At 35.7% G+C, this 144,179-nt stretch overlaps 1 protein-coding gene across 7 annotated transcripts; it reads right to left on the reverse strand.

Moving 5' to 3' along the window:
* Positions 1 to 6,527: 6,527 nt before the first annotated feature.
* Positions 6,528 to 86,922, reverse strand: SCN1A (sodium voltage-gated channel alpha subunit 1). Of its 7 annotated transcripts, none has more exons than XM_087434948.1 (26): positions 86,659 to 86,922; positions 73,272 to 73,390; positions 71,069 to 71,158; positions 69,238 to 69,366; positions 67,437 to 67,528; positions 66,299 to 66,548; positions 63,361 to 63,426; positions 62,664 to 62,805; positions 61,797 to 62,003; positions 60,014 to 60,295; positions 58,447 to 58,794; positions 56,795 to 56,927; positions 55,516 to 55,754; positions 54,046 to 54,219; positions 52,700 to 53,056; positions 50,966 to 51,445; positions 31,652 to 31,772; positions 29,841 to 29,995; positions 28,124 to 28,297; positions 25,378 to 25,500; positions 18,102 to 18,383; positions 15,615 to 15,668; positions 13,646 to 13,783; positions 11,625 to 11,729; positions 9,791 to 10,061; positions 6,528 to 7,705 (listed from the first exon to the last, which is right to left on the reverse strand). In XM_087434948.1, the coding sequence occupies exons 1-26, from the start codon at positions 86,920 to 86,922 to the stop codon at positions 6,528 to 6,530; spliced, it is 5,973 nt and encodes a 1,990-aa protein (XP_087291074.1). The 7 variants fall into 7 exon arrangements, with proteins under 7 accessions (XP_087291074.1, XP_087291072.1, XP_087291076.1 ...); XM_087434946.1 differs by having other exon boundaries at positions 58,414 to 58,794; XM_087434950.1 differs by having other exon boundaries at positions 58,498 to 58,794; positions 63,361 to 63,424; positions 66,279 to 66,548.
* Positions 86,923 to 144,179: the final 57,257 nt, after the last annotated feature.

The following is a 144,179-nucleotide window of genomic DNA, read 5'->3' on the forward strand; positions in this document are numbered from 1 at the left end:
TCAACTGGGACCTATATTTCATTTGATTTTAACCAAGAGTGAAAGTGGTGAGTATAGAACCCTGATTTGAGAAGGTAATTTTTAAAATGAATGAGATAATGTGACAGTGGATAAAGATGTATCAGAGTTGAGCAAAGTTATTTTTCAAGATTAGAAAAAGCAATTTTGAAAGTGCAAAGCCAGACAGAAAGGATCAATCAAGGGGAGAATAAAGATACAAGAGAAGGGGAATAACTCATAGAGCAAGGTATCAGGGTGTATAGAAGAGAATGGGGAAGATGACCTCTGGAAAGGTATGAAGGAAGGGAGTGAGGGAGGCAGAGAGGAGGAAAGGGAAAGGAAGGAAGGAAGGGTGGGGAAAGGAAAGGAAGGAAAGCAAAGAGAGGGGAAGAGGAGGGAGGGGAGAGAAGGAGGGAAAGGGGGAGGGGAGAGGATGGAGATGGGAGGGGAAGGGAGGGAAGAGAAGGAAGACAGATATTTTTAATTGGAGAGGAAAGAAGTTGAGGAAGTTCCTGATAACGTCCTCATGTTTCTTGGTGAAGTAAGAGGCAGAGTTATCTGCAAATATGAGTGTTCTGAGGGTGATAAGGGACTTGAGCAACATTGAGTACTCAATTGACGTTGCACATTATCCACTTGCAATGTGAAGAATTTCTTGGTGAGGGGGCTGGCCCGGTGGCCTAGTGGTTAAGTCCACGTGCTCCACTTTGGCGGCTCAGGGTTCACTGGTTCAGATCCTGGGCACGGACCTACTCACCGCTCATCAAGCCATGCTGTGGTGGCGTCCCACATAGAGCAACTAGAAGGATGTACAACTATGACACACAACTATCTACTGGGGCTTTGGGGAGAAAAAAGAAAAAAAGAGGCAGATTGGCAACAGATGTTAGTGCAGGGCCAATCTTCCTCAAAGAAAAAATCTTTGTTAAAAAAAAAAAGAATTTCTTGTGATGCAACTTCCCCAGCAATACGGGAATATTTTCCTCCTCTGGTGCCTTTGCTATCACATTAACTGAATCAGTGTTAATTGATAACCTCATAGAATATTCCCATGTGCCAGGAAAAACAGTACTATCAACTGCACCTGATTGAAGCAATACTATTTTTTCACTAAAAATGTTTTAATAAATTCATAGTGATTTTGAAATGTTTGTTTTTTTACTTAATAATATGAAATTCCAGTGCACACATGGTAGAATATGCAATTACAGTGCATATTTGCTATCTTTAATATAGTTTGCATAGTTCTAATCTGAACTTTCTGGTACACAGGTACACAACATACGAACTTATGAGGTCAAGTAGTAGTTGTCTATCCAGCGATTCCTAGACTCTTGATTTCATGTACCAGAAAAATACAAATGAGAGGACCAACACAAGGTTACCAATTTCTAATTTGACCAAATAAAATATTAAAACAACCTACTATCATGTATTCTCACCATAATTTCTAAAAGAGCATTTTAACATAAAAATTATTTGTCTTTAGAAAATAATCTAAAAGATACACTTTTGCAATAAAATTCTTTAAATTGAATATGTTCAGCTTTATAAATATTTGTGACATCATTCTTAATTTCCTGGCTTGACTATAGGCATATGAAAACTTTGTCATGGGTGCTAGTCTGTTGAACTGTGTTTGGGGTTATCAGTTTATACCCACAATGTCTGGGCCCCAGCTCAGACAGCCAATAAGCCACCTTCTATTATGATATGGACAGAATCACCAGAGTTTAGATCTCCAATTTAGATCTGTCTAGCTTCAAATTCTGGGGGGATCTTAACTGCTATGCCACAATTCTCTCCTAAAATAGCTTTATTTTTAGCAATCTAAGGATTATTATGAAGGGCAAGGAATGTAATCATTTAAGTGACTCTTCAGAAAGATGACTTCCAGGAAACAAGAATAGTAGTTAAAATACAGTATACTTTGAAGTAATTAGGAATAGTATATCTAATTTTGAGGGTAGAAAACATAAATTCTAGGATACCAAAACAGATGATAGAGTGAACACACATATATGCACACTTTAATAACACAACAGCAATAAAAAAGACACACACACATCTATATCTCTATCTATATATCTCTATTTACATACACACATATACACGTATAATTCATTTCCCTGTGAACCCATTTGTGAATGAATGCAGACGTCATTCTGTTCACCCCTAAATATTTTAATGTGCATTTTCCAAGAACAAGGATATTACCTATAGTTATGTAAGAGCCACACTAGACTTAATAAAATTAGGAAAATTAACACTTTTAGGATGCTAATAATTAATCAACAGTCCATATTCAAATTTACTCAGTTTTTCCAATAATATCCATAATCACTATTATTTTCCCAGTCTAGTATCCAATCCAGAATCACACATTGTGTTTAGTTTTCCTAGCTCTTCAACTTCTTTTGTTTTTTATGATATTAACGTTTTTGAAGAGTTCAGTCTAGTTAGTTTATGGAATGTCCTCAATTTGATTTTCCTGATCGTTAAATTCTTGTGATGCAATTTTGACTGAATACCAAGAAGTGATGTGTCTTTTTCAGTACAGTTGGTCCCATAATTGATAATGTTATCTTTGAAGGTAGTGTCTCCTAGTTTTCTCCAGTGTAAATTTTCTTCTTTTTCAAACTTTTAATTAATACAGAAGAGATACTTTGAGACAATGCAAATTTCCTATTCCCAGTTAAACTTTCACCCATGAGTATTGTATTCATTGATTATTCCTACATGAATCAGTTGTCATTATGATGGTTGCCAAACGGTGATTTTCTAATTCCATTATTTCCTCCACACTTGTTAGTTAACATTCAACTGTAAAGAATGGATTTTTTCCTTTTCTCCATTTATTTATATCAGTGTATACTTGTGGATTCTTATTTTATTCAATGAGTTGTACTTTGTTACTGTTATTATTTATTTTATGCTCAAGTTGCTCCAGTTTGGGCCAGTGGGAAGCCCCTTCAAGCTGGTTCCTGTGTCCTACTGACATAAATCATCATTCCTTGAGCATTAAATTACTTTTTGGGACAAGAAATATTATGCAAAATAATACCAAAATGAATATGGTAATTTATATGATTATGTTTCACCAGTTCTCCTTGTATTTGGAAAGGTATCAGTGAGTACTGGTGTGGATGTGGAGTATAAAAAAATATGTAGAAATTCTTCTATAATCCTTATTTACATTGTTGGAAATGGAAAATTCTTTTCAGCTACTGATAAATCAGAATTAATTGTTGTGTTGTTTTAGGACGATGGTGTTATGAAGAGACAAGGTTAGTAAATTGTAGAAGGATGGGAGAAGCACTGTGCATGACTGCTCCTTTTCCCATCAAGGCATGTTTCCCCTTCTGGCTTCACTACTGAGATTGTGTTACCCTGATGACAAATGACGGCTTCTCCTTCCTCAGACATTTAAGTTTTTTAGGCTGTCGAGTTTACCGTCTGGACCACTCCAGTAACATTTCCATGATCTCTGTGAATTCTGTTCTTGACTTCATTGTAGTTTCCTTAGTCCCTGTTTCTCTATCAGCCAAAGGTAGTTAGATTAAGCCTCCGAGCTGACCCAAGGCAAATCTTAGCCTCTTGCCCACTGTCACAAGCTATTTAATCTCTGTATCATCCAGGAAGCAGACAGATGGCATGCTGAAATGAGGCAACAGAGAATGTTTTCATCAAGTGGAAATTTAAAAAAGTGTCAACAAGGTTAGGGCAAAGCTTCCAGGAAAAGGGAAGCACTCCACGTCCAGGCACAGGTCTAACGGGAGCAAGAACGGGAGTGACGATCTCGGAGAAAGTAGCTCTCCTTCCGTCGTAGGAGGGGACGGTCTGACCGGAAGTCTGACTTTCTCTTGAATGCGGCCCTGCCAACCCAGAGCAACCCAGGAAAGAAGGAATTGAGGAATAAATATCCAATTTCACTCTTCTTCCACTGATGCCTTCCTGCTGGGACTTCCCATTGGCCGAACCAACTGGGAGCGTGAGGGTAAGAGAGCCCCTTGACGAAATGCATGAAAACACCCTCACACACAGCAGGATGGGGAAGCATGGAGAGTGGTTCTGGAGGAGCAAACGAAATATCCTACTCACACACAGCAACTTTTAATTTTTTAATACAGATTTAAGGGCTTCTTTTTATACCTCAAGTGGCCGTCTACGGTTCCTCTGGTTCCCACACTTCTTTTCTGCCTGGAGCGACCAGCTCGTGCTTGGGCAACAGTTCCTTCTCCTCACAGAGATGAACCCTGCTGCTTGTAGCCCCTTGGAGGCCTACCCACCCCCCACACCCCAGGTTTTCTTGCTGTCAGCCCAGGTAGACAGACCCATTGGGGTGTGTGTGTGTGTTTAGCTCCCCTTCTCCCCTAATTAGTAGAAAAAAAAAAGTCTTCATCTTGTTATAAAACACTGTTAACAAAAAGTAACCGGGCAAACAATAAAATAAAAAATGTAATCTTTATTAGTTTTGCACATTTTTAATGTTGGTTAGCATCATTTAGGGTAATAGTAGCGTTTTCCAGCATGCAGTTCACGAATACAGTTTATCTAAGTAGTTTTAAGAAAAAGGGGAGACTATGGTTTGCTTCTGTAAGAAACACAAAATGTCCTGATGTAATTGACTATATAAGTTCACTAGTCTCTGTTCTTGTGGGAAAAAAAATTATGAAATCTACATTATATTTAGAGCAATCTAGAGCAGCATGACTCCAAAGAAATGAAAACATAAACAGAAATTAGAAAAAAAAAAGGACAAAAATGAAAAATAAGCACTACTTTCAATCAGTTAGTGCAGGCACTACCAAAAATGTGAATAAAATTTTATACCCTTTTCCAATTGCAAAGCATAATTTGGATGTGAGCTGTGAACTTATTTTGCCCCTTAAAATTATGAAATAATCTAAAATTAGCAAATGTAATAAAAAAGCAGAAATCTACAACTACCCAGTCCTGTTTTCATTTCTTATTTAGCAAATTTCTTCCATGAAAAAGTACTATGGACAGAAAGTAAGAAAAGTGATTGTGATATCAACCTGAAGATAATTTCTTCCTCATATTTATGTACATATTGCTGAAAAATAAAATAAAATGACTTTTTACAGTATTTATATTTGCTTATAAAATTCCAAACACATTTTTAACAGGTTAAGCAGTGTTGTTTTTTTTTTTTAACATGTCTGTACAGTCTGGCTATACACCATATGTTATCCACTTAAAATTTTAAAATAACCAAAAAGCTGTTAAAGTGCTGCAGACTATTGCTTAATGACTTAAAGAAATGAGATCTGTTGAACAATTTCCTTGACTTTACCACTGACATATAGTTTCTCATAAACGAGATTCTGAGCAATGGGAGAAACCAGATACAGCAGCATGGTAATATAAACATGCATTGATAGAATCCAAACTATCTATAATGGTACAGAATACATTATATTACCTGTGTAAAATTTGCACTCTACATTTCTTGTGGTACATATTTGATGCAATAAATACTGTGCTTGGGTCATTATTTGTTTGCTCAAACGTGCACCACAGGGTAAAATGACTATTTACATAATAAATAGCATTTCATTAACATATACAGTTTCAACATTGCTGAGCAGAAGATGGCTAAACAAAGTGCAGGATTAAGCAGAAATTTTTAAAGGGTTCTTTTGGTTAAATCAGTCTTCGGGGGGGAAGCAATACTCATTATTCAGTTTTTTTTTTAACTACAATAAACAGAAACATAACATTTATGACTCCAGATATTTGAATGAAGTTTGCACCTGCTAAGATTTAATGGCCTACCCCCTAAAAATGATCTACTTGGTCTAGGGACTGGATTTGACAAAACAAGATCAGCAAAGCACCTCCAATTATTACCTAATTACCCCTCCCAGAAACATGAATGGAATTTAAGAACTCTGTTTTCCTTGTGACTGTTTTTCATGCATGATCTCTAAGTGTAGCATGCCCTCATGCAAACCACGTGTTTGTGCAGATGGGAGGGCCATGAGATTTGCCATAACCCCCAGTGGCATACCTGTGAAAGAGGCCCTTTAGTCTATTTCCCAACAGAAACCCCATTTACAAAAATAGTCACATATAATAAACAACATATGGATTAAAAAAAACATGAATCCACTAACAGATTTTGTAAAAATGTGACAAATGTGGCAGTTGAAATGCAAAGAGTGGATACAATTACTACACTAAAGTGTTTCATGTTAAACACCCCCCAGATTATAGGTTTGTACACCTTTGAACTGGTCCCTACAGTCTGAGTAGCCATTTCATCTCGTCTTCAGCAGCAGTGTCAGCTGGTAGTGAGAAAAGTAACCTCCTGTCAAGGTCGTCTCCCCTTTACACAGAGTCACAGTTTTCCGACAAGGGGTCACTGTCTTATTATAGGCACTGACCTTAAGTAGATTTGTGTAAAAACAGTCAGTTTGGCATTGACCTCCTAAAGGAGTCCTGCTGTCAAAAATACATCACCTTCACAGGCTGTAAACGATTTGTCATTCAATTATTTTTATTTATTTCCCTTTGGCTTTCTCATCTTTGCCTTCTTGCTCATGTTTTTCCACGATTGGCTTTGTTACCCGATCATAGGAGGGTGGACAAGCTGCTGTGGACATGGTCAGATCAGTTTTTTCTGTAATAGAGTTTTCATTTATTCTGTCAATTATCATGTCTTCTTTTACAAGAAGATTAGCCCCACCTTTGATTTTATTTTTATTATATGTAAATGAAGCTTGTTTTACAGTTCGCTTTAAAAGGTGGCGCCTGTAAGCACGTTGAATAATGACAGCAGACACCTCCTCTTGTTTTCGTTTTAAAGTCGTAGTTATTGGCTGATAGGAGACCTTTGAAGGATTGGAAGCCATGAACCGCTCTTCCATCTGTATTCGAAGAGCATCCATCTCTCCACTCTCCCCCAGAACCCGCTTTGTAAAAGCAAATAAGATGTCAAGGCAGTGGATTCGGTCACCACTGACCATGGGCAGATCCATGGCAATGAGCTGAAGTTTGTTCGGTTGTGGCAGATTGAGGGGGGGTTCAAGAGCAGCTGCAAACTGAGATAGTTTTTCAAATTCCATGAACTGGGTTGCATCAGGATCAAACTTCTCCCAAACCTCGTAGAACATCTCAAAGTCATCCTCACTCAGGGGCTCTGCACTCTCTTCAGTAGCAACACTGAAGTTCTCCAGGATGACAGCGATGTACATGTTCACCACAACCAGAAAAGATATGATGATGTAACTGACAAAAAAGAAAATCCCAACAGATGGGTTCCCACAGTCTCCCTTAACTGAGCTTCCAGGGTTAACTTTATTAGGGTCACAATCGGGTGGTTTACTGTTGAGAATAGGTGCTAGCAATCCATCCCAGCCAGCAGAGGTGGTAATTTGGAACAGGCAGATCATGCTGTTGCCAAAGGTCTCAAAGTTGAACATGTCATCAATTCCAACTTCCCTCTTAACATAGGCAAAGTTGGACATTCCAAAGATGGCGTAGATGAACATGACCAGGAAGAGCAGGAGGCCGATGTTAAACAACGCAGGAAGGGACATCATCAGAGCAAAGAGCAGCGTGCGGATCCCCTTAGCCCCTTTGATCAGACGCAAGATTCGACCAATCCTGGCAAGACGGATCACTCGGAACAGGGTCGGGGACACAAAATATTTCTCTATCAGCTCAGCCAGAAACATGCCTATGGATAAAAAATGAGAATACCAACCAGTGAAGAAGTTATCCGTTAAAATAATACTTAAATTTCTGTTAAGGCTCCAAGGTAAAGTTCAGAGTACTGACATTCAGTTACATAATCTTAAATTTGACATACATATTATATATATAATTGTATACAATATATATTATAAATAAACCTTAATTTTGACATTCAGAATAAATTCAACTCAATATTTGCTATGGACTAAATTACATCCCCCTCAAATTCATATGTTAAAGCTCTAACTCCCCATTCTGAGGTTATTTGGAGATAGGGCCTTTGGGAGATAACTAGGTTTAGATGAGGTCATGAGAGTGGAGCCTTCATGATAGGATTAGTGCCCTTATATGAAGAGGTACTAGAGAGGTTGCTCTCTCTCTCTTCCCCTGACATATGAGGACACAGGGAGAAGACAGCTGTCTACCAGCCAGGAAGAGAGCTCTCATCAGAAACCCACCCTGCTGGCACCTTGATCTTGGACTTCTAACCTCCAGAAATGTGAGAAAATAAATTTCTGTTGTTTAAGCAACCCAGTCTGTGGTAATTTGTTATGGCAGTCTGAGCTGGCTAAGACAATATTCAATTCAATAAGGATTTTATAGTACTTTTTGTCCTTGAGGGACATCTATAGACTACTTTTAGCTTACATAAAATCCCAAGACTGAATCTAAAAAAATAAGTTAAAAATGCTCAAGTCTGTCTGAACAGCAATGGCCAACAGTATAAGTACACGTTTATATGAATATAATTATTTTTTCTGAAATTGCCATATCATCTATCCTCTATTCAGTCCTTACCTATCTAAAAGTGTCTGCAGTTTTTAATGCTATTTTCATCTCTCCATGAACTTGACACTTCCCTAAGCTTCCACTATAATGTTCTTATACATTTACATATGCTGTGGTACATTTCTAAAAGGATCCACGCTGATGATCTTTCTGGTCTCCTGTGTCTGACATTGGTCTCTCAGCCCTCTTCTTTTAAGCTTCTTTCTCCATTTACCTTTTGAATAATGAAATAATGATTGAACTGAAGAGCAGCTCAAGAAACCAAGTGCCTTCGAGTTATACTGCCTTACTCTATAAAGAGTAAGTAAGCCTAAGTGTGTGTGTGAGAGAGAGAGAGAAAGAAGAGAGGTGAGTACAACCCTAGAACTCTATCTACAACTGATTACACCACAGCTTAGCATGGGACTCAAAAGCTACATACAACATATGAGTTGGATATAAGACCAACTTCTTCAGAGGGGGAATGGTAATGAAAATCTGCCCAACAGAGGTGCCCCATATTAGATGGTAAAATATTGGCCCAATCATAACATCTAGTTTAGGAAAGAATGAATATTTCATGCTCACAGACAGACTTCTTCACTTCACTGGAGATAGAGTTGTATCTTTAATGAGATGAGCTATTGCTCATGTGACCTGTTATACATTCCAGGCTTTGAAGTGTATGACTGGTGAAATGATGTCCCATGCCACCTCACTTCCCTTGTGCATCATTACTATAAACCCATGTTAAGGTAATCTAGAAAATCTCTACCTGATACACTTAAAGAACCTACCATCTGCATTTGCTAACATTTTGTTCTTATTTTTATTCTCTTTCTACTCTATGCTTTTCCTTATCTTGCCACCAGCTTCCACTTCTATCTATATGCTGATGACTCTATGTCTATATCTCTGATGCAAAGTCTCTTCTGAGTACCAGACTAAATTTCTAGTCTTCTTCTCAACAGACAGAGCCATCTAGATGTTGTATAAGCTACTCAATCTCAACATGTCAAAAACATTTTTATCTTAATTAATAGCACATTTCTAGTTCAAGTGAATGAGACTCTACTATATGGACAAATAATATATCTAGTCTAAAATGGAGAATAGGATACAATACTGTATATTTAGCAGGAACCCCATTTGGTAAGAAAAACAAACACACCTGAATGAAATACATCAAAATTTCCACAGTGGTTATCTCTGAGTGGTGGGATGACCTCTAATTTAAACTTGATTGTTCCAACTCTTACTTTTATTGGACTGAACTTAAGAGACTTGAAATACTTCTTACCTACAATGGAGAGAATGACAACCACAAAATCAAAAATATTCCAGCCTATGGTAAAATAATAATGGCGGAGGGAGATGAGTTTCAGCACACACTCTCCAGTGAACAGCACAATAAACACCAGGTTGATGCGTGACAAAATGTTGGTCACATATTCACTCTGGTCATCTGTTTCTACCATCATCGTGACCATGTTAAGACAGATGAGAATCATGATGCTTATGTCAAAAACTTGTCTGGTTACAAAGTCAAAGACCATTCCTTGAAACTTGTTCTGTAGAGAAACAGAAATGCTTTTAGCAACAGCGGAGTTTTCCTGTACACATTAGCATCTACGTGAGTACTTTCTGCATTAATTGACTTTCTAGTACTGTACATAGTAACCACTGGCCCTGAATTTTGTAAAAAATGCTTTATGGCACATTCATTTTTTGAAGTTAGTTATCGAAATGCTATTTACCAAGGTGTATTCCACAGAGTAACAATCCCTTGTCAAAGGTGATTTTTGATAAGAAACAGTGCATGCTAACACTTCTCTCAGAGGCACAACATGCATATTAACATATTAAGATTACGAGAAGTTAAGAAACCTGCTTAATTTTGTTTTACCAGAATTTCCCATGATCAGTTGGACCATGCAGCCATTTCAAAATATAGTATCTATTAATATTCCGTTTGTCTTATTCTCAAAGAATTGTTGAAGGGAACTTGAGGTTTCCAGGAGACACCTATAACATTATGCATTTAAAGCCCATGTATGGCAATATTGATGTTCTCCCACCAAACAGTCTTTGCTGACATTGTCAGACACAGAATGCTGAGCCTACACAGGGATAGTTAGACCAGAATGACATTCCTTATGCTTTGATGTCAAAAATTCACATCCCTTGTCATTGATCTGTGGTTCTGCTCCCCAGTTTTGCCACTGTCAGTCACTGCAGGCCATTATCTGGCTCATTTCTCTAGGGCACTCAGGAACTCTAAGGATATCTTCTATCTTACTGTTTTCCTACACATGGTTGACTCATTTCTACTTTCAGTGCCAAGGCTTAACAAAGGAAAGTACATATTACGTATCATTTTTAAAAGGCAGCTGTTGGCTAGCCCAATAGGACTGTTCACTAGTATTTTGTTCCCTAATGCTCCCCCAGAATTATTTTAACCTCATAGATCATCATCATAAAAATTAACACAGTGTGAGATAAGGCTTCTCTATTTCACAGCAGTTGTTTAGTTGGTTCATCATGGAAACATGAGAATTGTTATTTATCATCATGAATTATATTTATTGACTCTGACTTCAGTAAACATCAGTAATTTCTAACTTTATAGCCATATATATGAATAGCAGATAATAGATTTTTTTCCTCCTCCAAAACACTGTACCTTTAATAAAAAATAAAACAGAAGTAAGGTATTATTTCATTCAACACTTCATCTATTTATTAATCAAGCAGAAAATTGCATACATTTTAACCCCATCGAAAGGCTTACTCCTCTCCCTAACATTACTCAGCAGCTACTCTTGAGTTACATGATCAGCTTTTTCTTGTGCACATCACATTGCCTATGTGTCCTTTGCATTTAGAGTGGATTCTTTTGTGTAATTCTAAATCCCTTGAAGATAAGGCTGCATTTTCTCTTTCTTCTTTTTCTTTTTCGCCTCTCTCTTTTCACAAAATTTTTACCATTACCATAAAAAGTATAAATTAATGATGCTCTAAAAGTGGAAGAAATCTTTGCTGCTGGAAATGTTAGCTGCTATCTCTTCTGTGAGAAAACCCATGCAAGTTTTTGTTTTTGCGTATTTTTTCCCATATCATTTGGTATTTCTTACTCCTGGTCGAGGTATAGGCTTTTGCGGCTTTTTCGATCCTAATTTTTTCATTGCATTATAGTATTTCTTCTGTTCTTCTGTCATAAAGATGTCTTGACCTCCAAAGTATAGAAAAGAAAAATCAAAACTGGTTGAAACTGTGTCCCTTTGCACATAATTTTTCAATCAATGTTAAACTTAAAATAGGAAAGGGACAGTTAAAAAAGGAAATGCAAAATTCAGCCAATGAGCCTAATTATGCCTGGGATTTTAATTAAAAGAACTTTTTAAGTAATATAATCTTATTTAATTTTCACAATCATCCAAAATTGACTTTATTATTTTCATTATTATTTTATGGAGGGAAAAAAACCCAGAAATTGAGAGGTTAAATATTTTTACCCAAGACCATATACTCAGTGGGTGGTAAAATTTGGTTTGCTGAGACACTAAATACTTGGTTCCTTACACTATACACACTGCCTTACTGAAGTTAGAAACAATGATTTTCTTATTCAGATATAGCAAAGAGTTAGAGTATGTATATTGCAAGACAGTTTAAAGTTACTCGTAAAAAACCACTTTCACTCTGCCAAGAAGTGGAGCAAAAGCATGGAAAGAAAGGTGGGTGAGTTGGTAGAAGAGTTAGGGGATAAATCGGAGATCGTAATTATGGCAGGTATGTGATAGGCCAGTAGGTACAGAGGATTGGGACTCAGGCTGATAAGGGAAATGAAATTGCCTGATATTGACTACAGAATAACATTAGTAATAATAAAGGGGGATGGGGCAGGAATGTTCTAAGGTGAAAGAGTCTCATACAATGAAAGCACTCATTATATAACAACAAAACACACTGAGTAAACGAGATGAAGGAGCAGTACACAAAGGAAGAAATACAAATGGCAAAAAAGCACTTGAAAACATGTTCAAACCTACCAGACATAAAAATTAAAATTAAATACAATTTTCGTCTATAAAATATCAAGTATGCGTTAAACAACAGAGATAATGTTTGATGCCAGCGAAGCAGCAGTGCCCTGGGCACGTCTATACACCGTTATTGGGAGCATGAGTGGGTGTATTATTTGGGGGAAGCAAAACACTTTACTCTAGGAATTTATCTTAAGGAAATGATTAAAGACAATTTATTTTTTTGGCACAAAGACTTTTGACAAGGCACTATTTAAATCATTAGAGATTAGAAACCACCTAAATCATCAATCTATTGGGAAATGGTTAAGTAAATTATGATAATGTACATATGAAGACTTAACAAAATGGGAAAATACTTATGTTAAGTCAAAAAAAGAATTTATGGATAAAATAACTTCAGTAACAAGAATATATGTAGAAAAAGTTTGAACAGAAAAACATAAAATGTGAATAGTGGTTCCTCCCCAGTAATGATATTTCTTTACTTTCTATATTTTCTATGAAGTGTATATATAATTGGAATGATAAAATGGCGTTTATAAATGATAATAATTAATAAAATAAAGAGCTGTCCAATTCAAGACTAGAACTGATAGTTTATAATTAAATATCAGGGAGAAAGAAGTGGGAATACATAAAAGGAACCAATGAAGGGGAAAAAACGTGAAAAGAAACACTAGAAGAAGCTTACATCTCAAGCGTAATTTATTGCAAAGATTCTAAGGGTTTTAGCTGGAAAATATATTCTCAGGAGAGGAGTTGTAGGGTTAAAACAACAAGTTGACTTTGAGAAAGGGACATATGCCTGGGTTCTTTCTTTTCCACTTATTCTCTTTCAAAAGATATAAAATGTGGTCTCTGATTTAAAAAAAAAAAATAGAGAAGAGAGGTTTTGTGAGTCCAGGCACAGGAATACGGAACACAGTCATTCTTGGCTTTCTATACCCTGAAAGAGATGGGCAGTGGATGGCAGAGGGAGAGGATGCAAAAAGAGATTTTAACATATACTGCTATTTGGTTTCTGAATTAAAGTACTCATTTGGTAGTGAAAACACTCAAAGTAATTTTATTATCTTATTAGGAGAGAAAATATTAGAAATACTTATCTTCTTTTTTTGCTGGTTGAAATTATCTATGATGACACCAATAAACAGGTTCAAGGTGAAGAAGGACCCAAAGATGATGAAAATAACAAAGTAAAGATACATGTATAGACTTTCCTCATACTTAGGCTGGAGTTCCACCTACCAAAGGAGAATATTTTGTAAAAGATCACAATACATTTTGATGCTGGAAGTCATTGGTGCTTTTTCATGAGAATAGAAAAGAAAATTCTTAGTAATACTTAAGCACTTTGTTTTTCAAAAAGTATTTTTCTTTTTTCTCTGAATCAGCTACCTCTAAAAAAAAACTCTGAAATTAGCCTTTTGGGTAGTTTTTCATGTGAAAAATGGGATGTTTTCATGTGGAAAATATGGTTATTTTGATGTTAGAATTTATTTTTTTTAACTGTAAATACAACTAATATCTTGCTATTTGGATAGTTGCATTCTAAATTTGGCAATTTTTTTAAGATACAGAATTATAATAATTTTAAAATTATTAGTGAAAAATTTATACTTCAATAAATATATATAGACTATGTTTAGAAAGAATCATTTGTGTATGCATGAATTTATTTAGCAAATAAGAATTGAATTATTCATTTAGATGTTTGGCATCATACCTTTAACATTATAACATTCATTGAATTTTTCAGATTGAGTAGGCATAACTGGACACTCCATATTATAAATCCTCAAGTGATAACTTAATCTCTAGATTGTACTTATAGTAAATGAGCATTGAGCCATCACTTATCACTTGGTAAAGAGGTAAAGGAGTCACTATAGATAGTGCCCTCATAGCTTCATGTCCTTCTAAAGACAATAGAGTTAAAAACCAACCAAATGCACAAAACACAATAATAAGTAACCAAGTGAAATAACTCAACTCTGGGGGATATCAGGAAGGTACTCAACATAAAACTAAAGCCACTTATGGGAAGTGCATATCAAGAAAGGTAAACATGAGCTCCATCAGGTGAGTTAAAGATTACACAGACAGAGGTTATTCTTTATGATGATAGACTAAACAGCTGGGATTTCAGAATGGAAAGATAAAGGCTGATAGAAAAATACTAAATTTTACAAATTTTTTTTTTTAAATAATTTTATTTATTTATTTATCTTTCCCCCAAAGCCCCAGTAGATAGTTGTATGTCATAGCTGCACATCCTTCTAGTTGCTGTATGTGGGACGCGGCCTCAGCATGGCCTGAGAAGCGGTGTGTCGGTGCGCGCCCAGGATCCGAACACGGGCCGCCAGTAGCGGAGCGCACGCACTTAACCACTAAGCCACAGGACCGGCCCCAAAATTTTACAAAGTTTTGAAGAGTGGAGTTGGAATGCTCATGGATTTCTGCTATCTTCTTGAAGCTTGAAAGAGTCTGTTGTAGGAGAAATGTAAAAAAGTAGATCTTTACTTTGGTGATAAAAAGTTAAAGGAAACTGTTGGACACAGAAGTGATTACAGCATCGGTAAAGGCTCCAGTTAATTTACAGATGCTAAAATCATATAAAAAATGGATTTGAAAGGGATGATTATAGAAATCTAAGGCTGCCTAGACAACATCCCTAACTTTTCATACTATTCAATATGGAGGGTAAATATACATTTCGACTACTGATGGCAATCCTATATTTCTCCACGTTTCCTCTGGCACACCAAAATGATTACTGATTATATAATTAGTAGATAAAAAGGAAACAAAATTGAAAAATATTTAATAGAAAGATATTGTTAGTTATTAAATATATGAATGTTACTTTAGTTTGACTTTCAAAACAATTTATGTTTTGCTTTATATTAGTAAGATCTTTCTAATAAACATTGCTATCCCTGAATATTAATTTGCCATATTTTTCCTTTTTTTAAATCATTGTAGAATCATTCCATTCAGCTGCTATGCTCTGTTGAATTAATTTTAGCACCTAATCAGTATTATAAAAAGACTTAGGATACAAGACATACTTACATTTCTGGAATCGACTGCTGCATACATTATATCCATCCATCCCTTAAATGTGGCCTATTAAAAAGGACGTGCATGTTTTACTTTGGAGTAAAAGTAATTCAGACCTGATGTTTAATAAATATTGTTACTGATATATTTTTTTAAAAGGAACATTTTTGAAAGACATTTTGAAACAAATTTTACATGGACTTTGGACCAACACAATATCTCAGTAAGTCTTTTCATTTCTAGAACACATCATGAACAAAATGGTCATTTGATATATCCTCCTGCTTGATAACCAACTCACAAATCTTCTCAATCCTTTAGAGTTAGTGGAATCATGCAATTTGAAGGGCTATCAAAATTTAGTAGAATACTTTTAGAAAGCTTTACAAATGCCAACACATTTGGCAATGTCTGTAGGAGCAAAACCAGGATGACTTAGAGCTGATGATCATCCGCTGAAAACTATCTGCAAGGTGATCAAAGCAACTGAAAGTTTAAGATTTCTCTTGACTGTAACATTCTAAGAATCATACAGGTGAACATAAAGTTAGATTTGCCACTATCCTTTTAAGTATTTTGAAGCATAATATCCAGTAATAACCCTATATTCCACAGTTTTTTCTGTAATTTTTTATGAGAATTAGTTAATATGGGTAAGAAAAGTGGAAAATAGTACAGTAGACACTTGACATTCACAGATTCAAGAAGGAAACTTATCATAATTTGTTATTTGTCCTAGAACATGAATTCTGAGCCCTGTGGGCCTGAAAGGATTGTTCCTTAGCTAGTGAGCAAGCCTACAAAGCTCTCAGCATCTGTATCCCAACACATCTTTGTTTTTATAACACTAACACTTGTGAAGTGGTAGATGTCATGGGAAGAAAGCCAAGTAAGGGTGCATCTGATGGCAGTGAAAAGAAAGCAATGATTCTTAGCTGGAAAATAGACTTTTTTTTTGTATATTAAAGAGAGAAATGTTGAATGTGTCAGTGGCTGAGGTCAAGATAGAACAAGTCCATTACACACTAGGTACAGGAACAGAAAAAAGTGACTCGAGGAACCATTTCGATGAGTTACTAATTAACAGAGAGGTGATTCTGTATAAAGCCAAGTATAAAGCAGTACTCTAGAGTTTCTTAGTAGCAGAATTTATTTAATGGCTTCATGTAGGATCTTCACCCTATATTTTAAGGATCACTTAGCATTTTAAGGGATTGCTTGAAATTTTCCATTTTTATTTTCTCAATTTTATGGAGGAAGTGATATGCTTTAGTGACATTTACAAGTGTGGTTATTAGTTAAGGGTTAGGATAAATGCCCAAGGAAATATGATCATGTGCCTACTATAATATTTAAAGAAATCATACTTGCCAGATTTTTTAAATCTCTATTTTAATTGCATGAGCATGCAGAGTAAGTCAGAAACATCTACAGGAGAAATAAGAATTTCCAGCAAGAAGGTAGGAAGAATTTGCAAAGGAAACATAGTACAGACACCTCTGAAAGAGCTGCATGAGGGTTTTGACCAGTGCAGGTTTGTTTGCTTGGTTAGTCTCCTGATTGGAAAACATAACCCTGGTGAACAGAAATAGATTTCTGCCTTAAAAACTCTGTAGAACCACAGGGAAGAACTTACACAGCTGTGTGTGTGTGTGTGTGTGTAAGCTGAGTTTTCAGCGGCCAAAATAGACCAGTATTTTTACAGCGTTTTTCAAACGATCTGGAATCTGTTTTTATGCATTGCTCTGTTGGCGAGGCAGCTGTAGCCAAAAGCAGCATCAAATGCAAATGTTTAAAGGACCGTCATCTTTTGCATTTTTATAAACTGTGAACTATTTTTCTTTTGGATAAGTCAGGCTTAGAGACCCACAAGTGAAAAAATTAATATTTAGATAAAATAAACTTAGGTAAATTGTACTGAAAGTTCATTTGAGGTGAGAACAGCTGCTTGTGTTTCATGTCCGTGTTAGGCACTATCGCATAGTATTTCCATTGCACTATGAGGATCTAATCCTAAAACCTAAATATCATTCCCCAATCTTCAATCCAAATCATACAATTCAGTAGCAGTTAATTCTCATCAATTAGTTACAATGCAATCAGATGTGTTAAGCGTGTGTGTTTTGAGAGGGTGATCCATAAGTCAACCAAGCTTTCCAATTGCAGTAGAGGAAACATAATAGCAAACTCATTGATTTATTAACCAACTTGTTCATATGGGAAGAGAGAACAATATGGGAAGAAAGAGAAAAAGACCTTTGAAAAGAACTGAAATACCTTGCCACTATCGACTATGTCTGCACTGCTTAAATACACTGACACTTCCACCCATCTGGGCTCGTAAATTTGTATTAATAAATCAAAATTAGAATAAAAGAAATATGTTATAAACTTTCTTCTTAATAACTAAACTTTCTTCTTGGTAACTTAGATGTATGTCATTACTTTGTTATTATTCCAAACAACAAAGAAATTTCAGAGAAAAGAATATTTACTTACAACTTGAAGCAAAGAGAGATACCCGAATCCTACATTATCGAAGTTTACTTTCACATTTTTCCATCGGGCAGTCTCATTTCTTTCTATTAGTTGTAGGCAATCAGAATGATTATTCACTTCGCTGATGTCAAACCTGTCACCAGTTGTGGTGTTAATACAGTGGTAGAATTTGCCAGCAAACAAATTTACACCCATGATGCTGAAAATTAGCCAGAATATAAGACAAACCAGAAGCACATTCATGATGGATGGAATTGCTCCTAAAAGGGCATTCACAACCACCTAATACACAAATGGAAAAAAAGCAAAGTCAGAATTCTTGTTGGTTAAAAAAAGAAAAGACAATCCCCTAGTAATCTTTAGTCTTTCTAATTTTTTTATCATTGAGGCTCTCCTAGGATATTTAAAAGCAAAGTAAGAAAAAAATCTTAAAACGCAATCCATTCTTTCTTAAGCAGTACATTTAGGGAAACAAATATAGACACTATAACAAAGAAACAAAAAGAAGTTTAAAAAAAGAGGACGAAGTATTAAAAGATTAAAGGAAAAGCAAAACCAGAGGAATTTGCTGCCAGATGAATTCAGAAAATTTGTTGTTTATTAGAAAAAAGAGAGGAAGGAAATCCTAATACAGAAGATTAACTCATTTTAAAAAGGCAATATATTAAAGAACAAAACTAAAATATTTGGACATGAGTTGATTTGACCAATATACTTTAATAAATTAAAAATTCAGATGTATAAATATAAAAATATTATTAAATACCTAATATAATTTTGTCCTTAATTATTCATGCATTGCTATGACTAATAATAATTTTTGCATAAGAAGCAAGACAATTTAGCATTATGTATTTTGTTAGATCATCACATCGTTTATTTCAAGCTCCAGTCATGTCAGTTGTTTCATTTACTGAGTTTAATTCGATAAACTTACTTTAAATGAAACATAACAGAAATCAGTTTCTTAGGAAAATAAGAAAAGGAAGGATGCCATACATAGTTCCCAAATCTGATGTGATTATATCAAGTTTTGTGCAAATAATTATCTACTCTTTTTCTATGGAAGCATGTTTTTTCCCCTCTTTTCTTTATTTCTGGATCACAAATTAAAAATCTGAGTTTTCATATTTGGCAACACTGCAGGGATGGCTGTTCTTGCTCTCTCCTCCACAGTTCCCATTGGAGCTGCACATGAGTAGCTAAGACGGAATATAAAAGACAGGCCCTACAATGCTCCTAAGTGGCAAATGATGCCTCAGACTTGAACATTAATAGCTAAGTTAATTCTACCCGTGTACCTCTATTATTCTTGTCAATCTGATCCAAAGTAAACAACCACCATCAAAATATCTTCCATCTGCCATTTGATGCCAGTGTATTTTTAGAACAAAGTTTTTTGACTGCCTGTCTGAAAAAACAAACCCATCAGCCAATTCCTTATGCTTCTGAGCCTTGTTTAAAGTCTGTGAAAAACGCTAGGCCTTCTAGGATTACAAGACAGCGTCATAAGTGGGCCAAAGGAAAAGAATAAAACCATTAATAGCAAAGGTGGGAGAATGAGCATGGAAAAATGAAGTCGGTTGTGTTATCCAGGCAGATCCTGAACATGTGGTCTATGCAGCCTACCAAGCTGATACATGGCACCTTATCTCATCTCATTTGGCTGTCTGCATTACTACAATTGATTGAATAAGTCCTTATTTTATACTTCATTTTAAATGTGTGGATACACTTAGATTTCTCTTGGATTCAAAATTCGAAAGCTGAAATCAAGTTATTTCCCTTCTTTTCTCAATATTTGGTGCCTACTATCCATATAAAAAAGCTATCTCTATTGTGTATACACAGAGTCCATGTTAAAGTGCATATTTTTACCTACAAGAGCCAATTTAGAGCATGAGCAGAACACTGATTATCTATACCTATTTCTTGAATTTCTTTTCACATCAATCTGTAGCTCTTAGACTTCTTTCTTCAAAATCTTTCTCACATTTTTTCCATTTTCCACTTTTGCATTTTCACTGTTGCCATCTTAGTTCTGGCTTCTGTTAGTTCATACTTGCATGATGGTTAGAGTCTTCTAACTTTGTCCTTCCTTTGATCAATGTAAGATGAATTAATCTTCCCCAAGTCTCACTTTAAAGTTATTTAATGGCTTCCCACTGATTATCAAATATTTTCCTTATCTTGATATTCAAATCACTCCACAATCTACATTTCTAGTTTCAACTTCCCTAGCCACGTACTCTTCCTGCCAACTCCACTAATGTAATTACCATATGCTAATATAATTACCAGAGAATTGAGATGCCATTTCTTTTGAAATTCCTTGTCCAATATCCTCCTTTCTGAAATCCTCTTTCTTCTCACAAGCTTTGGTTCAAGCAGCACTTCTTTCATGGAACCTAACTTCACCTCCCACTTTAGCCTCCAAAATAAAGATGAGTGTTTCCTCTTTTGAATTCAAGAATCAGAATTCTAGAGCTGGACAGGACTGTAGAGATAATTTAGTATTGTATTCTTATTTGGGAAATGAGAAAAATGAGGCTAAGATAGGGTAAGTTCAGAAGGTAGAGAAGAAGGAGCATCTAGTGCTCCTTCTCCTCTACCTCATTCTTCCTAGAGTTGCTCCCTCTATATTGCTCTGTATTAGAGTTAATTGCATTCCTGTAATCCTGACAGATCATAGGCTTTTTCTTTTTTATATTTAACATGCCAAAATATATTTGTTAATTCTCCAAGGCCTCAAGTGCCTTGAATATAGGAATACAAAAATGGTTGGTTGAATGAATGAATGAGGTAAAGATTAGCTTAGCATTTATTGATCAAAGCATAATTTTTAAATGCTACTTCTGGTTATGGGATGAGAATAAAGAGCTGGGAACAACAAAAAATTTGGGGTTAGCTAATAAGTCTGAGAAGTTTACTTTGAAACTGGGGATGAGTTTTGCATTAAAATTAACTCTGGAATTCATGATACAAGAAAGCCCTCTGAAGCAGTGCCTTTTAGAATATGATTTGCAATGTTGGCATACATTTGGCCCAGAGAAAAAGTTAATTTTTATGAAGATAAAAAAACTATATCTTAGAAAACATTCTGCATAGCACTGGGGAATTTACTATACAAAGTTCCATTCATATTTAAAACATCATTGTTAGGCAATGAAGCATCAGAGAAAGGATTATCTTTTCCCAAGAGCCCCAAGCCATTCCTTGGTGCAGCCCTGAGAGAGCTGTGTTAACTCTTTTCAGGCTCTAGGGAACTGCAATAATTGGTTCTGGTGTGGTGAAAGCACTAGGCAGAACTGGCCTGAATAAATTGGAAAGAACAGATTGAGGTTTCAGGACTCATAAAAGGAGATGTCTAAGAAAGGAACTATCTTAATAAATTAATACTAGAGGTTGCGTCTTCTCACAAATACTTTACAAAACATTATCAAAGAGAATTTCTCTATTGTAGCACAACCCATCCTTATAGAAACTCTTTCTGTCTCTGGTTCATTATCTGCATTTTGATTAAATCAACACAAAATGAAGATTGACAAGTAAATATGCAAATTAATGCTAGGAATTTTGATACATGCAGAAATGTCCTCTTGCCTGAACGAATTGTCATGGAACTTCAAATCCATACTACTCATGGATTCTAAAGCTTCTCTAATCAAAATACAGAAAAACTCCATGGATAACAATCAAAAGTAGGCAAAGTAGAAATCACACATTTTTAAGTATGAAGAAGAATAATAGAATCTGTTTTTAATCTAATGACTACATTTGTATTGTGGGGTTTAATTAAGGTGATTATTTTTGAAAGATACATCAATTATCTAAAAAAAATTCCAACTTTTTCTCTCCCTCAAAAATAAAATCTTTCCTCTTGCACATTATTCCTAAACTTCAAAAATAAACAAAATGTAGTTTTATTTTTATTTATGTTTTCACTGTGATATCTTCTAAGTTAGTTGGGAGGGACTTATTCTAAGAAGTGACTTTATGCATTAAATTCTATCTTAATACACAAGACAAAATGTTTTTGTTTTATTTCTAGGTGAGTGTTCTAGTCTGTGTAATTCAAATAAGTGGATCCTTTTATATTAACTTTTTTCCATTTAGAACACGAATCATGAGTGCTTACTCAACTCAATATATTTTTGCCTTGTTACATTTCAAAAATAACCCCTATAAACTTATACTTAATGAAAAATGAGAATGATTACACAATCAATACCAGTCTTATGAAACCTGGAATACTGCACCCTAGGACCTGCTCACACATTTCGACAAGGCAACAGATCAACTGCTGGTGTCTGCATGGTAACTGTCAGGACCCAGAGCAATGTAGAAAATGGCAAGGGTTTTATGCCTCAAACAGCATCATCAACTTGACAAGTTAAAATTTTCACGCAATCATTCTAAATGGGGTCCCCCACCCTCACCAATCAGATAATCTGCCCATAAATGGATAACTCAATATACACATAACTAAATCATATTCAGTGAAACTTAGTAAAGATATCAACACTTGGGGTTCAAATCCATAGAGAGTGAATTCACATAGGTATTTTTCTCAAAAGAAAATTTAAGACAATTGAAAATAGGGGATTAGAATATAAATACTGTATTTTCCCTGCTGTGGTGCAATAGTACCCTTCCCAATCCCTCCCTCATCCCACTACACAAAGTCACAGTGAAAGGATGAAAGGTAGCAAAAGGGGTAATACAGTACCCATAATAAAGGGCTGAGGGGAGGAACCAGCGCTCCACCCCATCCAAGTTGGAGCAAGATTATCCTATATAAAATAGAAATATATAGTTTGTTATTAGTTAGAAATCTGATATGACAGAACATTTGGTGTTACTTTTGTATATGATGTTCTCTGTCTGTTTCCCTATCAATCAAGACTTGAGTTCTTTTGAAAAAGAAAGTATTTAAGATTTCCTAGATTACGAAATTAAAAATACAAATTGACATACAAATTTTATTTTACTCTAGATATTCATGACACCAATTCACTCAGTTCAATTTTACAAGTTGAAAAATTTGGACTGGAAATTTGAAATACAATAAATGTTTAAAAGCTGTCAGCCAGAAATGTGCATAAAACATGCAAAACATAAAATGCAACGTGATGATAATTTATTTATTACTTTCTAACTTCTTATCAAGCACAGTAAAACATGCTTTATTTGGTAATGTTGCATAAAAGCACATGCTTTGAAAAAGTGATAAAACAACAAAAATAAAATGAGTCCCTGATTTACGCTTTGACACAGCTATTGTGATTTTATGCTGCTAGGGAAAAGAATAAAATGAGAGTTTCTGAATATATTCAATTCTCACTTCCCAATTATAATCATCATTATTATATACTTCATCCTCACCATCATCCATGATTACATTTTTTACAAAGTCAAAAAATCCAAACGCTAGAAATACAAAAAATAGAACCATTAGTCAGGTCATTTTGTCTCTACAATGCCAAATACATGTTGAAATGATCAGCCATTTTAGGTTTGTGTATATGCTGTCATTACAAGGCAAGGAACCATATTCCTAAATCTGATAATTTAAATAATTAATTCATCTCCTATTGGCATCTATAAGGAGTTTATGTTTTTGAAACTCCAAATTCCAAAAGTTAACCTCTCCATATAATATGAAAATTATTGATCAATAATTATAGATAAGGTTAGTTCTGTAGAAATTAAAGGTAGACCCACAGGACCAACATTGTTATGGAAATAAAGTGTTAAATGTGAAAATATCTGGCCATTTGACTCATCAATTTAATAAACTTTCAAAAGGTCAAATTTGAAATGTTTCTAACAACTTCAAATGCTTAACACTGTTCAGATTTCAGAAGACTTTTAAAATGTATTACTTTGATTCAGGCGATATGTTTTCAAGTAGAATATATAAAAACAATATTTTTCTCCAGAACTGACACTGCCAGTCTGAAACAAAAGACAGTGATATTTTAACTGGAAAATAAACTTAATTTTCACATACTCTGGGGAGAATTTCCGATAACATTTTAGTAAAAATGTGAGGATCTCTGTGAGGAATGAAATAAAAGTGTATTATATTGCGTTAAATGGTTTCTAATGAGGAAAATTTTTTTATATATGTTAGACAAATTGAAGACAAGTCTTATATTCTTAAAAAATGACATTTATAATAAATTTTATTTTAGAAAGAACACATAACGCTATCAACAACCTAGAAAATGAAATGAAGGTCTATAGTAAAGCTTAATTTGTATAAACACAACTAAACCTTAGGCAGCAAAAGAGCAATGTTTTCCTATTGGAATCACACTTAATTCAGCAGCTTTGTTTTGGTAAAAGAAAATTTAATTTTTTAAAAAACAGAACTAATTTTTTGTGTTATACATCTTATATATTAGTGTTTCATGTTTTGAAAAAAGGCATGGAAAATAACAAGTCAATAATGGCAAAATTTCTAATCTGTTATGAAGCATAGGTTTAATATTTCCTTAAAAGAAGTAATATAAAACTTTGTGCGCCTCTGATAAATGAGATTTAAGTTACGGTTAATTTATGAATCATCTACCGTAATGAGTCAAAATTATATTTTCCATTCATTATGTTATAAATGTTTTACTTCATTGTCATGAAAAATTGTGTGGATTTATATATAATCTTTAAGTTAGTATTAACAATATAAACTAAGAAGATTAACGCAGTTACAAATTGAGGCTATATTTAACACAACTTTTTTAAAAAGTTCAAAATTCAGTCAATATTTAAAATCTGCCCTTGAATATCTTCAAATAATGCAAACTTTGGCACCATACAGACAAAATTTTGACAATTTTTAATTTTTTCCTTTATGCTTATACTTAGGCACATATATGAGTCATATTATGAAAACTTGTTAAGCACAGTTTAGATCATCACAAACGAGAAGCACATGATGTAGAATTCACTTTAGTCGATTATCATATCTTTACACAGAGCACTTTAACAGTGCATCTGCTTTTTTGTATACAGGTTTGTAAGGAAACTCCCAAGATGGATTAGGAAATAAAGTCATTTTAATGAGCACAGCAGATAAATGATATTATATCATTTCAAGAGAGGCCTAAGTTCTCTTGCATATCACCTAGAAGTAAATATGCAACAGATATAAAGATAAAGTAGCAATTTTGCAAGGATTTGCCATTCCTTTTGCATGCATATTTTTAAAAAAAATTTAGTTTAATTTGATTTCGGCTATACGCAATACTTTGGGTTCTTTCATTTTCCTTACCCTCATCCCTTCAAATCGTGATAAGGCTCTTAGAGGTCTCAGAGCTCTTAGCGTCCTGAGAGATTTGATGGCGCCAAGTTCTGAGTAACCCAAGGCATTCGCTGTTAAACTGACCAATGAGACCTGCACCAAAAAACAAATAAATGAATAGAATCACTGTTATTCAATTTGTAGTTATTATGTAATACAACAAACACAATTTTTGCTTATAATTATTCAGAAGATGAATGGTGGCATATTTTCAGTAAACCCTTTAAAATTCTAAGGAAATATTTTCAGTTTGATGCAAAAAGTGTTTCAAAATGTTAAAAGCTAGTTAAAAATCCTTAAATGTCACATAATTTATTAATTTATTATTAAAATAATTTATTTAATTTAAAAAAACTAAATAAAAATTAATTTAAAAAAGGAAGAAATCCAGGTGTAAGAAAATGTCATTGGTTATCCTTCCTTTATTTTATTAAGTTTCTGCTGAATTTAGGGCTTTGCCTCTGGCTAGTAATAAAATACAAAAACTGCTATCGTATCAGGAAGAGCAAATCTCTATCCTGCGTTGATATGTTCAGCTGATCATAGTTGATACTCTCAGAAATAAATGTGTTAAATCACATTAATTTCAAAGTTGATTTTTCAAAGGTGATTTTTTTTGTCTTGCTAGTATCTTGTGTTTTCCCTTGTCTAAAGTTTACTCCTGTGTAAATAATGTAACTCAAAAGTAATTCCATCATGAAACTTCCTCAAGTTTTTCTATACTAATTTACAGCTTCTGCCATGGTATCTGGCCCAAATTGGGCAATCAATAAATATTTACCAAATAAATCAATCAATGAATTTACTTCATTTGTATGAAATATGCATTGACTAAGAAATAAAAATATTAGATGTCTAATTCTTTAAATAAAGAATTTACCAAGACTCCATACCCAAATAGAGTTATAATTTCTTTGGTTTTAAAGTGGCTAGTATTGGACAGTTCCAAATACAATGGACACTATGTTTGCAAAATTTTCCATTTTTAAGTGTATTTAGTTGCCCTATATTTAATACACTTTTTACATTATTGGAGATGCACTATAATTTCTTTCATCTTTTTTTAGAGTAATGCACTGATCCTTATGAAATAATTAAAATAGAACATTGAAAAATAAAAGTACTATTATTGCAAAACTACAAAATTCTCTATAGAATTATTTTTCTCAGGGGCTGGCCCATGGCTTAGTGGTTAAGTGCACGTGCTCCGCTACTGGCTGCCCGGGTTCGGATTCCAGGCGCACACCAACGCACCGCTTGTCTGGCCATGCTGAGGCGGCGTCCCACATACAGCAACTAGAAGGATGTGCAACTATGACATACAACTATCTACTGGGGCTTTGGGGAGACAAAGGAGGAGGATTGGCAATAGATGTTAGCTCAGGGCCGGTCTTCCTCAGCAAAAAGAGGAGGATTGGCATGGATGTTAGCTCAGGGCTGATCTTCCTCACACACAAAAAAAAGAATTATTTTCCTCAAATATTTCAGAAACGGCTATTAAAAACCAACTTGTAATAATAAGTAAAATTATCATTCTTCCACTAAAAAGTTCAGGCATGTAATAAGTATAATAGAAAAAAGCAAAGCTCAGGCAGTTTCAAAAGGGTTACACTATATTTAGATTTCAAGTCTAGAGTGAAAAATTATGAGGAGTTGAAATATGATACAACTTCTAATGCAGGAAATCTCAATATTAGCAATTTTTTCTCTTTATGATATGATGAAGCAATTATTCTTTTGAGGTTTCTCTCAATTCATGTGTTTCACAGTAACATTATTAAGCTTCTCAAATAGCTCTGGCTTTGCCTTTGTTCAAAATTAAGGAGATAGGATGTATGCATGACTCAGCTCTAGAAATACTTTCCACAAGAAATCTGCATAATCCTGCTGGATTATTATCTTTGAGGGTAAAACTGTTGCCTATGAAGTCTGTGATAATTTGTACACACTTCTATAGCTGAAATTATGCCAAATTGATAACATGAAACATGATGTTTAACAAATCTCGAAGGCAGTCACTTGTTTTAGGGTTGATGAAGTATTAATCATTGGATACACAAATTTCTGTGGGCTGTCTGGTACATTACAGGCTTGCTGCTAAACTAGGCTACATTCTAGGGAAACTCCTGAACTGCATGATGTAGAGTTTTCCCCTACACTCTGTACATCTTACTTCCTGTAATGGACGTCATCTAGGCTTTAAACCTATCCTTTAAGAACTTTGAGTAGATCAAGGAGAACTTTTAAAAATTGACAGTAGCTCCCACCATCATCACTGTTTATTGATTGCCTTTAATACCGTACAAACTAATATCATCATTTTACAGAGTCAGGAGCCAAGTAACTTACTCAGTGGCGCACAACCCATCAGTGGTGGGGCTGGGATTCAAACTTGAGTCTGTTTGAGTCACAATATAAGTAATTTAAGCAATATAGCCTATTTCACCACTTTCCCTGCAAACTGCTGATGTATTTTTTTTTTCAGTTTTTTATCCTAGATAACCACCGTAAATCTCACCCCCCCAACGCTAAATCAGTACTCAATTAGCCTATTTCTTACAAAAACTACAGTACCATTCAGTAAATTAGTTTAGTGTGTATTAAGTAGCATATCCTGTCAACACAACATGGTGGTCAGAGATTCACTATTTTGGAATTAGGATATTAATAAAACAAACTACCTTGAATGGAAGACAAAGATATGGAGGATACTTACGTCAACAATTAAGAAGTCCAGCCAACACCAGGCATTGGTGAAATACGTTTGATAGCCATATGCCACCCATTTCAGAAGCATTTCCAGAATGAAAATGTAGGTGAAAACCTTGTCAGCGTATTCCAACATTGTCTTAATCGTCTTTCGCTGATCAATATATATATCTTCAAATGCCTATACAGAAAGGTTATACGTTTTGGTTTTCTAAAACTATTATACTATATAAGCTATTTTTTCTGATATATATTTCTATATATATGACATTTCATTGGAATAGGAGGGCAGAGGAACAGTAACTATTGCTGGTGTTTTTCCTCTCAAAGATCTTTTAATGGATCAGGGGAAAAGTTATACTCCCCATTGAGATTATAGCCAGAAGAAAGAAGTAAAAGCATAATTCTAATGAATTAACTTGACATGTTTAGAAAATAGTTCTTGATATCATATCCTGATGCTGCTACACCAACCTGAAGTTATTTCTTTTGTTTCATTTCTTTTGCTTGCTCCTGTTGGCTGTTTTGCCATAGAAAAGATGTTGAAGAAATAAAAAGTGAAGGCTTATATTTTTCAGACATTGTAATTGATCATTACATTGCCCAGCTTTACTACATAGTTGGGTATATTTGTCCCCTTTTTTCTCCTTCATTTTGTTGATAGTTTGTATTTCTCAACAGAGATACGGTGTCACAATGATGGCTGGATAAAATTACTTCTCATTTGGAGTATAATATGTATTCTTCTAATATGAATCTCTCTTGATATTTTACATCTAAGTCTCATATTCATTTCAATGGTGAAAGACTATTTCTTGTCTAAAATGGCATGTAGAGAAAACATACTTCGCCAGAGAAATATACAGGAAAATATAGGCCTATGTTCAAATTATAAACTTAGGTTAAAGAAACTCAAGTGATTGTGTTTCAATCAGGCAAGCTCCATCATCTTTATCTATCTGTCTGTCTATCTATCTATCTATCTATCTATCTATCTATCTATCTATCTATGTATCTATCTTCTATCTTATGGCTTAAGTATTCCATGTGTATCAGTGTTTTTATAAAATGCTATCTATATGTTATACTTTATATTTTTGTAAATGATTTTCACATAAATATAAATTGATTCAGATGAAATGAACATCTTTGTATAATGAGAAACCAATCCTTAAATGAATCATGTAGGCATGCTGCCCAGTGTTTATTGTTACCAATATGCATTGTTTCCTGAGTAGTATAAGAATAGTGAACACAATTCAAAAGGGACAGAGAAGTGGTCCCTAAGGACTTACCGACTGTCCATAAAGAGATGATAATAATATTAGAAACAAAATTCATCAGAACTTACAGGTTATATATTCCCAATCACAGGACTTTCATTAACTACTCTGTAGTTGCTATGTTTATTTTCTTATTAAAATCTAAGTAATTGAATATTTGTATTCTTTGGCTTAATGAATAAACTGGGGGGACAAATTTTCTGGGTTACTTAATAATAAGCCAAAATTAATAAATAGCTTATTAGAAATGTATGTGCATATAGTCAAAGTGAATCCAGAAATGCATAGTTATACATTAAGTCCATAGTCTGGACGATATGAAGGGGGGTAATTAAAAATGCGTTGGATACTAAGACAATGCAACAGAAAGGCTTAAAAAGTCATCAGTATTAGATGATTCTAAAACTTGGTATTGAAGCACTTTGCATAATATTCACTCACCAGAGCACCACTACTAAGGAGAATCATGAAAACAATGAAGGTCTCAAACCAGTTATGTTCAACTATTCGGAAACACGTTCTTCTCAAGTTCCACCATTGTTTTCCCCTCCCTTCTTCCACACTGATTTGACAGCATTTGAATCTTTGTACACAGCCTGCAAGTACAATGTTCAAATAGGAGTAGATAAAAGAACTGTTGCTTCAGTAATAGGCTCAGCCTCTTCCTGATTCACCTCCTCATTACTATTGCCATCTCTATCTTGCTTGGATAACTCTCCAAGCCTGGAGTAGTAAGAGCACGTTCATTAGCTACGTGAAGTTGTGAAAATTATTCAGCCTTTTAAAATGGTTCCTTGGTTAATGACGCCTGCTTTTTCTGCCTTGAGTGTTATTGCCCGAGAAAGAACTTTGTAAAGTACAAATAAATGTAAAGTAGCTTCACCTTGTACTATATCATCCTACTGCCCTCTGCTGAAGTCACTCTAGAAAAGGACTTCAAGATGGAAATTAATAAACAGAAAACTTCCCTTTTAAAGAGGATATAGAGTAATAATGTAGATTTCTCCCAACAATGCTGGGTTTGTTACTGTTTAGGTTTTATTGTGGTGCTCCTATAAAAGTTTATGCAATTTTCAAAATTAATTTATTCCACTAAAATGTGATTTGCACAGCCTGGCTTTGATTTGTTATTGTCTTCCTTACACTGCTTTCACTCACTCTAACATCAGAATTAAATCAACAGATATCTGAGTACCTTTGTAAGCACCATGGAGGATACAAAAAAAAAAAGACAAAAAGAAAAGAAAAGGTACAGAACATGGACCTTGCTCCCAAGAACCTTACATTCTGGTTTTCAAGAAAAGATTTAAACACAGAACCCTGCCACAAGGCAAAAAAAAAAAAAAAAAGAAAGAACAAAAAGTCAAGTATGCTGGGAGAAAGGAAAGGAAGGGGAAGGAAGTGTGGAAGGAAGTGAGGAAGGGAGGAAGAAAGACAGTAAATATACATGTAATAGTTCAAAGGAGAGGGAGAAGAGCTCTCATATGATTAGTTACCAGGTAAATTAACTGAATATATTTATTATAGCTGTTCAGACAAATAAGAAGCTCTTTTCCACCATGGTCAGATAAAAGTCGTTTTGAGAAGGACTTTGAGTGATGTATGTAACTTATATAGGAAATAGAGGGAGATAATATATACCAGACCTATGAGGACGAGATCACTAAATAGAGAATATATTCATAACTTCAAAATTCAAATTCCCAGGAAAATCTAACCATGAGAAATACTAGTCATGGGGAAAACAAAGCTCTTAGACATATTGTCCATATCGTATGAGGCTCAACTAGATACTGTGCAGGAATCGGGCATCGGGCAGTGCTTATATTCTGTTTAATCCAAGCATTGGAAAATGATGATTTCATTAAAAAACACAGTTTAGCATTTGCAACTCATTTCATTTTAATAGTCATAAAGTTATTTTTGAGGCAAATTCTGTGTATGAGCATTTTGACTAGTGTTTAAGATGCCAACCTGTGAAATCACCATTTTATTTAAAAAGTTATAAATTAGTCAATAGTTTTGATGACATTAAAATATTTTTTTCTGCATGCTCATGATCCTTTACACATAATGGGCAGAGATAACCAAAACATAACAATAGATTTTAATTCTGTTAGCATGTTAGAGGTACCTGAAGTAGATCTACTACAAAGCTCTACTCTATTACAAGTGATCCACTTTGGGTGATCCACAATTAAAAAAACTGCACTCTATAGACGGAAGATCAACATGAAGGTCATGTCGTTTACCTTCAGTGAAACATGCTTCAGGTTCAAGGGTTTCCTCAGGTTCCACTACCGGCTGTTCTTCCGCAGGTGCGCCAATGTCTACAGTGCTGCCTTCAGATGAGCTGCTGCTTTCATTAAGTTTCTGTGCGTGAGATGGACATAACACGTAAATCACTTTAGTTTGGGTAACTAATAAATAGCTTAGCAAGAAAGGATTAGTACTATGAACTGATTTTGGATTTTCCTTGAAGTGAAGAGATTTTAAGTTTAGAGCAAAAGAGAGATTGAATAAGAAGAGAAAATAAGGAAACAGTCTTTGTTAACTCCGTTACCATAATTCACAATGTAAATTTAAAATCAGATTGCTGTGTTATGAAGTTACAAATGGCCATCAGAAACACATACTAAGGAAACCACTGTCCTATGAATTAGAGAAGCCTCAGGTTGCGGGGGGTGGGGGTGGGGAGGGAAAATTAGTATAATTGTTCTCATTTTACAGATGATGAAACTAACACAGGTTAGTTTCAGTTAGCTCACACAGGTCAAGGAATTTGTCTAACGTCATATAACTAGTAAGTGAGAAAGCTAAGATTTGAGAGAATTATTCCAGAGCCCAAAGCCGGTGCTCTGTCTTCTATGCAACTATACTGTTTCTGAAACAAAAGAAACAGTGTATTCACACGCTTATAATTCTTCCGTCAATTTAAAAGTGAAAATAATCCATAGAAAAAAATACCAAGATGAGTCTAAAAGACGAAGAGAATCTGCAATTCAATCTTGAAGCGAAAAACAAAAACAAAGACACCTGTTCATACCACAACCAATAACGGAATTTTATTTGATACAAATATTTATTATCTTCATGGAAATTATTTCATCAGCTGCAATAAGCTAACTTTTTGGTAGCTGTAGATATGACTTCTATTTAATTTTTGTTTATAGTAATTCTCCCAAACTAATTATATACTTGTCATAAAGCAAATGTCATAATAGTAACTCAACTGCAAGCAACAGTAAAACCCTTCGGTGTAGTATTACTTTAATTCACAGGGAAGTTTTTAAAAAGTACTACTTGCAAAGTCTTTAAAAATTTTGAACGAATCCAGCTTTTGCTTATCATAGTTCTTCACACATAGTGCCAAATATCAGGCTCCATATCAAACTTTGTATCCATTACTAAATACCATTATTAGTCACCCAGATTTCAGATTTCCAATCAGCACTGTGAGTACTAGGGTAAAAAGATGTGAACCTAAAATAACAAAATTAATTTTATTTTATGCCTACTGATTGGCTTCCTAAATATCCTCCTCTGATGTGTCTTGTGTGGATGACGGTAAAATAAATTGCTACCTCTTTTATGTACAAAGTTACTCCAGGTCTTACTGGGTCAGACTTTCTCCAGATGAGAGTGCTGTTGCTAGTATATCTTTATTCTTAGGAACATTCTTTAAAGTTAGCTATTCTTGTTTTATAACCCAACTTTGTAATATGTTACCTATTACTAACTATACTTCTAAGTTTAGTTTCCCTTTAATGCATACAGCTGGGTGTCAATCAACATTTTAGAAGTTTTAATATGATATATAAGATGATCAAATGCCCAGTACTCCAATGGAAGATCTTTTCTTGGAAAGTTCCCAGATAAGAACAAGTGATCCTCTAGATGTTTACAAATTAACTTCTTAACGCTTCTTAAGCAATATAAGTATACTCTATGGTTTGCCTGAACTACTGTAGGAAAGTAGAAGTGTGCCTAATGTCATTTGAACTCAACATGCTCTCAATTAAAGTCATGACCTTTTTTTTTTTCTATCCTAAACCTACTCCTTTAACCAAATTCCTGATGCTGGTTGTTTGCAACATCATTCTTTCAACACGCAGACTCAAAATCTCTTTTTTACTCTTATTCATTTCAAATATTGACAGTAATCAGAAGTCAAATTTATTTAATTCTACTTTTGAAATATTTCTTCCCTTAGTCTCATCTTCCAAATTCCTACAAACTTTCTGTTCACTCTTGTCACATCTCCTTCGGAAAACTATAAATAAAAATTATCACCCTCATTCTAACCTCATGTAATTCTAGACTGCTGTGGACCACAAAGACTGATTTAGGCTAGTTGCCCAATAAATGTTTGGTGAATGAATGAATACCTCTGTTTCAGATATTACTACCAAATGAAGCTTTTATCTCCAACTCAGCTTTCCAACCAACTTTCCCAAATTTATCCTTCACAAAAGCTATGCTTTAGTCAAGGTGAACTTCCAAAGTTCTCTAGCTTTTGCTTGTAGTGGTTATTTTTGCCCATCATTGTGGAAGAATAATAATTACTCTCTCATCTAAACCCCTTTCAGCACTTTATCTGCATAACTCTTTGGACACATATTGCTTTTTATCTAACCCACCTCCATTCTAATTGACTTACCAAATTAATAATGCTCAGCATTTTCTCTGTGAAACACAGTGATTGATGCCCTTGGTGTGCTGAAATTGCTCAAGTGGTTGGCTACACGCTAGGACAGCTGTGCATTTCTGCTTTCACCAGGTGAGTTATATGCTTACCCAGAATAAGATATGTTTGTTTTCAAATCAATTTGTACCATTATAAATTAATTATATAATTTACTCTTGCATAATTTGATAAAATGAGTTTGAAAAGAAAGTTAGTTGTTGTATCCATAAAAACTAAGTTGAGGGGCTGGCCCTGTGGCGTAGTGGTTAAGTGCGCGTGCTCTGCTGCTGGCAGCCCAGGTTCGTATCCTGGGCATGCACCAACGCACCACTTGTCAGGCCATGCTGTGGCAGCGTCCCGTATAAAGTGGAGGAAGATGGGCACAGATGTTAGCCTAGGGCTAGTCTCCCTCAGCAAAAAAAGAGGAGGATTGGCATGGAGGTTAGCTCAGGGCTGATCTTCCTCACAAAAAAAAAACTAAATTGAAATCATTGCCTAAACTTAATAAACGCAAATCCCCCACACATATACTTACATGTGAAAAAGAAACTTGAAAAATAAGGTGTGAATAATTGTAAAAAAAAAGGGGGGGGATTGGGGATACAATTTCTGGAAGGATGCTAAATTCAGGTTTCTTCATAAGGTTCTTTAAAATCATTGTCTTCTTGGAAAAAACCTAAACTAGTATCATAGATGATAAATTACAGGTGTTGCTCATGCTAAAGACATGATCCAGAACTGCAAACAATGAACCCATGCTAGAACAAGAGGTCTACAGTGACATTTTAATGTAAATATGTATCATTTTTCAAAATGAAGCAGGTTAATGTTTGGGATCCAGAAGGAGTTTGAACACCTTTCAGGAATGGGACGTGATTACAAATTAGACTTTAAAAAAATAGTATTCATATCTTGTTTAAATAACTTCCAAAAACAACAAAAATCAGCAAAAGAAGCCTGGTAAGCCACCACAATTCTTTGCCACATAGTCCCCATATTTTGCAACATGGGTGTTTGCTTTCTTCCAGCCCAGCCAGAGCATCTCTCTCTCCGTTCCTCTTATGTGACCAGTGGGAAAAAACTCTGCTCTTAGAGGGTTCAGCTGATCAGGTCAGGCTCACCCAGGATAATCTCCCTTTTGCCATAAACAATATAATCACATGACTGATATCTCATCATATTCACAGGTTCCAACCACATTCATGGGGTAAGGATTATACAAGGGCGAGAGGCATTGGGGTCATTTTAGGAGCCTGCCAACCACACCAAAGTTTGTGTGTTTTATTGATTTTTTTCCTAAGGACCACCGGCTACACTAATATCATCTGCCACTTTGATGATTCGTTAATTTCTCTTTATTTGTATTGCTTCTGTTTCGTCGTTCTTTTTCTAATTTCTCAAATTAACTTTGTCGTGTTCTTTCATCCTCTCTTGATCATGGGTTAATAATCAGACTTTCAATGACTGCTTAGTCCTATAGCATAGCATTCGACAGATGATGCTCTTATTTTCTAAGCAGCTATTTATATATTTTATTTGCTCCTTAACCCAATATTTGTTTAGGAGGAAATTTCTTTTTTATTTTGAAGTGGTTGGAATTATTTCTGTCATTTTACTATTAATTTCTAGTTTAACTGCACTATGATCAGAAAATAACCCTATAGGATGTCTGCTATTTTTAATTTATTGAGATTTACTCTGAGACCCAGTGAAGTATTATTAATTTGTATAAATAACCGATGGGCACTTGAAAATAAGAACTAACTGTAAATTTAATTTTTAAGATAATATACATTTCATAATTACTTTTGTTATTTCTATTATTCAAATTATCAGTGTCCTTATTTAACTTTTCTTTGTTTTATGACAAGCTAAAACCGCTATATTAAAACTCTCATAAGAAGTATATTTTTATCAATATATTCTTTTTTATTGAGGTATAATTGACATAAACCTTGTATTAGTTTCAGGTGTACATAACAATGATTTGATATTTGTATATATTGTGAAATGATCACCACAATAAGTTTAGTTAACCTCTGTCACCACACATAATAACAAATTTTTTTTCTCTTGATGAGAACTTTTAAGATTTACTCTCTTAGCAACTTTCAAATATGCAATACAGTATTATTAACTAGAGTCGCCATACTGTACACTATATCCTCAGGACTTAGTTATTTGAGAGCTGGAAGTTTGTATCTTGTGACCCCCTTCATCCATTTTGCCCTCCCATCCACCCCTCACCTCCTTTTTTTTCTTTTTTCAGATTCCACATATAAATGAGATCATACAGTATTTGTCTTTCTCTGTCAGACCTATTTCACTTGGCATAAGGCTCATCCCTGTTGTCGCAAATGGCAAGATGTCATTCTTTTTTATGGCTGAATAGTATTCCATTGTATCTATACACACCAGTTTCTTTATCCATTCATCCATTGATGGACACTTATCTTAGCTATTGTAAATAATGCTGCAATGAACATGGAGGTGCATATATCTTTTCGAGTTAGTGTTTTCATTTTCCTTGGGTAAATACCCAGAAGTGAAATTGCTAGATCATATGGTAATTCTATTTTCAATTTTTTGAGGAACTTCTCTACTGTTTTCCCTAGCTGCTGTACCGATTTACATTTTCACCAACAGTGCACAGGAGTTCCCTTTTCTCTACATCCTTGTCAACATTTGTTATTTCTTGTCTTTTTGATAATAGCCATTCTAGTAGGTGTGAGGTAATATTTTATTGTGGTTTTGATTTGCATTTTCTTGATAATTAGTGACATTGAGCATCTTTTCATGTACTTGTCGACCATCCATATGTCTTCTTTGGAAAAATGTGTATTCAGTTCTTCTGCCCATTTTTAAAAAATTTGTTTTTTTGCTCTGGAGTTTTATGAGTTCTTTATATATTTTTGATATTAACCCCTCATCAGATATATGATTTGCAAACATCTTCTCCCATTCAGTAGGTTGCCTTTTCATTTTGTTGGTGGTTTAGTTTGCTGTGCGGAAGCTTTTTAGTTTGATGTAGTCCCACTTGTTTATTTTTGCTTTTGTTGCCTTTGCTCAATGTATTCTTATATTTCTCACTGTTGAAATCAAAGATGATGTGACTCTGAGTTCTTTATTTGTTTGGGTTAATAACACTCTTACTCAAAAAGCAAAGAAAAAGATGTTTAGATGTGTGGATAGAGTCCATCTCTATATTAGCACATGAGATATGAATTCAGACAAAATGCTAAAGAAATTGGTTAACGGCAAAACTAAAACATCCTTAAACAAGTACTTTTATTGATTTAAAAGCCAATAAGGCTAATTAATTTTTCTTTTCTGTTCTTAAATTGAAATTTAATTTTATTTTGAAATTCAAGATTCACATAATAAAGCAATTGGTTCTCACTGTTTTTGAGATTAATAGACTATTTTAAAAATCCATTTTAATGTTTATTAAGCCATTAAGCAACCTTTAATCACTATTTCCAAATGAGCTGGTTCGTTTGAAAATATGTATATTTTCACACTTGGCTCTCAATAGCTAAATTCTACACTGACTTGTACTGTCAATGTATTTTTGGCAGGCTGACTTAATAAGTGAGCTGAGAGAATGCAGGGACCTCATTGTATCTGAAGCATCCACTTTGCCTTGTACACCAGAGCATTCAATAACCACTTAATAACTACAACCCTGACAGTAAGAGCATTTCTCCTCCTCAGTGGACTTATGCAACATTTCTCGCTTTTTAAAATGGTTCTCTACTATAGCAAATGATTTTGACCTTGAAGGTGAAGCAAAACAAAACAAAGCAAATAATATACTCCACAATATTTCTTTGAGTAAATGATTAAATGGGGTTGTTATTTTTTTTGTTCTCTAACTTGATCTTAGGTATTTATGTCTTTATTTTCGACTTTGTTACAGGGAGCTTATTTATGCGATTTAATAGGAGTTCAATTTATGATAATAAAAATATATTAAAAATAAATCTGAAATTTAAGGGTCAAAAGGATACAGAATATGTGTGTGTATATATAAGTATATATACATATATTTTTGATTTTTGAAAAAATATTTATTTTTAAAGCTAGGCACGTACCGTTTTAAAGCTGGGCATTTTATTGTTGTTATATATATACATGCATATATTACACATTTAAGACATAAAATGCTCTACAACCTCAAAAATATTAGTATTAATATTTTATTGTGTACACTGTGCATTAGTAAATATTTCTGGTGTACACTAAGCGTATTAAAAATTAAAATGATCTCAAAGACTCTCAATAAAGCAACAATATAATTTCAAAGGAAAAGACACTGTATTGAGATTTAGCATTACCACAGAGCAGCTAGAAAAGTCAAATATTAACTCATTAATTCCCACATCATCCCTAAAACCCGAGTTATTTCTTCATCAAGCTATATGTTGGAAGGACAATCTTCAGTGGATTATTCATATTTACTAAATATTCAATTGTTCTTATTAATTGTGAATTTTAGTGTTAGTCAAACACTTGCGCAGGGTAGGAATGAAGGTGGAGGAATATAGCTCTAATATACTCTGCTTTAAAGCATGTCAAACATGAATTTTTGTACTGATGATTAGATATAAAGGAACAAAAGAAACATACCAGCTCATCACATATTGGGCCAACAGAAATTTATTGTTATGCAAATAAGTTAGAAACAAACAAAAATGTGCAAAATTGCATTTATAATTCGCAATCTAGAAACTAAAATTGTAAACCAAATGAGTATTCCCATTGTTAAATTCATTTTGCTGAATTGAGCATACCGTCTCTAACGTTCTTTTGACATTAATTTTTAACGTTAAATGATAATTTATATTTAACAAATACTTAATGTGCCTGCTGGCTAGGCGAACTGTGTGATTATAGTGAAAGAGTTTAGGTTCTGTTCTGAGTCAGACAAGCTTGGGTTTGAATCACAGTTTCTGATTTTATGGACTTTAGGCAAATATCTTAACTTCTTTCAGCATTAGTTTCTAATTTGTAAAATGGTCTTTACGTCCCATGATTGTTATAAGAATCGAACAAGATAACACATGGGAAATGTTTGGCATTTGCTTACTGGATAAATGGTAACAATTTTCATAACAATATTGTCTAGTTTGTAATATGTGTAATTGCTGATATTTGACATTTTTGACTACGAAAAACTATTAGTACAGGCCAAATATCAAAAATAGGAGCTGAAAAATAAAATAGTGAATATAGTAGACCTGGTACCTGCCCTTATGGGTGCAAAATCAGATGGAACATACAGATAAGAAAACAATTGCCACACACTATGATAGGGTTAGTATAGGGTATCTTGAGAGCACCATGTAACTCAGTCTAACAAAAGCAGAGTGGAAGAAAGTGACATTTGGGACCAGAAGGAGGAGTTGGGTGGGGGTGAGTCAGATGAAGCAGGACAGAGTAGGAGAATATTTTAGACAGAGAGAACAGGTATAAATATCAGAACCTGATAAAGCATGGGGAGTTTCAGGAAACAAAAGATCAGTGTAGTTGGCTGAGCAGGAGTGGGGAGTATTATTAAATGAGGCTGGAAAGGTCAGTAATGCAGGGACCTGTAGGCCGTGTTAAGTAGGATAGACTGGGAGCAATGGGCAGCTCCTGAAAGGTTAGAAAGTGGAGAGAGCTATGACCAGATCTCTCTTTTAGAAAGAACACTTATCATGTGGAGACTAGATGAGTGAGGGGAATATTAATGTAGGAGATTCATTTGGAGGCTGTAGCAATAAAACTGAGAGATGATAGAGGTCTGACACTGGGTAGAGGTGGTCAGAATGCAGAGAAGTGGACAAAGATAGGTGGAGTTGGCAGTACCTGGTAATCAATTAGCTGTAAGGGAGAGGGAATTTGGATATCCACTGGCTAGATGGTAGGACTCTTCACTGAGAGTAGTTGCCATCTCATAGAGAGCATGGCCCTGAGCAAATATAGCTCAACACAAGGAAAGAGGCAAGAGCTGGAAGGGACACACCCAGCCAATGCCCAGGTACGACTCTACAAATTGTTCCCTAAGCATCTGTCAGTTAATGATATGAAAATTCTGAGTGTTTTCTTTCCTCTTCCCTCTTTCCCTCTCCTTGTCCCCTCCTCAGAAAGGAGAAGCTGCATCCAAGAGCAAACTGCTTACTTCATTTGACCTAGGACCAGTCTTGCTTGGTTTATTCTCTCTGTACAACACTTTCAGAAGATATAGCTGATAAAAATGTAGGTATTTATGAAAAGTGTTATTAACTTATACGACGCCGATTAACATTGACTGACCATCTCATTTGGGCCAGGTACTGTGCTAGTTACTAAAAGTACAAAGATGTATACAACCACAGTTCTTGTTCTCAAGTTGCTCACAAGATTAGTAAGTAGGATAAACAGATACACAACAGAGAAATAGAGTGCAATACATACATTTCATGTTATGCAGCTAGTAATTCTACTTGGGGGAGTCTCAAAGGGCTGCCCAGAATTGAGTTGCTTGACATAGTGAGCAATAAAACAACAATATATTTTTGTTGAGTGAATGAATGGACAAATTCTGGACTGACAACTCAAAGGTCACTTTTTTTGTTTTGTTGGATTTTGCAGAGTGACAGGGAGAAGAAATTTCTAACAAGAAATGATGAAGTCAAAATGTATAAACTTCACGGAACTAGGTGATTAGAATTGAAGTGGGTCATGGGAGATTAGAACTGGTGAAACAGATCTGGTCAAGGCTGTCAAGTTGCTCATGATGTGTTAAAGACTGCCCTTTTTTCCCTCCATGTAACTGTGCTTCAAATGGTAATTCTATTGATACTGGTAAAATAATAGGATGGGAAGTGGGGTCAAGATTGTAGATGGGTTTAGAAGATAAATATAGATTTTAGTGATAAATTTGATGAGGGGCTTTCAATTAGAGAAGTTGAGAATGAGTTCAGGCTTCTCATAATCTATTTGAAAAGGAGATCATATGATTGGGAGGAAAGTAGCATGGATTTTCGGAAGCTAGGGGATGATAGACCTCAAAGAATTAGGAAATACTGCAGATGGAAAAGCACAGTAAGGCCACTGAATTGGGTGATTAAGAAAACACCGATGATTTTTGAGAGAGAGAAAGGTAGAGGTAGAAACTAGAGTTGAGATGTTTGAAGGTGACTGAGCAATAGAAAATGGGAGACACTGAGTATAAACTATCTTTTAAAGAAGATTGGCAATGAATTCAAGGGAAGAATTAGGAAAAAACTTGAGGAAGAGATGAGTTCAAAGGGACATTTAAAATTTACATTATTTTATTTTACTTTAGGATGGGAGAGCCTTGCCACGTGTACAAGCTGGCAGCGAGGGCTTAAAAAGAGAAACTGTAATTCAAGATGGAGGCAATAATTGCTGCATCAGAGACCCTGAGGATGTGTGAAGAGATAATACAGAAAGAAAAGTTGGAGGCATGGACACCTATCTCCCAGTAGATTCTTAATATTTCAGATATGTTGTTTTTCCACGGGGAAAATTATGTTATGGTGTTCATGAATTTGGATATTTGCAAAAGTCTTGGTACATATCCATTTTGATTCAAGATTAACCAGAGACTTCCTATTCTATTTCTTTATTTAACATATATTTACTGGGCACTAACTGTGTGCGAAGCACTGTGATGAATGTGGGCTGTACTGTGGTAAATGAAATGGACATAATCCCTGCTCTCACATACTGAAACCAAGCATTGTCACTGTCAAACTTTCTGTGGAAGCACAGATTTAGTCTGCTGATATTCAACAGCGTATGCGTAGGTTGAAAATTGTCATATGCTCTTTAACCCATATATAGTAAAGATAACAGTAATAAATGAAAAAATATCAGTAAGTAGCAAGTAAATACTATTTTAACACAGGTGATATAACTGAGAGGAGAAATGGAATCTAGAAGTAACTGTTCATGTTGCCCATTTATTCATTCATTTAATAAATATTTTGTATGTGCTATGGACTTAAGGTGAATAAGACATGGTTAGTGTTTTCTGTGTTCTCAAAGACTTCATAAGCTAATGATGCAACTGTAGAAGTGCTTCCTAATGATTTGTAAGATTCCTTCATGTATCATTAAACTCAAAAGGGTATGTTCCTAAAACACAACTTTGAGTAACCATAGTCTGGGAGAGTAAGTGCTCTGTAATTAGAATTAGGCCTCCGTAGGTCATTATGGGGTGCAGAAGCAGATCAGTCTACAGTGCAGGCCAGCACAGGAGGAGGAAGTCCCTCCAGGACCGAGGGAGAAAACTCTGAGACATTCTTGGCTATGTCATTGACCTCTGCCCAGTTAAGAGGGATTGGTAGTTAACACCAACTCTACAGCTGACACCATTTCTTGGTTCTTCAATAAACAGTATCATTCATTTCAAAGAAATGCCAAGGAAAGTACATTTTCAGACATTGTTAAGGAGATTTAGTGTAATGGTTAAGAACATAGACTGTGTAGCCAACTGCCTGGATTCAAGTTCAGGATCAATCCTTACTATTTGTATGACTTCAGCAAGCTATTTAAACTCGTTCTCTTCAATCTCCTTATATGTGAGACTGGAATAATAATATCTATCTCATGGTGTGAAGATTGAATGAGATAATTCATACAAAATCCTACAAACAGTGTTTTGTGCATGGTGAGCACCCAACAAATGATATCTATTATTAACATGACCTGAATTACAAAGACCTAAATGACATTTTTACTCATTCTGGAGCTCACTCATTGCAAAAACAAGTGTAGTTTTTTCCTAACTACTTTAGCAATATGTTCTTTTTATTCCAAAGTGGCATGAGTTTAACAACTCACTTCATTTTAAAAGTATTTATTTAAACAGAATTAGAGTAGTAATTTTGCTATCATCACCTTATATTTTTGAGCACTTTTAACTTCCAAACAGCTTTTAGATCCTCATAACAGTCCTATAAGCACCATAGGACAGAAGTCCTCCTATTATAAATTAATAAACTGGATAATACAGAATTAGTGATTTGTCCATAGTAAAGGCCACCAGACTCTTGGTATTGTGTCCATACAGATGAACTCAAACTCAAAAAGTTATTGAACACTTATGGACCCAACATTGTGGAAGGTGCTTCAGAGGATTAAAATTATATAAATACAATCCATAACCAAAGAAACTTACTTTCTAATTGGGGAAATATGATTTTATATTGTCTTTTGCATAGTCAGCAGTTTTGCCCAGCTTTCAAAGCTCTTCAAAACCTGTGCAAGCCACTATTCTCTATTATTAACTTTCAGTGGAAACCCATATTTCTAGCTGATCCGTTATTCTTACTACTGCATGAGTCAAGAAACTTTCTGCAGTTTTAGAAATAATTCCTTAAGTTCTTTGATTGTACTTTGAGGGTTGAGGTCCAAAGGGACTTATAAAAGTGATAAAATGTGACCCATACTATGTCTTTTCTGCATTTGGGGACCAATAGGGCAAAGTATAGAAAAGATAGCCCCCAAGTTTGTTCTGGAATAGGGGACAGAGAGGCATGAGGGCGCACCTTATGGATGAGGCAAAACATAAGCCTCCATTTTACTGTGTCTCTTCATATCGGTCTATGGTTGATTTTCTGGAAACTGAGACAATCTGCTCCTCGTCTACGCCTCTAGCCTCATCTCCTGTGATTTTATGTCCCAGCAACACCAAACTACTAATTGTTTCCAAACACACCCTATTGCTTCATGTCTCTAGGTTTTTGCATATTTATTCTTTCTGATTGGAATGCCATTCAGAGAAACAGTTTTCTTAAAATATTTAAGGAGTTTACCAAATCAAGAATTTAATGAAAACAATTTAAAATTTAAACAGAAAATGCAAAATTTATCACCCTCCCCAGATAAACATGTAAATTTATTACAGAGGGCAGAAGACAAACACGAAAAGACAAACAGTAGAATATGTTACTAGTAATTCTTATAAAAAAACTTATAGAGTAGCGGGAATGCTACCAGTAATAATAATAATGACAGCTTATTGAGTACTTAGTATATGTCAGGAACTGTGCTAAGTACTTCACATTTATTATCTCATTTAATACTCCCCAAAAAGTATGAAGTAGGTAGTATTATCGCCATTAGTGAGGTGAGAAAACTGAGGATTAGGTAGTCACACAGTAAGTGGCTAAAATGGAATTATATAACCCAGTATTTGGCTCCAGAGAATAATGTATTACCAAGAACATTATAATTGTGGCCTCACATGTCTGAAAACAAACGCTTAGACTTTGGATAATAAACAATGAGCACTTGTAATTTTAACTCAAGGCATTAATCTAATTTCTGGGGTATTATAATGACTCATAGATAAAACTCATTATTGAAATTCAGGAACGAAAACATTAAATATTTAAATGAAACCGATCTATTAGAAGTCATGACAGGAAACTTTTTGAGTCAATAAGGAAATATGGAAATTCATATTTAAAGGTTGAAAGTCATCTCTCTAAAAAATAATATATGTACGTATATGTCTGTGTATATATAAGTACATACATATGAAAGAAAGTCATTTTTCTAAAATGTGTATACATAATATATATACATAAACAGAATCATGTCTTATTAGTATCATCCACTGTCTAGTACACCCCCTGGCACATAGTAACTGATGAATAAACGAAGGTAGGCAAAAGAATAAAGGCCAAAACAGAAAGAACTAAAATGATGAGCGTACTTTAATATACTACAGGCTGCATCCCTAACAAAGAATAAAGAATCGTCATCTTTTGGGGCCTCTGCTGTCAGTTTAATTCCGCTAAAAGCAGAGCATCTCATAAACTGTGCCTTGCTTTGATGAAGAGAGTATAATATAAAAGTAAGGAGGCAATAAGGAGAAACAATTTTGCATGGGTTTATTTCTGACTAAGAAGGAAGAAATGATGAAGAAAAGTGCCAAGAAATGTGAGACAATATGTTAGTCTATAAAAGAACATTTATAGAAAGCCAGATTCAGGCGTGAATGAAAGAAATTGAAATGTAATGGGGATGAATAGAAGGTTCAGTATTTAATATAAAAATTTCAGATGGATGAATTACAACTGCATTTCAACAGTAATTCATGTGAAAAAGATGAGGGAGTATTACTTTCCTAGAAGCCCGATACAAATTGACAAGGTAAAATGGCTAACAAAGATAAAAACAGTAAGATCTAACTCAATATTAGATTGAATCAAGAGAAAAATGGAGTCTGGATCATGGGAAATCAAACTATATTTTCAAGTATGCTCTCATCAGAGCAAGTGTGATGATGAAAATCCTTCAAAATGGTTCTATTAAAAAGAATTAAATCAGCTGGAAAAGTATCATCTGAGTGTCTACTTTGTACCAACATGTACAAATATATCGTAACATAAAAGGAGAGACATGCATGCATATAAGTAGTTATAATAAAATATTATGATACTTTGCATGATGCGTGAGCCCAGAACATGAGTTGTTTATTACCCATACTCTGTGTCTTATCTCCAGGAACCAAAAAAGAGGCCATTTATTCTGCCTGGGATTGGGAAAGCTTCATGATCACTACCTTCAAAAAGCTGAAACAATGTTTCTCATACTTAACTCTTGAACTTCGTGTACTAAACCCACGGACTTACTGGTTACATTCTAATTAGAAAAGCAATGCATTCAAGTTCAGCACAGGCAGCAAAAGCTCCATTCACCAGTACTCCCGACATCATGCAGTGGGCTCTGATGTCATCTATTCTATTTAATTAAAAAATTTTTTTAAATTACTGGTACAGAAATTTATATAATGTTATAAACCAATGTTACTGCAATAAACAAACAAACAAAAAAATTACTGGTATAGTAAATTGGTTTATCAACTCCTACAGGGCCATGACTCATAATTTGAGAAATACTGCATTAAATTTTCTCTAAAGTTTCTACTAATCTAACATTTAAATTTTCAATTAATGCAGTATTCCAAGATATAAAATGACACAGAATATGAAGAAACAGAACTGCCTCCAGGGGTTCAGTGGATAGTCACTTTTTTTTTTTTTTGGTGAGGAAGATTAGCCCTGAGCTAACATCTGTTGCCAATCTTCCTCAGCACAAAGAGGAAGATTGGCCCTGGGCTAACATCCATGCCCATCTTCCTCTACTGTATATGTGGGACCCCTGCCACAACATGGCTTGATAAGCAGTGTGCAGGTCTGTGCCCAGGATCCAAACCCATGAACCCCAGGCAGCCAAAGTGGAGCATGCCAACTTAACCACTACGCCACTGGGCCAGCCCTGATAAGTCACTTTTTTATAAAGAGATCAGTGTTCCTGTTAACACTGATCAATACAAACAGTATAAGTATATAAATCATGTTAAATTTTTGCATAAAAATATTTGTTATGAAAGGTCTTTGTAATAAAATAGTTTCTTTTTTAATTCATCAAATAGTATGTACTAGCTATTAGTCTTCATCAAACATTAAATGTCTGAAGATTCAAGAGGAATAAAATCAGACTAGAAAAAATATTGCCAAATTTATTTTAACAAAACTTTAGAAGCATTTTATAAAGATAATCATTTTTCAAAAAATCAGTCTCCATCTGATTCTTTAGCAAAACCCAAATTTTTAATGAACAAAGTTTGAACTGAGATAATATTCAAATAAAAAGTCTTGAAAAAACTCCACAATATTTTGCAAAAATTATCTATCATTATTTTCCTGAATCCTTTTCCACGGACATGTGAAATGTGACAAGGATCCCCCTACCATTATATCTCTGCACTCTCTCTCCCCCTCTCACTACACAAACCTGATTTACCTATGAAGCCCACAGGCTGGGGTCAAGGCAGCAGCTTCTAGCTCTAATATTCGCCCCAAATCTGAAATGTGGAGGACAACCTAGCTTATTCACAAATTCATTATAAAAGGTTGGAACATCTTTAAAGGGACATAATCAATAATTCAAAAGGATGTCATTTGCCTATGATATGTTACTTGAAAAACTGTCAAATGCAATATAGTTACCCTTGGGCAGGGTGACATAATTCTAATAGAATTACGTCCATAGTAGAATATCTTTGATAGTATTCAATCCTTTAAAATATTTAGACTATGTGAAAATAAATCAATGTGATCCATCACATCAACAATCTAAAGCAAAATCACATGATCATATCAATAGATGCAGAGAAAGCATTTGATAAAACCAAGCACTCAGTCACGATAGAAACTCTCAGTAAACTAGGAATAGAGAAAAATTTCCTCAACTTGACAAAGAACATCTACAAAAAACCTACAGCTAACATCTACTAAATAGCGAGAAACTACAAGCTTTCCCACTAAGATCAGGAACAAGGCAAGTATGTCCCTTCTCCTTTTCAACATTGTACTGGAAGTTGTAGCTAATGCAATAAGACAAGAAAAGGAAATAAAAGGTATACTGATTGGGAAGGAAGAAATAAAATTGTCTTTGTTTGCAGATGACATGATTGTTTATGTAGAAAAACCAAAAGAATCAACAACAACAAAAAATCTTCCTGGAACTAATAAGTGATTATATCAAGGTTGCAGGATACAAAGTTAATATATAAAAGTCAATCATTTTCCTATATACCAGTACTTAACAAGTGGAATTTTAAATTAAAAAAAAAAAACCATTTATATTAGCACCACCCAAAAATAAAATACTGAGGTATATATCTAATATGTACAAGATCTATGTGAGGAAAACTACAAAACTCTGATGAAAAAATCAAAGAGGAACTAAATAAATGGAGAAATATTCTATATTTATGGGTCAGAAGACTCAGTATATTCAAGATATTGGTTCTTTCCAACTTGATCTACTGCTCAATGCAATTTCATTCAAAATCCCAGCAAGTTATTTTATGGATATCAACAAACTGATTCTAAAGTTTATATGAAGAGGCAGAGGCCCAGAATAGCCAGCACAATATTGAAGAAGAACTAAGTCGGATGATTGACACTATCCAACTTCAAGACTTATTAAAAAGCTACAGTAATCAAGACAGTGTGGTATTGGTGAAAGAATAGACAAATAGATCAACATAACAGACTAGAGAGCCTAGAAATAAACCCACATAAATATAGTCAACTGATCTTTGACATAGGGGCAAAGGCAATATCATGGAGCACAGATAGTCTTTTCAACAAATGGTGCTGGAACAACTGGACATCTACATGCAAAAAATGAATCTAGACACAGACTTGACACCCTTCAGAAAAATTATCTCAAAATGGATCACAAACCTTACTGTAAAAATGCAAAACTATAAAACTTCTAGAAGATAGGATAGGAGAAAATATAGATGATCTTGGGCAAGGTGATGATTTTTTGCATACAATACCAAAAGGATGATCCATGAGAGAACTGATAAACTGGACTTCATTAAAATTAAAAATTTCTGCTCTGTGAAAGACACTGTCAAGAGCATGACAAGATAAGCCACAAACTGGGAGAAAATATTTGCAAAAGACACATCTGATAAAGGGCTGTTATCCAAAATATGCAAAGAACTCTTAAAACTCAAGAATAAAGAAACAAATGACTTGATTAAAAAATGGGCCAAAGACCTTAACAGACACTTCCCTAAAGAAAATATACAGGTGGCAACTAAGCATATAAAAAGATGCTCCGCATCATAGGTCATGAAGGAAATGCAAATTAAAACAATAGTGAGATACTACTACACACGTATCAGAATGTGCAAAATCCGGAACACTGACAACACTAAATGATGGTGAGGATGTGAAGCAACAGGAACTCTCATTCATTGCTACTTGGAATGCCAAATGGTACAGCCAATTTGGAAGACAGTTTGGCAGCTTTTTACAAAACCAAACTTACACTTTCCATACAATCCAGCAAGTGCCCTCCTTGGTATTTACCCAAAGGAGTTGAAAACTTATGTCTGCACAAAAACCTACACATGCATGTTTATGGCAGCTTTATTCATAATTGCCAAAATTTGGATGCAACCAAGATGTCCTTCAGTAGGTGCATGGATAAATAAACTGTGGTACATCCAGACAATGAAATATTATTTAGCACTAAAAAGAAATGAGCTAAAGCCGTGAAATGACATGGAGGAAACTGAAATGACTATTACTAAGTGAAAGAAGCCAGTCTGAAAAGGCTACATACTATATGACTCCAACTATCTGATATTATGGAAAAGGCAAAACGCTGGAGATGGTAAAAAGATCAGTGTTTGCCATGGGTTAGGGGTGACGGAAGGATGAATAGGCAGAGCACAGAGGATTTTTAGGGCAGTGAAACTACTCTGTATGATACTATAATGGTGGATACATGTCATTATATATTTGTCCAAACCCATAAAGTGTACAATACTAAAAGTGAACCCTAATGTAAACTATAGACCTTAGGTGATAATGATGTGTCAACGTAGATTCATCAGCTACAGCAAATGTACCATTCTGGCGGTGGATATTGATGGAGGAGGCTATGCATGTGTAGGGGCAGGGGGTATATGGGAAATCTCTCTGCCTTTCTTTCAATTTTTCTATGAATCTAAAACTGCTCTAAAAAAGTAAAGTCTTTAAATAAATTTTAAAAATTAGATTATGTAACTTAAAAGACAGCTTACTGTTTTTGAGACTTCCACACAATAAATGGGAAGTGAAGGTGTTTTGTTCTAGACTTCTTTCGAATTATCTTTTATATCCACTAGATTTCAGCTTAATATTTCTTTTTTTTTTTTTTTAAGATTTTATTTATTTATTTTTCCCCCAAAGCCCCAGTAGATAGTTGTCTGTCATAGCTGCACATTCTTCTAGTTGCTGTATGTGGGACGCGGCCTCAGCATGGCCGGAGAAGCGGTGCGTCGGTGCACGCCAGGGATCCGAACCCCGGGCCGCCGGCAGCAGAGCGCACGCACTTAACCGCTAAGCCACGGGGCCGGCCCTCAGCTTAATATTTCTAAGTAAGTTGCTATAGACTGAATTGTGTTCCCCCAAAATTAATATGTTGAAGCCCTAAATCCCAATATGACTGTATTTGGAGATAGGGCCTGTGAGGTAGTGATAAAGGTTAAATGAAGTCATAAGAGTGGGGTCTTAATCTGATAGGGCTGGTGCTCTTGTAAGAAGAAGAGACACTAGAGTTTCTCTCTCCACACGCACACACTGAGGAAAGGCCATCTGATGACACAGTATGAAGTTGGCCGACTGCAACCCAAGGAGAGAGCTCTCACCAGACATTGACCCTGCTAGCACCTTGAGCTTGGACTTTCCAGTTTCCAGAAATGTGAGAAAATACATTTTGGTTGTTTAAACTACCTGGTGTATGGTATATTGTTATGGTAGCCTGGAAGATTAATACATAGGTCAATATAATTTTAATTGGAGGAACTACATAGAATACTTGTTGTTAAGTTCTCTTCCATGTAAATGAGCCAATGTGATGCAAAGGAGGATATACAGAACTTATAAACAAAGGCTATAAGTTCAATTCTCAGCTAAACTCCTCGTTAGTTATATGACCTTAAGCTCCCTAAGCTAGTTTTCTTATCTGAAAAATTAGAATAATAACACATTACTTTCTAGGTTATTATAAGGATTAAATCTCGTAATGTTTGCTCGTTTCTTGGATCATTTCTTGGTTCATTTATTCATTCATCATCTAACAAATATCCATTCCTAAGGTTGAGAAAACTCACATATATACTATATTGTTTTTCAATTTATCAATCATCATCCTGTGTTTCAATTTTTGGTTCCTCAGTGAAATAAAATTTTATATGATGGAAAAGAAATTCTAGATGGAAAATATATAATCATAAATACAGGCAATATAATACATGTATATACGTATAAATTTATACCTACCCACATCCATAAAATCTTACCTCTTTGCTTTCTTCCAGATCTGATTCACTACTGAAGTCCTCTGTGTTTAAATTTTCAAAGTCAGACTCTCCTACAGCAATTGGTACAGTCACAGTAAGACTGGGATTGTTTATGAATGACATGTAATCACTTTCATCAATAATGTATTTTTCAACACTGCTGCCGGTTCCTATCCCACTTGTGGTTCCATTTACATCTTTAAGATAGTCAAGATCTTTTCCAATTTCTGTGGTATGATTGGACATACAATTGTCTTTCTTGTTTAGCTCATCAAGTGGTTTAATTTCATCTAAAATCTTTTGTTTTCTAACAAAGGCTTGTTGAATAAATTCATATATTTTTCTCTTCACATAAGCTATTCCCTTATGCATCCTATCCACAGCAATTTGGAGATTGTTCATTTCATTATCATCATCAGTGGCTGCAAGGTTGTCTGCACTAAATGAGCTCAGAAGCAAGGCCAGAAAGAGGTTCAGGACCTTAAAAATGACAAAAACATGATTATAATTTCACTCCAATGTAAAGAAGAGCAGATTGAGATCACTTATTCCTCTAAGTGTGGAGGAGATTATAAATTCTAACAACTAGATGAGAAAGAAACACCACAGCATAGTGACTAGAATTTGGGCAGTCTGAATTTGTGATCTGGCTCAATAGCTATTTCACCATACATCCTGGGGTAAAGACATGATTTCTGTTGGTCTTAAGCTCTTCCACTTATAAAAGGAAGAAGTTGAATGAGCTGACCTAAAGTTTAGCTAAGTCGTATGACTATAGAAAACAGATTGAGGTATGTACTATAAAATTGTATGATTATAAGAAAACAGTTTGATATATGCATTATACAAGACTTCTAAGCTTAAAAATTATTAGTGTTTGCAATTTTGCATTTAAATACATTCTATAGTCTCTTTTTTGATAAGCAGAGATATTGAATTGGAAATTAATTGAAAAATAACCATTAAGACCCAGAATGAGAATTAGGGGCTTAACATAGGCATTGACACTATTGAACCTATTGTATTTCTCAAACCCCACTGTTGACTAATTAGGAGAACTGTTTATAAATAATCCCTAATATTTCCACGAGACTGGCACATTAATGTACATATCCATTGAAATATACTATATATTTCCGTACTATAAAGAGTAGTTAATGTTCCAAACTTAAGAGAGAGAAGAACTGATTGGTTACTCCATTTGGATAATCTCAGGCATCATTAGCCAACCCCTGTTTTGACTGAAGTCACTAGAGAATTGACTAGCCCACATTGGCTAACACATCTGCCATATAACATAGAGTGACTGAATGCTATATGCCATTAAGGGGCAAGGAAATGGTAAAATTATTGTGAACACTTAAAGCCACCACTTTTTAGTTCTATACTGGCAGGTAAGATTGGGCTTTCTCTAAATTTTTTTTTTCAGACTTCTCCTTTCCTTGTCTCTAAATTTGTAAAATGTTCCTGGTATATCCTTCTAGGCCTGTCTTCAAGATGATACTCTATTGGAACTCACGTAATAATGTGATGAAATGATTGACAAAGTGGAGTTGAGTATAAAACTGTAGGGTCACTGTTATATTGCTGTGTTGTCAAAGTGAGACTATAAGTATATCCAATGTAAGAGACTTTTTAAAGTAATGATCATCATTTTTGTATTGTACAAAATGGTCACCATTCTATTACACTCTTAATCTGTTTCTGAAATACATATCTTAAATGGGTACATACCACTAGGTTTCCAATCACCATGACCATCATGAAGACAGTAAGGCACATGGCTTGACCAGCGACCTCCATACAGTCCCACATAGTCTCTATCCACTCTCCACACAGCACACGGAACACAATCAGGAAGGAGTGGAAAAAGTCATTCATGTGCCAGCGTGGGAGCTCACAGTTGCCGGCGATCTTGCAGACACAATCTTTGTAGCTTTTACCAAAGAGCTGCATGCCAACCACGGCAAAAATGAAGACGATGATGGCCAACACCAAAGTTAGATTTCCCAGAGCCCCCACTGAATTGCCAATGATCTTTATCAGCATATTTAATGTTGGCCAAGATTTTGCCAACTTGAAAACTCGGAGCTGGAAAAGAAAAAATTAATATATATTGTTATTATCTTTAAAAGCATTACATATATTGAGGTTTACCAAGAAATGATGATTAAAATAGAATCTCTTACAACATCTGCCCTGAACTTGAACCCTCTCAGGCTCATGGCTACTTTTTGGACCCCCTAGGAAGAATCTGGTTCTTCCATATTTTAACTATGTAGATCATTTTCCCTGAAAGTGAATTTTTAATGATTACTTGAGGTTCAACTGTCCTTAATTTGTTTTGTGAAGATGGGCCTAAGGCATACCATGCTTGATACTAATATTAACATCTGAATCTCAATGATCTCTGCTGAAAGACATTCATTTGTTAATAGCATGCAAAGATCATATTGAGCCCTACTATAAGTGGAGGAAAGTGTTTATTATTCATTAATGCTCCTTTGGGGCATTGACATAGCTAGATGACCCTGCATTGAAAAACTTGGAGTATTTCCCATGACTTTGTAATTCTTTCCCTGATTTGCAAGGAAATATATGTGAATTAATGAGCATGTTAAGTAATTTACTGATTTCTCTCCTCTAATTTTGGGAGGGAGCATATTTTCCAGAGGTAGAATTAGGAAGAGTTCCTGCATGCACATCTTGTATCTGATCATCATCCAACACTATAAATGACTGTTTATATTTTCAAGTTACTAGTAAAATTTGATACATCTTCATAAAAATATTTCCTTAGACCCAGAAATATTAACTGTAGTTATCTCTAGAAACAATAAGTCAGAACGGCAACTGAGTAATATATTAAACTTTACCTGACTATGCTCTTTGGAATAAAGGTTTTTCTAAACGGGAATTTCTATGTGGGAATAATTTTATCTATTTAGGGACAGTTTTTGACAATGCAAATGTTACAAAAACTTAATGGTCATGTGGTAAAACCTACGACAGTACTACGCAAGGACTCTGATTGTTGGAAAGATTTTTGTTTATATTGCTGTTTTTTTCTTGTTTTTTACCAATCGGAATGAACGAAGAACTGATAATCCTTCCACATTGGCGAGGCCAAGTTCTACCAGGCTAAGCGTCACAATAAAACCATCAAAGATATTCCAGCCTTCTTGGAAATAATAGTAAGGATCCATGGCAATAATTTTCAGAAACATTTCTGCTGTAAAGATCCCAGTGAAAACCTAAGATCAAAACAAAATCACTCTAATTCCATCAGATAATGATAAAGTAGAATGACATAGTGTTTGCTTTTAGAACAAAATATTTATGCTACTTTCCCCATGATTCTATTACTAGCTTACATTTGTACAGTAATTTATAGTTAAAAGTCTCTCATATACATTATTGCTTTTTCTCCTAACAGAATTTTATTAAGCAGCTAATGCAGATATTATAACTATTACTTCACCGATGAGGAAACAGATCTTCAGATGAGCACAATGACTTGTCCAATAATCATACGGCTAGAAAACGGCAAAACTAGGATTTGAGTGCAAATCTATTTTTAACCAATGTTAATTACATTACATTAAACTGCCTTTTCCTTCAGGCTTTATATAGCACAGGCACTGACAAGATTTTGCCCATGAACAGTTTTATTTATCTATAGGCTTATTCTTATTTCCCTCAAATCAGATACAGTTATTATACATGTATATCTATTATTATAATATATGCATTACTATTATCAATTCATTATGCACATAAAAAAATAAATTTATTTCCATATAAAATTTTTGAAAAGTTTAAAAAATATAACTACTCCAATGCAGGATGTTACCACCAAAAATCCTAAACATTAAAACAAATATTATGGCAAATGGATACATTAGTTTAGAGACCTCTTCCTTTCAGCAAATAAAAGCTAATATTCCTAAGTTGAGTTAATTGACAAACACTTTAATAATTTATGTTTTTTAAGTACAGAAAAGAAAAAATTAAGTGGCATCCTTCACCAAAAATGGCCTTGTTAACCATATGATACACAAAATGTACTGAGGTTTTCAATGTTTTATGATTTTGATATAGAATAGATGGATGAAACAATACATGTCCTACCTGGATCCCAGAAGTGGAAAAGCTGGAGACATTTTTGAGTTGTTAAATTATTGCTTATAATGATGATGACTAAGCAAGATAAAAAGATCTACAACTTTATGCTAGCCTTCTATAGGTAGAGAAACCGTGCCCTTAAACTCTGAACTGCTTCTGCACCTTGAAAAAGGTGTAAATATCAATATTGACTTTTCAAGTAGTACTGTAGGCCTATGCCTATTACTGTCCTCAGTTTTTGCTTTGACGTTAGGGCCATTATTTTTAACAAAAGGTATGGTATAGCCAGCTAGATGTAATTCCCATCTTTTGGGAGCCAGGATGCAGGAAGGGTGGTGGAAAGACCGCTATGAGTGATTAAATGTAAACAGTTTCTCAAACACAAAATTTGAAGACTGAACACATTTACCTTCCAATATGCTTACCAAGTTTCCTACTGTAAGCACATTATTGAAATGTTCTGTCATGGGATAGTGCTCCATGGCCATGAAAAGAGTATTTAAGACAATACAGATGGTGATGGCCAGGTCCACAAATGGGTCCATCACAACCAAGTTGACAATATGTTTCACTTTTAACCAATATGGTGAACAGTCCCAGATTAAGAATATGTTGGAAAATTTATACCAACAGGGTGGGCATTTCTGTCTGGATTCTTCCAGTTCTAGATTTAAAAAAAAAAAAAAAAAAAAAGAACAAGCACCAGAAGATATATTTTATATACATATATATGTATTTATCTCAGATCCACTGGACTTCTTTTTAATAATCAGCACATTTCTATTTGCTACAGAGTCAACCTCTTTTGTACTTGAAAAAAAAAAAGTATAGAATTTACTCTTTAGACTCCCAAAGATATTTCTTCAGACATACATATAGAGCAGAGGTAGAAAAAAATAGTTTTTTTCTCCTATGCATTGATAATGTGGCCCAGCACTTGGCCTTATATTAAGCGAATGGTCTTTTAAATGAAGTCTTAATTGGAATAGGGGTTGGGGTACTGTAGATATTGTGTGTAATCCTATGTTAATGTCTGGCTAAGCTGCCATCCTCAGGCTATAAGAAACAGGGTAGGGATCAGTGTGAACCACGAATCATCTTTTTAGTTTGTTTTTATTTTGCAAAAATGACCTACTCCTAGCCTCCAATCTGGAGAGTATTTAGGATGATGTTGGAAATCCTAAACCAAGTGGAACAGAAGAGAGGGTCACTATGACCAACAGAATTAAAAACCCCTAAGAGAAACACTTTATTCTGCATTTTTAAGGCATTGCCACACACAAGAAAACACTCTTTTTTTTTTTTTGTGAGGAAGATTAGCCCTGAGCTAACATCCATGCCCATCTTCCTCTACTTTATATGGGATGCTGCCACAGTATGGCTTGACAAGCGGTGCATCGGTGTGCGCCTGGGATCTGAACCTGTAAACCCTCGGGCCGCTGCAGCAGAGTGCGAGCGCACTTAATCGCTATGCCACCGGGCCGGTCCCTGGAAAACATTCTTTAGAGTTCCAATATCATTGAGTTTAAGTAACTTTTTAAAGCTTCTAGAATATATGAGTGGGTATAACAAATAACTTAAATAAGACCTATTATACTCTCTTTGAAGTGCACTGTTTCCAACTCAAATAGAGATATTTGTTGCAAATGAGTCAATATAAGTTTAGTGAAAATAATTGAAATGGAAATGGAATTTGTTACAAACCTTCCACTGTATTTGTTAAAATGCTGGCTATACTCATTGCTCTCTGCCTTTGGGAAGGATCTTCTAGAAAGTCCATGGAAACATGGAAAGAACTTGATCTTCTCTTTCTCATTTCAGTTTCAGTGGTTGTTCCCTGTAAAGAAAATGCTAATGTATTAAATGATTAATTTGAGCAATATGATAAGCAAACAACCAAATGTGATATAGTGAATTTCATGAAACACATGCATCATGCACTTTCATATTTAATTGGTGATGGCAGATATTGCTGACTTATTGTATCATTAACCTGGAATGTCCAAACTGTTAACCATTTAGTCATACAGCAGCAACAGCTTTTTTACCCTCTGATTTCACAATTTTATGAGACATAATATAATTTTGATAGAGTACATAAATCTCTTGAGAGACACATTTAATGGTTATCCTTATTTCTGAACTAATAGGAAAAAACTAGTAACTTGAAAAGTCACATAAATGACCAAGGCATTTTATTTTGAGAAGGTAGCCATTTGTTTTTAAAGATATACAAATGATTACAACACACATAGCTACCATCTCATTTGCTGGACACAAGACATACACGGAAATCTGAATAAAGTATAGACTTTAGTTAATATTAATGTATCAATATTGGTTCATTGTAACAAATGTACCATACTAATATAAGATGTTAATAATCAGGAAAACTAGATGTTGGACAGATGTGAAATCTGTACTATCTTCCCAACTCTTCTGTAAACCTAAAACTATTCTAAAATAAAAAGTTTATTTTATAAAAAAAAAAAAAAAAAAAAAAAAAGACATACACGGTCATTGACAACATAAACTATAGGTTGAAAAAAAACACACATGCTGCATGGGCAACAGTTTCATCCAGGGTACCAAAGCAATAAGTCATCTAATGCTGACCTGTCAGTCATGCCTCATCATGCTGATATATTTCCAAGTGAGTTAACAGTCTAAAAAGAGCCAGCATGTGTCAGGAAATTTCTCATCTGGGTATACATTCACAAACGCATAACATACATTTGTACACAGACAATTCTTTTATCTGTCTGTATTAATAATTTATTTGTGTGTCTTCATTTAGATTAGTTTTGAGAAGACCTATATCAGCATTTTTTTTTTAGTAAAACTCATATGAGTACTAGAAATTTTAAGATAACAATGAAGCTATCTAAGCACAGTGTTCTTGAAAATCTTCTAAACTAAAGCAGAGCTCTATTGAAGAATTTGTTGGAAAGATTTATTATACACCCTTTACACTTAAACATAGGAATCATTCATTTACTTTTATACCAAGTCTTTAGAGGATGTCTTGCTATCTAAGTTCAGCATGGGTATATAGCAAATCCTCCCAACTGGAGGCGGTCATTTATGATTATATCTCATTTATCCTTAGCATGTTTAATAAGTAAATGCATTCAGGTGTTATGCAAAAGAGTGTTGAGGCTTTAAGTTTTAGTTGGTTAGTCTATTAAAGGTATTACAAGATGCAGGTGCATTCACAGCTTGACCAACCAGGAATCATTCTCAAGGGGTTCCATTCTGTAGAAACACTGGCCGGTGCAGCAATAATGGGCCAGCCATGCCTGAACTATTTAAAACTTCCTTACATTGTCATCAGTAGCTGGCTTATCTATTATCACCTCTGGCAGAAGCTGTCCAACAGGCGATGTAGGAACCGAAGGTCCACCAACCAAGGAAACCACACCATTGCAATCCACAGTGCTGTGCATCTTCCCATTCGCTGGAAACACTGCCAGCATCCGGGACGACCTACTGGTCTGACTTAGGTTACTGTTGCGTCGCTCTCCATGTCGTCGGGGCACAAATAAGGAGTCTCTCCGGCTCTCATTATCCTCAAAGGTGCTGTGCTCATCATCAGCAAAATCATTCTCTGATCCCATATCCTTTGCTCGCCCTCTAAAGCTGAAAAGACTTGTTCTGCTATTTCGCCTTGGCGAAAATAGGGAGCCCCGTATGCTCAACAAAGACTAAAAGTGTGAAACCAAAAAAAAAAATGTAAAATCATATTAATATAGCCATTTGAAATGTGCTTTTATTTTGCAAGATTAAGTTGAAGGAGATTTCAGCATTCATAATAGAATGTGATTCATTCATTTTAACATTCTCATTTTATGTGCATGCAGATTAAATTAAATTAGTTTTATAAGAGAAGGTTTCTAGTTCTTGAGATTAACGAACGGGGAGATAGATGGCAACTTTAAGATAGTGAAAAAACAAAACCTTGAACCACCATTTTTCAAGTTCAAAAGGAAACATTCTTAGTACATTACTATGGACATTGTAAACATTCGATAAACATCAGCAGCATGACCTTAACAAGGCCAAGTTGTTTTCATTGCTTTTTCCTTTCAGGGACAACACTTTTCACAAATTGTTTTAGCTCATCTTTCTAAAATCACTTTAAATTAATTATTATTCCTGTTTCATCTATAAGGTACAGTATTGTTGGAACTCCAAGTTAAGATTTCTGAAATTCAGAGCAATGTGCTTTTCGATAAAATACACCATGACTAATATTTTCAGAAGCATGAATGATGGTTTATAAAGAAGTTAGGGGATGGGGCCGGCCCGGTGGCCCAGCAGTGAAGTGCGCATGCTCTGTTTCTGTGGCCCAGGGTTCGCAGGTTCGGATCCCAGGTGCGCACCGCCGCACCGCTTGTCAAGTCATGCTGTGGCGGCGTCCCATATAAAGTAGAGGAAGATGGGTACGAATGTTAGCCCTGCGCCAGTCTTCCTCAGCAAAAATAGGAGGATTGGCAATGGATGTTAGCTCAGGGCTGGTCTTCCTCACACACACAAAAAGAAGTTAGGGGAAAAAAACAACATAAAATAACCAAAAAAACATTGCTGATCAGCTAGCCCAATATCCACATTGTTTTTCATTAAACAGGCTGAGGACCAGAGGGATTAAATGTCATTAGTTACAAGTACCAGCAGACAGTATCAGGATGAGAATCCAGGACTCCTGACTTTCAACCCAGTGTTATCTCAACTACACCAAGCCGTAGACTTACAAATATGCGGAGTAAAATTTTCTCATAACTATGTGAAGAAAAGATAGGTTTAAATATAATAAACATAACAGTCAATTCAGTTGATGAAAATTCCTAAGTCCCACTTAATTCTCCCCCTCTCCTCAGCATTCTCATTTTCATCTACGCATCACTGAACTCAGCAGTGCCATACCTGGTGTGGGGAGGAGTACCTCTTTTCATACGTCAACCGATTCCCTTCGATAGAGAAGCGAAACCCTTTCCTCCGGATGCTGTCTTCAGATTCAGATTTGTGGAATTCATCCTCATCTTTCTCTTCTCCACCAGACTGCTCTTTCTGTTTTCTTTTCTTTCGCCGATTTCTTCTTTCCTTAGCACTCTTGGAACTCAACTTGGAGACTTCGGATGAGCTGTCTGAGAGCCCACCTGCTGCACTGGGTTCTCTGGAATGCTCGGAGGTGGTTACAGCTGCTGCCTGCTACATTGAGGAGAAATGGTTTTAGCGTGGCACTAGGGAAGACTTTATCTTTTTAAAAAATGGCTCAAGTATTTGCGTGGCATTTTAAAAAATCCATTTGGCTGTCTCAAGCTGACCTTACATAGAAGAAGTTCTGCAAGTATAAGAGGGAATTTTTTTTCCTTCCACCTATTGAAGGCTTTCAGAGTTAATTTGGTTTTCTCTGTGCTAACATTTACTATGTTTGTATTATGCTTTACAGACCACAATTTCAAAAGGATCAATCAGGCATCAACAAGAACATAAATTCATATTACTTTTTGGAATTTGATTTACCCTAAAATTGGTATTTAATTATCGCTGTCTTCTTTTCTCTGAGAAAGAAACTGGAGCGTGCGAGAAGAGCTGATGAGTTACTTGAGGTCATAGCAAAAGGCAGGAGGAATGAGACAAAGAGCCAAGGTCCTCTCTCCAGTTATTCAAACTGGGCTGTCCAATAGCCTTAAAATATTATCAATCAAATTTACAAAGGTGATAAAATCCCTTCCTCACCCCTTCTCAATACTCTATGGAGAAGACTGGAGAAGAAAGGGCCAGTAGTTTCTGCTAGGCAAGACAAGATGTTCAGCTCTCCAAATACCATCCCCACCTTCTTCCATTCAGCACTGGTTCTTGCTGGCCACGTGGGCATGGAATGAAAACAATGCTTTTTGATCACAGCTGGTACTGGTACTAAGTTGGCACTTTTGATGTTTTCCAGAGTACCCTCAATACAGGGACTCTTGCAAATAAGTTAATATTCCCAAAACAACTTTCTTTTATAGTAAAGACAGTGAGTTTGTATGCTACACAGAAAGAGTAAGGAAAGATGGAAGTGATAGGAGAGGTATTTTATTGTACTATGAGTACCGACACCTCTGTATAAGAACAAAATCCTTAGGTTACCTGATCTCCATAAGATTGGTGACTTTCATATGCCTATTGGATACTGCTGTATCAGAGAATATTATATTATTTGATGACTTTCTTATTTATGTAAGAAAGACAATTAAGCAACCACATTACAAGCCAACATATTTTTGATAAAAGAAAGAAATAGACTATCTTCTAAGAACCCGATGAACAGCTTTTTATATACTAATCAATAAATTTTTTCCTAAGAAAAGACGATTTCTTAGGATTTTCTCCTAATACCAGTATACTCATTCAATAAAAGTTTCTTACTTGAGAAGACCCAAAAATCACATTTTATCTTTTATTCTAAAAATCTTAAGATGATTAAAATAACATGAGAGAATTCTATTGTGGTCAATATTGTAAACATCTTAGCATAATTAAACTAAATGATCTATAGATGATCAAAATGTAGGAATCTTTACTAATCCCCCATACTATCAGCTTCTAAGTACAGTCAAACAATTATCTGTCTCTCACTTTCTCTCCAGCATTTTTATAACAACCAAAACAATAAAAAAGGATCATACCATGAGACAGAAAATATTTGATTTGGTGAATTTACCTGAGCTGCCTCCTGTTGCTTTTTAAGCTGTTCAAGCATCTGCTGAAATTCAGCCTCTTTTTGTTCTGCCTCTTCCAAGGTGGCCTGATTCTGTTCCTCATAGGCCATGGCCACCACAGCCAGGATCAAATTTATCAGATAGAATGAGCCCAAGAAAATGACTAGCACAAAAAATATCATGTATGTTTTTCCAGCAGCTCGTAATGTCTGGAAACAAGAACATCAGAATTATTTTTTAAATATTATTTCACTAACTGGTATCTTCAACTCTTACCTTACCAGTGTGTCTATAGGACTCTGATATAAATAATAATTATGATGGTCATACCTCTTCCTACCTCTTTGACTGTGTATTTCTTTAACCTCATCTTCTTCCTTCTCCCCTAACTCATGCATTCACATTCTGATCTCTAGGAGGGAAATCTTGGATTCATCAAGAATAAAATAAGAGTCAGATAAAATACCATGGAGACTTCCATCAAAGAGCTGAGTCTTTGACAAAAGTCAAGGAAGAGACCAAAGTTATCTTTCTACATCTATTTCTTCATTTTCATCACTTGCCACCTGAGTAATAATACTTGAGGGGGTAGATGGGGCTGAGAGGAAGATGTGCATTCTGCTTGGGAGAATCTGGGCTGGGTAGGGTGGGAAATACGTTTTGAGCCCAGGGGAAATAAGAGAGAATTGCTATCCCCGGCATCACTATGCTTAATATGTGTTATAATCAACAGGATAAAGGAACTCATATCTCCTGATTTCAAGTTCTGCTCTTTCCACCATATTTTGCTGTGGTTTGAATTTTATAACTAAGTTGGTTTTCTTATATACTTCTACTTAAAGGCAGTATGTGTCTCTTCAGGTTCTCACCAGTTGGTAAAGATTTTCCCAGAAGTCCTGAGTCATCAGTCGGAACAGGGACAAAAAAGCCCAACTGAAAGTATCAAAGCTTGTGTAGCCATAATTGGGATTTCTACCAGCTTTCACACACATGTATCCTTCTGGACATTGGCTGTAAATGGGGCAAAAGAAAGCATTACAAGAAGTTCTATTGTGTTTTTATTCCGGTAGCATGCTATACTTATAACATTGAAGTAGCCAGGAAGATTTGCTACTTCAAGGGATAGAAGTATGATAAGTAACCAATAAATTTCCCATTTTTTGACTTCACATAATTTTACTAGTCACTTGATGTCATCATTAAAATATTGAACAGCATTTCTAACAATATTTTACAAAACTATTTTTGTTGATAATTAGCATTTTAACATATCTCTAGTTCACTTTCTTTACTATGGAGCCTCCAGAGTTGACTTGTAGCTCACATATATTCATCTAAAGGGAAACAGGATTAGAGCTAAAGGATTACTTCTTGTTTTATGACACACAAAATCTTGCCTAGTATTTAAATAATCCCTCACCATATAAGTAACCGTAATTATAGCAAATTAGTATGAATAAAGTTAGTTGGCTGTTATCTGTCAGTTTCTACAAAAAAAGAGAAAAATATCTGTGTGTGTATACACACACACACACACACACAAACACACCCAAATTATTGGCTTACCCTGCATCAGAGCTATTTCCACATAGTAGTGCATCTAAAAAACCCTCCAGAAAATAATGATATCCTGTTTAGAAAAAAGAAAGTCATATGATGAACATTTGCATTACATTGCAAAATGAGAACAGGAAGATCAGGCCCTATGGTTAGGGTTCACTGAGTAATGTTAAATGCATTATATAATTCATTCAACACAGGTATTTGCCCCTTCTCCCTCCAAATACTAGATACTATATTAAGGGGAGTGGATACTTAATAGTACAAAGAATTTGTTCTTTATGAATGTAAAATTCGTGATAATTATAGGTACTAACATAATGCTTTAAAAGGTATCAGTGTTTTTCCACTACTCTCATGAAAAATAAAAATTCCGTTGTGTAAAAACAGATAAAAATGACAGGGATTTCTTGTTTCTCAAAAAACTACATATTTCAGAATAAAGGGATTTTATCTTTTCTGGTCTTCTATATTTTTTAACACTACTTATAAATGTTTAATAATTAATTATAATTTATATTCTACAAGCTTCCAGAATATATCATAGGTAGCTTATAATAAAAGTTGTATAAGTCATGTCAACTACTAAAACAAATGAAATAAAAAATAATCTTAAATATTAAAGCTAAAATAATTACTACAGATGAAGATTACATTATCTCAAAGCTTTCTGTTTCTGGCAATTTCCTTAGATTCTTTCAATGTGCAGTGGAAGTGTCACTTTTTCTGTGAGTTGTCCCTTGATATTCTCTACTTCCTTCTCACTAAAGATTGGCAAAATTAAGAATTCTTCTTACTGTGCTACCAGTAACATGTATATGCTTCCATTATTATCACATTCATTGTCCTATATTATAATTATTTGTTTACAAATATTGTTCCTTCTTGAAAGCCTCATCACTAATTATTTCATGTTACTAGTATTTGAGACCTAGTAGCCTTTCAATAAAGTTTATTTAATAAGTAAAAGGATGACAAAAGGAAACACATGGAATTAAATAATCATTTTTGTAAGAAGATTTTTTAAGAAGAAAAATTTTGGATTTTGTAAGAATAAATATTTTCTAGATGCTAAATTTTCAAAGAAATTTATTCTATGCATAGGTCTGATGGGAATACAAAAACACATAATGGGAAACATCATTTTTATTTCTAATGTCTTTACTTCTTTGAACATAGACAGGAAAATTAAGATAGAATTTCTTAACTTTTAATTAAAAGTAAACAAAGTGAAAGGAGTATGATAGTTTCTGGTTGGATTTTTGATATCAGGTATTTATAAGTGAAGTTTTGTCCATTAAATTCAATGGTGTATAAGCTTAACCTAAAGAAAATATAATTTTTTGTCATAGTGTTTATCTTTAATTTTAATAAATTTAATTTTCTGTTACTTTCAAAGACATTTTATTTATATTTCTATTGGTTTAAAATAATCTTTTTCAACAAATGGAATATTATTAGGGAAAATGATAAGAAACAAATTTTTAGAGCTGAAAATGACCTCAGATATTTTTTATTTCTTTTACTTTGAATATAAGAAAAATAGAGTCTAATAAATTTTCACTAGAGAGAATAAACCCTAAGTGGCATCCTCATAGTCAGTTCCTTGATCTTAGATTTAAAAAAACAAACAGATTTCAGGGAGTTAGTGACAGCAGTGGACTTACTGGCATCATATAAAGTGAATAAGGGACATTTCATATATTGCTCTAACGTGTTTTTCCTAATCAAGGCATTTTTCTTAATGTAGAGATTTACAACTGTTTGCAAATTATTTGTTGTCATATCCCTAATATCATGGAAGAGTTAATCTGTATCAACCAAGGTATTTTCCACATCTGCAACTATAAAAAGACACTGATTTTTTTATCATGCTATTATTACTTTAAGAATAGTCAAACCACCAGTAACCTTTTATGACTAACGCTACTTGTTTCACACAACCAGTTATGAAGGTTTTCTTTCTTCTCTGATTTTTTCCTGAGGATTACTCATCACCTTAAAATAATAAAGATATAGCTACATTTAGGCATGTCTAGAGTCTAAGTTTTATATATTTAATATTTTTCTTTAAAAAGGACATTCACTTTCCCATGAATCATGTTCTAACTCTCTTTGCTTTTGAAATATTGTTACTGGCAGATACTAATATTAAATAAAAGAGAGAAAATTTTACTTACTTTCATTGTCACTTTAAAAAGGGAAAGGCTATTAGGCCAGTTATTTTTCGATCCTTCTAGAGTAGACTATTTAAACATTTGACTATTTTGTCTAAACTCTTGAAATAAAAGTAAACTGATTCCCATAACTTCACCAATTGTCTGACATTTTTTATTACTCTCTCCTAAAGCTTGATTGACTCTAATTTCCTTCTCTTTGATGTAATACCACTTTGAATTCTTATCCTACAAATATAAGAATAATGTTTATCTTTAGGTCTCACTTGATTTCCATAAAATGACAATAAAAATAACCTACTAAACTATAAGCACCCTCAAGCTTTGTGTCATCACCATTATTTTCCCAGCGTCCTCTACAGTTTCTGGTACACAAAAGGCACTCTGTAATCAGTGTTTAATGAGTTACATTTGCATAGTAATTTAGAGTTTACAAAGGGTTTTCGAATATTTATGTCATTTGATTGTCTCAATCACCACGAGAAGAATGTACATCAACTGAAGAACCTAGGAAAATTTTTCTAGCTGAATTCTTCAGCCTTACATATGATGATACAACAGAAAATGGCATTTAGGAGTTAAAATTAGAACAGTTATCAATAAAATAATTAAATGTACATGCAAGCCATTGACAAGGTGATTAAGAGATCACAACTTGTTAAGAGATCAGTTAAAAAATTTTTTCCATGCCTAGATGGAAGGCAGAACAACAGTGAAAAAATAAATCTATGTAACAGTAATTCTTACTTGAATCTTGAATATATGATTTCCAGTCAAACTCAATGAGAGTTTCATTTACAAGTGTGCCGTTGTAATTCACAGTTATATTCCTCTCTATACTATGTTCTTCCAGGGAGGCATTGGTGGGCGGCCACTGCACACATTTGTTCCGCAGGTTGCCCATGAAGAGTTGCAGCCCAATCAGCGCAAACACGCTCAGACAGAACACAGTCAGGATCATGACGTCAGAGAGCTTCTTCACCGACTGGATCAGGGCCCCCACGATAGTCTTCAGGCCTGAAAGAAAGAAGGTTATTACTACGAAGACTTAGAATGTCTGAAATACCAAAAGCCTCACACAATTTTCTTGAAAACATAGATATCATGCATAAGTCCAAAAATGATTGCAATGCTGGTAGAAAAGCAACACTTCATGGACGGCTGTAGTGCTTATGGAGATGAACTCCAGAAACGAGATAATCCAAACAACGAAATGAAGATCCATATTTCACTATGTGGAGGGAAAATAATGAGCAGTTTATGGTCTTCACGAAGCCTATTAAGGAAAGAGTCTTGCATTTCTCCTTTTTGCTAATGAAACTTGCCCCATACTTTCATTAGGGTCAGTTGTCAATTTTATAACAAATTGCCTCAATAAATATTTTTAAGTTCCTATTTATAAGTAGGAAAGGTTTTATTATAAAACTGGAGTTGGTTTGGAGTATAATTGCACTTTAAGATAAATAAATCCTCCATGCAGACTCATGCTATTCTTTGCTATCTTATTCCCTTGTCTTTTTAAGCAATGTTAAGATTTACATCGTATATACAGTCGTTAATGCCTATAATGAACAAGAAATTACAGATTGGTACATTCAATAGAAAACAAATCCTTGGTACAACTGACATGGAGGAAAAAAATGATATCTCTAAGTGCAAATCATACAAACGCATATTACAGTGTCTCATGCAAGGAATTGTTAAACCCCAAAGCTGATGAAAATTGTAAAAACATAAAAACTTATGTTCAAATAATAAGAATCATTTTCCGTGAAACACTCGATTTTGATTATTATGATTTTGATTATTATGATTCCCAATTTTCTGTAGTGCTGAACGTCAAGCAAAGACGTTGTTGCTGAAAAAACAGAATGGATCAGCCCAGGTGTTTAACCTCGCTCTCACCTGGAATGACTGAGATTGTTTTCAGTGCTCGGAGAACTCTGAATGTTCTCAACGCTGAGACATTGCCCAGGTCCACAAACTCTGTCACGTATCTGTGATAGGGAGTTCACACACAAACACAATAACAGGATACAAAGAAAGAGCTGTAGGTGCAAGGAGCCTTATGTGTTACACTAATTACTTCTTACCTGGAATTACAGAAATAGTTTGCAAAGCTCTCAAGACTCTGAAAGTGCGAAGAGCTGAAAAATTGCCTAGGCTTACAAATTCTGTTACATACCTGTAGAATTAAATCAGAGTTATTCAAGATTTAAGCAAGATTTATATTATTTGCTTGGGTCTTTTATAAAGACCTCCTTAGCGATTTTAAATGGTAATGTTGTAATTAGCAATTTAGAAATTAGAGGCTATCACTATGGTTTTCTTTACTCACATAATTTAAGGCCATTAACTAGATATGAAATTCATAAAGTATACAATCTTGTTGCCATTTTGGAAAGCAATACAATCAACATCTCCAGAGTAACTTAGGAGAACTAAGTAAAAAGAAACTAAATCTTGGCTGTAGTTTCAGGGTTTCAGTTAGAAAAAAAAATGCATGAAATCATCCAAGAGAAATCTGGGCATGAAAAGGCAGATTGCCTTGCTGACTATCTGTACATGAAAAGGTTTTCCTAGTATACTCTGAAGTGAAAGTTAGGCAAATTAAGAACAATATTTTATGGTGGCCCAATGGTGCCCTTGCCATTACTGCTATTTTATTTTCAAAAAACAGTAGTCCCAATACGCCTTCTTTTGAACTACGGCCAGAAGGAATGGTGAAGAACTGGCTCATCCTGACTAGACATGGAATTAAGATGAGACAAGCCGCATTGCGAACGCTGAGTATGTCAGCTCCACTTCTCTTCACCTCATTACACCCGTAAGAGGCCAAGAAAGTCAGCCCCTGAAGGAAGGATGAGGGCAGGTGGTGTTGGTCCACCTTCCTCCACAATCTAATTTTGCCTGCTCCTGAATGGGCTTCTATTACTTTTCCGAGTCTCTCCTTCCTTGGGGGAGTTTTACCACTAGGAAGAAAAAAAGGACAGGGATGCAGAAATTGCACATACTACTGAGAGTGTCTGGATGGAAGATAAGGATAAGAAGGTTTATGTTGAGGGTAAAGAAAGAGATGAAGAAAGTCATAAAGCGAAACAAGAGAAGAAGGAAGAAAAGGAATCAGGTGAGAAATAGGAAAAGACAGAGTGAGTTCATCTGTTTATAAGTTTTAAAAATTAATTTGCAGATGAAATAATTTAAATACATAATATATTAAATACTTTCTTTGTTTCTATTAGTTTTATTTGTCAGAATTTTTTGATGCTAGTAGAGGCTTATTTTCTATTATTCTACTAAAGAAGGTAGGGAGAGTGTACAACATGGATAAGGTCAATGAAAATTTGTTGGGCCAGCGGAATTGTTTATGGCTATAATATTTAAAAGCCGTTTTCACAGCTACATTATGAATACACTTGTGCTTTCATATTAGCATGTCTGTATGTGTGTTGAAAAAGCAGCATGTATGAAATTTGCTGACAGATGTTTGTTACATGTGACAGTTATAATTTCAATTACTGCAAAGCCTTTATGCCAAAGTGAAATGCCACTTTGACCTCTGTTGTGCTAAATTAAAATCCGGAGCTTAAATGTATAAACCAAACCAAAATATTCTACAGTTACAGCAAGCTTACTCTTTAAAAGCATAAGCATTCAAAGAAAGCCAAACCATATTCTCTTTTGAAGTTTCAAAAAAGGCACTTACGCAAATGTAATGACAGTAAAGTCGAGCCAGTTCCATGGGTCTCGAAGGAAAGTAAAATCTTCTAAACAGAAGCCCCTTGCAATAATTTTTATAAGTGATTCAAAAGTATATATTCCTGTGAAGGTATACCTGGAGACAAGCATCCAAAAAGAATGGATAAAGTAATACTTTTCTTTCATAGCATATCAATTTCTTATCACTCTATCAGTGGAATAGATGAATATTAAAAAAGGAATCTAAGCAGGTTAATGTAATTTTTCATGGAAATAAAACATAGCTCTAAATTTAAATTCAACTCCCTAACACATGAAGAATTGTTTTTAAAGTGTCCTAAGAGCAGAGTAAGAAATAGATGCTGTATAAAGTCTATGTAGCTACTGTTTGAAATGACTTGGTATTGACATAAATGAATAGAGCCTCTTGAGAATTATCCAGTACATTCACATGATGGAGCAGCCAATCGATAATATTGCAGAAGCATAAAATGATTTTCCTTTAGAAAGTAAAAAAACTCAATTTTTATCATATTTTATGAATGAGAGAACATTGACAAACTAGCAAGTCTTACGTTTTTCCGTTTCTACAAGATAAGATAGGTTAATTTACTTGGAAAAACGACTTCGTTAACATCAAAGTGGATAATTCTAGGGTCATAAGAGCTGAAAATTTAACTGAGAATAAAATATTGGGCTAATTCAGAAACTCGGATGTTTCCAAAGTTTAAAGCTTCTACACAGTTTAAATGAGTAGAAATTTAGATGTTTCTAAGTAGAAACTTAAATGTTTCCAAAGTTTTGATCTCCTACTCAGAAATTGGAGGAAAAAAATCACAGAAATTAGGGTGATGGAAGACCTGTGGGCCTTGCATGTTAACTTCAATACTTTAGGGATTCTTTGTATATAAATTTTGTTATTTCCTTCAGAATCTTTATCCCTTTTCTGATTGCCTGCAATCTGGAAGTGTCCAAGAAGGGAAGAGGCTCTTGGGAATACGCCCCTGGTGGTTGTTTTAAGGGTCAGTAGCCATAAAGCAATAGTAGTTACAACACGGGCAGTGTGATCAGCCCCAGCAGCAGTTATCACAAATCTGGCCTCTCTGCACTCAAAGGTATCCTGGAACAGAGCCCATCAATGTAGTTAGTATCACTCCCGGTTCCTGAAAACGCTACCTGAACTTTCACTTCAGTTAGTTTAGCCCTCGATCTACTGAATTCTCAAGTTCGAAAACCCCAAATTTGGGGATTTTTTTCATCAGATTTTTTGGTGACCACACTTGAAACTGATATAGACCTGTCACTAAGTGGACATGCCTGATTGAAGTGGGAACTTTGTAAGGCTCAACATTGTTTTCTTATGGCATGTATAACCTGCCCTTTTAAATTCCTTTTTAAATTCTTTTCACTGAATTCATCTGGAATTTAACTGGAACCAAGGTCTACCATATTGGCTCTTTTCTGCAATTGCTTTCATCACATTTGCTTTGGCCACCGTAGATCCTAAATGAAAAGTGGTGAGTGCCCAAGAATGATGGGCTTCTGAGAACCCTTAAGTACAGGTCAAGGAGAGAGATTAGATCCAACACCAACAGCCCTGAGGGCCAATGAATATTGTCTTCCTGCTTTGTAATTGTGTCTAGAAATGGCTTTAATAAAAATGCTCTTCAGTTTTATTTAGAAGGTACATTAAGAAATAGTTTCACAATCTTAAATACATATATAGATATAGATATAGATATATGTCTATACATCTATATATTTATATCTACACACACGCACACATATATATATATACTCACATAGTGTAGGTGGTTTAAAATATAAGTTGAACTTACTCTACATTCTTTGTCCAGTCAGGAGGGTTACTCATTGTCATAAACACACAATTCGTCAAAATAGTGCACATAATTAGCATGCTGAATAATGTAGGTTATTGTTAAGGAACACACAAAAGAAAATCTAAATCCATGTATTATATTATATAAAGCTAAACTGAAAAGCTCAAAGTGCAGTTTAGCCAAACCTCAGTGACAAGACACTGTGGGCAAGTCATCTAATCTCTTTAAATTTCAGTTTTGTCATCTGTAAAGCATGAGTAACAATATCACCCTCACGGAGCAGTTGTATAGATTAAATGAGATAATGTATAAGAAAGTTTTATATATGTATAAAGTGTTGCTTTTGCTACTATTATTACACCAATATATTTATCTCCCAGAGAACTCTGAGGGGAAAACCGTGTGCAATCTGGAGTTGTACTGTTTTTGAGCAAAGAGCATTGACTTGAACTAATTCAGGTTATTAAAAGAGTAAATTGTTAAGGAAGGCACATATCTTTGATATTGTAATTTCTTAAATACATGTTACATAATATAGTTCAATATATATAAAAAAATTTACGTAGTCAAAGTATGATATGCTGCTAAGTATCTGGTTGCTCTATTTTGACTGAGTTTGTACAAGTGCAGCAGCATTGGATAAGATTAAAAGTGAATATTCTTGAAGGCCAGGACTTAACATGACGTGAATGTAACTAAAATTCAACATAAAAGTGATCTTGGGCAAGTCACTCAGCCTCTCTGTGCCACTGAATCTTCTTATGCCTCCACTGAGTTCTGTACAATGGAGCTAATCAAGTATAGACCTCATCAATTTGAGGTGCAGATTAAATGATTTAATCTGAGTGAAGTACTTGGAACAGGCCTATACAGTGGTAGATGTGATCTAAGTGTTAGCTAAAACAAACAACTAAGACATAACAGAATTATGGAGCTGAAAGGGACCTTGAAATACAACTAGTTTAATCACTGTATTTTAGAAATCATAGAATAAGGTCTAAACTCTAGAGAAATTAGATAACTTGGCCAAGGACTAGAACACAGGTTTCCTGCCTTCACATCCAATATTCTTTCCACTACATTTTACTGCCAAAACAAAAATTTTCCATAAGTGAAAAAGAAAGTTTTCATCAATGGCCACATGATGGCACTAGGAACACAAACTAGGATAAGGAAACCTCCACAAATGTAAAAACTCTGAACATATAATTTTTATGTTTCAAATCTTTAATTTTAATAAGAGCATATTTATCCCATAGCATATTTATACTATACTATATATACATATATAAGGAATCTCTCACTATCAGTTTAAAAATAGAATGACCTTTTAAGTTTTAGAATCTTTTTTTTTAAATCAAGCAATATGAGTTTATGATAATTACAGCCTTATTTCTATATTATTGCCAAAGCTATCAAATGAGACATAATCAGAAATGAAGTTTTTTGCCAATGAAAATGAACAGATGAATTTAGTTGCAGAGTCCTTTTTTAACACCAATGGGAATCACAAAGCCAAATCCCTAAAGCCCATTTGGAAACATAATCTCAGCTTCTTTCATTAACTTCCAGAGTCTTTACTAAGCAATCAGTTTTGCATGGCAGCGTCATAATTCAATGACTTAAATTTGAAATTCAGCCAATATTTCAGTACTTCCTTCACAGATATCATTAGGAAAGTTCAAGAGTTAGCTATGTCTTGGCCAAAGCCCCCTGACATTCGCCCATGGAAAATATGCTTAAAGGTTTATTCTAAAATAGTAAAATGCTTCATAATATAGATATGACTAAAGTTGGCTCTAGAAGTAGATTTCTTTATTATATCATTATTCACTGCAAATTCTAGATAATCACAAACTTTGTACAAAGACGGTAAAGATAAATATGTCTATCTTACACTAGATTTGTAGGACTCAATACATGTAAGTTTTTTCAGAAAGATACATATATAAAATGTTAAAGACTTTGATATATAATATATATTTGAAAGATATATATATATAATTTTAAAGACTTTGTAAGTTTCGGTGACATCTATGTGACTAATAAACTTTAAAAATAGGGTTTATATGACAAAAGAAACAAAATGAGTGATAAAAGCCATAGAATATGGACATTTCCCAACTTAATTTTATATTTAGCTACAAAGCACTTATAGATTATGTATAAATGGTTAATAGTGATCACTTCAAAAGGATATGAATGTACCAAAATCTTAATAGCTATCTTCCTAAGAGGATTGAAGGGAGTTAAAATGTACAGGGCAGAGGTGGCACTGAACCGGAAGATGGCCTTCCCTTTATTCAATACTATAAAAGTCTGTAAGATAGGAACACAACACAGAAGTATAAAAGTATAAACCATTTAAACTCTATTGCCTACTTTGTGTTATTTTTCATAATGAATTATTCCAATGTCGCAACTTTGGATATGCACCATGAAGACAAACTGTCACTGGATCTCTTCTACACTGGACAGGACATCCACTGGTATCACTTACCTTTTACCTGATACTTACCTGCAATTTTATTGTACATAAGACATTTGGCCAAGAGAATTTACTTATTTTCTAAATATTTTAAATGTCTGAATTAAATGAAAGTCTTAAATGGGTGCATATTTCACTTTGTTCTAAAAGTCTTAAGACACTATATTCCTTCTACAGCAATTTCAGCTTTCCCAATTCAAATATCTTGAGAATTAATCCTGTAGAATGCAAAATCATTCAACAGAACTAATCCCCTTTTTTTGGAATAACTATTCTTTGACCATTTATGCTTATAGAATAAACATTATCACTTTATTTGTAATAGGAAATAAAAACAGACACCATCAAACCCACTCTTGGGTTAGATGGATATAATCCAATAATTGATTTTTGGAAGCCAAGTTCCCTGGAGAGTATCCGTTAACCAGAAGTGCTAAATTCTGTATTGGGATTTCTGAGTTAGCTGACACATTGAATTCTAATCCCAATTGACTGCCTATCTCATGTGGTGCTTTCTTAGCACAGAGGAAAAGCTCAAAGCCCCTGCAGACCCTAGGATCCATGAATGTAAATGGAATTGCATTCCAAAAATTAGATATATTTAAGAGCAATTAGCAGTGTGCAGACAAAAAAATAAAACAACAACATATCATAGCATATGAAGGATTCTGACTTAGTGTTTCTTTTTTTTATTTTATTTTATTTATTTATTTTTCCCCCAAAGCCCCAGTAGATAGTTGTATGTCATAGCTGCACATCCTTCTAGTTGCTGTATGTGGGACGCGGCCTCAGCATGGCCAGAGAAGCAGTGCGTCGGTGCGCACCTGGGATCCAAACCGGGGCTGCCAGCAGCGGAGTGCGCGCACTTAACCGCTAAGCCATGGGGCTGGCCCAAGACTTAGTGTTTCTTAAAACATTTACTTATAATCAGACAGAGCCGCGGGTGTGGAAGCCATTTTCTCTGTGAAGAAGGTTATCTCGGGAAGGAAACTTCAAACCTTTTTAACTGAAATTCATCCATTTTTCAAAAGTTCTGTTTTATCACCTTAGGATGCATATCTGTGTAGATCACATTATAACATAGCAAGCAGTAACTTGACATTTACTTTCTACTATGAATCTTTGATAATGGTTTATTCTCTACATTTAGTCTTCAGGTCATTAACAGATTTCTCATTTTTCCCCCCAAGCTTCTGGGTTTTCTAAATTCAAGTAGAGCAACCACTCCAAAACATTTACTGCGGTGCTGTTTGAAAAGAGCACTTCCTATCCAGTGTGTGTAGAAGTGCCCTAAAGCAGGACTGTGAAAGCGTGGTCTCCTAACTGGTGCTGGTCCACGTTGTGTCTGGACGTGACAAGATACGGAGAGTAAATGTTTAGATACTTGTAAGACAATTTGAAAAACAAAACAAGGGTGTATTTTGTAGGTCATTTTTCATTTCACTTTTCTAGAAATTAATTTTATTGTATTTTATAGAAGAATGGTGACCTCACCTTCACAACAGGAGAGTTTGAGAAGCATTGCTCTAAGTCTCACTTTGACTCTATGTTTTCTCTTTCACCTTTGAATGACTATGAGTGCAGAATACAAAGAAAACTGTTATCACTAGGTCCATTTGTAGGAGGGGAGAGTTTCACCTTGTCTTGCTAGAAGAGCAATCACCTGTGTCTACAACACTTTGCCCCTTTTTTCTCTGATTCATTCAGTGCTCCTGTCCCTAAATGACATTCTGAGATCATCATGAAATGTGAACAGACTTGTGCAATGCAAATGTCTTTACTGTAGGGAGTACACTCATGCAAGGGCACAGCAAGGCCCAACGTGAGCTAATGCAGGGTTGACTATGGTCCACCTTGCAAACTTACTGCATATGCTTCCCTTCTCCAAAATCAAGCTGAGTAAAACTTAATAGAAATGTTGTGGGCTAGGAGTGGGAGAGCCAGTAAAAATATAATGTAGAATATATATTTTAAAAATAAGAATTTCCTCATTTCAAGTAATGAAGCCTAATTTTGAAATGGATACTAGTGATACATAGAGATAACAAGGAAGACGTTATAATCTATCGGGGGCTTACATTATGGGCTTTAGGGAGAGGCGGCTGAAGATGTACTGATTGTAGCTCAGTGGGTAAGGAAAATAATCTGGCTCATCCTGAGGAGATGGGGCCATGTGCAGAAGAGATCACCCGTGACTCTGGCTCCATGGCCACCCTCCAGCCCAAACCATGCACAGAAGTAGCAAAGGAAGAAGAAAGTAGAAAAGATGGAGGAAGGGGTGATAGAGCAAAAGGCAAAGTTGCAGGGCCCAAAAGAAAGGGTGCTGGAGACAAAGGAAAATTCTGCCTTGAGGACTAAAAAGAAAAAGAAGCAAGACTCAGAAACTGAACAGAGAGGGGCCCAAAAAGGCAGTGCAAAGGGCTGGGGCTCAGCAAGGTGAACTGAACGAAAGGTGAACTTCTGCACCCCTGATGCTGATAAGTAATCTAAATCTAAAAGTCCTTTCACATAGAGAAATTAATGCTCTGACATAACAGTAGAAGGCAAATGGACATAATTCTCAATTGTTCGAGCCTTAAATGGAAACTTTTACTGATTTTAGGATATATTCCCTTTATTTATTTATAAAATTCAAAGAATGTGTGGAAAATTATTTTTTAACTTCGTTTTATAAGAAATATGTATACAATATGTAAGTGCTTGCCATTTGAATTTATAATGGAATTAATCAGGTTTTACTGCACGACAATGTTTGGTCTGCTTTAATTTTTCACAAGACAAACAGATGGGCAAGGCATCCTTACTAGAGCTCCTAGGAAGCTGACACTAGGGCCGGCGTTAGGTGATCGCTTCAGAGGATTTCTTCTGTAAGGACTCTGCTCTTCTGGGGTTGAAACATACTCACCAACAAACTTCATAAATGTCTCAATAAACTTTAAATTATTTCTGTGTTTATTTTAAATAGCCTTCCAATAAAGCAGCCTTATAGAACAATCCCATATGTAGAATCTTAAATATGTTACCATTTTTATGTCATTTGGTAAGTTCTGTTTGGAACTTTAAGTTTACTATTTGCACCTGATCTGATGTCTGTTTCCTCATCTTTCTGTATCCATCCTTCTTACAGTTGCATAGCCAGGAAGCCAAACATTTAGTTTATAAGTATTAAGAATTAGTGAAAGGATATTTGCCCCCAAGGACTCTCAGATACACGTTTCCCCAAAAATTGGTATTGATGGCATTGAAGAGAGAAGAGAGTCAGAAGGGAACACTGTTTACTTATAAGTCGAGTAACTCTAGCATTTTCAAACATATAGATACTTGCCTTCCCCATTTCACAGATAAGAAAGGACTCAAAAAAGAAAGAATTAAAAGACTAGCCAAGATGTTACTATACCTTCAATTCTATAAACAAATATGTAGCTTTAAGCAAATCAAGATTTATGAGATTTATGAACTATTCAAATGTGTGCCATTTTTTACTTTTTTCCCCAAATTTTTCATTGTACTAAAATACACATAACATAAAATTTACCATCTTAACCCTTTCTAAGTGTATAGCTTAGTATTGACTTTTTAAGAGAATGTATTGAATGGCTTATTATAGCAAAGTATCTTAAACGTAATTTGTTCAATAAAAATTTTATTAACACAACTCTTTTTTATTGCATTGTCACTTCAATAGAAAAGAAAAAGTTCAAAATTGGTGGTGGAGGAGAAAAGTCTCATACAGTAGCATTTACCTTGAAACAGGATTCTTTTTCTTTACAGCCGAAGGCTGTAGGAAATTCATGAAATCATGTTAATATGTGAATAATTTTGTGCCTTGGGACAAATTTCAAAATATAGCATTTTGACTGCATTAGAAATGAGATTTTATATATGAAATATTACTTTAAAGATACATTTGCAGGAATATAACTGTTCATATATTACATGTTGATCAGGCTTGTCACTTCTCTCTTCATATATAGTTACCAAACTCAAGTAACATTTGTTGAGTCCCTATGTGATAAGCTGTTGTTAATATGTACAAGCATTGCAGAGACCTGGAAAGTGGCATGGACGTAGTTCTAGGTCCAATTGTTAATCAATTGATTTCAATGCAAAAGATGTGTATTAACTGTTTAGCACAATATTTGCAAAGCTCTGGGCTACAGTTCATAGGGAAACCAGAGATATGTAAGTCATGACCCCAGGAAGCTTACAAACTAGTGAACCTTCAACTATCTATACTAATAGAAGAAAATCTAGAATAGTAAGTGAAGGTTTACTTAGACCAGAGCTGTCCAACACAAATGTTGTGTGAACTAAAAATCTGAGCCACATATGTAATTGTAAGTATTCTAATAGCCACTTTTAAAAAAAGTAAAAAGAAATAGGTAAAGTTAATTTTCATAATGTTTTCTTTAATCCAATATATCTAATATATTATAATTTGGGGATGAAACCAATGTTAAAAATTATTGAGATATTTTACATCCTTTTTTCATACCAACTCTAAGTCTTCAAAGTCTAGACTCACCACATTTCAAATACAATAGCCACACATGGCTAATGTCTACTGTATTAAACCATTCATTTTACTGCCAGGTCACACTCTCTTCAGCAAGCCTTGCCAGGTAGAAATCATTTCTGGTTTTTAAAGACAAGCCAAGAAAAATTGGTAAATGCCGCTGATAATCAACAGCTGAATCATCTGGAGAGCAACATTAGGAAAATATAAGTAGTATTTGTTTTAATTTATGTAGTTATTAAGAGTGCAGACTGTGGAGTCAGATACCTGGCTCAAAATCTGGCCCTGCTGCCTTCCAGCAATGAGATCCTGGAGAAGTTACCTAACCTCCCTGTGACTCATTTGCGTCTTTTGAGAAATGGGACTCAATATCCTTAGCTCATAGCGGTGTTGTGATTGCAATTCAGCAGAGACTCTGATGCCTAGTGTGTTATACATTTAATAAATAACTGCAGGTAATTCTGCAGTAGCAGGGCTGTAAATCTGTTTCTGTGAACTGGTGATTTTAAAAATTGCTCAAATTATCAGTGATTGTGCTGTGCACGTGGATTAAAATCCTTCTTCTTGATCTAATTGCACAGTCAATAAGGAAAAAATTATGTTATAATAGTTCGGTAGGAATTGCTATTTATGAATCCGTACTTGTTACTGCCTAATAATTTTTTCTTGTCTCTGGGTTTTTAGAAAGTGATTTGTTTACAAATGTTTTTTCCAAGATGGACACTGAATTTAACAAGCCACACCTGCAAGGTTCCTTTTCTAGATATGTTCATTATCTTAACTTTTCTTTCAATCTAGGAGCCATATTCCTTAAAATAAGTAGTTTAAACCCAAGGCCCAACTTCATGTTTATGTAAACACTATCGAAAAATTGCCAGATAACAGGATTGACTCCAGATTTACTGAATTTGCCTGCTCTTAAAGTAAACGTACTGGCAAAAGCAAGAAGTAACAGAGGAAGGTTAGCAATGATCATAAACAACATAAAAATGTAGAATATACTATTGGTTGATTAAATTTCTGCCTTAGCCTCAAAATTTACAACAGGCAATTTTCAACTTGTACAGATACTGTGTTCCAAAAATGTATTTGGAAGTCAATTGTTTGGAACTTTGAATATTATTTCCTACAGAAATATACATATATATTCTTTTTGTATGTATAATATATATATATTTTTACATGTAGACCCCAAAGCCTATCTAACTCCTAATGAAATAGAATTCTGTATTAATGGCACTGTGGAACTTTATCACTGTAAAGTGTGACTCTGAAAATGGTAACAGAGTTCTAAGTAGGGCTGCAAGGTACACTTCTCTCCCCTTCATGTTGCCCTGGCATTTGAACTAGGGAAATTCCATGGCTCTACTTCTGCCCGAAGTGTGATCAAACTTTTTCCAGCTGTAAGCTGCTGCCTTCAGAAGAGGTTCCAGCAGGAAGGGGCAGAATGAGAGCTGTGTGGCAGGAAGAAAGACACTTTAGAGGCTTGGTATAAAGAACTAGATAGAAAGTCAAGAGATTACTTTTAGTACACATCTCTTGGGACATTTCTCATTCTGGGCCAATTCCATGGCAACTAATTCTATTTTTTTTCCTTTGGGATCTCTAAATGTTCCCACCTACTTCCCTGTCTATCTGTTATAACCTGTGGATTCAGGCGAAGATTTCCCTCCTTTTCTGGCTCACTGGGGGATGGAAGGCCTTCTCACAGATTCTCTACCTGACTCTGATGTGAGCAATGCAATATTTAAACAATGTTTTCTCTACCAGTCTCGTTCTATTTTCCCTTTACATTGGGGATAATCAGCCTAAATGAGAACCTGTGGCACTTGCTTGCCTGTGACCCACAAAGCTTGAATATACAGCCTTCACCTAATTATACATGTGGTCTTTAAGCTAGGGATCATAAACCAAAATGCCCACAGAGCTAAGCGTGAGGTACCTACCAATTTTAGGTATGCAAATCAGTGATGCCAGATCTGATATTGTAGGAGAAATTCTAAATATGCATGATGATGTGTGTGTGCGTGTGTGTGTGTGCATGTGTGTGTGTAATCTTCTGAATTATAAATCTCAGAAACTAATTCAAAATTTTAAACAATATTGTGTGAGTCAAACAAAATGTGTCTGTGGGCTTGATGCTTCACAGTCAGTTTTTTTTTTTTATCTCTGCTTTAAGCTCATGCAAAGAAGAATTTGTACTCACAGAAGAGTCTGTAAAATTGCTTGTCCCTAGCCTTTAGCTGGGTGCAATAGTGGGGGTGGGGCCAGCGCAGGAGATGACCCCATAGGAGGTGCCTAGCTGGGCTCTCATGAGCCGGGTTTGTGGATGCCTCTGCCTCTACCTCAGACAGAGATGAGAAACTATAACTACAGGTGAAATGATAAAATCTGGGGGTCAAATATATCTCAGTCCCGTATCTTTTCCCATCCATGTGTGTGGTACACTAATATATACTCAGTTAAATTTTCATTGACTGGAAAGGACTAATCTGAGGCCCAGTTTTATTGCAGACTTTCTGTGTGAGAACTTTTAGCTAATTATTCCATGTCGATTTCTGTATCTAAATGGAGAAGATTATAACAATACTAACCTCACGGTTGTTTTCAAGATGAATGAAATAAAACATGTGAATGCCCTTGATGAATTCCAAAGTGCCATAAAAATACAAGGATTAAAAGATTAAAAATGTGTCTGTTTGGTTCGCAAATATATGCACATATGAACACTTGTGTATCTAAAAGCATGCTGAACTTTCACATTGGAATTTTCCTGTTCAATGCCTTTCCTCCCAAATTTCATGCACAGAAAACGGTGCCATCAGCTTGCTCCCGTACGATACTTAAACATCTCACTTCCAAAATAGACTCTGGTCCCATCCATTGTTCTCCATCTTCATTGTCAAAAATCTAGACCAAGCATCCATAAAGACTCTCAACTTGATCTTTAAAAATGAAAGTGGACCATGTCACTCTTCTCCCAATGCCATCTGCGAATTCATTTTGCCCTTAAACTTCAAACTCTTTAAGATGTATTAATAGTTGCCTTTTTATCTAGCCCCAAGCCACCTCTTCAACCTCATCTTATTCTCTTCTTACTTATAATAGTCCAGCTATATCACATGACTTCCTATAGGCTGTTCCCTTTCCCTGGAAGACTTTTTCTCTCTCCTATCCTTTCTACCCTTCAGATTCCAATTTAAATGCCATTTCTTTACAGAAGCACACATTTTAAATTTCCTGATCCTGTCCTTTTTGGAAAAAAGGTGCTTATCATTCTATTAGATGATTAGAATCTGGTGGGAAATGTCATTTCTAATTATTATAGAAGCAGATCCAGACCCACTGAGTCTCTAAGATTTTAGTTTTTACAAAGGCAGGAGATGCCCTTGACCAGGCAGAAGTAGTGAAGAGACAAGTCAAGTTTGGGAACTATCGCCAGCTGAGGAGACGAGGAGTTGGCTACAAAATGGTATGAGTAGAGGGGCAGGAAAAGCAGCGACAGGCTTCTTTAGATTCCATCACTGACTTTTCTTTTCTACTGGTATCGTTAGTGCGACAACTGCAAACCCAAAGTAGCATGGCAGTGGGCCATGGGGCTGACGGTTTTAAATATAGTCTCTGTTACTTAATAGCCTTGTGATCTTAGGCAAATTGCTTCACCTCAGTTTCATTATTTTTAAATAAAGACAAGAGTTATCTTGGAAGGACATATGAATTAAATAAGAACTGTAAATATCCTGACATAGAGCATAGAGTACAGAGCCTGCCTAGCACACATTCTTCAACAGTCTCCATCTCTTCCTTTTAGAGAAAACCTCTGCCCCATTGTCTGTCCGTGTGGCTTTGGTGGAGCTGACCACCCCTGTGACGCTGATCTGGCCAGTGAGACCATCACACACTCTTGGCTACAGTGATTGGTTCGAGGCGGCCATGTGACCTGATGACAAACAATTCCAGGGCTTTTGCTAGAGCTTTTGAAGAAAAAGTGAGCTCTTTTTCTAGGGGTAACTGGGTTGTAGGATGGTAGCTATTTCTGCCATCTTGTGGGAAGAGCCAGCCGGCAAATACAGCCAGCATTGGTGAATGTAGGACCAAAAAGGAAAAGGACTGGGTCTTGATGACGTTGTTTTAGGTACTGCATCCTTTGATATTAAAACCAGATTCACCCCACACACATTTATTTATTAATTAATTAGTTTATTTTCAAAAACTAGTTTTTGTTGGGTTTGGGTCACTTTTAATTGAAGGGTCTCTTACTAACATAGCAGATACATAATAAAATGCTAACCATTATTTCACTACCATCATCATCATCTTGGGATTGTTTCTCGGACAGAGATGGGAAGGCGATAAAAAAGAATGGTGCATAAGGAAAAAATAATGGGTGGGGAGGAGAAAGATTTGGAAGTTAACTATAATGCCTTGGATGTAAGGGAGATCTTGGGTGACTGGTAATTCTAGAGGAGTTAATGATATGCAAAGAAAAATTGTAAATTGGGGACTGTCCATATGACAATTCATGGAATCATAAGCTTTTATTTACCATCTACTTTTCTGATTTTTCTATTACTTTTGCAAGAAAAACTTCCCAATCCCAATTAAAAATAAAACACACAACTCTCTCTACCCAATATAACAATTAAAAACTCCTGTAGCAATGACAGACTAGGCATGAACCGGAAATCACAAGTTCATGTATGACCCTTCATGCAGCCCTGATAAAGAGGAAGTTTGCATCTTTTTTAGAAGAGATGACAGAAAGAGAAAACAAGTTGTTTTTAAATGGTCCATGAGACAATCAAGGAAAGAGAATATTTTTAAATGGATACATTTCTACATTCCATAATTAACAAACATCCATTTTCACTACAGATCTAAAATACCTCATTCTATTTCCAGCACACTGTCACACTGTCAAAAGGATATTTACTTTCATGGTACTAATGAGTCATCTGTAATTTTAAGAAGAACATGAGAAGGGAGAAGTTTTCTGTAATAAACAGTGGGTGAAGAATTTGAATGTATAGCCAAATGGTGCAAAATCAACCCCAGCTATGAAAGGAAACTGTGAAAAAAAAATCCCATAAGGAAAAAAAGGTGTGTTCACAAGCTAAAATGTGCCTTGCCACACAGCTAAAGTAAATAAACAAACAAAAGGAACCCAACCTGGAATCCTGTTCTGAGGAACCCTGGACCAGGGCTAACAAGGTATAGAAAATTCTGTGACTGTATTCTGATAGCACTGTTATTTTATTCCTTAGTTCTTATCTTGGACTTCTGAAGGCTTAAAATATCTGAGTGTCTGAAAACCACTTCCACGCACCAGGAATGTTCATGAGATGGTTGCTACTATTTCTTCAGTTACTACTACAATATCACTGACCACGGATTAAACTACTTTAACAATTTTAGTAGAATTTTTGAACATTATATAATTTGCAAATTTTAAACTGGGGCAAAAAAGATAAAAATATGTGGGCATATGCTATCTGAAAATATACTCTTGGCAGTGACATTTCCATAAGCTCACTGACATTGTCTTTGTAGAAGATCACAGAGAACTTCAGTGTGGTTTGTGTCATTTCTATTGCTTACACATAAATTCCTCATCTGTATACCACTGTACTTTAACCTAAAATATAACATAAAGAATAGATTCTGCTACCATTTTTATGGTAGGCTGGCTTTGTTTATTCTGTATATTATTAAAAAAGAAACCAGAAACTTGTATGTAAATACAAATGACACATTAATTATTGCACTTGAGTTAAACTTAGGGAAGTCACTGGCCTAATTGATGTTTGCATATCCCAACTCACTCATCCCCAGTATCAGTAATAGTGAGACATCTCATCTTAAGAAGCATTTTCCCTAGTGACATTTCCACCATTAGATCCTTTATCTATGCCGGGAGTACTGTGCATGTGTACTGCATTATTTTAATGAAGATCACCCTGCCAATCTCAGACACCCAAGTCACTAAAATAAAAATTGGTCATCAAATATCAAAAGAAATATTCATTATTTTTAAAAAGTTATTATTTTTCTAAGCATTCTAACTTTAATCAGAGCAAACTAAGAATGTAAGTCTAATCCTCAACACTGAAATAATCCAATTATGAAAGAAAATTTAAGACTAGAAAACAGTGTACAGGCAACTATAGAAAGTTTTAAAATATGAAAATGCAAAAGAGGGAAGTTTCAAGCACATAGCTCAATTATGTGTCTAAGCATGCCTTAGTTTTTAAGGATTTCAGTCCTGCGAAAAGTTTCCTTTGTATTGCTGTTGAATGACTTCCATTTGAAGACTTGTTTGATGTCAGCACAGTGAAAGCAATGGACGTGCCTGACCCTGGGGAAAACTCCTTCCAGATAACAATATTTCTCTTATCAGTTGTTCTCCTCACACACTGTGATTTGTTCCCAAATGCCAAAATCTTTTTCCGTCCTCACTCAATGTGCATTTGAAGATAAGGATAGAGATGTTCAAGGCAAGTTTGAACGTGAATCTAGCAAAGTTTAGAAGGGTTACTTCAGCCCAAGGATCTGGCTGACTAGTCATTCCTTCAGAGTTGGTCTTTCACCTTCAGTTTTAAGACCTTTCTTTTAACCATTTGAAAGAGCTTGCATAATTTTGTTTTCCACCTGCCTTTCTATCCTTTGTTATATATCATTCATTATAAATCAGTCATGGACAGTTTTGTTTGGGGACATCCCCTCAAGATAACAGCTTTTATCAGTTTGAAACTCTTTAATTTAAAGGAAAAGATTGATTGGATAATCTGGTTTCCCCATGAAGAATCTCTGTCCTTGTCAACATGCATTAGTTTGGTCTTTCTCAAATAATTCATTTATTGTTATACAAATAAGGACACAGCATACGAGCTGGGATGCTAAATTTTAGCCCTGTTTGATGAAGGGGTAGACTCTGGGGGGCTTTAATTTTTTAGACGGTGATTACTACCGGGAAGGTGGAAGCTGGATGTCTGGGGGTAACAAAAAGCCTGCTGAGGAGGGAACCCACCGACCCATGATAAAAGCAGCTCTGAATAGACTGGGTATGCCCAATGGCTAGAAATCAAGTAACATACTCTATAGCGTGAGTGAATTTCTGCCTAGAACACATCAGAGTCATTACTTGAATAGTAACGTGAAATAATTTAACATTTTTTTAAAATTGGATTTAAATTGGATTTTAAATTGACTAATTGGATTATCTGCATTTTTACTTTCCTTTTATAAAGAAATCCCTCATAATTTGCTTGATTTGGGCTTTAGCTCTTCAGATAACATATGAAATTAATTTCTAAATTAATTTCTAAAGGACTGATTTAATGATAAAGTATAACTTTTCTCATAATTTAAATGGCAGTTATGAAATGGATAATCTCATCTACTTAGATTTAACGATATTAAGTTAAAAAACAAAGTTAAATAAAAGATAATGAAATCTAAGGAAAAGGATTCTTTATCTAATCCTTTACTGTAAAACGGGCAAACCAGTTTTTAAAAAGGAAAATGTGTTACACTTAAACTGCCTATATCCTGAATAGTTAAAAAAAATGTGAACATAAGTTTTTACCTTTGAAACTGTAGTAGTCAATGAGAAGTGATTTAAAAAAACTATCTCAAATCCACAAATTAAAATTGCCAAATTTATGCATTCGAAGAGGACGAACTTGATACAGAACCGTGCCAGCAACCAAGACAGTTTTGGAGTATTTTAAGTCCCATGTCCAACTACAAAATTTCATTTGCTTAATTACAATCTCTATCTCTGTGCCCTACCCTTCCACCAGGAGTTCACAAACGTATTGTGTCAGGTGAAAAAGATAATAAAATGCTGCAAATTAATTAGTCATAAATTTAATCTAAAATCAATGCAGTAATCTCTTTTGATTTTATCTTTTTCTCTGCTTTTCTTCTTGGTTTGATGAAATAATGGTCATAATGAAAGGTTGGGTCCTTCATACAAAGTATTCATTTCAAGTATGGATACAGAAAATGCAGGCATTCAAATATTGTTTATATGTTCTTCAGAATACTACATTTTTGTTAATTCTTACCAACATCAATATATTTCACCAAAAGAGAATAATTGTAAAATTGTAGTTTATACAGGAATGTTCTTTTCTAACTGGAAACAGTTTCTTCAGGAAATTAATTGACTTAGTATATATAACATGATACAGAAATTGAAAACCCTGTGGCGTCAAATTTTGTCCCATGAGAAAGTACTAGTAATATTTTTGAAGTCTTTATAATTTGTGATAATTTTGGGATTTTCAAGTACAGAAAACACACTAAATTGTATGGTAAATAAAATCTCTGATTTTTTAAATTTGTTAAATTAGTTACCTACAACTTATCTATCTTGGTGCATTTGGGACAGCTCCATCTGTCACGATATAATCAATTTATTTCTCATGTATATGCATAAAACACACGCAAATGTGTTTTATTTCTTAAATGGAAGGATACTTAAGACTTTGTGCTAATTCAGCATGTGTTGGTGCTGTAACAGTCCAAGACACGCAATAGATAATTAGCAGCAAAATATGTCTGATAAAAAACACTCACTTTTTTATTGATATAGTACGGGTCCAGGTCCTCCAGCGGCTCTGACACCATCTCTGGAGGGATGTCTCCATAAATAAAAGGAAGGTTCTTTCCAGCTTCCAAGTCACTATTTGGCTTTGGGCCATTTTCATCATCATCTTTCTTGTCTGGTTTGGGATTCTTAGCCTTTTCTTCTGCAATGCGTCTTTCAATAGCCGCAAGAGATTCTCTGGTGAAGAAGTTGAAGCTGTCAGGTCCTGGTGGTACAAGCACTGTTTGCTCCATCTTGTCATCCTGCACATTTTAATTACTATTTACTCTGCATATGAAAGTCCTGGGGGGGAAAAAAAGAATGTAGGTATTTTAAGGAGATTAAGGGAAGATAATATCTATAAACTCTTGTCAAGAAATATGAATTAGGGCCGGCCCCGTGGCTTAGCAGTTAAGTGCGCGCGCTCCGCTGCTGGCGGCCCGGGTTCGGATCCCGGTGCGCACCGACGCACCGCTTCTCCGGCCATGCTGAGGCCGCATCCCATATACAGCAACTAGAAGGATGTGCAGCTATGACATACAACTATCTACTGGGGCTTCGGGGGAATAAATAAATAAAATTATTTAAAAAAAAGAGGCTTTTCAAAAAAAAAGAAATATGAATTAGAGGATTGAAATTTTGTTTCTAATTAAATTGAAATGTGATTACTAGATATAAATTATTTTTTTGTAGTAAGAACATTTAACATAAGACTTACCCTTTTAGTAAATTTTTAAATGTGCAAGACAGTATTGTAACTATAGGTACGAAGTTGTACAGCAGATCTCTAGAAATTATTCATCTTGCATAAGTGAAACTTTATACCCATTGAATAGCGACTCCCCATTTCTCCCTCCCTCAGCCCCTGGCAACCATCATTCTGCTTTCTGCTTCTCTAAGTTTGGCTCAACAGACATGTTTTCTATCTCCGGTTTTGTCGTATCCCATGTTTATTAATTCTTGTGCTTTGCCAATACAGGAACTGTGCCATAACTTAAGAAAGCAGTTCAAGTATAGCCTGAATTAAAGTACATTAGGTTAAATACCATCACATCCCTAATGGGCTGTTCACTCTGTGAGCCACCCAGAAGATGAGGAGGTATCCCCATAGAGACAACGGTTACTTCATCAGCAGGATGAAGTAGAAAGGGAGATGTCTCTGAGAGGATATAAAATCCAACCCTTTATTCTGGACAAGTGGCTCCTGGCCACGCTGCCCAGAACAATTTGCTGCAGCCAGCCTTAATGAGCAATCAAAGAGTCGTTGCTGTCCTGATTGAGTCTTCATCTATCCTGAGATGGAAACAACTGGGACTGTGGCCTGCTCATGTCGTTAACCACGCTCGGGTTGGCTTGCTTGAACACGTACAGAAAGAGATGATCCGAGGTTGGACAAATGCCATTTATATGACTAAGAATGAGAGAAAGCCTAGGCTGGAAAGAGATGACTAGACTGGGGCGCAGGTGGAAGAAGATAGCTGTAGGCGCAGGAGACAGCAGAATTCTCCTATTTCAGGAAAAGATGATCGGAAAGAAGATGGGGTGCCATAGCTCCATAGGAACTGAAGCATTTTTCTTCACTAAAGCAATAATGATATTCTTGTTGATTCTCTAGTCCTATAGTGCTAAACATATTATGAGGACGTGAGGCAAAACTCTCAGCTCCCTATATCAGAGTCAGACCTGATCTGATGCCAGAGCCCAAATCCCAAATGTATTGTTTTAAGGCATATTTAATATGAGCTCAAATTTCACAGATATTACTGCGCCAAAACTTCCCAGAGCCTAAGCTACTGCTTGGCCACAAGTTTTATTTGGACACTGCATTAACTCATTAAGATCGGCAAACAATGGTACAGTTAATTGCAGCTTTGGTGTATATGAACTGTGACAATAAAATTTCAGCGATAACTATTTTGTGAGGAGTCTTATAGGGACCTCAAATTTCACTGAAGGAGGTTCCCATTCCTGGAGATTTATGACCAGATTTTTCAATGGGTAACCAGAAACAAGAGGGGATTCAAGACTAAATTTGTACCCTCAATCTATTATGTGAACTAACGAAACTTTCAGAAGTTCTTACAATCTACCTGCAATCAGCTTAGGGCCCGGAAGAATAGGAAAATTAAATCAGTAAATCTAAATCAATGGAAAAGGAACTTGTTGCTTTAAAACTCTACTTCTCCCATGAGGCATCAGGAAAATACTGCATTTATTTATTTGGAAATAAAAGTTTAGAGATAATAAAAATGGTACATTTTCTTATAAGAGAAGTATTATGACAGATTATATATGGTTTTTATTTTTAACTAATTAGGTTTTTGATAGAAAATATGTGTAAATGATATAAATTCAGAACATTTAAAAGAAAATACAGTGTAAATTCTCCCTTGCACTTTGTTTCCCAGTACTCAGTTCCCATTCCCAGAGGTAATCACTATTGTCTGTGTCCATATATTTTTCCAGGTACATCATACGTATACACTGATCACATCAATGTATGTATATGCACACGTTTTCTATTTAAAAATACACACGCACAGTATCTTACTAAACAAACTGTTCTGCACGCTGCATTTTTCACTTCAAATATATATTAGAGTTCATTCTTTATCAATTTTTATAGATTCAACTCTTTCTTTTTATTGGCTGCATGGTTTTACATTGTTTGTATGTACTATAATTTACTGAATCAATTCCCCAGATATAGTTGCTCAAGTTGTTTCCAATCTTTTGCTTTTGTAAATAAAGGTGCAACTAATATATTTTATACACATAATTTCACATATATTTGGATATATTTGTGGTATCAATCTCTAAAGGTAGACTTGGCAGGACAAAAAGTGAATCTCTAATTTTGATATTATCGCAAAATTACTCTCTATGGAAGCTGCACCCACTCATTCTCCTGACAGCAATGTAACATAGTGCCTGTTCATCTACACTCTCACCACTTAACGTGTTATCATATTTTCAATATTTTGAATCTGAGTGTGGCAAAAATAGAGTCATGTTATAGTTTTAATTTGCATTTGTCTTATTATGAGAAAGTTGAACTTTTTTCCTGTTTAAGAGCAATTTTTTATTTTCTTTTCTGTGATTGCTTATTTAAATAACAATCCATGTTTTCATTTTTAGTCTATAGCACCTTTTTAGATATGACATGAACCATTTAATTTTGGATGTGGGGCCGTTTAAAAAAGTATTATTATTATTATTTTACTTTATGGTGTTTTTGTGCTACAGATTAAAAAAATTTTAATTAAAAATTTAAAAATGTTAATGTGATGATCTAACTCTAACTCTTCTTTGGCTTCTAGATTTTACAACATGCTTAGTAAAGCATCCACATCCCTGGATATCATATACCACATCTTCTTCTTGCAAGTTTAGCATTTTTATGGTTTAATTTTATAAATTTAAATCTTTGATCTATTTGGAATTTGTTTTCTATAGGGAGTGAGGTAGAGATCCATTTTTTTCCAGTTGTTCCAAAATTAATTACTGAATAAGCTAACTTTTCTCCACTGACACACAATGCTACCTTCACAGTATGTTAAAAATATAAATATATATATTTATTTATATGAACCCCAAAGTCAGCAGCAAACTTTACAAAGTAATCCTAGATGTATTTTCATTAAAGTCAAGAAAAAAATCAACACTATTATTTAACAATTTTCAGGAGGTACAAACCAACCCAATTAAATGTGAGAAATAATTACATTATTTAATAAGAAAGAAGGAGGTAAAATTATAATTATTTGCATATTATATGATTGTATGCCTAGAAAACTCAATAGAAACATCTGAAAACTTCCTACAAGTGGTAAGAGAATTAAGGTGTCTAGGTTCAAAAGTAACATAAAAACTCAATAGTTTTCCTTTATAGAACAGTATGCATTTTAAAAAACAATGGAAGAAAGTAGAAAGTTTCCTATTAAGATTAGAAACAAGGCGGGGCTGGCGCAGTGGCTTAGCGGTTAAGTGCGCGCGCTCCGCTACTGGCGGCCTGGGTTCGGATCCTGGGCGTGCACCAATGCACCGCTTGTCTGGCCATGCTGAGGCCTCGTCCCACATACAGCAACTAGAAAGATGTGCAACTATGACACACAACTATCTGCTGGGGCTTTGGGGAAAAAAAGGAGGAGGACTGGCAATAGATGTTAGCTCAGAGCCGGTCTTCCTCAGCAAAAAGAGGAGGGTTGGCATGGATGTTAGCTCAGGGCTGATCTTCCTCATAAAAAGAAAAAAAAAAAAAGATTAGAAACAAGGCAAGGATTTCCGCTCTCACCATTCCTTTCCAACATTGTACTGAAGTCCTAGCTAATGCAATAAGACAAGAAAAGGAAATAAAAAGTATACAGATTGAGAAAGAAGAAATAAAAGTGTCTTTGCTTGCTGATGACATAATTATCTGTGTAGAAAATCCAAAAGAATTAACAAAAAAACTCCTGGAACTAATAAGCAATTATAGCAAGGTTGTAGGATACAAAATTAATATTAAAAAGTCAATCACTTTCCCATATACCAGCAATGAACAAGTGGAATTTGAAATTTAGAACACAAAATCAGGGGCTGGCCTGGTGGCGTAGTAGTTAAGTTCTCATGCTCCACTTCAGTGGCCTGGGGTTCGCTGCTTTGGATCCTGGTCACGGACCTACTCAGCGCTCATCATGTCATGCTGAGGCAGCATCCCACATAGAGCAACTAAAAGGATGTAAAACTATAATATACAACCCTCTACTGGGGCTCTGGGGAGAAAAAGGAAAAAAGGAGGAAGATTGGCAACAGATGTTAGCTCAGGGCCAATCTTCCTCAAAAAATAAATTAAAAAAATAGAAGAATAAATAATAAACTGTTTCTGTAAATAGAATCTTTAAAAAAACCCACAAAATCATTTACATAAGCACCCTCAAAATTGAAATGCTTAGGTATAAATCCAACAAATTATGCACAAGATCTATATGATGAAAACTACAAAACTGATAAAAGAAATCATCGAAGAACTAAATAAATGGAGATATTCCTTGCTCATGGATAGGAAGACTCAATATTATCAAGATGTCAGTTCTTCCCACCTTGATCTCTATTGGTCTATTGATCTATTGATCAATGCAGTCTTAATCAAAATCCCAGGAAATTATTTTGTGGATATCAACAAACTGATTCTAAAGTTTATATGATGAGGCAAAAGACCCAGAATAGCAACAAAATATTGAAGGAAAAGAAAAAAGTTGGACGACTGATAGTACCTGACTTCAAGACTTACTAGAAAGCTACAGTAATCAAGACAGTGTGGTATTGGCAAAAGAATAGACAAACAGATCAACAGAATAGAATAGAGAGCCGAGAAATAGACCCCCATAAACATAGTCAACTGATATTTGATATATGAGTGAAGACAATACAATGGAGCAAAGATAGCTATTTCCAGCAAATGATGCTAGAACAACTGGACACCCACATGCAAAAAAAAGAATCTAGACACAGACCTTGCACTCTTCACAAACATTAACTCAAAATGAATCAAAGACCTAAATGTAAAATGCAAAACTATAAAACTCCTAGGAGATAACCTAGGAGAAAATCTAAATGACGTTTGGTTTGGCAATGACTTTTTAGATAAACGCAAAAACCACGATTCATGAGAGAAATAATAGAAAAGCTGGACTTCATTAAAATTAAAACCTTTTGCCCTACAAAATACAATATCAAGAGGATGAAATGACAAACCGCATACCAGGAGAAAATATTTGCAAAGCAGATAAAAGACTGTTATCCAAAATATACAAAGAACACTTAAAACTCAACAATAAGAAAACAAACAACTTGATTAAAAAATGGGCCAAAGACCTTAACAAAGAAGATATACAGGTGGCAAATAAGCTTATAAAAAGCTCCACATCATATGTCATCAGGGAAACTCAAATTAAAACAACAATGATACCACTACACACCTATTAGAATGGCCAAAATCCAGAACACTGACAACACAAAATGCTGGCAAGGATGTGAAGCAACAGGAACTCTCATTCATTGCTATTTATGGTGCCAAATGGTACAGCTACTTTGGAAGACAGTTTGACAATTTCTTACAAAATAAAACTTATTCTTAGTCTACAATACAGCAATTGCTCTCCTTGGTTTTTACCCAAGTGAATTGAAATCTATGTCCACACAAAAACCTGCACACGATATTTATAGCAGTTTTATTCATAATTGCCAAAATTTGGAAGCAATCAAGATGTCCTTCAGTAGGTAAATGGATAAATAAACTGCGGTACATCCAGACAAAGGTATATTATTTAGCACTAAAGAAAATGAGCTATCAAGCCATGAAACAACATGGAGGAAACTTAAATGCATATTACTAAGTGGAAGAAGCCAATCTGAAAAGGCTGCACACTGTAGGATTCCAACTATACGACATTCTGGAAAAGGCAAAACTATGGAGACAGTAAAAAAGATCAGTGGTTGCCAAGGCTTAGGGGAGGGAAGGATGAATAGGTAGAGCACAGAGGATTTTTTAGGGCAGTGAAATTTTTCTGCATAATACTACCATGGTGGATAATGTCATTATACATTTGCCCAAACTCATAGAATGTTCAACACCATGAGTGAACTCTAATGTAAACTATGGACTTTGGGTGATAATGATGTATCAAGGTAGGCTCATCAATTGTAACAAGTGTACCACTCTGGTGTGCAATGTTGATAGTGGACTAGGCTTGTGTGTGGGCTGGACATATATGTACTTCCTGCTCAATTTTGCTGTGAACCTAAAACATAATATATTTAAAAGAGAAAAATACAACAGATGAAAATTACCTATATACAATGTAAGAATTTTTTAAAAGCTTTGAATAAACTTAAAAAGAAATATAAATGGATGGAAAGCCATATCCCATTCTTGGATAAGAAAATGATGTAATAAAATATGAAATTTCCCTAAATTAATTAATAAGTTAAAAGCAGCCCTCAGAAAAATAACAAACAAACAAAAAAAGAACTATACAAACTTATTTGAAACTTCATATGGAAAAATAAACAAACAAAAATAACCAGAAAATTCTTAAAATGAACTTTGGTTTCAAATTCCTCCTTATTGTAAGAGCTATGCAAAAGTGTTTAAAATTTCCAAATGATAGATTTTTTCCACTAATTTGTTTATTTATGTTAAGTTTTGTTGCATTATAATCCAGTAATATAGTTTGTACCATTTCTGTTTCTTGGAATGTATTGAGATTTCCTTTTTTTCTTATTAGAAGTTGTTTTTTAAATGACTTTCCTAAGAACACACACTTGTTTTAAAGCTATAGAGTTCAGTATATCTCAATTAAATTTATCTTTTTTCTTATCTTATTTAGACTTTCTATATCTGTACATATTTTTGCTCTAGTTGATCTACTGAGTCAGGAGAGCTGAATTAAAGTCTATTTTTTTAAAAATTGTTTTGATTGATGTCATAATAGTTTATAACATTGTGAGATTCCAGTTGTACATTATTATTAGTCATTCACCATATAAATGCACCCCTTCACCCCTTGTGCCCACCCCCCAACTCCCTTCCCCCTGGTAACCACCAAACTGTTCTCTCTGCCCATGTGTTAGTTTATATTCCACATATGAGTGAAGTCATATAGTGTTTGTCTTTCTCTGTCTGGCTTATTTCACTTAACATAATACCCTCCAGGTCCATCCATGTTGTTGCAAATGGGACGATTTTGTCGTTTTTTATGGCTGAGTAGTATTCCATTGTATATATCTATACCACATCTTCTTTATCCAATCATCTGTCAATGGACACTTAGGTTGCTTCCACTTCTTGGCTATGGTGAATATGCTGCAATGAATATAAGAGTGCATAAGCCTCTCTGGATTGTTGGTTTCAAGTTCTTTGGATAAATACCCAAAAGTGGGATAGCTGGATCATAAGGTATTTCTATTTTTAATTTTTTGAGGAATCTCCATATTGTTTTCCATAGAGGCTGCACCAGTTTGCATTTCCATCAGCAGTGAAGGAGAGTTCCCTTTTCTCCACATCCTCTTCAACATTTGCTACTTTTTGTCTTGGTGATTATAGCCATTCTCACAAGTGTAAGGTGATACCTTAGTGTAGTTTTGATTTGCATTTCTCTGATAATTAGTGATGCTGAACATCTTTTCATATGCCTATTGGCCATCTATATATCTTTCTTGGAAAAATGTCTGTTCATATCCTCTGCCCATTTTTTGATTGGGTTGTTTTTTTGTTGTTCAGTTGTGTAAGTTCTTTATATATTATGGAGATTAACCCCTTGTCAGATATATGATTTGCAAATGTCTTCTCCCAGTTGGTGTTGTCTTTTCATTTTGATCCTGGTTTCCTTTGCCTTGCAGAAGCTCTTTAGTCTGATGAAGTCCCACTTGTATATTTTTTCTTTTGTCCCCTTGTCCGAACAGACATAGAATTCAAAAAGATCCTTCTAAGATTGATGTCAAAGAGTGTTCTGCCTACATTTTCTTCTAGGAGTTTTATAGTTTCAGGTCTTACCTTCAAATGTAAGGTTTGATCCATTTGAATCAAATTTGATCCATTTTGAACTAATTTTCATGTATGGCGAAACATAATGGTCTACTTTCATGCTTTTGCATGTGGCTGTCCAGTTTTCCCAGCACCATTTATTAAAGAGACTTTCCTTTCTCCATTCTATGTTCTTAGCTCCTTTGTCAAAAATTAGCTATCCGTATATGTGTGGTTTTGTTTCTGGGTTTTCAATTCTGTTCCATTGATCTGTGTGTCTGTTTTTGTACCAGTACCATGCTGTTTTGATTACTATTGCTTTGTAGTATGTTTTGAAGTAAGGAATTGTGATGCCTCCTGCTTTGTTCTTTTTTCTTAGAATTGCTTTAGCTATTTGGTGTCTTTTGTTGCCCCATATGAATTTTAATATTTTTTGTTCTATTTCTGTGAAGAATGTCATTGGGATTCTGATTGGGATTGCACTGAATCTGTAGATTGCTTTAGGTAGTATGGACATTTTAACTATGTTTATTTTTCCAATCTATGTGCATGGGATATCTTTGCATTTCTTTATGTCATCATCAATTTCTTTCAATTAATTAAAGTCTATTTTTAATGTGTTTTTATTTATTCTTGTAGTTCCTGTAATATTTGTTCTATGAATTTTAACGCTACATTGTTTGGTGTGTAGATATCACTTATGATCAAATCTTGGAGAGGCTTGAACATTTTATTATCTTAAATAGTCCTTGTCTCACTTTAATTTCTTTCCCTCTGAAGATAACTTTGTCTGATCTCATATAATGACTTCTTCTTTCTTCTCATTTGCATTTATCAGGTATGTCTTTGCCCATCCATTTGGTTTCATCCATTCCATTTGACTGCTTTAACATTTTCCTTAATCTGTAGATGTTTAGATTTTGTACATAGGTATATTTTAAATACGTATGACCACTGTTGTCAATCACTGCCTTTCAAAGGGAGTGCCACATTGGAGGTCATTGTTCCTAAAGTTGTGTGGATAGAACAGAAATAGTTACTAAAAGCCTTCTTATTCTCCAGACATAGTCCATTTGAGAACAGGCCTCCAGGCAAATCTTCCTGATCACTGGCTGTCGGTGCCAACTGGAGAAGTAAACAGCCAGGAAGATAGAAGACAAGCATTTTACACTGACAAATATAATCACTTCAAATGTATGATATATAATTATAAATTAGTTCAGACACTGGAACTACATTTACATGTGAGCAATTTAACCCATATCATAGTGGGATCCTACTGAGGTTAATGAAAGTGTTTTTTCAACTCTAAGCAGACTTTATATTCAAATACTATCTAAAAACAAACCTTTTATTAAATTAATCATAATAAAAAATGTTTTAAATTATAACATCCCATAAGTTTACTTACAAAATATATAAAAACTGTCAAATACAATTAAATATTAATATTTTGTCAGTAACATCATGGAAAAAAGTTCTAAATTATATTTGGAATCTGTACATACTATGCTAAAAAATATAGAAATAATCATGTTTTCCATTTACATTTGAACTTCATTCTTTAGTGTAAAAATTCATAACTGAATACTTTAAATGGTCCTAATTTATGAAACTATACTTCATTAGATAGAGGAGGAGGGAACATCACAGAACCTGTGGTTTGGGCTTACCCCTTTCTCTTTACATGAGAACCAGCCTTTAAATGTGTCTTTGGGTTGACAGAGGAGCCCTTGCTCCTTTCAAAAGACATAAGACAACATAACTTTCTTGGTGAAAAAAGACTTCAAAGAGACAAATGTATTTTCAAGATGAAAATGGATATACATTTAAACAAAATAAAACAGAGAACCGGGTAATCACAGCTAAGAACAAAGTAACAAGAAGTGTACGTTAACAGAGAGCAAATCTGGATGAATAAAAAGAAATGGGAATAAGTAGTGTAGTGGGCAATAGAAAAATGGAAGAAGAATGATTCTTTAGGAAGACAAGTGAAACAAAATAGAAGCCAATGAGATAAGAAATCCTAAAGAAGATAAGGAAAAAAAAAATCCAAAAGAAAATAAATGGAAGCCAGAGCCTTTAGGGAAAAAAAAGGTTGTAAAAAAGCAAAGGAGAAATTTTGAGTAGAAAGAAATAGCAAAGTAATAGCAACCATACGACCAACATTAATTAATGTGGACGAAAAAAGAATCAGAGGGGAAAATTTACTAGAATGTACAAATAATAAATGAAAGAAATGATACATTCTGGTGATATCAAACTGATATATAAAGGGGGAGCTACATCAGTAGCATTAGAATTACATTTTAGTAATACTGCACATTCTTGGAGGGCTTTGTAAGATCAGAACTTTAGTAATGATAATATTCTGTATCACTTCTAAGACTTTCCTAATTCATTCCATATATTATTATAATAAATGTTCTACTGGATGAGGTTTCTGCTTCTGGACATTTTCTCTCTCTCTTTCCCACAGAAGATTACATGTGTATTACACACTGGACTTGAGTAAGCATTTATCACAGCCAAAAGACTTTTGTACTGAGGTGGCTCCAACTGGTGAACAAGTTGGTTTTGGTTACCTTCGTAGCACAGAAGGAGGAGCTTCACTTAAAGTAACCTCAACTCATGAGGTCTCAGTTCAGACTTCTTCGGGTATCTGAATTTTTCCAGCCAAACAGAAATATCTAAAATAGCTCAGAATGAAGCACTACATTTTCACTATGGCATTTCACACACAAATCTTTAATATGAAGGCATTCTTATAAATGCTCTGTACCTGAAGAAATTTGGCCTTTTATAAGTTAATTACTATGCAACTACTTTTGGGAAGCACCTCTGTCCATGACAGTTTGGGCCTGGGTGGGTAGGTCTGCTTAACTCTTCGTTCAGAATCTGAGTAAGAAAGAGGGACGCTATTTTATATTCCTCCTAAAAGACTCCCAACATCTACAACTTTGCATTCTGAGGCCATTGTGGATTTAGGTGAGGAACAACATAATTGAAGTAACTTCTTATGAGAGTTTTTTGCTTCAAAAATGTCCTCAAATTCTATGTTGTTTTTAAAGCCTGTGAGTAATTCCCCCTCTCTGCTCCCTGCACATCTTCCCCCCAACATGGTGAGAAAATTCTCTCATCTTTTCCTCCAAGCTTCTACGCTGCCATTATGATCTATTAGAATAATTATCATTATTTTATGCCTTATCTGACCCTGGAAGAGATTTACAGGGGAAAAAAAAATCAACTGATCAATTGATGAGTGAACCAAACGTACAGTCTCATGTTTTCTCAGGCTGTAACTTCTAAGTTTTTCCTTATAGACAAGAGTATATATGTAATCCTTAATGTAATAGTATTTTGATGTTGATGTGGAACAGGTCATTAGAATTTGCAAGACAGGCTTTCAGGCAGAGAAGACTTAGTTTGCCTCAACCTCTGAACTTCTGAAAGGTTAAGCACATTATTTTAAGAGGATCAGAAAAGATGAGTAAATCATAAAATCAAGAAATAGCAAATGTTGAAAGAAAAGTTCATCTCATCCATCCCTCTCATTTAATAGAAAACAAACTGAATCAAAGAAAAATTGACATTTCTTTGTTTAGAATTTGCATGCTTCCTACTTCCAAAATAAATGTGATTTGTTCAAGGTCACAACAGCTTATTAACAATAGAACTGGAATCAGAAGTTTTATTTCCTAACTCCCAAACCTGTGCCTGCCAGTTTCTAATAGTTATGAAATAATTTTCAAGTACTTACATGATATTAAACTTAAATAAAAGGTACGCAAATATAACACAAGTTGCCACGTTAAACTAGCATTCACTCAATGAATTATATTCCTTGTAGAAACTCAAAACAAATCTAGTAAGTGAAGTATTTTGGCAGAAATGGAGACTATCTTCAAAAATTTGAAAAACAGGAGGCACCAAAAAAAAATAGCTGATTATAATATTTAAATTTAGAAATTATATTATGCAAGTTTGAAATCTGATAAACTATATTTCCACAGTGAATTTATATTGTACTTCTGTAACTTTTTTATGTTTTGCTAAACCTGGTTATTTCTAGTTATCAACTAAGCAGATCACTTTACATAATTCATATGCCCCATTCAATCTCTCCAAAGATTTCCTAATACCAAAGTTATATAATTATACAACATTTTATGTATCCTGACCACCTTATACTATAAAATTTGAAGTGGGGAAAATTCACATATCTGCAATTCTGTCTTTAAAGTTGTTTGATTTTCATGCTGAGGAGAAATCAAACAAAAAACCTGCCAAAATGACTGCCAGTACCTTGTAGAGTCCCATTACTATTCTGGGGACATAAACCATCTGGGTATGGCAAATCGTGAGGAAGTGTTTCAGTTGATTATGTGATGTTTCTGCCACCCACTTTACAAAAGAACGTTATCGCCAATAATAATAAAAATAACTAGGTAAACTGTTATTCTTACAGTTGTGATCTCACATAACTATTTTTTTAACACTCAAGAAAGGAATTGCTTTTTATGTAAAATTTTACAAGCCTAGAAAATATTGTTTTATAAATTTCTTTTCTAGAAATAATTTGGTTTGGTATGTTCACAATAAAAGTCTATTTCATTTGGTTTTTAATAATATCCACTTTTAGTATTATAATTGGAATTAACTAAACAACATATTTCACCCACATGTTTAAAATATTTATATTCTTTAAAAACTTTATTATCCACCCCTAAAATTTCATGCCATATGCAGATTACATTTAAAATAAGGTCACATATCTAACATAAGTCTACATCTACATTAGTGCATTTCAAGAGTGTTTTTCAGGACATTCTAACAATGAACTACGAAGTGCAAAATTCACGCAATCCATTGTGACTTTGTCGATCCAACATCAATAAACAATCTTGTTCAAATTGACTACACCATTTATTACTCTGTTGAATAGATGGTCTATATTTACTTCGGTTGCTAATGCAAAGTTAACAGAGAGTGTTTGATAACAAGTGCTACATGTTGAACTAAAATAAAACACTGCATTCTGGGCATGTTTCTAATCAAGAAATATATAATACATCACTTTATCAATAAAATCGTGCTATTATTGGGTATCTTTTGTCGCACTGAATAATTATTGAATGAAATGTTTAGAAAAACAAAATAAGACCTAATGTTTCCATCTCATCTGTTGGAGTTAACTTTGACTATAATCCCAGTTTGGCAATATGTTTGAGGCAGCACTTGATGAATAGAAAAAAGACAGACTCATTCAAATCAGTTCCCATAATGTACTTGACCGTACATATACTCTTGTGGCCCACAGGCTGTACTCTTGCCCCACAGAGAACTTTCCTACTCAAATTCAGCTCTAATAGATATTATCCTGTCTTTAATCTTATTTTTCTTTGCCCTATGGTAAATTTTATTTGGCAAAATAAATCATTGGGTCAAATCTTATGGGCAATTGCTATTTCTAGACCATGCCTTTAACTATACCATCAATCTGTTTCCTGAACTCCAGAAACCACTCAACCACTACCCAGTACAAGACATATCTTGCACTTGATGTATTCCGGAGTAAAGAGATGCTTTGACATTCTGAAGTGCTGAAATGTATGTGGTCTTGACTTGGACTGAGAGCCTTAGCCATTAGAAACTCATTATGTGGTGGCATAGTTTATTGAAATATAAATTTGTGTGTGCTCTGCTTTTATTTTTTTCCTTTCTCTATCATATCAAGCAAATTGAATTGTGAAATCTTTATTACCTCAGGAATTTTAAGAGAGCAGTAAACAGAAGCTGCTTGAAGTCCATGCTTTCTTCTTTCTTGGTAAAATCTTAAATGCATTGCAGATATGATGTTGGAAGTCCCAAAGCAGGGGAGATGGGGGAAAGAGTTGCATGGGTGAGTAGTGGGAGTCTCTAGATGGGGAAAGGGAGGGCGGTGCCCTAGGCAGGTGACAAAATCTCAGCGGGAATAGCTGGGAAGCTAGATTCTTGACAGGGAGGATCTTAGTCTTGCCAAAGACTCCTGTACACTAAGCACGGCACAGAGCAGCAGATCTTATGAACTTGATGGGGTGAAATGGATACCTCAGTGGTATTCAGTTGTGGTATACACTCCCTGTGAGGGGATTATACATCTCCACCAACTGCTATGTGACTTGCAGGCCCTCCTGGTAGGTTAGGGTCTGGAAATGTACTTCCTTGCCCTATTGTCCATCTGACCACGTGACTTCCTTTGGCCAATGGAACGTGAGACAACAAACATAGTCTTCAATCAAACAGAAGCTTTCAGGGCATTGTTGTGGTTCCACCCAGCCTCTTGTTCTTTTCCTTCTGCTCTGAGAATGGCATGTCTCAAATAGGGGCTGTTCCCTCAGCCTGGCTCCTGGAACAGGAAGACCCATGGAACAGAGCCACCAAAGCCAACAAGTAGCCACTAACAAGTATGCAAATCACTGAGACTTCAGGGTTGTTTAACTTAGCAAAGCTAGCTAATCTGTCAGAGAAAGCTACTAGTCAATGACCAGACTGCTAAATTGGTAAACAAATAATAAGAAACCAGTATCTCTTAAACACAATTTTTGACTGAGATTCAGTCCTGCTATAGCTTATTAGGCTTTGCCTCTAGTTCTGTCATGAAGAACATAAGTATCATTAGGATTTATTTTTTCCTTTCAGAGAAGATAGTCATAAACAGTAGGATGGTGGATAGTCCACATTATAAACCTTGTGAAATTCAGGACTTCTTCTTGATAATCATACTCAGAATAATTTATGGGAATTCCTTCGAACAACTGTGATTAGATTTTATCAAGAATATAGTAATGACCCTAACTATAAACAAGTTATTTAAAGTAAATTCTTTAGTAAAGAACTCCTCCATGTTAGAAAATAATCTTGTTTTAGTGGGTGAGTGGTCTGGTCACAGATATTTGGGAAGATACAGAAAGCAGAAGTCTAATTGCTCACGGCTGTGTCTGTGGTTGCAGATTTTAAGATACTCAGTGTGAGGTGAAAGGCGCTAAAAGCCTAATGTGGGCCTCCCACGCCTATTTAGCTGGGAACGAGGGAGGCACAGCCTCAATTTGGCAGGTTTTGAACAAAGTGAGTTACTTGGAGAGCAGAAAGTGCAGTGGCCAGTCCTGTTCATCCGCTCACCCTTCTCTTTCTCCATGCCCATCTTTTCTCTCCCAACTCTCCTTGATTCTCCATTTCCTCCCTTTTCCTCAGCCCCCGTCTCACTTCTGTTGTTCATCTTCCCCACTCTCCCCACTCTCCCCCCTTGTTTGTAGAAATATCAGGAGTCCATTCAATTTTATCTGAAAACTACTATCTAAAAGTAATTTCATATAAACCCCACAAAGATACAGACAGAATGAATGCCATCATTCTTGCTGCTCTCTCTCAGGCAACGCAAATCATTTTGCCGATGGTGCCTCTAAAGGTGGGAGTTATGTAGCTATGAGCGGCAGCCAGGAGAAATAGTGCTAGAGTCAGCATTTGTCCTTTTATTGCTATGGGAATAATGGGAGAAAAAAGCATCAGGCTTACTTGGTACAATTCCCACTGAAGGAAAAAGAAGCCAGCACTAGCATCAACACAAGATGTTGGGGAGAAAAATGGTTACACTCCCTTTCTGCAAACGTCTACCTTGATAATCATTTCAGTGAAAGAAAGAAATATTTTCAATCATTATGTAAACCCTTTCAGGACTCATGGCATGGATGATTAGACTGTTCCTGAGAGAAATACAGGACACCTCTTTGGTAGTATCTTCACTGACTATCTAGGCATTAGTGTTCTTAAGAAATCATAGTTGGGTTTCTTTTTATTTTTTTATGACTTCTACCCTTCACTCTCCTGAGTGTTGCCTACACCACTCAGGGTGTGAAATAGTTTAGGAGAAGTCCTTGAGCTGCTGCAGCCAGAAGAGTGTGTAAATGGTGTTAGACAGGAAATGTCCTGGAGCGTGGAATTCTGCTGAAGGGGGGTTCCTCTTTAGCATAAACTCAATTTGAAGTTACTCTTTCTGCTCAAAGATATTCCTATGACACCACCTCATCACAAAGCAAAACTGCCCAGGGCATAGTAGATATTTGGAGAAATACAGCACAGAACCCAGGGGCAGCTGCGTAGACGTAGGATAGAACTACTGGGGAAAGAAAGAGAGAAAGAGATGGCAGAGGAGAGAAGAGGGTTGTACACAAATTAACCACCCTGGGGGATGAGAATCGGCTGTTTGACACTTTCACTTTTCAGAATGACCTGAAGACAAACAGAACCTCCCTGAGTTATGATTATCGAGACCAGAAGTTTCAGAGCTGCAGAAATTCAGTTGATAAAGATTCTGTATATATATAAAATCTGAACATTGAACAATTATAGGCAAAGTAATAATATTCTCTGCAATTATTACTATGGGCTCTTGTTCGAAGAAGAACCATATTGGTAAAGGGCAAGCTGAAAGAACTTACAGAAAACAGATCTTGAAAGATGAAAGGCAGAGAAAATTTCGTGATTCAAAAACTCGCTATATTAAATTTTCTGTATGTGTTATTTATCATTTATGATATAAAATTATACTTAACATTATATATAATTATACTTAAGTTAGCTGTATTATCGTTCAGTCTATAATGTGAATTCAGTCACTCCCACTATGTTCCTTTTGTAGTATACTGGTCTGGGTTAAAGTAATCCTCTAGGTGTTGCTGTAGATTTATCTACATTGAGTGCTCACCAGCTGACGATTATCACAGATTTGTATAGAGTGGACATTACCAGATGCCCAGCACGTCTGTCACAGCAGAGCCTCAGCCAGGTTTATTCCTGTCTAGATTGCAATGCATGGTATGTGCAATGAATCTTGTTCATTACTCCAATATTTATAGAATGCATACCATGTACCAGGCGCTGGGCAGGGCTTTGAAGGATATAAGTTGGCAAGCGGAAAAGAATAGTATTGGAAATACAAGAATGTAAGCAAATTTCTTTTACAAGCTGCTTTATGAAATAGACTTCAGGCCACTTAGACCTTGACTTAGAGAATTAGGTATTTCTAATCTTACCGAATTCATTTTTTTAGTCTCAGAGTGGAGGCAAATGGAGGTTGAACATTGAAGCATTGAAAACTGAACATCTCTCTCAACCCCACAAGTCAATGTGTGTGTGTGTGTGTGTGTGCAGTGAGCTGCAATGCTGTTCTGAATTATTATCAGTAAACTATATCTTAATAATTTGGCAACCATTGTGTCATCTATATTCAGTCTCACACAAAATGATCAGGCCAGAGTGACTTTTCTCTAATCTAGATGCACATTTTAATGCTCATCTCATTTAAAGATATTTTTGGTACTTCAAAATGAATGTTAATAAACAAGTGAAATAACAAAATATAAAGTTCAATGCATGTCCTGCATCTTTCCATGGTGCCAATGCCTTTTCTCAAGTGTCAGTGATGAAGAATAGGAAAGCGATAGTTAAAACAAAAATTCCTAAAGAAAAAAATGTATGCTTTTTGGATCCATTTCTGTTCTTCCATCTCAATGTGTTTTCTAACATTTCTTAAGTGCTGAGAAAAATTTCTTTCTTGTTATCCTCAACAGCAGGTGGCAGCTGAAGTCGTTCAATTATATGCTTTGTTAAAACCTTATAAATAATTTAAATATTATTATTACATTCAACTAAAGCTTATACTCAAATTATTTTTCCTTCTGCTTAAATTCACAAATATATCTCACCTGCTACTCCAACCCCATCCCCAGTAAAGCCCCAAAGCTAGGCAGGGTATTACTATTTTTGTTTTTAAAATGTTATAGAGTTGGCCTGGAAGACTGCTTGATTGGTTGTGACAACTGCTGTTCTTTTCCGTGGTGTGTTGGGTGGAGGAAATATAATGGTGTCCAAAGGCTAACTCATCAGCTGTGGCTGCGCTGGCAGATTAGAGGTAGGGAGAGCAAGGGCCAACTTTACACCATGGAGGACACTAGTAACCACCATGATTTCAGAAATTTGAATAGGGTTGCTAGAAAAAACACATGACACCCTGTTAAATTTGAACTTCAGATAAACAACGATTTTTTTTTTTTTTTTTTTTTTTTTAGTATGAGCATATCCCATACAATATTTGGGGCACACTTATACTAAAAAATTATTCATTGTTTATCTGAAATTTAAATTTAACTGGGCATCCTGTATTTTTCTTTGCTAAATCTGGCAATCCTAAATCTGAAGAAAGTTTTCTCTGCTAAAAAATTCTTTCCACATTGCCTGAAATCCAATTAACTAACATTTTCGTGTCAGTTAACAAGCATTTCCTTTTAAAAGACAAATATCTCTGGGAAGTATATGGATCGTTCATACAACAGTGTGAATTAATTTGAAGAGATTGCCTACTTCTCAATGTCTAACCCATTTCTCAGTATCAAAGTGGGTCAATCAGTCAGACTGAGGGTCTGGGAGTTCTTTTTTTGGTGGGAAGAGGAGGAGTGCGGAGTAGGGTGGGAACTGCTAATCTCAGTGGAAGGATACTTGTGGATGAACTGATTTTAGCAGGGATATTCTGACAGAATTATCAAAATGCCAGGGAGAGACCATATAAAAAGAAGGAATGGGGAGGTAGAGTGTAAGGTAGTAGTGCCAGACAAAAACTTATTCTAGAATTTTTCTTGAAGACAATGCTTAACTCATGAGGAGAATCAGTGTTGGGCTTTATTTTTCAAAAGTGGATAATGGTAAATGTTAAAATCAGTGGTCAGCAGATTTTCACAAATGGTGGAGAGATGACAATAAAAATAAAATGGCGGGACAGATCAAGTTTAACTAATTTCATTCTGGCCTCAATATGTGAAAATAATGATGGTTATATTACCACATTGGCTTCCATTTTTAACAGAAATCTCAACTAAAAGATTCTGAAAACCCAGCTCTTGACATGAATAATACTTGTTTCTTCATGTTCTATACAGTCAGGTTTCTTTTATTATACAGATTATTAATGTGAGATTGTCCTGAAAGTTTTGGGAGTACAGCTTTCCACATCAATGATTTTTCTCCTTTGTTGACTTTATCACTTCACTCTTGACTCAGTAGGTCCTATACACGCAAACTCAACGAGGAAAGAAAGATAAGGTAATTCAGATAACTAAAGATGAAACTACTAAATCTGAACAGCTGAAATAACAAAGAGACAAAAGCTCTTAAATATTTGTGAGTCGTAAACCTATAAACCTTTGAAGGATAAAGAAATTATATTTTCCCTTTAATCTTTGAGGTGATACAATAGATCCCTAGCAAAAGCAAAAGGATGAATAGGAATTTGGCAACATTTAGCTCTCCTTAAACGGTCAGGCCATAAAGCTTTCCCTAGTCACCACTGTATATTGTTTTTACCACTCACTGGGTACCAGACAGATATTTTCCTATAAAATGTAACTAACATACATTTACCATAGTTACAAACCCCTTTTTACCTCCCATAACACCCAGAAAAGTAGTGTGTACTTAATAGGCCCTCCAAAAATTTTGGTTAATTTAACAATTGTTAATTAAAATTCATATTTTAAAGCAAATGCCCTAACCATAGTCTAAATTCTGAAATCTAACATTTTATATTATCTACTAGTTTATTCATATTGCTATTTGTTACTCCTAACCAATAATCCAAGTCTAAAATTTCCTTTTCCTAAGATTTGTGTTGTAAAATAACACCATTTACCAAAATTAATTCAAACTATAATTACATTCTATTTCAGTTACTAGCATTTTATTGCACCACAATCTGCATGAAACAGATGTCAGGACATAATGAACTAACCTGCATTGTATTTTTATTTTTTGCCCCCACTTGAACAATGACTTTTATGGGAAAGAGAGCTAAACAGCTGACTGACTGACAGGAAAAGTTATACAATGCACAGCTCTGCAGCAACACAGTGTAGGGATGCTGCAGGAGGCTGGAAACAAAACCATTTCTTTCTGCAGCAGCACTGCTTGCTCTTGGCTGAAATGAAAAAGAGATTTTCTTTTTCTTTCTTTTTTTTTTAAACTCACATAACTAATCTAACATTAATTCCTTTAAACACCGGCTACAAGGAAAGGTATTTACTTTAGGAAATTGTTTAGCAATTTTTAGAAATTAGACACATAGTACTTTAAAATATTTTTATCTATCTAGTAACCAAAGCAGAGGGTCTTTATAAGAGGGACTTTGATGCTACTGATTCGAATAAAGAAAATAGTGATAAATTCATTGTACGTTTTATTTAGTCTGAGCTTCATTTTGAGCTTAGAAACAGGATTATAAAAACATCAGGAATTAAACAGCGGTGGCGGAGGACATTGAGCTGCAGAGAAGGGCTGACTGGCCTGTTAAACTGATAGGCATTACTCAGCACTCTGGGCATTTTCATAAACTGATAAGTCTTGCTGACTGCATAGGCAAGTCAAGACCCTTTTCTCTGCTGCTCAACTGTTTCACTTTTTCTGCCACAGAGGAAGGCAGAAAAGATAACTTCAGCACTGAGGAAAAAGACAAATCATGCAAATACCCAACAAGAATTAAATCAACGAAATCTCTTGCATCCTATGCTCTCCTCCAACTCTTCTAGAAATATAAGCATAATCATTCTATGTGACATATTGGAGAACCAAAATGTGTGCCACACTATGTTCAGTAAATGTTTCTTTGAATGAATGAATAAATGAATGAATTCATAATCAATGGCTTACCCTAGGCCATCTGCTCCGTGTACAGGTCATGAGAAGGGCAACGCCACTGGCCTTCTCCCTCATCTCATTCTAACAGGCATGTTATCACCAAACCAAAGGAACTCAAACATATAGCCATGATAAAATTTTCAGAGCTTCATTCAGAAAAACTTTACCTTTCTATGAAATCCAAAAATGTAAAATTAAATTTTAATTAACTGAAGATTTTCTAATTTATGGAGAACTAAAATAATATGGCGTATTGCTTGTTGTTTATCTAACAGATGCTAAACTTTGAGAATATAAACCACTGCATTCACGAAAATCATCTGAGCAGCTTTTCGAAAACACATAGTCCAAGGCCTCCCACCAAGATTTTGTTTCAAAGGTCTGAGGTTGCGCCAGGAATCTGTATTTAAACCATCTGTCCAAGTGATTAGGATGTAGGACTTGTACTTGATCAGTGAGCAAGTGTTGAGAATCGCTAGCATGGAAGAATGGACTAGGTAAGGCATCCTTTATAAATATCAAAAACAAGCTTTTGGTACCTAAGGAATTGAGTTAATTCATGCAAGTATTGGTTTGCTGATTAGAGATGAACCATGATTCAATTAATTTAAATGTTGGAAATTTCTGACCTGGAGATTTATTTTTTCAACCGTGAAAGTTTTGTGGTGAGATCACTGGATTTAGAATGAGAATATCTTAGTTCAAATTTGGGTTCTAATACTTAATAAAATTATGACATTAAAATAGTTTCTTGACCTCCTTCAGCTTCAATTGTATTATTTATAAAATGTGAATAATTCTTATAATAACATACTTTAGGTGCTTACCAGCCCTGACTCCCTTGTGGAAATTGTGTCTCATGTGTAACTCATGCTGAAAGATGAACCTAGACGACCATGTTTGTACCACCTGACTTGCACGTCCCTTTCCCATGACCATAGCCTGGTAGGTTAAATGAGGACACGGATCACAGGGGAACCAATCCACAAGGTTAACTGAGCCAATAGGATTCTCTTTCTGGAGAATGTTTAAATTGCAGTAAGACTGAGTGATTCAGAATGCTGTGGGAACCTGAACTGAATGATCTAGAGTTGAGGCTGGGGAAGCAACGTCTGGCTACGAGCGAGCAGAGGCCACCAGACAAAGCAGCGACAGAGAGAGAAGCAGAAATAAGAAGTGTGCAACCACTGAGAAAGAGCAGGCTAGTTTGATTTGGCTCCTGACTTCTCAGTTCCAGTTCAGGCCTTTTAAGGCTTAGCTGTGTTTTGGTCTATGAGATTTCCAACTGTGTTCTTACAATAAATAACCCATTTTACTTGTATTAGCTTGAATGTGTTTTTATTCCTAAAAACAAGTGTTCTCTAACCAAAAGAACAGCGTAACACACTTTGCACATAAAAAGTTCTTAAGTTTTTATTTTAACTGCCTACCTTATAGAGGAGAAAAGGGAGGTTCAACAAAGTATCACAGATAATGGAGTAACTAGCCCCAGTGAGATAGTTTGTAGGAAGTCTGAGATTTGAATCTGGGTCTACTATTTCACAGTTCCATGGGCTTGTTTTAAAACTAGAAATTCAGGCAGCAAGACTGATGTTTTATTAGAAACATTTATTGTCCCAACGTGTTTTCTCACTGAGAAATTGAGCTATCCTGCTTTTTCATAAAAGTAGACTAACAGAATCCTTCCAGGCCAAAATCTTCCTCAAGAAAAGGTCTTTAACGTAATTTCAAACACTTGGATAAATACATAGTTGGGATGTCAGAGCTCTATGTTATAAAGGGTGGATAAAAATTTTTACCAGAAAAAAAATGGCAGCCATTTTTATTACACCTTAAACATTAAAAAGAAAAACAAAAAAAGAATGACACTTGGAGAATGACTGATTTTGAGGAGAATTATATACTGAAAGGTCTTTCAGAATGGGCTCCCTGCAAATGGGATCTCTGAGCCTTTTAATGAGTTGAGTGATTGACATTGTCCTTTTAAATGATCAATTTAGACCTTGTAGAACATCTGCCAGAAAAAACAAGTTTTAGTGCCATTAAGACTAAGTTGTGCCCAGAATATGAAATTGAGCCAAATTTATTTTCCACATAAAATCACAGTTTTATATATTGTTATATAATCTTTTGGCAGAAATAAGGAATAACATTCAGAGTGTTGCACTTCAAAATTCAGAGAATCTTAGTATAAAAATATCTAGTGTTTTAGATATTTCAAAGTAGGGCCAAATGTAGAAAATAAGTTGGATATGGTAAAGATACCACAAATTTCTATTCCATTGGCATAGGCACACAGTTGCTAAGCATATAGTAGAATGGAATTCAGCAAAAAATGATCACTAAATAATCAACCAATCAATCAATCACTCACCACATCTATGCTCAGGTACAAGCAAGAGGAGGTAGGGCTATCAGAGATTTGCAGTGTGCTCCCCTTTAATTATTAACTTTTTTGTGTAGACAATGGAATCCATGTTTGTAGTTCACCATGTTCCCATCCTTTCCATTTCAGAACCAAATAAAAATCATTATTACACTACAGAGTTTGGCATCATCTACTCCTTTCAGCTTCTTTGGTCTTTATAATTCTGATTTATACTGTATTTGATTTTGTAAGTCAGATCAAACCATTTTGGGAACTAGAAAAGAAATAAACAAATGAAGCTCTTCCTTGTTACAGTTTATGCCCATTTCCAGTGATTTATCTTTCCACAGAGATAACAAATTCAATTGTATACCCTCCTTGTGACAAAGCTGCATACGCTTGAAGGCAGTTGTGTGTCTCTTTACTTGCTTTTCCAAACTGAAAAATTTTCAATCCTTTAACTCTATGCCATGAATACTATATAATTATTTGCATTGTCCATTTGCTCCTTTCCAATTTCTACCCAACTTCATTGATCTGCTTAGACACTCTAAGAGAATAACGATGATAAGAATAGAATAAGATGATGCCTGACTTTGGCATAATTTCATTTAGTACAAATTACTGTGTCAAGTGTTTTAGTAATAGGATATCTGTTTTTTTTTTTTTTTTTTGTGAGGAAACCAGCCCTGTGCTAACATCTGCCAATCCTCCTCTTTTTTTGTCCAGGAAGACTGGCCCTGGGCTGACATCCATGCCTATCTTCTTCCACTTTATATGGGACATGGCCACAGCATGGCTTGCCAAGCAGTGTGTAGGTGCGCACCCGGATCCGGCAAACCCTGGGCCGCTGCAGCAGAGCGCGTGCGCACTTAACCACTTGCGCCACTGGGCCGGCCCTAGGGTATCTTTATTTATTGGCCTGTATCTTTGTACGGATCAATTTGACATTTAAAAAAAAAAGGACTGAAACACAATTGATCTTTACATATAAAAATATCCTATGATCTTCCTATTCTTGCTACTAATCAGAAAGAATAAACATTTATTGACTTACTGTTAAACACAAGGGCCTTGTTGATTCCACCAACTTGTGACTAATTAGTTTTTCCACCATCATGTTATTTGTATAGTTTATTCTTTCTTTTTTTTTTTTTTTTTGCGAGGAAGATAGGCCCTGAGCTAACATCTGCCAATCCTCCTCTTTTTCCTGCGGAAGACTGGCCCTGGGCTAACATCCATGCCCATCTTCCTCCACTTTATATGGGACGCCGCCACAGCATGGCTTGACAAGCGGTGCGTTGGTACGCGCCCGGGATCGGAACTGGTGAACCCCGGGCCACCACAGCGGAGCACGCGCACTTAACGGCTTGCGCCACCAGGCCAGCCCCTGTATAGTTTATTCTTGATTCAAAATATACTACAATTTGGCTGAACTTTACACTAGAGTCTCTCTTTCCCTAATGAACCAGTTTCTAAAGCTCTCAAGATTATTCTGTTTTCTATTCCTATATCCCTGAGAGTTATTAATATCATTTATTACATACCACTTAAATTTTTATTCTCAATTTGAACATCAAGATCAGCGAAAAGGTATTAAACAGTAACAGTCTTTGGATCGATTTCAATAAGGTGTAATTAATATATTTTTCCAGGATATCATGGAATTATTGTTAACCATCTTGAATCACTTGTACATTACCCAAACAGTAATATGATATAGACCAATAATTGCAGGAAATCAAGTTCAGAGTTATTCTAAGCGTTCCAAGAATCTGTAATGCCCACTCCAGCTTCGTAATCATGCTAAATACATGTCTTACACACATTCATATCTAATTTCTTTTTAAATTATATACACGGTAGTCTTTAATAAAATACAAATTCTTTCAAAGAAGCCTTTGTGACAGTCAATGTGTATTGCAACCTTCAACAGACACTGAAAATTCAACTTCTTTCATATAGAAGTCCTTCATAATTTTGATATAAAAGTTGGGAATCAGTGATGAAAGATCATGTCTTTTTACAAGAATAAGTACATGTACGGATGTGCAAAAACCTCCCTGAAGCACAGGTAAATGATATTTCTCATTTTGTCTTATCAGCATGACTTTTTACTTGGTCACAAAAGGAAATTAAATTGGCCAGACAATTTCTATTCACAAGGTCATAGTGGCTTTTATCTGTACAGTCCTAGGTGACTATCAATTTCAATATATGTGTGATTTTGTTTTTGTTTTATTTTCTTGATTTTTTTTTTTAAAGATATTGACTTAAGATGAAAGTTGTAAAGTTCTTTATTTACTTTTTTGAAAAACAGACCCCAAATTTGCCCTTTCATGGAGTTTATCACTAGAACAAAACACTCTATGTATTTGCCATTACTGATGAAAATCTTCTAAAACATATTATACACTTTTTCTGTCTTCTTATTTAATAGTGTACAAATACACAGTCATTATACTTTATTTCTACCTTTAAGTTCTTCTCTCCCCTTCTGCCTAGAAGGGAATGCCTAATTCTAGAAATCTCCATCCTTACTTCATCCACTAGTCTGTATTAATTTGCTTTTTCCAAATGCCAGGGTTTGAAAGAGCTATTTTAAATAGGAGTCTATTAAAAAAAATTTATATGTGAAGCCATTTAGACTTCAATTTGAAGCAAGGGATATGAAAGTATATTTGGGTATTGAAAAGCCTTTGTCTTCAACTTCCACTATATCATATTTGCTGGAAATATATTTCTGCTCATGGCATAATGCCTGGTACTGTGATTATAAATATCTGCTGAGTGAACGAATGAGTGAATGATTTGATATCAAATTCAATTTAGTCATCTAATTTTATTGGTGGTTTTTATGGACGGTCAAGAAAAGAATTGAGAAGAAAGACAAGAGATACGAACAGATTTGTTGTAACTTTCTGAGGAAAATGATGAAACTAGACATTAGTCAAAAAGGAATGTTTCCATTCTTAAAACTCAACCATTAACCTTTGCCGAAAACAAAAGAAGTAATCCTCCTATTCTAGAAGAAGAAACCTGGGAAGAGAGAGAAAGAAAGAGATAATGATCAAATTGTCTAATGTTACAGCATAATTACCAGCATGGTTGTCCTCAGTGACTTTAGCGAACATATAGAAGTTCCAGAGTGCTAGAAATATAAAAATGATTGTGGTGGTTTCAAAAGTAAGTGAGCAATGAGAATTGGAGACACTGAGTGAGTCTCTTTTCAAAAAGCCTGACTGTGAATAGAAGGAGAAGATGCCACTGTCACTAGAGGGAGAAGGAGAGTTTTAATAAGAAGGGAAAGACATCATATGCTGGAGAAAAAGAGCTAAGTAGAGGATCAAGATCTCTGAGAAAGTGGGTGTGGAAAAGATAGAGGAATTGGGAGATTTATACAGAAGGAGAAGAAATGGTTTAAAACTCAGATTCTTATTTGGGTTAGCAGAGATACATCATTTCACCTCTCTTAATATTTTCCTCATCTACAAAATGTGGGGTTGGATTGGATAGGACATGAGAGTTTCATACAATGAAGGGCTAGATCAGATCATCTTTAAGATTCTATTTAGCACCCTATCCTTTTAACATTTCATATTTCTCCCCCTTAGAATAATTCCTCTTAAAAGTAAGTTAAGGTGCATTTTATGTATGGGATCTTCAACTGATATTTCTCAGTTAACAATCCTTAACCGAAAAGTTTCTTCATCTTTGAAATGAACTGGCCACTTTGTCTTGCCAGCTTGCTGTTTATAAGAAAGCACAGAGCTGCTTGTGAGAAAGGAAACAATTAACATCATAGTCCTGAGAAAGTACTTCCTCAGGGAATAAAAATAACAGAATATACTTTATCTCTGGGAGAGCACTTCTAAAAGGAAATGAGATAATTTCTCAGTTTATTTCTGATATATTTCAAAGAACCTCAGTTAAGTCCTAAGGGGAATATCTTATATCTTACATCTTATTTTTTAGGATTTTTGCTGTAGAGGAAAGAAAGTGAAGTTTTCTTCACTTAATGCTTTGTACATATTTGCTTGGTGTACCTCGTCCCTATCCAGCAGGCATTCTTTGGAAAAAGTTAAGTATTCCCCCCTCTTTTTTTTTTTGGTGAGGAAGATTGGCCCTGGGCTAACATCCATGCCCATCCTCCTCTACCTTATATGTGGGACGTCTGCCACAGCATAGCTTGACAAGCAGTGTGCTGGTCCACGCCGGGGATCTGAACCTGCCAACCCCAGAGCGTGCAAACCCAACCACTAAGCCATCTGGCCGGCCCTCAAGTATTTTCACTTTTAAAAGATCCCAGAGTCAATGACCTTGTAGCCTGGCTGTTACAGTTTTTGGTTGTTTTAAAAATCTTTGACCTAAAATTGCCAGTTGTGAGTTAAAACAAAAATCAATCATAAAATTTTAAAAACTGCTTTACCCAGGGTTTCCCCTTTTTGCCAAAGGATCACAAGGTTAAAAATGAGGGACTGAATTTAGTTACTAACACAGCTAACACCAGGCCTGAATGTTAATCAAGGCTCTGGCAATAGACATGAAAACAAAGTCACAATTAACAAATGATTTTGTGAACTACCCACCTCATATATGTTAAAACTTCTACATACATAGTTATGCTTTCTTGAAATCCTTTACATTAAATAATCATCACATATATCACCATATGAAAATAGCTTAAATCTACCTCATTTGGCTTACTTTGGCTAAAACAATCAATCCCTACAAAATTTATTATATGGATAACTCAATATGAGGCCAAACATTTAAACTGGAAATGGATCAATGGCACTTCATGGGTCATCGAATGTCTAATTTTTACTTCTGAATGGAAATGCTAGACCACATCCAATATTCACTCATGAAAAAGCCATCTTCCATGAAGCCAAGTAATAAGATGATATGTCACAGCCATCCAATTCTTTTTCATGGATAGTGACATGAAATTAAACCTTTACCTCCATAAACGGAGGAACTTGGAAATCAATAATATTAACTGAGCAAAAGAACTTGTAGTATCAGGTACCAGTCTGGGATCCAACTAGGAGATAGAAACCACATACTAATTTAAACAGGAGAAATTTAATATGAAGAATTATTAAGTTATGATAGGAGAATTAGCTATAAAGATGTAAGAAAAGTCTAAAGAGTGTCCTATGTCTAAGGTAGAGCACCCAACGGAAGATAAACATAGAAGGGTTCCCGTTCCCAGGGCTGGGGTTGAGACCTCATTGGAAAAGGTGTAGTTGAAATCCTCTTTCTATTTGGCGGTGTAGTTTGCTGGGGTGCGCAGGCCAGAACTGGGCCACAGCGGGGCAAGCAGGAACAACCTGCCAAGGCACAAGTTAGCCAAGGGTGGTGGATAGGCCTTCAGGAGGAGTGAGGCACCACTGTGGGCATGAGTCCAGCAGTGTGTGGTGTCTGTGTTGTGAGGGCTGTCACAGGAGGTCACGCGGCCCTTATCTGGGCTGTGAGGTCACCATGGACTGCCCCAACTGGACATGTGGCTGGGAAAGAATATCACCAGATGGCGCCACATGTACGCATCTCTGGGGACCGTGTACCGGGAGCAAGTAAAATCAAAATGTAGCACTTAGAACAAGGAAGAGAAGCCCCTTCCTCCTCTACGAACAAGGCTTAACATCATGCTCACTGTAAAGGACAAATGCTTGAAGAGCCCAATGCGCTATCGCTGGCTAGGTACCAAAGAGTGAACTTGGAGCTGAGAGACAATTAATCGGTAACTGACATGTCTTGTACAATGAATATTATTATTCATAATTATTTTTGTCACAGGCCATACTTCTTAATAGCTACATATATTTCATTTATTTTCATCAATCAAATACTTATTGCTTATTCCTTGAGATCCCCTTAACTAGGCCAACGTGGAGCCAAATTTGCTGCCATATAGACTGTTAATCCCTTCATCCGCTGGCACTTCTCTAAAACAAATAGCAAGTCATCTATAAATTCCCATAAGTATATATCTGCAACTCTCATATTACCTGCCAACTTCCATCTCCTGTTATATTTACTTGTGAATATGTCTCATGTTCTGTTTTAGTCCATAAGCACCTTAAGAGCAGCATCCATCCTTACATTCTTCTCTATACCACGCAAAGTGCTTTACTTGTGAGAGGGACACAACAAATAGTTACTGAATTAATCAATAAAGTAATTGGAAAAACAATGCTATCTCCCAAGAATGAAAGGTACACTCCACAATGGTTTAAAATTCAACAGCTATAACAAAAATCAAAAGCTAAAATATAGAACATTTTAAAGTAAAGGATATTGTATGATGAAATTGATCTGATCTATTGGAGGGTCTCAATTTTATAGTGACCAAAGAGTTTTCTGAATTTTTAGACAACTGTTATATATTAAGTAACAATGGTTCTTACTCTGATTCATTTTTAAATAAATAAGAAGAGAACACAACGTTATAAGAATTTTTATCAATTCAGCTTTTGATTAGCAACTAATAGGACATTGCTCAATTGATTTTTAAAAAAAGATGCCAAGACAATTCAAGAGGGAGAGAATAATTTTTTCAACTGTTGCTGGAAAAACAAATATCCACATGTTAAAGGAAGAATTTGGAACCATGAGTAACACCATACAAAAATTAATTCAAAATGGATCATGGATGTAAATGTCAAAGCTATAAAATGTTAAAGCTATAAAACTATAAAATTGTTTTAGAAATATGAGCAATTCTTCATGACCTTAGGTTAGGTAATGATTTCTTAATATAACACCAAAAGCACAAGTAATCAAACAAAAAATTGGATCAACTAGACTTCATTAAAAATTATTTGTAATTCAAAAGACAACATCAAGAAAGTAAAGACAACTCAAAGAATAGAAGAAATTATTTGCCAATCATATATCTGATAAAGGACTGTATGCAGAATATATTTTTAAAGATCTCTTACAAGTCAATAATAAAAAGACAAAAAACCCAGTGGGGCTGGCCTGGTGGCATAGTGGTTAAGTTCACGTGCTCTGCTTCGGTGGCCCAGGGTTCGCAGGTTCAGATCCCAGGCATGGGCCTATTCACTGTTCATCAAGCCATGCTATGGCGGCGTCCCATATGCAAAATAGAGGAAGATTGGCACAAATGTTAACTCAGGGACAATCTTCCTCAAGCAAAAAGGGGAAGACAGGCAACAGATGTTAGCTCAGGGCCAATCTTCCTCACCGATGACAAAAAAAGAGACAAAAAATCCAGTTTAAAAATAGGCAGAGGATTTGGATAGACTTTTACCCAAAGAAGATATGTGAATACCAAATAAGCACACCAAAAGATGTGCAGCATCATTCACCATGAGGCAAAGCAAATCAAAACCACAATGAGATACCACATCATACCCACTAGGATGTCTATAATCAAAAAGACAGATAATAACAAGTGTTGTTGAGGATGTAGAGAAACGGGAACCCTCATATATTGCTGGTGGGACTGTAAATGGGAACAGCCATTTTGGAAAAAATTTTGGCAGTTTCTCACAATATTAAACATAGATATATTATATGACCCAGTAATTTCACTCCTAGGTATCTTACCAAAGGAAATGAAAACATAATATGCACACAAAAACTTGTACGGGAATACTCATAGCAGCCTTATTCATAACAGCCAAAAAGTAGAAACCAACCAGATGTCCATTAACTGGTGAATGGATAAACAAAATGTGGTATATCCATACAATGGAATATTATTGGGCAATTAAAAATAATCAAGTATTGATACATGCTGCAACAGGCTGAACCTCAATGATATTCTAAGTAAAAGAAGCAAGATACAAAGATGATGTATTGCATGATTCCATTCATATGAAATGTCAAAAGGCAAATGTACAGAGATAGAAAGTAAATGGTTGTTGCTTAGGGCTGAGAATGGGAGCGGGAGTGACTACAAATGGGCTTTAGGTTTCTTTTCAGCTCAATGGAAATGTTCTACAATTAAGTTGTAGTGATGGTTGCACAACTCTGTACTATACTAAAAAGTACTGAATCATAAAAGAAGCTAACACCACAATGATAATCATGCAAGCAGTGATAATTATTTGATTCCTTTTCTTTTTTTAATGAATCAGAATATCTTGATCCTTTCGTTATCTTTACTCCCCTAAAATATTTCAAGAAGTTGAGAATTTTATAAAAATAATAACTACAACATTTGAATGATCAACATATTTCTTTACGTAATTTTCTTTTTGCCTCAAGTCAAGAATGATTGTTCTTCTTAGAATGTCTATGAATTACTTTTGGTGTTATGATGGGCATTACAGTAGAGAAAAATCTTTGTTCCAAATTTAAGTTGAAATTTTGAATCTTATTATGACCAATCAAGGCACAATACTAAATTTGCATTGAGACTAGTACATATAAGTAGGAAAATTAATTTTCTTAAGATCAGTAATATTGAGGCTTAGAGATGGTATGCAATATGTTCAGAGTCTCAAAGAAGTAGTAAATTCCATCTTTTTTAAAACAATTTTTATATACCCAGCTTATGTTTTTTATTTAGAATCTCAGTACTTATGAGAAGGTATCTTGGCACCTAGTCTTATACATAGCATGTTCTCAATGTACATTTTTTTTCTTTTGAGGAAGAGGAAGAGGAATAATTAAATAAATGTACAACTCTATGATGGAATATTATGGAGCCATCAAAATTATATTTTTGAATTATTTCTGATGGCGTCAAAAAAATGTTTAAGATATAACATCTAATAGATAAAAAATTAAAAACACCATAGGAATCCCATTACACAAACAACAAAAATTAAAATGATTTAGAGGAAAATGTTAAAAGCAATACCTTATTATTATTATTGTGGGAAAAATCATATAAAAGATTGTAAGATTGTAAATATTATTTTCTTCTTTATACTTTTCTAAATATTCTGTTTTCTACAATAATTATTAATAAATTTTATAACTATAAAAAGATAATACTTGGATAACTTTTTAAAAATTAGACTCAACCCAAAACCAAAGTATCCCTCAAAATGATAAAAAGCGGGGGCCGGCCCTGTGACATAGCGGTTAAGTGCACGTGCTCTGCTGCTGGCGGCCCGGGTTTGGATCCCGGGCGCGCACTGATGCGCTGCTTGTCAAGCCATGCTGTGGCGATGTCCCATATAAAGTGGAGGAAGATGAGCATGGATGTTAGCCCAGGGCCAGTCTTCCTCAGCAAAAAGAGGAGGATTGGCAGATGTTAGCTCAGGGCTGATCTTCCTCACACACACAAAAAAAAGATAAAAAGGAAAGTAATCAAATTTCTCAGAATTAAATCAAGCCATAAAAGCTAAAGATAATAATAAGAAAAAAACATACTCAGAATTATTTTGAAAAGCAGTGTTTACTTATAGTATATATGGGCTTTATGACAAGAGTTTGGAATTTGCATAAGAAATAAAAGAATTATTAAAATTATTTTATGCTTAAGTGTATTTTTACAAAGACAGTATTCACAAAAACGTTCTTTTGAAGTATAGAATTGTCAGATATTAAAGATTACCCTAAGAAATGTTTTTCTTTTGTTTCATTTTCATTTAACAAACATCTATTGAGTACTTATGTGCCCCAAACTGAACTAGGCAGTGGTGATGATCCTTAGTCACATTAGACAATAGACTGCACCATATTGCAAAGGCGGCACAGTATAGCAGAGGCAGGCAGAGAAACAAGCACAATAAGGTGCAACTGGTGCTATGATAGAAGTCTACGTGGGGCACAGCCACAGCACAGAAGGGAAACGAATCATTCTAGGGGGAAGAGGAGATCATGGCTTTTCAGGCAGAGAAAGAATCAGTAGCAAAGGTTTAGAAACAGAAACAGCTTTAGATATTCAAGGAAATGAACTTAGTTCTGCAGGACTAATGGTAGGGTAGGTGGGTCATGGGGAAGAGAGAGACCTAGACAGCTCACAGAAGCCAGCCATCCTGAAGAAATTGGGCTTTTACCCCAGGACATCTCTCACAGTTTTAAACAGTGGAGATTTGATGTGGCTGTTAGAAAGGTCACTGGAGACTGTGTGGAGGGCAGATCCTAAGTAGGGGAGGTGGGTATTTGAAAAAAGACCAATAGACATTCTCACAGTGGTTTAGTTGAGGGTTGATGAAAGTCCAAACAAGAGTATTAGAACATTTATCTTTTATAATCTCTGATTTCCTTTGCAACACTTTTTACTCACTTTTACTAGAATTTACTGAACTAAACTGATGACATACGCACCTCATATTATAGTAATGGGAAACACGATAGTATAATGTGACAAAGATTTTCTTTATCCAGCATAACGTCAAGGGATTCAGTTACCTGCACTATAATAATCTCAACTAATACATGTCTACAGTGGAACAGACATAAATGTACCATAGGATCTGATGAATTATCAAATTCATCTTTGTCATATAAATTTTTTGTCTCAGGACCTCTTTATATTGTTAATATTATTGAAGACCTCAAAAACTTTTGTTTATGTGGGTTAAGTTTATTGATATTTACTATATTAGAAAATAAAATAGAGAAATCATGAAAATACTTATTAATTAATTTATAAATAACAATAACAAACCAGTAACATGTTAACAAAATAATATTTTATGTGACAAATAATCATAGCTCTAAAAGAAAAAAAATCTACAAAAATGGCATTATTTTATAAATTTTCAAATCTCTTTAATATCCAGCTTAATGTCTAGATTCTTAAATCTGCTTCTGTTATAATTTATATTTGGATGAAGAAAATCTGGTCTCACTTAGATATGTAGTTGGAAAATTTTAATAGCCTTTTCACATAATTGTGAATAGTCTTCTTAGTCTATCAAAACTAGACAAGTGCAATCTGAAACCATATCAATGAATTTGTTGTACTCTGCTACACTAAAATCTATTGGTTTATTTCCCACTTTGAATGGATCTATTAGCTTTGTATGGTTTTGTATCACTGTCCATTGCTCATTTGTCAAATATTGGTTGACTGAGTTATGCAGATCTTTGAAATGTTGAAACATTTTATTATCCATCTGTTAACATCACCACTAATCACATCAGAAAATCCTTTAAGTTTTATAAAGCTGTTGAGCTCATGGTGGCAGATACAAGTTCTCCAAAATTCGAATTTTCTTTTGAAAGCTCAGATGTTGTCATTGGTAACAAACATTGTCAGTTATTTTTCTTGAAATGACAGGCTCACTTCATTCATTTTCAAAAAACTGTCTGCCAAATATGCAAGTCTGAATAACCACAATTTGTCTGTCAGTCATTCTTTCAAGTAAAAATGGAAAAGCAGCTAGTTCAGCTTGCAACTCGATTGCACAAGTGCTTTTTTTGAGCCAACCATCATCATACTTTGGTATGTGGCAGATGTGTATGCACACCTCCCATTTCAGCACATAGCATTTAAAAAATATGTGTACTTCCATGTCCAGCTGAAATAGAATTAGTACTTTTTACTGCTTCATCAAAGATATTTCTTTAGCAAAATTGGCTTTTAATTTAATTAATTTATTTACTTATTTTCATTGGGAGTGAATGGCAGTGAAGAATACAATGACTTCTAGTACAGTCTGGTGCCACTGTCTTGACAAGTGTCAGGGCTAGGAGTTTTCATTGTTAATGCACCATCAGTGCCAATGTCAACACAGTGAAAAAGGCAAAAACTGTTTTTGTATTGTTATAAAGATAGCTTGAACTGACAGACTCCCTAAAAGGTTTCCAGGGAACTCAAGGAGGTCTGTGGATCACACTGAAAATAATTGTTGAAATCATGTTAATAATTCTTCTATTTTTTAGATTATATTCTATATGCATCAAAGAGTATGAACATATTGAGAACATGAATGTGGAAATATTTTTACATAACCCACTGAGTGGAGGGAGGGTTCAAAATAAAATGCAAAAACAGAGGATAAAACAAAATGTGTAGGAATGAAAAAAAAAAAAATGACAGTAAAGGAGAGTAAAATAAGGTTTGGTTCCAGAGAAGAGAGAGCTGGGATTCCATTCTTTGTTACTCCACAGGCAGTTTTATGGGGATCACCCTCCCATTTTCTTTTTCTTTGCTTACTGATTTCTATTTAGTTTCTTAACTATGTTCAAACTTCCTTTTTGGAGTTTTCTTCAAAAGGCATTCTTGTCTTCATTCATACAGGGGGATCTATAATCCTCGAAATGCCTAGATATTGGTGTGCAATCTTCTAGACTCCTCAAATCGCCTGAAATCTGAAACGCCAAGGCCCAGGTAGCACTGAAATAATGGCATTCTAGACCTGAAACCAGTCTGTTGCCTTTTGGTTTTGCACCAACACACTGACATACATAGCCCAAAATACCACTGGCCTTTTTAAATGGCATATCACATTCCAGGGCAATATCAAAACTGCTGCCTGGTAGCATTTGTCAAGTCTCAAAGTAATTCTTTCCAGGATTTTCAAATCCACTGAATTTCTCAGATTGAAATATTTTATGTGACAGAAGTCTCTTAGTTTTCTCTCCTTGATGAACATATAATTAGAAACTCTGAACTCTGGTTTCTTTTCATTATTCAATATTTCTCTTTAATTTTTAAATTATTAATATTTGCTTTAAAATCATTTAGATATTGTGATCTAAGAATTGTCATTACCATCTATTCTTCTTTACAGAGATTTCTCCCACTACACCCTCAACACAAATAATTTCACATCTCCTAATGCAATATATACAAATAATTACCTTCATCGCTCCACCTTGCTACTTCTGGCTCAATAGTACACATTTGATAATGACGATAATCATAACTTGATTTTTCCAATTGGATGAGTTTTATTCTAAATGGTTTAAAAATTTATGTACATACTGTGTCAGTATTTACAGGGTTTTTTGTTTGTTTGTTTTTAGTGTTCTCAATCTGAGGTCAATTTTTACTAAAATAATCCATTGCAAATAGTAGATGCTCTATGAATATAAGATGACTTTCCTAAAATTTTGCTGAATTCTAAAGGGGGAAGTTAGATTACCAAAATACAAAATTTTCAGGACAACATCCCTTTGATATTTCAAAACTAACTTTGTATTAGACCCCTTCCCAAAGGTCATGTATTGTTACAAAATTTTCAAAATATCATAATTTTATAATAGAGGGTTTTGGGGCTGATACAATATTCAAACATTCAACTGTTTCTTCCATAACTTTGAGTTTACTATTTTGATTAGAGATATAATAAATATCTTTGTACAAAATAGACTTAATTCCATTCGACTAATAATGTACGCTAACTTTTATTCTCATTTTTAAAGCAATACATGCTTATTTTGGAGAATTTGTACAAAAATACTTTGGTATACAAAATAAATTATTAATACTGAGAATTTTGCTTATGTAGAGTTGCAGGGGTCATTTTATCAATCTTTATTATTTAATACTTTCTTTTTGCTTTACGTAATTAGCAAGTATTACTTTTGTTATAAGAAGAATAAGATGTAATATTCTATTTTTAAAAAAGAAAATTTATAAAAAAGAAAATAGAAATTGCAATCCCAAAAACCAGAGATAACTGTCACATTATTTCCAGGGTTTTTCCTAAGTAATATACTTGTTTTGTTTTCTGTTTTTCATTGAGATCATATTAGATATATATGTTGCATGGTACTTTTTTAGGTACCATTCTATTCTGTGCGATTTTGCAAAGAAGTAAATATTCCTTGACACATTATGTTTAATGGCTCTACAACATCTCATTATCTGTATGGATCATGATTTATTTAACCCTTGTTCTAACATTGTCTATGTAGACTGTTTTCAGTTTTGTTTGGGTGGAATTACTCTTCCTGAATGGGAAGTAGTTTGGTGGGACTGTCAGTGAAGGGGCCCAGTTCACCCTTAACTAAATGGATCGGAATTATAACCTAAACTTGACCAACCAGACGCTCATTTCCTGGAATTTTAATCAAACCTGAATGTCAAAAAAAAAAAAAGCCTGAAAGCAGTTGAACTGATTCATCCCAGGAGATAACAGTACCTCGCAGAAACCACCAAAAAGTCCAAAGTCTGGGCTACTCGACTGTCATAGCTTTAGCTTTCGCTACTCTTGTCATTGTCAGTGTCTAGATTTTAGCTACCCATCAATTTTTTAAGCTGTAATAACTTTCCAAGACATTACTTTTATACTTAAATTAACCTTAGTTTCAATTGCTTACTGAAACACTTTGAAATTATTTTATTTATAAGTTCCTCATGAATACCCAATATTTTATATCCTTTTTTGGTCACTTTTCTCATCAAAGAAATAGGAGCCTTAGCTTAGTAAACTTATCCTAGATTATGAAAATAAACATGTCATTATAAGCAAACAAGTGGAATCAGTCACCACCATTTTGCTTCTGCCCACTTTGTTATTCATCATGCCTCTTTAAATACACAAATTAATTGCCTTTATTGGACTATTAACAAATACACAGACAACTCCTTATTATCCAGTGGGAAGAAAGCATGAATAATGAAAGTCCACTATTAATATAACAACCACAATGTTATCAACAACAAAGAGTGACTTATCAGTTTCAATCCTCTTTGCTCATTATTTTAGCAGGCATAAGTGTAGCCAAGGACAATTGCTATGGGCTGGATAGCAACACCTTCAAAATTCATATGTTGAAGCCTTAACTCCTGGTACCTCAGAATGTGACTGTATTTGGAGACAGGGCCTTTAAAGAGGTGATTAAGTTAAAATGAGGCCAATGTCGTGGCCTCTGTTACAGCCTAACTGGTATCCTTATAAGAGGAGGAAATTTGGACACAAAAGGAGACACTAGAGATACACACGCGCACACACACAGAAAAAATACCAGTGAAGACTCGGCGAGAAGGCCGCCATCAGCAAGTCAAGGAGAGAGGCTTCAGAAAAAAAACAAACCTGCAGGGACCTTGATCTTGGACTTCCAGCATCCAGAACTATGAGAAATAAATTTCTGTTGTTTAAGCTATCCAGTCTGTGGTATTTTGTTATGGCAGCCCTAGCAAACTACTACAACAACCAACTCTACTTGAATGGCACACTTCTATTTCAGGTTGAACAGTTTCTCCCCAATGGTGTTTGTGAAACAAAAGTAGACTAGAAATATATATTATAAAGAACCTGGATAGTGTTTGTATAAATTTGGAAGAGCATGTGCAATACAGTGGAGATGTTTCTTAGAAAGAACTAGTAATCTTTCTCTAAAAACATGAGCTCATTACTGAAGTATACATCATCCTTGTCTTAAATTTCCAGTAGAGTCACAAATGAATATGCTTTCAATTATAATAAGAAAAGTTTTGACATGAAGTCAGGTCAAAAAAGCATTTAACAGTTAAGGGCGAATGGGCCAATTTTCTCATACTTGAAAGTTATGTGGATTCTCAAGAAGGGAGACTCTCACTGCTCTTTTCTTAAAGAAAAAAGTCGTCCCTAGCACCCATGGTACGAAATTATTGCTAATAGTAATAATAATACGTTAAACATAGATGCCCATAAATCTTGCATGGCCAACAAGATTAACAAGACAATTCAATGGGGAAAGAAGAGTCTTTTCAACAAATGGTACTGAGATAGCTGAATGTGAACGTGCAAGAAAATGAAGTTGGACCCCCACCTCTCATTATATACAAAAATTGACTCGAAATGGATCGTAGACATAAATGTAAGAGCTAAAACTATAAAACTTGTAGGAAAAAAAAAAAGAAATCAATTTTCATGACCTTGGATTAGGCAATGATTTCTTATATATGACACCAAAAGCACAAGTGATGGAAGAAAAAATTAAAGCCAAAGATTATAGATACTGCATCAAAATTAAAGCCGAGGTTGTAGATGGAGCACCAAAGGAGGAAGAGGCCATATGAGAGGGCAAGGACCTTTTACCACTTACAGGGACAAACTAAGAAGCGAAGGTTATTCTAAGTTAGAAGAAAAACCCCCACTTGCTAGAGAGGAACTACAGTGTTGGCAGATAACCGAAAGGGGGTGGGAGCAAATAGCCAGGAAATATAAAAAAGATAAACCATTAGAATGAGAATTTAGAAGGAATAAAAATATATCAACAAAAGTTTTAATATAGATAAAAGTGAAAGCTGATATTTCTATTTTACCATATTATTTTGAAATCACATTCATATTAATTTATCTGCAAAATGATTTGTTCAAACACCTCTGGGCACTTCTGTGCCCTGACCACTCTAAGGGAGGTTAAAACTGGTGTCCATCCTTAATATCTGCTCCCTGCCCGCATCTCCTCAATTGAGCCATTTCAGGAGAAAGTCCTTAATTGCAAGCAAGACTGACTGGTGCTGGGGCTGTTTTTTCTTTTAATTGATAATTCATAGCAATCTAACCAAGAATCTCATTCAAACAGATTTTTTCATCAAATATTGTCTTTTAAACATTTTTGAGCCAATTTCACTGCACTCTAGGAACTAAGGCAATTTCACATGAATCATTAAAACTTTTATTTATATGTGAAAATGACTAGTTTTGTTTTGTTTTTAACCTAGTAACTTGTCACCATTAAATATGAGACTTCAATGAACTTGATGTTGCTCCCTGATTTGTTTTCTATAAAGGCCAGGGACAATTAGAGCCCTAAGCACACTCGCAGAGACGCCGCACATCTGGCTGGTCCCCTGTCGGCCCCATTTCCTTCCATTTCTTCTGCTCTCATGATCGCTCACAAGGCAGGTGCCAGTCCTTACACCTGTGAGACACCTGTGTCCTTGGGAACCTTTGTGTTTTCTCCCTTCCCTCCGCCCAGAACGCTCTTCTCTTACCTCATTAGGATAAAAATCACTTTCTGCACCTCCTTAACATCCGTTTCTCTCTGCACGCTCTTCTCGTCCCCACTATTGCCTTATCCTGCTTTACTTTTCTTCAAAGAACGTATATTCACAAAGAACGTATATTTCATCACACATTGATTCGTCTGCTGTCTAACTCCATCACTAGACTGAAAGCGTCATGTGGGCAGGAATTTGTTTTATTTCCCATATTCTGGCACCTAGAATAGGGACTCTCCTATACCATAGGAGGGCACAATTTATTTTTTGAATGAATGAATGGAGTAGATTTAGGGAATCATTATAAACCAAAGTATTTTGAAATTTGGGCATGTAAGAAAGCAGATGAATTACAGCTGCAGTGTACAGATTGCACCAACCCGAATCCTGAAAATCTGGGCTAAGCCATGTCACCTGCCATGACACAGGTGACAAGGAATCATCAAGTGCACAGCCTCTGCAGCCGACTGCCTGGGTTCAAGTTTGGGCTCTGCCACTTATTAACTGTCTAACCAAGGGCAAGTTAACTTAACCTCTGTGCTTTGGTTTCCCAATCTGTAAAATAGTGATGAATGATAGTACTTCTCTCATAGGATTAAATGAGAAAATTTTGTAAAGTACTGCTTAGAAGAGTGGCTGGCAAAGAGTAAATACCATATGCCTTTGCTGAATAAAATAATTAATAAATCAGAACCTAGGAATACGGACAATAGAAAAAAGTTGGGAAAGTACAGTTTTGAGCAGTTTGGGGAAATTTGGTTTTATTTTTTTTTCCTGACCACCATTGCTCTGAGACTAAATCTCTTCCCCATTCCTACCCTAAACCACTATAATTTGAAGTGGGCTGGGAAACATGCTTAATTGACTAATCAGCATTTCGAAGGGAAGTTCACAGTTCACAGCGTCATTCACCCTGAAGTTGAAGATTGCGAGAGCTTCAATTGCTCATTTCCACAGTCTCTCCATCTTCCCCTGTAATCTTGCCCCCCTCTCTTCCCAAACCCTGCCCCCAGGTAGCTGGGAGATCAGGACTTGGGATCTTGGTATTTACAGGGAGGAAGTGATGGATTCAGCCTCCCAACTACCTAGGAGTAAAATAACACCTTGTATGGGTCTCCAGGCCACATTTTGGAGGTGCTGTAGTGTGTCAAGGCCACATTCTGGAGATGCTGTTGTGTGTCAAGCTCATACCGACATAAACTCTGGTCTGTCTGCCTGGTCTGCCGACATAAACTCTGGTCTGTCTGCCTGGTCTGTCACGTCCTAGAGGTAACACCAAGCAAGGCCCAGATTTCCCCCTTTCTTGTCTGCAACACCCAGAGAAGGTGCTCTTACGTTTTTCCTCTCTGAATCAGTCTCTGGGTTCCCTGACAGTGCCGTCTACACGAGGAGTTGGTTATTTTTTATTTATTTTTTTTGTGAGAAAGATCAGCCCTGAGCTAACATCTGATGCCAATCCTCCTCTTTTTGCTGAGGAAGATTGTCCCTGGGCTAACATCCATGCCCATCTTCCTCCAGTTTCTATGGGAGGCCACCACAGCATGGCTTGACAAGTGGTGCATCAGTGCCCGCCGGGGATGCGAACCGGCGAACCCCGGGCCACCACAGCGGAGCACGCGCTCTTAACGGCTTGCGCCAGCGGGCCGGCCCCAAAGAGCTAGCTAGTTACTTATTGGACTTCTCTGTGAGATTCTGGAGTTTTCATTCCTTGTGTAGGTGGCAATAGAGTTTACTTCTGGGCCTCTAGTCTGTCCCTTTGCCCCTGCTATCTCCGGTTGGTAATGCAGAATCCTGCATGTGCCTTCTTGGATACTGTATAATTAATTAGATCTCCAATAGTGCCCTCCCCTCCATGGAGAAATCCTCTTCAACATGCCTTAAAGGACACTGCCCTAATAAATGAGTTTCCAGATACAATTTCCCAGCAAGAGGGGGCCACATAAACAGAGACTATTAGTACTGGCAGCAAAATCCAATGTATTGTTTTTACCAGTATGAGCATTCTGGATGTACAGGCCACCTTAAAGAGAGATTTGAAAAAAACCAACAATGTGAAGAGGGAAGAAAAAAAAGCCATTCAAATGAGTTGCAGGGAGTTTAATGAAAACTAATTCTATTGCTGGGTTCATGTGATATAACCAGCCACTTATGCTCTGTTCTAGTGGTTTATAATGTTACCTCACTCACTCCACGAAATTGTTTTCCTGTAAATCTCTGTGGCCATCCATTCCTGTCTACACATTATGTTCCTAAAATAGACACTATCTAAAAATCTCTTCAAGGAGCTTTGTGGGGGAAGGCCTAAATTGCAACACAGCTCCTAGAAGAGGGATGCACCGGCTTGAAAGCAATTACAAAAGCAACAACCACAAAGGAGAGAGTTAAAGGAGTTTTTTTGCCATAGTTAGTCCGCTTCCAAAACACACAGATGAGAAAGAGCAGCGACAGACGCCCGGGGACGTGCGGAGCTCCCCGTTGCATCACCCTGGTGTGCCAGGTATTGCAGCAAATAGGAAGGTACGCTCCCCACTGCCCTGGACAGGAGAAACTAAAGCAGGAATCACCCACCTCGGCACGGAATTTTCCTATTTCTGTTTGGCATCATCCTTTTGGGACGATTTAAAGTGCTTTATGGAGAAATATTTTCTGTTACTACACTAGCGCATCAGAAATACCACGTGAACCTGCAAATCCAGAGAAAAAGAAGGCACATTTTCTAAGTGTGATAGCAACAGCGTTTGGCAATTTGCAAGTTTGCGACTGCACCTCAGAAATATTTAGTCACGCGCACATATGGACGGAGCATTACCCTGCCTCAGCACTAATAGTTTCATGGGACATGTGAAAAAGCACTTAACACCACTCTATTTGGACAGATTTGTTGAAGAGGAGTGACAATTGTCAGGGAGTAACTGAAGGGAACAAAAAGAAATACAAGAAGTAAATTGGTGGTTGGGGGGTGTCTTTAAACACATACCTCAAACAGGTAGGAGAGAGGGAATCCATGATAACAAAGACGTTTGAAAAAGCCTCACATCCACCTAGAGACATTTCTTGTGCTCTTTGGAAAAGCAGGACGGTTCACACGGGGAACCGAGCAGCGTCTGCAGTATCATTGCCCATGGTGACCTCTGTCTAATTAAAAGTAACTCAATCTTTCCCGTTTGGCATTCCTTGGAAGAAGGGACCCTTTCCCACTTCCCTCAAGGCCCTTTTTTTTTTTTTCAGCGTGGTTCAATCAGAGTTTGGGAGAATAAATCATTGTCCCCTTCTGGCTCAAGGCATGAAGCATTTCTCCTCAAAAGCCCAGCCTCTGCCTGAGGAGGCTGAACACCCCTGCAATGCTAGGCTCCAGCCTTCCAGTCCCACTGCCTTCTTTCTTCCTGTGGGGTTAACACTGAGATCTAATTTTTGCTCCAACCTTGGGAACAATATGACCTCTATTCACAGCTAGCTAGTCCCGTTCTAAAGCACCAGTGAAGGAGGGGGCTTCAAAAGGAGACATTGAATAGGAAAGGCAAGCAAAAGCAAGAAATGGCCAGGTTCCAAGCTCTTTCAGGCCAAAGAATCCCATCTTGTATCAAAATGCTGAACTGCAAAACAAACCTGATTTCAGTTCGTGGAAGGTTGAGAGAGGAGGGGGGAGGGGAAGAGGAGGAGAAGGGGAGGGGAAGAGAGGGAGGAGGGGGACCATTGGTCCGAATTCACATACAAAAATGGACTTTCTGCTCTACCCAAACTGTATTTCCACGGGCTTTTTCCCCAAAGGAATAACTAATGAATATGCCTAAGATCGCGACGAAACAACCAGATGGCTTACCTGATAAAAAGGAAAATTACCCATCTGCAGTGAGGAACAGCATCTCCCAAAGACCAGATGATAAAACTATGCCTTCAGTTGCAATTGTTCAGATTCCTTCTTGCAAAAGGTGACCAAGTATTTACAAGCGCTGCAGTCTCACTGGGGCAGAACACACATACACAAACACACACACGCACACACACACACATGCACCAGAGACCTCTGCAGTATCCTCTCGGCTTCATCCTCCCTCACTCTGTGGTACCTAATACAAATCAGCAAATAGCTTGTTTAAAAAAAAAAAAAAAAAAAAAGTCGAGGTAGCACCTTACATTACATCGCCATCTAGTGGCCACACATTAAATATTTTCTCACCAGCCGGATTTGTGTGTTCTTTCTCAAACTCTTTCCTCTCTCAGCCTCCTCCTTTCTCTTCTTCCCTTTGGCTCCCTCACTGTTGCTCCCTCTTGTCTCGCCTTCATTCTCAATTGCTCTATCAAACACCTACTGCCTCAAAGATGAAAAGTTTAAAACTAAATATAGCTATCTTCAAATATAGCAAATAACTTCAGTGTTGTTTTTGCATTTTATGCATATTATTTGCGTATTATGTTTGTAAAATTGTTACTTTATTCCCACTAAAATCACTGTTATCTTTACAAATTATAGAATTTGTGAATAAAACTTTATTTGTATTTTTATTGCACCAGGAGAAAATCGGGTAGCCCTTTATTACAGATCTATGGCTTTCCATTGAAATTTTTCTCATTGTTAATACTGTGTTTTAATAGTAGGTTCTGTATTATAATGAACAGCTCAGAGTGAGAAGATGTGAGTTTTACTTCAAATTCAGCACTGCTGAACACATGCCTTTGAGCAAGTCACTGCACTCTTCTGTAAAGACACTTTTCCCCATCTTCATCTATAATTAGAAGTTAAACGAGATTATCTTCCCGCTCTAAACGTCTATAATTTTATTATTTTTTACTGCAATATGTTTCCCCATTTTGTGGACACAACCTAAAGCTTAATTCTAATAACATGTTTTAGTAAGCAAATACAGATTTTGAACCCAATTAAGTATTATCTATTGATAGAATCATGAAAGCCACGTATATCTGGTTTTCCTAAGACAATGGAGAATCTATGCTAAACTATTTAGCACTCCAGGAACTGAGAGTGCAGCTTTCTATGTTATATCCTGTACTTTAAAACTGAAATAGTCTTTATCATTTAGTAATGCACAAGCTCACAATTCACTGCGTGTAGATTAGCCATTTGCAGTAGTTTGCAGTGAACATTTCGTCCTGGTTGTCTTCCAGCTAACACACTTATTGTTGATTACCATCTTACATGTGATTTACCATTTATTAAATGACATCACCTTCAATATTTAACTTTTCTATTCTTTACTACAGGACAGTGCAATAGATACTATTAATATTGTTATAATTACTCCCATTGTACAGTTGAGAATACTGAGGCTGTCTGAGTCATTGATATTTATTCAAGGCCACATATAGTTTGCAAAGCAATAAAACTAAGGCTCTTGACCCCAAAATCCATTTAATCTTTGCAACATACTAAAAAGTCCACCTTTTTTTCCCTGTTCTAGAATCACAGGAATGTAATTTTTATTTCTATGTTCAAGAAACATTTATTAACCCTTATTTATAAATTACTCATGGTCTCATCTTCTCATCTATGAAAGAAACTAAGATCATTTCCTGTTTGAGCTCAAAGACCCTATACTTTCATGAAAGCCAATCAAGCATGAACACGTTAATTAAAGTTACTCTATGTCTGGGAAATGGTGTTCTTCAGTCTCTGCTAGTGTCAGGGCAGTGTGGAAGGAGCTAGAGAGACAGATGACCAATATTTGGTAAGTTATTACCAGGATGTTAGAGATGAAGAGGAAGTGGGAAATATGTGAACTAACAGGCAGTATTTTTTTTTTTAGTTTTAGACTAACATATTCCATATGAATGGTACTTATGGTTTAGATGTGGCAGGCATAAAAATAAGAACACCCATGGCTACATGCTTTAATGCCTTCTGATTGCTTATTATGTGGTCAATTTTTTTAGTATCTGCTCATAACAGTCTGCTCAACAGCTCTGCTTCCCTGATCCGCAGAGGTGAACCTGCGCTCCCAGGTACAGAGGACCAGAGCAGGTTCTTCTGACCCCGTCAAAGAGAACTGCTACATGTGATTCTGGCAGCTGTGGGAGCCACCCTTCCCTCACAATGTAGACTCAGGAGCAGGTGAGCCAGGGCACTGGGAGAAAGGAATCACACCGGTGCCGAAGAAGTAATGACAAAAGACAGAGCCAGAAAACTCGCATGACTTCCTGTTTCTGGCTTCAGTCTTTCCCAAGATCTGGATACTTTCCTGATTTGGGGTTCCATGATAGACATAAATAAACTCCGTTTTTGCTTACTTGAACTAGATTTCTGTTACTCTGTGGAGTCCTAACCAGTTCACTCACTGCAGGAATCCAAATGCCCTAGCCCTGCTAAGCTATCAAGTACAGCTCATATTCTGGGCATCTGACATTTCATTTATTCACCTCTTCAAGCTCCTGCAATATGCCAGGCACTTTTCCAGATATTAAAGTTACATCAGTGAACAAACCAGATAAAAATCCCTCCAGCAGTGGAGTATACTCTGACGCTTTAGACAAACGGAGAGGTACTCTGTTTTCAATGCAGACACCACCCTTCCACATCTGTATCTGTGTTCACAATCTTCACTTCTCTTGACAGACCTTCCCCTGATGTGCACATGGAAAATTCTACCAATGTTCTAGGTCACATATTCTTTCTTTAATGTCTTTCTTGTTTTCTCAGTAGATAGAATCCTTTTTCTTCTGTTAATTACAGAACAACTTCATGTTTTATTTTGTGGAATATGATTATTTGTTAAGTTGAAAGCATTAGGCATAAGAGAATAAATGGCTGTTCTGATACAGACTGGAAAAAAAGGCCAACATCCCATCCATTGCACAATGAGTACATTTAACGAACGACTAGCTCATCATTCTTTATGCAAGATATTTCATTTGTCAGAGCTGAAGCAGTTTAACAACATTGATAACTTTAAATATTCCTCATATAAGGCCTGGCATAAAGGCAAAATATGAGGTTTTTATTAAATTAGAGTAGTATACATTTAAAATCACATATTCATAAAAGTTGGCAAAAGATAAATTAAAATGAAACTTTGTGCTACCTTGTGACACTATTGCACTTGCCCCCCCCCCACCGTTTTTTTTTGCTGAGGAAGATTGTCCCTGAGCTAACATTTGTGCCCATCTTCCTCTCTTTTATGTGGAACGCAGCCATAACATGGCTCGACAAGCTGTGTGTAGGTCTGCGCCCAGGATCCGAAACTGTGAACCCCAGGCAGCCAAAGTGGAGCACGGGAACTTAACCACCACACCACTGGGCCAGCCCCTGCACTTGTCTCTTTTGATTTTGTGCTGAGAGCTTTATGTATGTCTCTTATTTGCCTCTCAGATTATAAAATCTCTGTGGAACCAGTTCCGCATTTTATTTATCTTGGTGCGGCAAGTTCATTTATTGAGATATAATTTTCTCTTTCTTACTGTTATGTTTCCAGTTTTAAAGAATGAAAAAGTAATTTTCCCCCTTTTCTTCCCACCCTTAATGTTAGCCATTCATTAGGACAGGAGATCCTCTGTAGTCTTGTCTCACAAGGTGGTAGAAATATACTGACCATTTCCTATGTGACAATATTTCTTCAACCTGTGAACGAATGGTTGCTAACCTGGCTAAGAGGCTTGGGCTGTACCTTTCCTATGAGAGAATTTCTAACAACGCAAAGAGAATGAAAGCATAAGATGTCCTTTAGTCTTTACAGCATTCTCTCTGTCATGAGAATTGGATTGTTACTTTGGTATAGCTTTGTTAGGGGCTAGTGGCAGCAGTTCACTGCTCAGTGCCCAAAAGAGAAAGGGATATCATCACCGTCAATAAATCCTGGGTATTATAAAGGAAGAGAAATCACTCAGATGGAAAAAGCTGTGCCAGGTCTTTTCATCTGCCAGTTCTAAGACAGACAGGAGACTCTCCTGTTGCGATTGGAACTTTGAAAGAGTTCAAGGAGAGAGCACAACATCAGAAGGCAGAAGAGTCACTGTGATTCATATCTAAATATTATTTAATATTTTCTTGCATGGAAAATAAAGGGAATTTGTTATAAAAAGTTTCTACTTGGTGTCCTCCTCTTGGGGTTCTGAACCTTTTAGTCAGCTGCTTTATAGAAGATATACAGATGGCCAACAGACACATGAAAAGATGTTCAAAATCACTAACTATCAGGGAAATGCAAATCAAAACTACAATGAGATATCACCTCACGCCCGTCAGAATGGCTATAATTAACAAGACAGGAAACAACATGTGTTGGAGAGGATGTGGAGAGAAGGGAACTCTCATACACTGCTGGTGGGAGTGCAAACTGGTGCAGCCACTATGGAAAACAGTATGGAGATTCCTCAAAAAATCAAGGATAGAACTACCATATGATCCAGCTATTCCACTGTTGGGTATTTATCCAAAGAACTTGAAAACACCAATTTGTAAAGGTACATGCACCCCTGTGTTCATTGCAGCGTTATTCACAATAGCCAAGACTTGGAAGCAACCTAAGTGCCCATCAAGGGACGAATGGATAAAGAAGATGTGGTATATATACACAATGGAATACTACTCAGCCATAAGAAACGATGAAATCCAGCCATTTGTGACAACATGGATGGACATTGAGGGTATAATGCAAAGTGAAATAAGTCAGAGGGAGAAGGCCAAATACCGTAAGATTTCCTTCATTAAGTAGTAGATAATAACAACAATAAACAAACACATAGGGACAGAGATTGGATTGGTGGTTACCAGAGGGGAAGGGGGGAGGGAGGAGGGTGAAAGGGATAATTCGGTACATGTGTGTGGTGATGGGTTGTAATTAGTATTTTGGTGGTGAACATGATGTAATCTATGCAGAAATAGAAGTACAATGATGTACACCTGAAATTTGTACAATGTCATAAACCAATGTTACTGCAATAAACAAAAAATTTAAAAAAAAAAAAAAAGTTAACTCTTAATTAACTTGGGGCCCAGCAGGGAGAAGGGGTCATCCTTGATCTTTGGCCAAAAATTTTCCAAAGTAATGGTCAAATCATTATATTTTGAATTCTGGATTCCCTTGCTCAAAGTTATAAACATTTGAGATTTAAGGTAGAAAATGTTTCTAGATTCTCCTGTAATTTGTCTGGGAATCTAGGCTCACTGAGCTGGGTTCCTCCCTAAAGGAAAGGGATCAGGATGCTTGTGTCTGGAGTTGAAGTTGAGCAGTGGTCTGACATTGGGATGGTGTCTCAGAGGATATAATGGTGATGCCACACAGGCTGTGGGTGGTGGCAGGCCTTCTGATGAAGTGGTGAGTGATTGCAACACGGATAGAAAATGCCAGAGCCAGAATTTGAATCCAGACTTTATGATTCTAAATCAACAGGACCTAACTGTACCGTTACCTGGCTTGAAATCCTGGCTTTGCCCCTTGTGATTGGAAAATGGAACTCAGCTAAAGCACAGTACTGATATGATCCAACAGGAAACATAATTTACCACTTTAGGACTTTGCTTTTGTAGATGTGAATTTCCCAATACTTTTTTTGTATATGCAGCATTCTGCAAAGATTGCTCCCCCAAGCATTTACTAACATAGTGCCTTTAGCAGCCACTATTTCAGAAACAGAAACCATTTCCTAGCAGAAAATAATGAACTCTTATCTTTACTTTTCAGTTTAATTTGTCCTTTTTAAAATAAGCCAGAAATTAATGTGGAATTTACCTGCCATTAGATAAATAAATGCAGAAACTGCAATTAAGAACCTCTTTTAGGACTAGAGTCAACTAGTTTTTCAGCAAGTTTAAAGTTACAATTTACAAAATTGCCCTATTAGTTTCAGAATATCTTGTTGGTACTAGAAGGTAGACATTGGAAACTATGGTAAAGTCCATACATCTTACCAAAAAAAAAATCAACTATCTTTTCAAACATGATATCAAAATATTTGAGGGCCTCCCCATTTGAATTTACTGAATCAAAGCTGTTATAGGCTTGTGATTTTTCACTCATGGATTGCCATTGTTTAAATCACCTACAATATATTGAGCCTAAATAATTGGAATTATTTTTCTTACTGATTTTATTCTAAAATGTTTCTCAAATGTCTATAGAATCAGTGTGTTTGTGGGCATACAGAGAAAGATTTAGAATTTTGTTAAAAATTTCTTTAAAAAAGTCATTGTGATTTTCTCTTTCTTTCTGGTAGGGGAGAAGAATGAAGGGTAAGGATTGTCCCTATCTCGTTACAGTGCTGTATTTTAAAGATTTTATTTATTTATTTTTCCCCCAAAGCCCCAGTACATAGTTGTCTGTCATAGCTGCACATCCTTCTAGTTGCTGTATGTGGGACGCGGCCTCAGCATGGCTGGAGGAGTGGTGCCTCGGTGCGCACCCGGGATCCGAACCCGGGCCGCCGGCAGCGGAGCGCACGCACTTAACCGCTAAGCCACGGGGCCGGCCCTGTATTTTAAAGTAAGAGAGAGAGGGAGGGAGGTTGACAATTATGATGGAGATACTCAGATCTCCCATTCTCCCCATGCCTTCCCTACCATTCCATCCAAAACCATGAAGCCAGAATTTAATTTTAAATCCACAGATGAACATTTCCAGGGATGCAGTTACTTCTTGTTGGAAGATTCGCTGCAATTTCCTTTCAGTTACATGGATAGCCACTGGTCTTGGAGAAGGAAATAATAGTATTCCTAAACCAAAAAAATAGGTTTTATGGACAAGACTGAGTAATACACAAATCTGACTTCTCAAAGGGGAATTAAATATACAAATGTAAAGCATCTGATGAGGTCAGCATTGCAATATTGGTTCAAAATGGGTATCAAATCACAAAACTACTTTTTATTGCTTCATATAATATTCTTCCTCTATTATACAACCATCCAAGCAGCATTTTTAAAAATCACGTTATCATTTCACAGTATATACATATATCAAATCATTATGTTGTACACCTAAAACTAATACAACGTTATATGACAATTACATCTCAATAAAAATAATCACTTTAGTGTTCTGTATGAATTTTCAACTTTAAATCTTTTATCATTTGGGGGCCTGGTTTATTTTTGGTCTTTTTTCTTCAGCTCAAGTGTGATAGCATAGTATCGATATTTATTGAGGATGACATCAAGGTCATTTCTCATAACAACAAACTCTTTGCCTTTCTCTAAATAAGCCAGGAGCTATCATACCTTCCATGCTTTGCTTCCTTCATTTCCTCTGCTTGGAGACCTTCTCTTCTCTGATCACGTCCCCTCCACCCTTTATCTGTGCACCTCATCACCGCCTGACCCCACCTATAATCCCTTTGAGAAAAAGAACTATGTCTTATTTATTATTTTATTCCCCAAACATATCCCAGTGTCTGTGTTTGAATTACGGTATTTTCTGAAGATGAGCTGATGACATCTGCTGACTACTGATGAATTAAAATTCCAGAGTGAAATTCCACTAAAATCTACTGGCAGGATAAAATAACTTTTTAAACCTCATAAAACAGAATGTCAACTGACATAAATCTTTACCACTGCTTCAAGGAGATGAGAATCATTGAGGAATTGTGGAGCTGGAAATTTCTCACAGGTCATCCAGACAAGGGTTCACATTTTAGATATGAGGAATATGGCACATGGAGTGATGTGACTTGTCCAAGGTCACATCGCTAGTTTTATACCACAAAAGTCCATTCAAATTTTTTCCACAATCTAACTATGAAGGAAATTAATATTGAGTAGGTGCCTGAGCACATCAGAAGCAAAATGGAAGTGAGCAGAGTGTTTCTAGATATGCCACAATTGATTTTCACTCATGTTCTGACAGAGAGATGGAGGTGATGGAGTATATGATTGCAGTTACTGTTTAAGAAGGTGATGGACTAACCAACATTGGTTTTAGCAAAGGATAAAGAAAGTGACTGTCCTTCGGTCTGACTCCGCATACTGATCTTAAATATTAACCACAAAGCATTCAAACTCAAGGACATGAACACCAGGTACTCAGAGTGCAACAGTGACAGCTTTCAGGATGCTGGCCCAAAGACAGCCTCAGGAAACGTGCAGGAAGCAAATGGTCTTGCAGTTCTAGAATTTTTTTGAAAAGCCAAAATGTAATCTAAAAATATATTTTCTGTTCCTTTAGGCTGATAAACCATATTTATATGGCAGTTATCTTTCATATATGGAAACAAAATATAATTTTTCACATGCCTGAGCTTTATGCCTCTTGCTTTAAATATATAAAGGCTTAATAAAGCTTTGGCTCTTGAAAGAAGAGCAAAATACCTCACAATACTTAAAGCATTATGTCCAGATCTACCACCACAGGAGGATAAAGAGAGAAAAGAAACATAAATGTAAATTTTTAAAAAATGCATGAATGATCATAAAAAACTAAGTTACTGTGCTGGTTCTATTCTGTGCTAACGTGCTCTTTCTCATCTTCTTAAGGCAATTACAAATTATGCTCGGGTTGTTGCAGGATCTAGTTCATGCAGCAATTTTCCCCTCTTTGCAAAGAAGAGTCAGTTAAACCTAGTGCTAAGAAAAGTGTAGATGATTACTAATTAGAACCCAAACATCAAAGTTCGCCATTTTAATATATCATTAAATCAACCACATCACTTGTCTACATATTGAAGAGATTTAATTGGTTTTTATTTTTATGAAAAGGACTTTTTTCACACTAAAGGAAATAGCTGATATTTATGAAGACAAGTCTTTATGTACAGAATAAAACTGAACTTTGCTATAACTTAGCATAAGCAAACATGTAGTTCTGGTTTCCCTAGAGGATTCTTAACAACATCTTTTTCCTTTCGTGTTCAAAGGCAGAAAGCCATTGACTTTGTCAAGAGCATAGCAAAACTACCTGTAATGCATGCATATGTCATTAGAATTAGGTGCTGCCACGTATCTCTGGGAGATTAACTCCTTTCACACATCCCTAAACAGTTCCAATCTTCAGAAATCCATTCACAAGCTCACACAAATCATATATGGTTACCTTCCTCTTTCTTCCCTTGGGAAAAGCAAGAATTCCACTGTGGGCCAAATAATGGACAGAGGTCTGTGGGAGCCGCTTCAGGGCTTCAAACTCTTGAGAAGAGATTGGCAAATGAGTGGGGAAGGCACATCAAAGGCCGGATGATAATTACATTTACCCTAGTCCTTCTAGAATGCCTCGGAAATGTCAGGGCCCATGAACTGACTTGCTACTTCTGGGATTGCCCCATTTGTATCAGACAGCAGAGCACTAGAATGTCTTACTCACACCTGGGATCACTTTAGACTCGGGGGTGGGAGACAGGTGCCGGGCAGCTGCACTCCTACAGTTAAGGGCAGTCTCCTATACCTGGCCTTCTGTAGTCAGATGAAAGACAAACATTTCTCTACTCATTATGTGATGTTGAAATGGCAAAACCACTTTGTCTCAATATTTTCCACGGCACTTGATACATTAGGAATCTCAGAGACCCATATACTTGTTTCCATGCTCCACTCGGTCTCTTTGAAAGTCTTTTACATCCTGGTTATCATCACATAAAAGTAACCTGTATTTCTCCTTTCTGAGGGGAGGAGCAGGCTGGATATGCAGGAAAGGGCTCCTTCTGGTCTGCACCTTTTTAATTAACACATAGGGGATGTGACTATTTACATTTCTGCTCCCCTTACTCTTTCTGCAACTAAGTAAATACAGAATGTGGGTCTTTCCATGACTTCAGCAATGATGAAACTCAGAAATCATTTGCTCTACTTCACATGGTAGTTGCTTCTAAGATTTCATGTATCTATGTATTTCAGCTGTTTGTTAATATATATAACATATATCTAGCTGTTTTATATATATTTATATATACACATATTCAGCTGTACTGTTCTATCTCCCCTTTTCTGCTTTCCTGACCCTCCCTCTCTACTCTGCTCCCCAAGACAGCAGTACCTTCTTCATCCACCTGGAGTCTCCTCTCTAGGGCATCATAAGAGAGCTACCCTTCCAGGAAACATCTATTGCTTTAAAATTACACCTCTGATTCAGCCAGTATCCTGGCAGAAAATAGACCCTATACGCAAAAGGAGTTAAATGGAAATAATTTAATAGAGAAGCTATACTCTAAGTAGGTTAAGATGATTGATGAAGCATCCAGGAGCGAGCAATGGAGAGAGCCAACACCGCCCCTGGTCTTGGGAAAAAAGGCACCGGATCCCAGTGAGAACTGGAGCCTTGGAAGACCCCAGCGGGAGGTTACCAAGAGAAAAATGCACCTACTTCTTTAGGCTAGAAGGTGGGATGATCCTCCTGTTTCCTGCTAATGCCTGCCTTGTGCTGAACCCAAAGGAACCCGGAAGACAAGGATCCGATGATGTCTAACCATGGAGAGTGGCCTTTGGGGGCTGAGGGTCTTTCCCCTGATCCATCCCTGGTCCACGTCTACCTGACATTTCACCACTCCCCCGACTCCCTTTCAGGACCTGCATTCTGCAGCTCCTGCTGGGGCCGCCTCTCTTGATGGCTGCAGCCCTTGCTAGGCTCTGGAAATGCTGTTCCCTCCAAGTGCACATGTAGTCCTCCTTACTGTCGCACGTCCCTGGGTGCCTCATCATCTCATTTGGGCTCCCTTAAACCTACTCTTTGTATAGTCCCTTCATTCACACTCTCCTGATTAAAACTTCCATTGTTTTGCAAGCATAAGCAAGATAACTTGCAAGTTCTACCAGATGTGAAGGGCTGGTAGGAAGTGGGGGAATAGGATATGTCCCATCTTATCTCTAAAAACACTGTTTTCTCTTTGCTTAAAAAACAAATACATGAGGGCCTGTCCCATGGCGCAGCAGTTAAGTTCGCGTTCTCCGCTTCCGTGGCCTGGGTTTCACTGGTTCGGATTCTGGGCGCAGACCTACTCACGCTCATCAAGCCATGCTGAGGCAGCATCCCACATAGAAGAGTTACAACTCTACAGCTATGATACACAACTATGTGCTGGGGCTTTGGGGAGAAAAAAGAAAAAAGAGGAGGATTGGCAACAGATGTTAGCACATGGCCAATCTCCCCCCACCACTGGAAAAAAAAAAAACACATAAACTATTTAACAGAGATGAGCAAAATGTTTATGATAAGAGGTTCTATTTAATACCTTAACCCTTAACACAGTGCCTAGGATATGGTAGGTACTCAGAAATAAACATTTTGTTATTCAAACATTACTATTTTCAAATCAATTCTTAAAATGACTTAAGAGGAATAATAATTAATATATGCCAGGACCTTAAAACCTCACAGCAATCTCATGAAATAAATACTATTATTATTATCATGGTTTTATAGATGAGGAAACTGAGACTCAGAATAGTTGAGTAACTTGGCCAAGGTCACACAGTAAGGAGATGATTAGGTGTGGTTTTCAAGCCAGCACTGTGTTTCCAAAGTACCTAATCTTACCGTAAGTTCATACTGTCTTGTTTTATATAAAACTAGCATTATTCATATTATTAAATCATGGCGGCAAGTCTCTGGGGTCCAAGTTCAAAGGCAAATAAGTGGGAGATGACACAGCTGCTCCTCAGTGGGCTGGATTACATCTCTTTATGCTCACACATGATGGGATGGAGGGAAAGTATTTCTACATGTGGCCAGCCCAGGATAGTTTCTAGGTATATGCTAGATCTACAGCCTGAATTTCTGCCACAGATGTCGGGGGGCGGTGTGTGGCATGGTGGGAGGGTGGCAGATGGCAGTTCCTCCTTCTCACTTGTTTTGGATTCTTCAATCTTCCACAGAATGTGAAAGAATGTAACTATGTTGGGAAATACTCTTACCAAGTCAACAAATAAACTAAACACATGAGGAGTGGAGGGGAGAAGCTTGCCTCAATCTGGCAATGCTTTAGTTTCCAGAAGTCTACATTTGTCAAAAATGGAGAGGCTAAAGAAGCAGAACTGCTGACCACGAACGTTTGACAACAAGAGTGCTTTGGCCAAGCTTCATGTTGCAAACATCATACTCAATAAGGTGTTTTTTCTCAGCTCATTTTCTAAAAACAAGTGCTTTCTGGCTCAGCTTGATATTTGTGAAGACACACACCACACAAAAACACGACATTTTCTAAGTTTTAAAGCCATGCTTCTCAAAGTGTGGCAGGGAACTAGAAGCATGGGCATCTTTTGGGAGCTTGCTGAAATGCAGAATCTTGTGCTCCACTTCTTCCTGCTAAAACAGAATTTATATTTTAACAAGATCCCCAGGTCGTTCCTGTGCACATTAGAGTTTGAGAAGCAGTGCTGGAGAGAGTACAGTTGGCAATGGCCTTCACGGCTGGCCTCAGCTCCTTGAGCCTACCCTCTTCCTCCTGACCAGAACGTGTAAATCAGCCACCCTGCCCTTCTCACCATTCCCTAAGCACTCCCACCCAACTTTGGAAGGTACGCTTGTACGGACTGAGTCAGGTACCCCTTTTCCTCTTTCACCAAGCAAACTCCTAACCTAGCTTCCAGTAGCATTTCAAATGTCAATTGCCCTTTGTGACTCTTTAAGTGAAAATGAACTTTCCAGTTTCTCTTCCCCCAGGTCCATTCTGCAGTCACTCACTGTTAACAATTTCTTTTGAAACTTTTCTGAAATTTCTTGTGTGTATCCAAGCATCTGAAATGTTTATGTTTTATATCTTTTTTCCAGAAATGGCATCATATTATATATATTGATGGACACCTTGTTTTATTTACATAATTTATCTTGAATCTTTTGCCTTATTATTTAGAGTATTTCAGTATGCATATAGACAAATACACTAAAATTTATTTACTCAGTCCTCAAATGATAAACACATATTATTTACAGGTTTTTCATTTGTTTGTTTTGTTTTGTGTTTTCTATTGCAAACAATGCTAGTGTATGCATCACTTTAGAAACACTTTTCCCACTTGGGCAAGTTTTTCTGTAGGCTACCTTCTCAGGAAATGGCTCTGCTGAGCCGAAGGGTATGTGCCTTTTAGCTTTGGTAGATATGGTTAGACTTCCCTCCAAAGGGTGGCAACATTTTATAGTCCAGCAACAGCATCAGATACCTGTTGCCCACACCTCTGCCCTCAACAGGAATTATCAAACTTTTTTTCTTTTTTGAGGAAGATTGGCCCTGA

This window comes from Ceratotherium simum, chromosome 9 (genome assembly GCF_057802395.1).
Source record: "Ceratotherium simum simum isolate JZ-2026a chromosome 9, ASM5780239v1, whole genome shotgun sequence".
In the NCBI taxonomy this organism is placed as follows: Eukaryota; Metazoa; Chordata; class Mammalia; order Perissodactyla; family Rhinocerotidae; genus Ceratotherium; species Ceratotherium simum.

Bases quoted from the DNA above. Each gene is read 5' to 3' on its own strand.
- SCN1A (XM_004428236.3), bottom strand. From the start codon at position 86,922: ATGGAGCAAACAGTGCTTGTACCACCAGGACCTGACAGCTTCAACTTC. The intron at 11,730-13,645 runs ATAAGTATTTCT...TCTTTTCTATAC, and splicing joins TCAACCAGCAAAAAAAGAAG to TTTGGAGGTCAAGACATCTT. The intron at 7,706-9,790 runs GTAAGAAGTATT...TTTTATCCATAG, and splicing joins TGTCATTCTCTCCATTGTAG to GCATGTTTCTGGCTGAGCTG.